The sequence below is a fragment of the Anser cygnoides genome, chromosome 1 (assembly GCF_040182565.1).
Source record: "Anser cygnoides isolate HZ-2024a breed goose chromosome 1, Taihu_goose_T2T_genome, whole genome shotgun sequence".
Taxonomy (NCBI): Eukaryota; Metazoa; Chordata; class Aves; order Anseriformes; family Anatidae; genus Anser; species Anser cygnoides.
The window spans coordinates 21,289,923-21,434,101 of NC_089873.1; positions in this window are offsets into that span (position 1 = coordinate 21,289,923).

The following is a 144,179-nucleotide window of genomic DNA, read 5'->3' on the forward strand; positions in this document are numbered from 1 at the left end:
TGGCAACCAGATTAAAACATGTGAAGTAAATCTGCATATTGAAAAAGACTGTACTGAATCTTCTACTGACCAGCAGTTAGAACAGATGTACCCAAAGAATTTTTAGCATTTAAATTATGTGAGCAAAAACAATTTGAAGTTTCTGTTTAATTTTTCCTCTAACATTAATCTACTGAGAAGTTCAAATGAGTAATTGATGTGATAATAAAATTCACATTTCTTTTTCTGGGGGAAAAGTTTTATGCAACAATGGAATGCTAATAATCTGAGAAATGCTTTGGATAACTTCCTTACTAGTTTAATTTGTGGTTTTAAATTAGACAATAAAGGAAAGGTTTAACAATAGCTGCTTTAATATGACTTAAATACTGCATGGACCTCATCCAGGATATGGAATGCAAGGAATTTCTCTGCTGCCCTTCCAGCATTCACTGGAATGAACGAACAGAAAAACATTTACCAACAAACATGCGTAGTCACAACCCACCAATATATTTTCATCTGTTTATGCCTGCTAGTAGATTTTCATCTTCTGCATGATAGATGAAATTAGACTCTGAAAAAAAGTTATTTTCTCCCAGCTATATGTTAATATACCAAACAAAATCAAATGAAGTTCTGTTGCCTTTATTTTTAACATATATTTTTTTTCTGTGCATTTTAGGTTTTTTGAACATTAAAGATGTTCTGAGACTTCATCAAAAAGCTATTTTCTAGAAAGTTATTTCTATTTGTGTCCAGTGTATTATATCAATAATAACAAAACTAGAAGATGGTGTGGTTATGTTTAGAATTTAAAATACGTGTGTCAGTACGCACACAGTACCTCATGCTTAATACTGAGATTTAAAAAAATAAATAAATAGAAAATTAGAAGAACTAAATTTTTAATGAATAGTACATACATATATAATTGCCTGGAAATGATTCTAAGCAACCTACAACTTGGCTCTAGCACAATGGATTAGATATTTAGTGTGATATCTAGTAATTTTTAGCAACACTTTTAAAACAATTCAAAACACACATGAAAACACTTTGCTATATTTAAGATGTACCCTAGATTTATCTAAAAGAAAGAAAGAAAGAAAAAGAAAGAAAGAAAGAAAGAAAGAAAGAAAGAAAGAAAGAAAGAAAGAAAGAAAGAAAGAAAGAAAGAAGAGAAGAGCACCTCAAAATAAATAATTAAATAAATAATTAGCTTCAGCTAAAGACATTATGCTAAGAAAGCACTTGGTGACTCTGAAGATTTGCAAAGCAAAATTGAGCATTGTAGATGTGATCCCAAATATCTTGTCTAACAGAATAAAGGTCTTACCAGATTCTTATTTACAAACATATCTCAGGATACATGCAGAAGGAAGAAAAAAAAAATAGCCAACTACAAAGAATTTCCACTTAACTTGTCTTACTACCACAAATTCATTGGAAATCTTTTATGCTTTATTCTTCATATTTAACTTCAGCTGAAATCAAAATCAATAAGAAAGACATTGGCAAAACTGTAATTGCAGTTTCTCTGGTGGGGAAGAAAGCTTCAGAAAAATCTGATTGTTTTAATAGCTTATGTTAAGGGCCTAAATATTACATGGGTGTGCCTTAGACTACATCTGACCAGGACAATAGATTAATTTCCAGTTTACAGAACAAGAAAAGGCTCTGCCATTGTTTATACCTGACATTTTAACAATGGTCTCAACTACTAAGTTTGGAATATGGAAAATACAATCATATGGAAAAGATTAATATTTAACAACATAATATATTTTTATCAAGTATTCATTGTTTTACACAATGCTTGTTTTAATTAGACAATACAATTAAAGGAAGCCACAAAAACATATAAAGCAAATTTTTTTGGATAATTTAAATATAGAAGTATATGCATGCACAATCATTGCAGTTGCATGAACAAATCAGATAACTGTATACACAGACACAGTGAATTATGCACATTTGCAGACATAATTATCCTGTCTGTATATCCATTAAGTTAATTGCCTGCATGTACAAATTTGGCATGTAATCGCATCTGCACTTTAAACATGCATACATATGGCTAAATAGTCACAAAATCAAGCTCAAAATCCTTATCCTATCACTTGTGAGAGACATTACTGACTCAATCAAAACATGAATTATTAAAGTGATGGAAAGCACATGGAAGTTCCCTTTTCTGTATTCCTAAATCTTTGTAGGTCCTGAAGAAAAATTCCTTACTAACCTTCACCTCTGTGAAGCAGACAAATAGGCTTCTCCATTTTCTCCAAACAAATATTATTTTCCATGCCATATAACAGAGACAGTTATGGATAGAATTAACCTTATAAGTTCCTGTCTGTCTCCTGCCCTTCCCACTGCAACATGCCTCTTTATTCAGCTGTGTGTTACTAGCATCTGCACTTAAGCATCAGCCTTCTGACGGTGCAAGCTGCAAGTGGCCAGTTTACCTCTCTCCTAGGTGGCTATGGTGACCCCTGGTTTTTGACTCAAAACAAACCTGCTAATTATTTCTATTTTTCTTACGCTTGTTTTCTTTGAAAATTATGCAAAGGTTAACAAAGGGAATTATGCATTGTTTCTGCATAAAGTTAAGGCAATTTTATTACTTTCTTTGGCTGAAACAACCTGGACAAGCCTGAGAAGTGAGCCCACGTGAACCTAATGAGGTTCAACAAATAAAAGTGTAAGGTTCTCGACCTGGGTCAGGGTAATCCCAGACATGAGCACAGACTGGGAGAAGAACTCATTGAAAGCAGCCCTGTGGAGAAGGACTTTGAGGTTCTGGTGGACAATAGGCTTGACACGAGCCATCAGTGTGCACTTGCAGCCAAGAACGCCAACTGCATCCTGAGCTGCATCAACAGAGGAGTGGCCAGAAGGTCAAGGGAAGTGACTGTCCCACTCTGCCCTCATGAGGCCTCACTTAGTGGGGGGGATGGGGGTGATGGATGGATCTAGATCCGGGGCCCCAGCACAAGGATGTGGACCTTTCAGAGCAGGTCCAGAGGCTGGCCATGAAGATGATGAGAGGGTTTGAGTACCTCTCTTATGAAGAAAGGTTGAGAAAGCTAGGGTTGTTCAGCTCGGAGAAGAGAAGGCTCCAGGAAGACCAAATTGAAGCTTTTCAATACTTAAAGGGGACTTATAAAAAAGATAGAGAGCAACTTTTTGTTCAGACAGTGACAGGACAAGGTGGGATGGTTTAAAACTAAAAGAGGGGAGATTTAGATTATATATTAGGAGGAAATAATTCACTCAGATGGTGGTGAGGCACTGGACCAGGTTGCCCAGAGAGGTTGTGGATGCCCCATCCCTGGAGGTGTTCAAGGCCAATTTGGATGAGGCCTTGGGCAAGCAGGTGTCATTCCTGCTCATGACAGGGAGGTTGGAAATAGATGATCTTTAAGGTCCCTTCCAACCCAAACCATTCTATGGTATGATTCTGTGAAACAAGAATGAGATTCTAACCTTCTCTTTCCTTGAGGATTCTGTAGATAACTGACAAAATACAAATATTCATCTTTCTGAAAATATTAAGAGATACCCCAAAGACCTGCTAGCAATTCTATTTAATATGGTGATGTTATTTATTCTTTCTATAATGTCAGTGTCTGCAAGTCTACCACAGGTCAGATTCTCTGTTGTGTAAATGAAAATAATCACCATCATAACAAAATAAATAAATAAATAGATAAATAAATATCAGTTTCTGCCTCAAAAAGGCAGTCTGGTTGCATTCCAACCACACTGGAACAGTTATAAGAAGAACAGATCATTAGTTTTAACATGAATTTTCCCCCCCCAGTCTTATTTGTTTTTAGTACTGAGTAGATCAGCTTAAACTGCTGCATTAATACATAGTTTGGAAACTGCATTCTCTCATATTATATCATCTTTTATTACAAAACCAGCATGCAGTATTCTCAAGTGTTCCTGAACACAGCATTCCCAATATTTATGTATCACATCTTTATTATGTCAGTACTTTTACTACTTTCATGACTTTACTAGATCATAAAGAAGTGCTTTTAAGCATTGTTCCAAATCCTTTCCTAGAGTTGTTGAATATTCTCACATTCCAGGAAAAAGCACTCTGGCCAGTGCCTTAGTCTTGATTGAATCCACAAATATTCCTGGTTTATGTAAGGGCAACTTGTCTGCCATATTGCCATACTTACTGAATAACAGAGAACACAAGTGTCACTACAGAGCTGGTGATGAGAATTTCCTTTGTAACTTGTTTATTTTTATATTTACTTCTTTACAAACATATTTACTCAAAAATTCCCACAATATGTCATGCATTCCTGGTGCATTCATTTCTCATTTATCAAATGTGTTTTGACTACATTTTTGGTTGGATATAAGAAGAAATGAATCATCTCTCCTGTACCATGTGATATAATTTTATACTTCAGTTAAAATCACAGCCTACTGAAATGTGGTCATTGAGCTTGTATAACAGAAAATTGTTTGTTTATTTATTTATTTATTCTAAAAGGTTAATGGCTCCTTTCACAGAAAATTCTCAACTGTTCGATACTTGTCTTTACCTACAGAAAGGAATCACAGAATCACAGAATATCAAACTGGAAGTGACCCACAAGGATCATTGGGTCCAGCTCCTGGTTTTCTAAAGACTATGTGTCTGAGAGTATTTTCCAATGCTTCTTGAACTCTGGAAGGCTCGATGTCATGACCAGTTCCCTCAAGAACCTGTTCCAGTGCCCAAACACCCTCTCAGTGAGAAACCTTTTTCTGATATCCAGCCTGAACCTCCTCTGTCATAGTTTCAAGCTGCCAGAGAGAATAGATCAGCACCTGCCCCTCCGCTTCCCCTTGTGAGGAATTTGTAGACCATGATGAGGTCTCCCCTCAGCCTCTTCTTCTCCATGCTGAACTATCCAAGTGACTTCAGCTGCTCCTCATACAACTTCCCCTCTAGACCCTTTACCATATTTGTTGCCCTCCTTTGTACACTCTCTAACAGTTTTATATCTTTCATATACTGTGGTGCCCAAAACTGCACATGGTACTCAAGGTGAGGCTGAACCAGCACAGAGCAGACTGGGACAATCACTTCCCTTGACCGGCTAGCAAGGCTGTTCTTGATGCACCCCAGGATAGAGTTGTCCCTCCCGGTCACCAAGGCACACTGCTGGCTCATAATCAGCTTGCTGTCAATCAAAACCCTCAGATCCCTTTCTGCAGAGCTGATCTCCAGCATCTCATCCTCCAGTCTATATGTATAACCAGGTTTGCCCCTTCGCAGGTGCAGAATTGAGCACTTGCTCTTGTTAAACTTCATATTGTTGGTGATTGCCCAGCTCTCTAATCTGTCCAGATCTCTCTGCAAGGCCTCACTGCCCACGACGGAGTCAACAGCTCCACCCAATTTGGTATCACCTGCACACTTGCTCAAAAAGCTTCATGTCCTCCATCTAAATCATTTATGAAAAACATTGGAGAGGACTGGTCCTGAAATGAAGCCCTGGGGAACCCCACTAGTGACAGGTCACCAGCCTGATGTAACCCCATTTACAAGAACCCTCTGGGCCCAACCTGTCAGCCAATTGTTCACCCTCTGTTATGCCTTTATCTAACTGTATTCTGGTCATTTTGTCCAGAAGATATTATGAGAGACAGTATTGAAAGCTTTACTGAAATCCAGAAGATTACATCGACTGGCTTCATTTGGTCAACTAGCTGGGTGATCTCGTCTTAAAAGTAAATTAAGTTTGTTAGACAGGACCTTCCCCTAGTGAACCCCTGTTGGCTGGGACCTATAACTGCATTGTCCTCTAGATGTTTGTCAATAACTCCCAGGATAATCTTCTCCATAAATTTACCAGGCACTGAATTGAGACTGACAGGCCTGCAATTGCCAGGATCTTTCTTGCCCTTCGTGAAAATTGGGACCACATTTCATAGAATTATAGAATCATAGAATCATAGAATCATAGAATCGTAGAATCGTAGAATCGTAGAATCGTAGAATCGTAGAATCGTAGAATCATAGAATGGCCTGGGTTCAAAAGGACCTTAAAGATCATCTAGTTTCAACCCCGCTGCTCTGGGCAGGGTTGCCAACCACTGGAGTACGCTGCCCAGAGCTGCGTCTAGCCTGGCCTTGAATGCCTCCAGGGATGGGGACATTTTCTAACTTCCAGTCAACTGGGACCTCTCAGGATTCCCAAGACCATTAAAAATAATTGAGAGAGGTCCTGAAATGACATCAGTCAGCTCTCTGACTACTCTGGGTTGAATCTCATCAGGTCCCATGGACTTGTATGCATCCAGGTGGAGCAGCAAATCACACACAATATACAGTTCACATGTACAGCTCAGAGTCCATGCATTTGTCCAGTCTTAGGACAACCTTTTTTGAGGCTGCCTGCTTCAAAAATTGCTTTGCATGGGTATTGAGAAAATGCATCAAAAAGAGCAGTATGACCTTGTCTAAAAAGTTTTTATTTGACATGATTTATCATAAATCAAGACTTGTAAATTTTTTTGTTTTGTTTTGATTTGTTTTTCCTCTGTTCAGGTCTCATGATAAAATTGAACATTTGGTTTTTGTAATCCTCTAGCCAGCAGCTATTATACAGAGCACCAGAAAATTGATCTTTGCCTTTTTTACTTCACGGTCTTTCAAATAGTATCTTAACACCTTTTCCAGGTAGTACCTGAATCTCTCCCTCACAGTGAAAATTCTGTGATCAGAATGTACTTTTTTTTGTGAAAATTACTGTACAAGGTGTAGAATATATAGAATTTAAGTGGGAAAACAGGTGGCCAGAACAATGACCTTTTCATGAAGGTTTTTCCTTGGAAGAAACTGAAAAAAGTAAACATGCATCCCAATTAATTTTATATTTTAAATTAGCAGTTTGCTCTGAAAGACAACAGTAGTTTTAGATTTTTCTCCTTCTATAATCATTTCTCACTTATGTCAAGGGTAGAGAGGAAAAGATTAATGAATTCTTTGGGATTCCCCAGGCTGTTTTCTGAAAAAATTGAAACATTTTTATACCTGTATATTGTTTCCACTTGTGACTCTCACATGTATATATATATATATATATATATATATAAAATATTTATATGTACACAGATAGGTTTTAGTATGTCTGTCTTGGAATATAGAATGTTTCTAAAGATTTGAACAATCTATAATGTTATTTTTCAATAAATAGTACAATATACGAAATAATAAAAACAGAATCAGTCAAAACTACAGGAAGGGGACTTGGAACAGGTGGAAAAAGAGGCATGAATATAAAACTAATTTTAAAAGCCTTTCATTTACCAGCATTTGAGTAGTATCATATCTCTGATTTGTTATTTTGCCAGCTCATAAAGAACAAGAGAGGGCCTAAGGGACAGTCTGTGTACACTAAGATCAACACTCTTTCTTTGCTGTTCTTTTTGAAACACTGAATCAAACTAAGGACAAAGGCTGGAGATTTTTAATAGAGGAAACAAATGATTAAGCTTTTACAGTAAAAGCCAAGACATGATTTGAAGACAATACCAGATTGACAGCAGGCTAATAATGCCTGTGAAAGTAAGTATTTTTACTGACGTTTTAAGTGTAAAATAATTCCAAAATCTTGTGCTTTTAATGTCCTTATCTTCCATGGAAGATCAGAGCCAGTCTGTTTTAAAAGGATGTTCTGGGAGAGAGAGGAAAAGCCAGAGAAGGGGAAAGGAAAGAGGAGAGGAGGGGAAGGAAGGGGAGGGGAGGGCAGGGCAGGGGAAGAAACATCATGTGTCTGGCATCAAAGCATGCTGGAGAGAGAACCAGACACGTTCCCGAATTAGTCAGTATAATATAAATTGTTTGTACACATGTAACAGTAACCTTTCAACTGTTTGGGGGCTGATTGCCTCACATTACTTTGGCTCCTATACTGACTGTTCTTTTTTGCGGGAAATCATAAAATGCATAATAGGGAAAGTTGAACTACAGCTTGAACTACAGAGCAGCTAATTGTCTTCTGATATAATTTCAGAATATATATATTTCTATTCTTAAATATTAATGCCCATAATTGATTGATTCTATAAGTTTTTTCAATGTCAATATCAAATTGTAATCCCTTTTTTTTATTATTTTCATCAATATTCTGCCTTCATCCCATCCTGCCTCGAGGAGGTTCCACAAAAATGAAATTCAATGAAAAAATAAAAATTTTCCAATGAAAAAATTGTGTACTTTATTTTTATTAATAAGTTAAATCTGGTGAAGGCTGATCATTGTTTTCTTTGCTCTGTGAACTTTTAGAAAGTTCAGTACTTGGTCTGGAGGAGATTGGGTACAAGATTCGCAGAGGCCTACTGACTCATACAGTCTAGCTGTCTGTTATTATAGACAACCATACCATATAATTTATTTTATAAACTAGACTTTACTTTAAAATTAATTAAGCTGATTCCATTACTTTTATTAGAAGAATATCCATCATTCCTCTGATTGGTCCTCTAATTTCTAACCTAAATTTTATAATGACCCTTTGTTTTTGTGCCAACAATGTCATTTAGATTAATTAGTTCTTCTCCCTCCCTACTGTTTATTCCCCTCTGATGCATTTGCAGAGTGCAATCATACCTTTTCTCAGCCTTCATTTTGGGAGACTAAGCCAAGTTCTGTTGCCATTTTTCTTTTGCTATAGTAATATGTGCCTTCTATTCCACTGATCATCCCTGAACAGAAATTTGTTTTAGTTCTTGAGTGCACAGACTTCTTTCTGAGTTTTAATATTTTATTTTGTTTCTGTTACCTCAATTCTCATCTGTCCCTGTCATCTATTTATTCCTACAAGATCTTCCAACCCACCTCTGGTTTGATGACAAACACCAACTTTGTTTCTTCAATAATATTTAATGAGCATTACTGACTTTTGCACATAAAGAAAATCAATAGAAGCATTAAATAAGAATGATTCTAAGATTGATCTTTGAGGAACTTTGGTAATAACTTTCTTCAGTATTTTTCTTAATGATAACGTGGTGTCATGTTCTTTCCAACCAGTCTCAGACTTACTTTACCATCTGTTTAATACTAACCTTTTTGTTGGTTGGAACTATAGCATATGCTTTAAAGAATTAGAGGTAGATTAGATCTACCATTCCCCTTGTCTAAAAATATCAGTTCTTTAATAAGTGAAAGACACCTGGCTAGATTAGTACAGTCTACCTATAACAATCTTTTTTAATATTTGCTTCTATTTTCCATAGAACTCCACAACTTTCATTATTCTTTCCCTCAATTTTTCTATAAGCTTGCATAAAACTGAGGTCATATGAATTGTTTTGTACCTGCCCAAACTATTTCCTTGATCTTCTTATTTATTATACTATGTTTGTTATTTTCCAGTCGGATTTGCTTGTGCTACTGTATTGTATGTTAACACTTTAAGTGTTCCGGGATAACCAGCAACAGAACCTCAGTATAAAATATGGAGTTGAAAGGCCATAGACTCATAGTCCATCTCTTTTTAGCAGGGTATTAAAATAGGTGATTATATGTCTTTTTAGCTGATTTATTTCTACGCTTTAATTCAAACATCCTTAAACTGAATAAAGATGGATTCTATGAATTTCTATGCAGAAATAGTATTGTAACTGCTAATCCACCCTACAGACACCAGAGGTTAAGAATTACCTGCTACTAAATGCACACTGTGTTTGGATATTATGTAGCTTCATTCCTTGTATTTTTCAAGATGAATATGACCACATGTTTCTTGTCTGAAGTGAAAGGATTACTGAGACAGTACTTCAGGTAATGTAGATAAACGTAAGGCTCTAACCATCAGCTACCGTGGAGCCAGTAAAAAAGAAATCGCTTATGAAAGCTGATTTACTATACAGTCTGTTAACCCTTAACTTGTAAATTAATCTCAGAATCATTGGTCCAAAGGAGACCAGAAACAAAATATATAAAGCTAAGCATTTGTGGATCTCAACAGTGATGTGTATGTGAGTTATTCTTTTATCACAAAGGTGAAAAGCTAATCCTACAGGAGAAAAAAAATATCTCCATTAACAACCCACTTCACACTTCATTTAACAGCGAGCATCAACAGGCAGTGGTTGTAATGGAACTCACAGTAACCTTTCTTGCTTTCTGTCACATTGAGGGGGAGGAAAAAAAAAAAAAAGGAAGGGAAGGGAAGGGAAGGGAAGGGAAGGGAAGGGAAGGGAAGGGAAGGGAAGGGAAGGGATTAGCAGAATGCATAAATACTTGTGAAGAAGAATGCCATCCTGCTATCCTACAGATCTTTGCAACTGCACCATTCCAGAGCCTTAAATTGCAAGCAGTATTACATATTATCAGTATTATTAGTATTACATAGTATTACATATTACTCACAGCAAAACCCGGAGAATATCTAAAAAGCCTCAGCCAAAGCAGAGTTTCTTTAGAATTTATTTTATAACTGAAAAGGCTGCCTGAGGGTGCCCTCAAATAAACTCCTTATGTGTGGGCCCAAAACAAACCTGACGCTGTTGTATTTATAGATCACTTCTGGAATAAGTCTAAAGGAGTCTGTGTGTTCTACTGTTTAGAGCCAAAGAGCCTGGAATAGGCTTTCAAAAGGATACCAGGTGTTACTCCCAGTAGTGCCATTGACTGACCTCTTTATACCTCAAGCTGCTCAGCTGTAAAATTGAAGGCTTTTTAAAAATAAAATCAAGAACTCTGAGAAAAATCAACAATAGCATGGTTTCAGGCAGGTCATGAAGTCAAGCGCTGGCAGTTCTATTCCTGGCTCTGCAACATACTCAGCCGATCCTGGAGTGAGTTATTTAGGGCAAATCCATGCCATGCAGCTATGCTGAGAACACTGAGCCAGCTCAGAGCAAGCCAGATTCACAACCAGAAACAGAGTAACTGCAGCAGGATACTGTTCTATCTGAGCTAGCTCACTAATTAGCTCTAATTTGGACTAATTAACCCAAGCATGCGGGCTAGGCTAAATCAGCTATACTGATTCGTACACGCAGGAAAGTCTCTTTGAATGGCATTGCTCTGTGTTGGATAGCAATGCCAAGTAGCCTGGAACTACCCAGGATGTCTCTATCACGGCACAGAACAATGTTGTAGGATGCTTCTCAAAGTCACGGGACCTACTAATTGAGCCCAAACCACTTTTTTATTTTTTGTCCTTTTTTTTTTTCTTTTTGTTTTTATTGGCTCACTGGAAATTCTAAAGTGTATCTTCAAATAAGCTTTACAAAACAGTAGTAGAAATCTCATACAAACTCATTCTTAATACCAGATGTTAATTTTTTCCCCATAGAGGTGAGATTACCATAGTTTGAGAAAGAACAGCTGTTTCAGTTGTAAAATGAATATAGTAAATAAAAGTTAAATAAAAAATATATTTCTAGAGGACATGAAAATGATGTAGTTATCTTAAGCCATTGCCAGCAATTGAAAGTTGTAAGGAAGATGGAAATGGGATTGTTTAAACAGAATTTCTATATTCTGCCAAATCTCCAGCAAGACAGAGAAGAAAGCAACAAGATATATGAATACCTTGAGACCAGTGCTGACTCCCCCAGTACCCTGAGCTCTGTTCATGTGGACTGGCCTTTGCTTTGAATGGTGTGATTTAAAGGAACCGAAGGTGTGACATAAATTGTGGACAAACACAGCCTTTTGTTCTCTTGCAGTGTTCTTGTGCAAGTCCTAGGAGCAGTCAAGAGGCTAATGCTAAAGCTTCCCCTACAAATCAGTAATTGGGGTGCTCCCTACAGAGCCATCTAAGGCACTCTCATGCAATAGAAGATGACGGGAAGGCAGGGTATAAAGTACTAGCTCTAAGAGAGTTTGTCCTAATGCTTGTCATAGAAATTAGATTAGTCACAAGACCTTTCTCAGTGTTTTAAAATCACCTAATAAGGGATCTTTTCACTTTAGCTTAGATATAAAATCTCTCTCCTCCCCCTCTACCTCCCTCCCCCTGCTTCACTTTCTTTCAATTTGCTAAAAGCAAGGAAAGAAAAAAAAAAGTCTAACCTTGTCCATTAGGATGTTTCAGCTGACTGTTGTTTAGACATATTTGCTATTAAAAGCATCCATTAATTTCAAGTTGATAGCAAAATATATGCTCCGTTATATATGGATATTAGACATCAGCCATTCTTTCTGAGACTATAAAATGTTCCTGCATTTCTAATTTTGCTTGGCCAAGAAAATGTACTGGTTTTGGAAATCTTTTGGTGGGACTTACAAATTCTAGTGTTAACATGAAACTTTTGTATTACTGACTACCTTTTTAGTTGCGGAGTAACCCACATTTCAGCAAGGATGTTGTCATTGCCTTCTCAAGCCAAGAGGACTGCTGGATATTCTGCTTCGATACAAGGACTTAGAAAACAGGAAACAGATTTGTGTTAGAAGCAATGGGGTTGGAGAAAGAATTGTACTAATATCAGCTCTTAAAAAATGAAGTTGGGGGAGACATGACTAAAAGTTTACTTGCACAGATATTGTTTTGCATTTTAAGTTCACACAAATCAAAGAAAAACGAAACCACAAGCAAAAATGGGAAAAAGGATAAGCAAAGAGAAAGAGAATAAACTGTATAGTCTGGAAGAGAAAAAGTGTGGCAAAGGGGAAACATGCTGTACACCCTACAGCAGTGGACTTTTAAGAGAATTTTTTTTTAAGTTTTCCAAAAGGTAGCAGGAAAACCAAATTCTTCATCTCATAAGCATGCAAATATTTCCAGCACAGACAGACAAGGAAGGAAGGAAGGAAGGAAGGAAGGAAGGAAGGAAGGAAGGAAGAAAAAGAAAGAAAAAGTCAAACCAACCAACTAAAAATGGCTAGCAGGACTATGTGCAAATCCCACAGTGCACCAGAAAAATGAGGAAAGTAATCAGAGACAAACACTTAACTGTTTTAGCGTCCTATCTAAATTGGTTATATCCCTTGTACTAATTAAAGCAAAAATTACTTGTGTAAGAACATATCCACTTATGTATATGAGCCATAACGTCTAAGATAGCACTGACTCAGACTAAATCAGGAAAGAGAAAACAGTAATTGCAGCATCACAGCCCTATAATAGCCTATTGACATCAAGTCTCATGCTAACATGCTAACAGGTGGGGTTTTTTTGTTTGTTTTGTTTTGTTTTTTAACAGAATTTGAACTGCTTTGTTAATAGGTATAGAAATATTGGTTTATTTAACAATTAGCCTGAAATGCAGCACCACATTTCACTGCAAGGCAGAAACATGCTTTGATTAGCATTTGCAAAATCCTCTGTAGTTTTGTGCTTTCCCCAAAAATTGTTCCAGAAAAGGTGAAACCATTAAACTGGTCTGTAAAAGTTGAAAGTATTGGTACATTACTACAATGCAAGATTAACAATTAATCTCTGCTGAACATATCCCAACAAGTTCAAAAGGAGAGATGATATTCCAACTGATTGTGCTCAAGGGAAATAAAAGAATTTCCCAGGTCCTAATATGGTCTCACACACACACTGCAACTGGGTGTGTTTCCATCAAGGAATTCTTACATGGTGCTGTGCTGCAAGCAGAAAACTTCATGGCACTGAGATCAACAGCATTAACTGTATTCACATTGACACACAGCTGTCACAAAGAGCTCAGCATTTGAATTTACATGGAAAAAAAAAAGTCAAGTAGTTGCTTTCCCAGTACAAAGCAAAGCAAAGGAACTATTCTAAGCCAGTGCCAAACTATAATATTTGGAAAGTGTACTGAACTGAGCTGAGTTAAAATTTAGAAATGGCACACAGCTTTGCTTTTAGGACTGTTGTTGTATTTAGGTAGCATTTACCCATAATAAATTCCAGAAACCATAATGATTTGTTATTCAGTTGGAATGTGAATCAAAACACAGATAGTAATGCCTAGACTTTTTTTCAACTGACTTGTACTGTAGTAAAGTAATCCAGTGTTTACATGCTATAGTTGTGCTAACATCAGAAATAATATGTGGTACAGTTTCACCAAAGTGAGTTGGTTTCAGGCATGCTCCAATTTTTGTCCATAGAAATTCTTGTAAAATACAAATATAAGCTTGTCCATATATTTGTATCAAACGTATTATGCTTTAGTGGGATTAGAGGTTGCTTATAACAAAAATAAAAAAGAAAATAAAAATTGTTGAAACTCCTTGCTAAGCACATTTTAACAATTCTGAAGATGTGTTGAAAGTTATCCCTTGTAAATATGGCAGGTAGAGCTGGTGGGAATTAAGGGAGCACCTCTTCTATGTAGAAAGGCTGAGAGAGCTGGGGCTGTTCAGACTACAGAAGAGAAGGCTACAGGAGGCCCTCATTGTGACCCTTCAGTACTTGAAAGGGACTTACAAAAACGATGGGGAGCAACTCTGCTCAACTGGTTAAGGACAGGATGAGGGGGAATAGTTTTAAACTAAAAGAGGGGAGATTTAGATTAGAGGTTAGGACGAAATTCTTCACTCAGAGGGCAGTGAGGCACTGGAACAGGTTGCCCAGAGAGTTTGTGGATGCCCCAAATAGTGCCATTAGTGTTGTTTAACAATGAAGTCTCTCTCCTGCACAGGGCTCGTTAGCTCAGGCTCTGCATTGAAGAACTAACTGCAGCTGACTACAAAGGCATTCCATGAGCATTTAACACTTTTTAAAATGTCTTTTTCTGTGTTTGTATCTACCGTCTGTAAGGTATCTCCAGTCTTTCTGATTATACCCCAGGCTCACAGAAGTCTTAATGTCTTAGTAGTCTGTGACATGCTATTGAGATCAGAAACCAGAAACAATACCATGTGGCTAACATGACCATTCACAACTAGCCAGCAGATTTCTGCCTGCGAACATCAGGAACCATATTCAGGAGAGCTTGTAGACAAGTAGCTTAACAGACAAACATTAAGATTAAAATCCAGTAATAAGTAATTAAAGAAAACTACTCTGTGCTCAGGCATCTGGGACGTGTAAGAAAGTTGTTATTTGCTGCAGATTTTTCCTTTACCTCCTATAAATTAGCTTTGTACATACTTATCAAAAAGCTATAGGTAAAAGAATTAAAAATGAACTTTGTTTGCTTTGTCAGTTACTGCTTGATCCAGAAATGATTGATGTTAAAGGAAGAATTGTGCTGACTTCCATGGGCTTTACATCACTGCTCTGGTGATGAAGTTAGTACTGAAGATCTATAAGAAACAGAGATGTTGTTATGCACTTCTTAGAACTCAAGGTTTGAAAAATGAAATAAAAAGCCATTCAGGCCGAAGGAGCAATGTTCTTCAAAGTCTGTAAAATGAAATTCAATATTTGAGTATATACAAAACCAAGTGATCCTATCCTTTTGAAAGAAGAAGAGTGTTCCTGTTTAATCTATGAATTACAAATGCAAGAGCATCTGATCCACAAAGCCATGTTGTTGTTGTATTCTTTATTAAATTCAGGAGCTTAACAAGCTTATCACAACATGTTCTCCTCTTATCTCTTCCTGTCCTCCTTTTCCTCTTATGCATTTTTCTGAAGAAAATATTAAAGGAATAGAATACTCATAACTTGGCTAAACGTGACTAAGGAGTCTTTAGTTAAATCTTTTATCAAGTGTCCAAAGAAGATATCAAACAAGCAAGAAGTCGAGCTGTTTAGTGTGATGAAGGATTAGTAAAATGAAATGGATTTAATATGATTGTTTGCTTTGATTAAATGGCTAGTTCTGTAGTTGAGGAGACAATGGTAGATGTTAGTAACTCAACAGCAAGGTTTTAGATATGGTCTCCCATAGTATTCTCTCATCCAAGCTGGGATACTATGGTTTGGGTAGATGTCCTACAGAATACCCGTTTAGCGGGTCAACCTGCAGATCGTTGCGATCAAAGAGTAATGGCTGATGTTTCATACTCGGAGGCGGGTTACAAGTGGAATTCTTTGGGTGTCTATACTGATAATGCCCTAGTGTAGTATCTTTATCACTTGTCTGAAAGAGATGGAATTCACCCTCACTATGTCTGTGGATGACATCAAAGTCACAGGTGTGAACAATGTAGTCCATGGCTAATTGGGTCACCGTTCAGACTAGACAAATGAGACAGCAGGAACCTTAGGAAGTTCAACAGGGACATATCCAGAGTCCTGCACGTGGGATGGGCTAATGCACTGCAACTGTACAAGTTGAGACCAACTGGTTAAGGAGGATCTCTGCTGAGAAGGACCTGGGGGCCTTGGCAGACAGTTGTCAGGGCTCTGGGCACACTTCCCAGTCCTCTGGGGGTTTGGCTGCCTAAGCTGGCTACATTTGAGACCAGCTAGCTGAGCAGAGCTGTTGAGGAGAAAGAACTGTAGGAAGTCTCAGCAGGGCTTCTCCCCTTCTGCCCTTGGGAGCTGCTTCCAGCCGAGGCTTTCTTCATCGGCCCTTGCCTGAGCAAGGTGGCCCCAGCCACCTTGCAGTCCTGCCAGTGCCTATCCAAGCCCCGCTGATCCTGACCTGACAGACAATCTAGCCAAGTCCTGAGTGACTTCCCAGCCTGACCTATGACCTACCTTTTCACCATGGACCTGCCTGGCCACCACCAGGCTTTGTCTGATGCTGAGTACTGTCTCCAAACCTGCCCTGCTCAGGTCCTGTGGGACAGATTCTGACTAGTGAGATCTGAGGATATGAGGCAATAGACATAAAATGGAATAGGGAGGTTCTGACCAGACATAAAGAGAAAATTTTTCCCCATGAAGACAGTGGAACATCAGAAGAGTCTGTTCAGTTTCTCAGAGATCTGCAGGACCAAACTGAGCAGCATTGCCTTCATGATCCTGCTTTGAAGGACATGCTTTGAGGTGGACTGATACCTTCTCAAGTCTCTTCTAACCTGCACAATCATATCCTAAGAGAAAAAGCTCCCTGAAAGCAATGTGCATTTCTCTGTGGTTTGGTAAAGGCATAATGCCCAATAAGGTAAAGTACATTGAATGGGACTAGAAATACCATGAGTTTGAATCTCTCTGCCTCTGACAGCTCCACAAGTTTAGAGTGATATTATAGGTGTTAGGCAGCTCCATGAGGACCTCATTCTTGATTATTCAGATTTTTAAAAAATGTGTAGAGATAATTACATGGAAGTGTAATGCTTGAAACACTGAAACTTAGAAGAAAACTTTAAGAAGAAAGCTCTAGAAGTAAAAGTTTCCCGTGTGACCTCTCTTACTGTAGTGCATAACATATCAGTACATATGGTCTGGAAATCTATATGCATGTATCTTTTGCACATGCACAGTAAACTCAACACTTTTAGGACATGTTGAACCTCCTGGGCATGCACAGAGCAAACCACTTTGCACATCTGCAGATGGTTTCATGCACATGGAGCTGGTTTGCAATATCTTGAGGAATTCCAGATGTGTGGATTTTGGTTAGAGGGATATGACTTGCTAAGGCCAGAGATAGCAGAAAAACCTGGAAAAATGCATAAAGTCTTTAAAATCCTCATAAAGAAAATCCCAATACCCCACCACCACCACCAAAAAAAAAAAAAATTAAAAAAAAAAAAGTCCAGGAAAACTTAAATATAACATTTTCATATAAAATTTAACCACTGCTTGATTCTTTCTCTTCCAAAATCCAGCAGTGGCATGTGTGACATGGCTGCTGAGGAATGGCAGATAGGAAAGGTCTCTTATTTCTCCTCACATTTACAAAACCTGCCTGATTAAAGGAATTTACAGCTTCCCCCCACAAGAGATTAGAGGTTTAGCAGCAGCCTCTGCAATATGGCAGCCTTAGGTCTAAAAAACATCTCAACTATATCAGTTGTTAGGTACTTGCAGATGTCTATGAAACAGTCTAAAGCCATAATAATGTTTGTACATGTGCCTGACAGTTATATTCTCACCCTCTACAGCCCTAACAGGCCACAACTAGAGAGGAATGACTCTCTACCCTTGGCTGACCTAAAGCTAAGAAAAAATTATTAGACCCTGTAAGGCTGGAAACACTTGAGAAATCGTGTTTTTTTGTGCACATCGATCAGCAGCCCTGAGATCTCTACTCTGTGCCAGCTAGCGACAATGGCACTACTTCTTGCTACCTACAGTTCTCTCTTTTCCTGTTGCAGCATTTATTTCCACTAGTTACTGTGTAGTCACAGCAAACTCAGTTTCAGAAGCCCATTGGCAGCTGCCGCTAGTGTGGCAACTGGTACTTTGTACGGCTTATTCAGAAACCCAGTAAGAAACAAAAATCGGAAGATTACTTCTACAGCTGTGTTGCTACATATTGAGTCTCGAACAGGATATAACTTTTTCGTCAATGACTTTTGTCCTAGCTAAAGCCACCCTGGAACTATAAGGAAAGGAAATAGGAGCATGAAGTAATGGCAGAAAAAGTATATTTAAAAAAAAAAAAAAAAAAAAAAAAAACAACTCCTTTTTTTCCTGAAGAGGCAAATAAACAAACTTGGCAATGCCAGAAGGTATTGTCGATGACCATTATGGGACATGTCCTTCTATAAGGGAACACTAATAGAAATGAAAAAGAACTGCTTATCCTTACTAATTTTAGAGGGTTCTTCCTTTTGAGCCAGACAAGGAAAGACAGGAACTGAGGTTGCTGTAATAATCTATTTCTTCTGAATTTTTCAGCTCTACATGTGCAACTAGTCACAGCAAGAACTGGAGATTTAAAATACAGCTGTTGTCAAAGGGTAAAGGGCATTTTCCTTCCTTCAATACAGGCTATATTTTCAAGAAAGAAAACTGTGGATACATGCAATTAAAACATATCATTAACTCACAAGGCAAGGGGTTAATTGCCATGAAATATATATATGTAGATGTAATTTTCTGCAGGCTCTGTGTCATTTTGCACGTATGGTACTTACAGGTTGTTTTTGTTTTTAATACAAGCATTTTGATAATAACCTGTGTAGCTGGTTCAGCTATTCACTGTATGTATCGAACCTGACATACATTCTGCAGTAAAGTCTGCTTTAAAGAAATGATAATTAATGCAATACTTGTTTCCCAGCATATCCCAGAACATTCTAGGAATTTGAGAAAATGTACTAAATGCACATAAACACAGGACCTGTATTCCATGTACATATAGCACAGTCAGCTCAATGATGACAGTTATAAAATGTTGAAAGTGTTTTAAGTATTCTAAGCTTGCTTTTCTTCTTTTCTCTCCCTCTCTCCTTTCTCTCGCCCTGTCTCCCCCTCCCTTTCCCTCTCTCTTTTTTTCCACAGTGACCCTTACAGCAGAGAGTTATATTTAACAGTGGATTTCTAACATCTGTTTGCTAACGCAAATAACGTAGGCAAAGTTGTGGCTGGAGATAGTGCCTAGAAACAGCAAGTCCATAGAAAAGGGGGAAAATGCAAGCTTATGCTGAAGGATCCTTTTGTTTAGCCCGTTTGAGAAAGACCTCCGTGACCTTAGAAAACCTCCAGCTGCAGCCTGCGAAACTGGGTTAAGAGCCTCAGCAGAGGGCTTTGAGAGCCCTCTACAGGCCACCACCGCGGCCTGTTAGCTCCAGGGAGACTGATCCTTTCCCTCCGGCTCCTCCTGGAAGCCCTGCTCTGCTCGTCTTCATCTGCCTTGATGTGTGGATGAAAGACATGTTTTATTTGCCATTTATCACAGTGGGGGTTTCGGTGTGCAACAGTAAGCCATCCCTTTAATGATGCATTCAGCTGGCAGCATTGTTCGGTTTAAATAACTACTTGCCAAAAAAGGAAAAGAATTTGTCCTCTCTCTGGATTTGTTATTTCATTAGGGTTCCTCAGGAGAACTCCAATAAAGGATTTGGGTCTATTAATCACCCTCCACAACCTTCTCAAGTAATTAGTCTTTAAAAATGTTTGCTAGCTCCTTAGTAGTACATAATTTGACGGTGCTCAGTGAATCAGCCGTGGTTCAGCCTCACTAACCTTTGGAGGTTTGGTCTGTCTGAGCTCATCAGTCTGGGCCCCCAATTGAACTGAAAACTGCACTTTTTTTCATTCTTTGTGGCAGGTTTATAGTACAGCCCCGCTGGATGCCTGCCATGAAGGAAAACTCAAAACATATAAATTCTTCATAAGGCAATGGTAGAAGGTGGCACGGAGAAATAATGCACTCATGCTGTCAGAGCTGCGGCGGGGGGAGCTGGGATGGGGGGTGGGCATTCATTCTAAGACAGATGTAGCAACACTTGCTCCTGTTTAACTCCCTAAATGGGTAATCCCAGTTTATGGGGCCCCAGTGATGGAAATCTTGCTGACATCGCCCTGAGGATTTTTTTTTCTTTTTCTCTCTCTTTTTTTTTTTGGCAGGGATTATGGGCTCTCAGGAGAGCACTGCAAGCATCTCACAGTTTTAGATGCAGATGCCTTGAAATAAGAGTAAAGTGCAATTTTCTTTGAGGATGCATACATTTTAATGACATTTCATAGTGGACATAGCTAAAATATTTGCAGTTTATTCTGTACATAAACTGGACAATGAGGCAGTTTCATACTAAAAAAAATACGAAGTTGCTAACCTCTACTGCAAAAATACGTTTGGCACCACTAGATAACACAGTTCACATGCCTTGTTACTTTTTCTTGGCATTCCCAGTTCCACTGGCCTTGTTTCTGGTAAATTAAGAAAGCAATTACAGATTCACAGATCACTTTGGGGACATTCCAGGGTTTTGTATTTGGCATTACAGAGAGATACTCACAAGCTGCCCAAGCTAGAGCTGTTTAGAGGATAAGCATTTCATTTTGCTGCACCCTTTGAGGTTTAGACTTCTGCTGGAGATTTTGTTCTGACCCTGTTCTGAAAATGAAGTCCTTCAAATGATTTTGCAAAAGAAATTTGAGCTAAAATGTCCATTTTAAGATTAGACCTTTTTGCATTTTTGGTTTAATTCATTATTCTCTTCTGCTAACAGACAGACTCAGATACACACTGACACTACATAATTTGAAGATCAGGGGCAGTAGGTAAGGATAATAAAGTTACCAGCTCAAATCTGTACTCTTCCTGCATCCAAGTGCAGCTTTTCACCTGAGATCACATTAAATGGGTCAGAGGAAAACTATGTGACCCAGACACTAATATTTTAAGTGAGCACCTTTTAAAATACAAAATCTCAGTCAGATAAATTCAAGTTCAGACTATCATTTTTGCCAAGGTGAAGTACTGAAACAAAAACAAACAAACAAAAAAGACATTTTGGAATTTAAATAAAGAGACATGAATCTAATTGAATCTAATCCAAACAACATTTGGGGGGCAGGGGGAGGAAAGAAGTGTGTTTATCTCTATAAGCTCACCCCTTGCTATCAAAAAGGAGAAACACAAAATATTTGCAGATGGGAGCATCATCTCTCCAGTCAGAAGAATTTGTCTCAATTTCCAGAAATGGCCTCATTTGTAAGTCATTTATACTTGTAGGCTCCTCATGCATAATAGGCAGCACTTGCATTAGCGAGTCATCCTGTTTAATTAAATGGAGAAAGAGTTCCCTAAAGTCAGTAAATGACAATATATTATATCTCAGTATTTCTGGCTATATGGTATACATTGCTTAAAAAATAATAATAATAATAAAAAAAATTAGAAGCTGACACTTCACCAGGAGCTGCATGAATTCATTTTCAGGCCAAAGGCAAGGTCTTACAGAAGGCAGGCTTTTCACACAATAGTTCTGTCCTATAGATTCAACAAATAAAAGTACACTTTTATAAGCAAACATTAATAAATAATTTATAAAAGGTGAACTGATCAGCATGTTGCCACAGATCTAAAAAAAATATGTCTTGTTAGAAAATATGAACTCAAAAGTCAATTCCACTGCATATATTTGCCAGGAAACTACAGATTGGCAGGCTCTGTGATTGCTTATCTCTTTATTAAGAATTCTGTTAAATGATTCTTGCATGTATATGTGTTTGTGGCTACTTGTATATATAGTACTCAACACAGCATATCATTACATGTATCTTAAGCTATTTTAAGCTAATTGTTAAAACAAGTCTGAAAACTCCGTTAGAGAGATTTTTTTTTTTTTTGAGTATCCTTCTGCAGGCTAGGGTTATAAAATCCCAAACATAACAGGCCTTAATCTAGATGGAGAATGTGCTTTTTATAATGCCTGGAAAATTCATTGTTTCTAAAAAGACTCCCTAAAACCTAACTGTCTAACAGATTATAACTGCAAAAGGCAAATCAAAATATGGACCTGCAACACCTGTCAGGGTCCCTTTAAAACTACCCCTCATAGTGATTGAGAAGGATTTCAAGTAATCTCCTTACAGCTGTTTGTAAAATCTCAGTGACTGAGGTAGATGTAGGAATTAGTAGGTAACGGGGCACTAAACCTTTACAACATTTTTACTTACCTCTGTTACTAATAACATTTCAGAAGATGGGGGGGGGGGGGGGGTTGGGAATAACATGAAATCTAATATTTTTGCTTCCATTTACGCAAGTTGTTATTCTTTCCCTGCTTCAAGCTGTGAGAATAGAAGCTATTTGTTAATGTTCTGGTTCTTCTTCTGGCTCATGTAAAAGGGCAGGCAGATAATATCAAGTAGCTGTGCTGGGTTACTGCATGTACTTTTTCACTCTACCACTTAATGATATTGGGTTTAATTAAAAAATATGTGGTGTCATATTTTCAGTGATATGGCTTATAAAAGGGTTCTGCATTACACAGATATTGACTGTGTCGTGTCCTAGACGCACTATGCCAGCTTCCATCTGGTTACATCTGTGGTGAGTCCCAAGTACACAAGTTTGCAGAATGCTTCACTTTGGAACGCTAAACTTGTCCTGTAAGGACAGAGTATGTCTAGGAGCAAGAAAATAGAACATGGAGAAGCCAGCTGCTGCATTCTCCTTCCACCAAGGACTTTGAGTTTTCAAAATGACGCTGTATAGTCAGTGCAACGTGAGCAGGAGAAGTGAACAAATCATTTTAAAATGTAAAACTGGTCTTAAATATTCCTATAGAGTAAATAACAGCTACCATGATTGCAGGCATTTTTGTTCCCAGGTTATCAGGATACTTGTCCTGATTTCTGCAAACATAATAATTATTCATAAGTGTGGGATTCATCGCCCTGATAAACTGTGACTTTCCCATTGGAAGTATTTTCCCACTGCATGCTGAAAACTAATCTTGCTGTGACTGGTTACCTAACACTTGCCGTATTTTATTTCAGTTCTTTGATTGTATGACTGGAATAATAAATGGAAAACAGCTAATAATGAGTGAATTTTCAAATGGATAATTCATACTAAATTACTTTCAGATGTAGGTTTTTGTAAGCATATTAAAATGCTACATGGAGGACCAAAAATCTATAGGATATAACAATTCACAAATGAAACAAATTTAACACTTTTTCAGAAATATGTTTATAAGTCATATTTTTCACCTTACGTCAGCTTTATGCTTTTATACCTAGGAATTATGAAATGTTACAAAGCCAAATTTAAGTGTTTGTTACTATCAATAAACATACACTCAAATTAGGTTACTGCTGTAAACCCTTCTGATGTGATCTATACACGTACAATATTCTTGTATATGTACTGTTATATTTCCATGTACCCTACAAATGCAAGTTTCCTATTAACCCTACACAGGGAAACTACATAAATGTTCGCAATGTTTTTCTGCTTTAATCATTTTAAGATGTTTGCTTAAAAGAAAGTTGATTTTCAATGCAGAGGTAATACCACTGCTTCCATTGTACATTAGCCAACGCACCAGTAATAGACAAATCTTACTTCCCACACAAGAAAATCTTATCTTTGAATAACAAAAGCTCAAAGCAAGAAAATCTTGCTTTGAGCAACCTGGTCTAGCGGAAGGTGCCCCTGTCTATTGCAGGGTGGTTGGAATTTAGGTGATCTTTAGGGCCCCTCCCAACCCAAACCATTCTATGATCTCATCTGAATTAAACCCCCTTTGGCAATGTTGATCAAATGATGCATTGCTTTTTAATCTTAATACAAATATTTAAGTATAATATTATTTTTCCTGAAACTTGAAATTATTTTATTTAAATCAAAATGTTCTCACCAGAGTTGATTTTAAATAAACTGAACTTTCAAGAGAAAGTCACTCCATCAGAAAGTCTATGGTTGGCTCTAAATCCTTTGCCTGCTTAGTTTGGGTTGAAACTAAATCTTCTGTGAGTATAGTATAGTAGTATATCTTCCATCTGGAAGAAATACTTACACTGTTTGGTCAGCCACTGCTTTGGCTAAACATATTCACAGAAAATCTACCAGAACTGTAGCCCTCCATGTCTCTGACAAACAGCTGAGAAGACCAGAAAGTTTTAAGGAAGATAATTAACATCCTGTTGTGGAAGGACATGTTGCTTTCTCTCTCAAGTTAGACCTCTCAGGACTGCTATAAACAGCATCACAGGTCAGTAAACCCTCTTCTTTTAATCAAAGCAGTGGTGTTCAGCATTTACTAAACTGTTAAAATTCAGAGCTAGATGGAGCCCAGGAGGGCTAAAAGAAGTCCAACTCCCCTTTCTTACTCTCAAGTATCATCCAAAGTGCTTTATGCTTCTAAAAATGTCCATGGGAGTTTCTGTGTGGTTATGAAGCCTACCTCATTTGTATTGGGAGAACATCCAGCTCCTGATGTGCCTAAAATGTCTTAAGCTTATAAAACTTTTGAAAGCTCTATAAATAGTATCGTGTGACAAAGCTATCATTTTGAAAACTAGTCTGTCGAAATACATGATTAAGTATGGAGAAGGAGCAGATTCTAGTGAAAATAATAATTGTCTTGGCCTTGTAATTGGTATCCATTTCTATTCTAATATATATATATATATATATATACTTTGCCCCCAAAACTTAATAAACACACAGATTCTCTTCTGTCAAACTAAGATGGAAAGAGAAAACAAGTCTTTTCACAGAGCATTTTAGCTTTAGCCTTTTTTTTCAAATTTTCCTCTACTCATCATCTATCTAAGCAAAAAGCAATCCTTTCTACCCTGTCTGATCTTCAGTAACTTAAATTCCCCACAAAGTGCTGACCAGGACACAGTCCATGTGACCATGGAACAGTATCTCCATACTAGCTCACTCCTCTGGAAGCCTCCATAAACACAGGATGCTTGCTAAATCAGAGTCTAACTTAAAAAGCATAAAGATGAGTAATTCTGGTGCATTTATAGTATGATTAAGAGCAGATTTTCTGAGGTGCTGCTTTTCCTTACCCTGAGTATGTGTAAATTGAGGATGTGGCAAGCACAGCGAGTGTGGATAAGTAAAGTGGTTTCCCCAGAAACAATAACAGCAGAAACTATAAAGCAGAACATCCTCCCAGCTGATGTGACTTTTTAACGGTACTGATAACACAGAGAACAGACGTAAGTAGCCTCACTGTTTGTACACAGCACAGAGCATAGTTCTCCAAATAGCTGAATTACTTTCCATATAAGATCATGAAATCTAGATAGAATCTCACAGGGCTGCCATTAAGGACAGGGGCACGGCTGTGACGTTCCAATATTAGTATTATAAGTTAAATATAGCAGCCAGCATCTCTGGTGCCCACTTCTGCTCATTTCTTCTGTGATAAGTAATTCATCTCCCTCCTTCATGTTAGCAGTGTGTGTTCATTGGAAAGATTTGATCACTGCAGCAAGTATGCTTCTAAGAAAACCACCCTAGAGCCCACACCACTCCTCCATCAAGATTTTCAGAACTAGGAGCCCAAATTAGGTATAGAGATGAGCAATTCCTGAGAGCACTGAACATCCAACAGCATTTCAACAGGATCAGGAGATGGGGAAGGGAAAAGAGAAGGAATGCATTTGGTTAGAAATCAATTTGGTGAGAAACCTTCATGTTCTTCTCCTGATGTCACAGGAAGTAAGGGACTACAAGCAACTGTGCACTGTCCTTAGTGGGCAATGAGTGATATTTTGTTTCAGTTAAAGGGCATAAATGCACTGGCTTCAGGTTATTAAGTTGATTTTAGGACTGTTCTGTGTTTCTGCACCCACATGCACCACTCAGGTCATGGAGAGTCTTTGTAATCTCCTTTACTTTATGATACAGTAAATATAAACTGCTATCTGCAAGATTAAAAAAAAAAAAAAAAAAGAAGAAAGGAGAGGCAATGGGCTAAATGAGCTAGGTCTCTGCCAAAACCTTTGGCTCAGTCAGTGCACAGAAACTGGCAGAGGCCAAGATTGCCGCAGAGTTTTTGTATCTGTGATTATAGCAGACACCTGCATCACAGGCAATGCTCTCAATACATGTTATTATTAAACTGCTGGATCCTAAGGGTGCTGTTGGAGATACAAAGTCAAAGAAAAGTGTTAACAGCCATCCAAGAATACCTACATGGATCCACATCCTAGATTGGCTTGCAGAGATTAGCTGTAACTCTTTTTTTCTTTTTTTAGAAAGGAGATAAAAATTATCAAGGTGTTTTTCTAATGTGCTTTCAGTTTTCCAGAGCACAGGTGTTCAAAAAGAAAAGGAAATGGTCTGGAAAAAAAATATAATAATTATTTTTTTTAGTATTTTCTATTGTATTTGAGGATAATTTCTAATGGTACCAGTGGAAACTCTGTGGCAGCCAGCACAAATGTCTTTGATTCTGGAATCACTTTTCATTCTAAATCTTTGGCAGTTGTCACTTCCCTGTCTTTCTGTTCCCCCTTTCTCTAAATTTCTGACTTATTCTCTTTCTCTTCTTTATGAAGAATTATTTCTTTCCTTTATGTTATACATAGCATATCATATGTTATACACGTCCTTTAAAATTTTAAAATTTCCTCTACTTTTGGTCAAGGTATGTGATATACAGAGACATACAATGCTGCAGTTCTGCAGAGCTATGACCTTTGCAGAACAAGACCTTTCAAACTGCCTTCTTTCTTTCCCTCTCACTCACCTGGTCTCATTCACCTCCATCCTTTCTCAATATACAATTTGAAGACAAAACGTAACCCATTTTTATAGTTATATATTAAGTGTCAGCGTGCTGTTTTGCACAGGTGGGTTTTATTCTACCAGTTCTGTGTCAGTTTCATCTAAGAGTTTAAAGGTTCTTCAGTGGTTTTCCAAAGCCTATAACAGAATCAAAACATAAATTAAAAACAAGATAGGTTGTCATAGGTAGCTCTAAAGAGAGTGAAATGGTTACGAAATTTCAGAATAAAATGAGGAAGAACTTTTCTTCATGGCTGTTATAATGGGAAAATGCAATTTATGCCTGTGTGTATGAATGCTAGGAAAATTTTGAAAGATGTTTGTGTCTAGAGATAATTTTAGCACAATTTACATCTATAAAAAACATGTGTCTTCTACCACCTTTGATATTGTGTTTACACTGAAACCAGCTAACAGGTTTAACATTATTACAAAACATTCCTGTATCCAGTATATGAAATGCTCTGTACGGGCTATAAAAAAGTGACTCCTTACCAAATACTATTGCATATGCCACAGTTGACTCTGACATGGACAAGCTTATAGATCAAGGTGCTCAGGAAACTGAAAAATACAGATGCAAAATTGTAAAAATTTCTGTTATTATTTAGTTTTTTGTAAGTGCATTGCAGAAAGGAGTATCATACAGCTGCATTTGTCTATTGGTGCTTTAGGAAAGAAACTAAGAAGCCACAATTTAATCCACTTCCCCTTTACTCTTGGGACTCATTTGCTGCTGCGTATCACATACATCAACCCTATCCCAGATGTGTAGAGCAAGGAGCCAAAAAAGTTACTTGCAACCTACACATTCTTTCTTCAGAGAAGGCAAATACACACATGTGGAAGGTAAGACCCAAATCATTTAAGTGCACGTATAGATTTAGAAGGACAGGTTCTTGCTTCCTTCTGTGCCACTGTGCAGCTAAATCCATCCTGCAGTTTTAACCCTTCTGTATATGCATGCACATGTCTGTGTGTATATGTAAAATCTTTAACTGTCTAATTAAATTACAGGTGCCTTTTGGAGATATATATATGAGCAAGAATGTTAGTATGACTAAGGATAGGTAGTTTTAGTATTAAATTCAGTTGATTTGCTTGACCTTCTGACTGTTCTGCTCCACACTTTAGTCTATCATTACTTTAGCCAAAATTCCCATGTTACAACAGAATATATTCTCTCTGCTGATTCCTAAAACATTCAGAGTTAACTACATTTAACTTCCATTTAGGCTGATAGGGATGACGGTTCCTCCACCAGCAACTGTAATGAAAGTTACAGTTTCCAACTAAAGTTGTATCAACTAACCGGTGTTTAGATGAACTGAATTGCAGCATTGATTTCTGCTACTGCTACACTTCACACAACCTTACTCCTTGGAAGTGATCCAATGGAAAGTTCAATATCTGGTAGATTCTTGGAGGGCTTTCATCTAGTCCATTAGGTTTTCATCTAAGAAATGGAGTGCATGGGAAATGCCCAGGCTCTTTCACACACAGAGTCTTGCATGAGAACTCCAATCCAAAGCTGCATAGCTAATAGCATTATTCTCAGTAATCTGCTTTTGCCAAACATTGTATTTGTGCCACAAAACAACTGGAGAACTGCACATGAGGGAAAAGGCAGTTGCTGAAATTTCAGACTCTTTAAATTATTGTATTCACTGATGTCCTGACAAAAATCAGAACTCTGGTAACTTCCTAGCGAATGAAGTGGCAAGCACAAGTAATTTTTAAATGATGTTAATTTATTGTAATATAAAGAAGAAAACTTTTAAGTAGTCATAAGTTACATAACTGACATTTTAAATAAACAGCTTGTTGCTAACAGCCTGGCAAACCTCTCAGAACTAACTGACAATGACAGTGCTAATGTGAGAGTGAGAGAATCGTCTGTCATGTGTTCTTGTACCAAACACTGAGAATGGGATTCACCTCACCTAACTCCAGGCCTCTGTCAGCTAGAGGTGGATTTCAGCTCCAGATTCAGACATAGGACTATAGGTGTAAGCTCAGTGTTTATGCTCCTGTTAGTCTTTGGTATTCTAGTCAACTGAGTCAATGAAGTACAGAGAGACACTGAGAAGGTCAGAATGGTCAAAAGTGGGTAACTATCTTTGTATGAGCTGAAAACTTCTCTCTCCTGCTACCTGTATTAACTACATTCGACTGAGTTGTATAGCCTTTGCTGTTTAGCATGATTTGAGTGAGATTCCCCAAGTGTCCAAGATATCAGGTGAAGGCTGTCAGATATGGGATGGAACCTAGAGGAGACCCAAATCCTTTTGGTACAGCAGTGAGAGACCATGTTAGGTACCCTGGGGCATCTCAGACATGGATTTGTAATGCTGTTAGAGTTGCCTGAGAAATTTCTACCTATGCTTTTGTGAGGGTTTTACCCAGCTATGCAGCTGAACTCCACCACAACCACTCTCTCACTCCCCCTGCTCAAAGGACAAAGGGGAGAAAATATGATGGAAAAGGGCTCAAGGGTTGAGATAGGGACAGGGAGATCACTCAACAATTAACATAATGAGCAAAATGGACTCAGCGCAGGGAGGTTAATATTATTAATTGCCTATTAATAACAGATTAGAGCAGTGAGAAACTAAAAACAAACTAAAAACACCTTTCCTTTCTCTCTGTCCACACTTCTTTACATCCTCTCCCCGAGTGGCACAGGGTAACACAGAATGGGGGCTGTGGTCAGTCCGTAACACTTCGTCTCCACTGCTCCTTCTCAGTCACTCTCTGCTCCTGCTCCATGTGGGGTACCTCCCACAGGATGCCGTCCTTCCTGAACTGATCCTGTGTGGGCTTCTTCAAGAACTGCTCCCACATGGCTCCGTACCACAGGGTCCGTCCGTCAGGAGCAAACTACTCCAACATAGGTCCCGCACGGGTGGCAGCTCCCCACTGACCTCCTGCTCCTGCGTGGGCTCCTCTCCACGGGCTGCAGCTCCATCCCAGGGCCTGCTCCTGCAGGGGCTCTCCATGAGCCGCAGCCTCCTCCAAGCCACATCCACCTGCTCCACTGGAGGCACCTCCACGGGCTGCAGCGTGGAGATCTGCTCCATGTGGGACCCATGGGCTGCAGGGGGACAGCCTGCTCCACCAGGGACCTCTCCACAGGCCGCAGGGGAACTTCTGCTGCATGCCTGGAGCACCTCCTGCCCTCCTTCTGCACTGACCTGGGTGTCTGCAGGGCTGGTTCTCTCACATTTTCTCACTCCTCTCTCCCAGCTGATGTTGCACAGCTTTTTTTTCTTTTCCTATATATGCTTTCACAAAGGTGTGACCACCTTTGCCCATTGGCTCAGCTCTGACCAGTGGCAGGTCACTTTTGAAGCTGACTGGAGCTGTCCCTTATCTGACATGTGGCAGCTTCTGGGCTCTTCTCCCAGAGGCCACCCCTGCATCCCCCTTGCTACAAAAGCCTTCCCACATAACACCGGTACAGCTCTTGTTCCTTCTTCAGAAGTGCCTGAAAGCTCTTTAGGCCACCAGTCATATTCATGAGCTTTGCAGACATCTGGAGTACTCTAGGCAAGGAATTACATTAAACACGTATGTTAGGCAGCTGAAGCCTTCCTTCAGTTTCTAATCTCAGCTAGTTGTTAAATTTCCTCTCCAGACAACAGAAAGGCATAGGTACTTCTATGGGTTTGTTCACTTTTCTCAAATGGTGAAACTGTTTTCTAACACTGACTTTTTTCACTACTGAGTACAGTGGGTAATAACACAACTTGCTGAGAGCAAAAGAAACAATTTTCAGGTGATAAAGGGGCTAAGGGTGTCCAAGAGTGTTAGCATTATTGCACAGTGAATCGTCACTGGTATTGACTTGGCCTTTGTGAACAGGCAACTTAAGTGCCCCATTATGAACTTACTGACCAGGAACAGAAGATTACAGACTTGTTAGGGAACATAAATAGTAATAAACATTGGACTGTTATTAACATACAGACTGTCAGAAAAGGTACTGAATACATGGTGTACACAACGTGATTTGTGAGTTACATAGACTCATCCAGAGTGTTTTTTCTGTGTGCAGATTGTCTATTAAAGAAAAGATTAAGAAATTACAGAATGCACCTGAAGAAGTACCATGATATTTTGCTTTGTCTCATTTGGCTTGTGTTATCTGTCTTCCACGTTTGTGTGAATGAGGAAAAGCCCTTATCTTATACACTCTTAACTCCACTGCAAGGGACTATTGTTCTTTTGAGCCTTGGCCTTACATAATGCACTGTAAATTCTCAGTCTGCTGCCTAGACCTGTGCTTGTTCTGCTTGCATTTCATCATGACAGGAGGTATATAAACTCTGAGCCAAATGCACCGTACACTTAACAGGGCTTTATCACAACAAATGGAGCACAGACCCTCCAGACCAGAACTTGTTTGTATCATCCTGATTTGAAGCTTATACGGGGCAAGTTCAGTTATTTCCTAAAAAATGACTTAGTAAATAAACTTTCTCATTAATTTTAGCCAAGTTCGTGTCTAAACTTCACTTACAGTATAACTTTAAACACCTCATGATGGCTTCATAATAAGGGTACAGAAAAACTCTGACAATTTCACTGCTGGTGTTTTGTTACAGGAACCCTGGGCACCTTTGACCAGCATTTCATTGCATGTAATAGCCAAACATGGAGACTCTCTGAAAAATAACTTGAGCTCCAAAATAATGTAATATTTTATTACATTATGAAATATGTAATGTGTGTATATGTAGATAATGTAAAGTAGTATAATAATGTAATATTGCATTACATTATGCAGTATGCATATGTAAGGTTGCAAGGCTATTGCATTCTGTTCTGGTAATAATCTAATATTTTGAATATAACCTCTACAGCATTTAGGAAGGATGATCAGACACAATGGGCCAAAACTTCTTTACCAAGACAGGATTATACTTTGCCTTCTACTTACATGTTAATACTTATCTTATTCTGTAAGGGAACATTTATCCAGATCATAAAAAAAAAAAAAACACCTAATAGTTTCTTGTAGCTGATAGGATTTATGTTATTTATTTATCTACTTTTTAACCTGTAGAGCTAAAACTCTGTATATCACTGCAAATTCTTGAAGTTAGCATATGTCCTGTAGCTCTCTGGCTTCATATTAACAGGGAAATCTGTTTTGGGATTGCAGTGTACCCATAGTCTCATTTCCAACAGATAAAGAACAGTATATCCAAAAGGCCAGAAAAAAAAATCTATTATGTAACTTCAATACAGAAAAAAAGATAATATGTTGAAAGTGGAGTCTTTTTCAGCCAACATTTTAGTTAAAGTTGCATTGTAATTCAGCACATCTATGATCAATGTTTTATTCAAATTTAGTAATATAAAACCTAATCACATGAAAGAATTTTGACAAATATGATCAATAGTATCTTTACGTATATTTTATCAAGGTACATATTGTGCAAAAGTAATGCAAAATAGCTACAATAATCTACAATAATCAAAAAGGGATTTGAGAATGAGTTAAAAATATACAGTTACATTATTATATATTTTTGGCCATTTGATTTTGTCAACTTTTTAAAATGAATGTAACATTTATAATTGTAAATGAGAAAATTAGCATTGGAGCACCTTAAAAAAAAAAAAAGAGGAACCATTATGGTTAGCATGCATGACTCACTGAAGTGTGGTGAGTAGGAGGTTCTGTGTAGTAACCTGAATTATACTGAAGATAAAGTACATTTTGTATTCTTTTTTGTCTCTCTCCTCAGAGACTCGTGAACCAAACCTCCATGCAACCCAAATGAATAGAATTTGGGCTATTTTTCTGAACCAACTTTATATAATTATTAAAGATGTACAAGCTGTTTTACATACAGTGGGATGGAAACTGGCTGGAGGAACATAAGCAAAGGAACAAAACTGAGACAAGACTGTCTACTTTTATGAAAATTATTTCATTTTGTAATCAGTATAGCTTTTATAGTAGGAACTTCTTCCACATGTCAGCCAATATGGCCTAAATAAATCCTTTCTGTAGTTTTTGGGCTCAGGTCCATACAAGTCAGTAAAATCACGTTATTGCATGCAGATGCTGAAAACACTGCTGATGTCAGTGCTCTACAGTCTCATTCTTCATTCTGCTTATCCTGACTGAGAGTGTAAGCATAAAATACTTCAAGAGAATAAAACCCCAGAAATACAAATTCCTGCTGTAATGAGTAATTGGACCCGTCTGAACAGTGGACAAAAAAAAAAAAAAAAAAAAAAAAAGACAATGTTATAGCATTGCTCTATAGGAAAAATGAATAAAAGGATAACAGTCATTTCTATGGAATGCACAGAGGAGAAATGAACAAAGCATGAAGTTAATTAAGCCCCACAAAACGTATCCCCAAACCAGAAAAACCATACATTAATTCCCGTCGCCCAATCACTCTCTCAACTTCATAAAATTACTTCAAATATTCTCCTCCATCATGCCACTTTTTCTTCAAAGCCATTTTCCCTCCTCAGGAGGAAGAAATTGAAATGTGAATTCAGGAAGCATGAACAATTTCAAATACGTTTGATTATACTATACAGTCTACAAGCATATTTTCATTGTTATTCTTTGTGACGTTTTCATCAGTAAGAACAAAAAAGGCAAGTTCATTCTGTTAATACTGTTAATACTGTTGAATATTATCGTATTTTAAAGTTTTGGGCCAGCTAAGCAAGAAGAGGAACCATCACACCTTACAAACATTGGCTTATCTCAGGTGACCTGTGATAGTACCCAAGGGAACAACATGAAGTTACATCAGGAGAGGTTCAGATTGGATGTTAGGAAAAGGTTCTTCACTGAGAGGCTGGTTGGGCACTGGGACAGGCTCCCCAGGGAAGTGGGGAGCACCAAGCCTATTGCAATTCAGCATTTGTACAACACTCTCAGACTCATAGTCTAATTTTTGGGTGGGCCTGTGTGGAGGCAGGAGTTGGACTCAATGCTCTTTGTGGGTCCTTTCCAACTCAGGATACTATAGGATTCTGTGAAGTATTGACCACTTACAAATTGACTGTTATTCACATGAACTAAACAGAATAGCGACAGTAAAAATAGTGTTTTCTATGGATCTGTTAGAAAACAGGGGAAAACCTGTTTCCTACAAACAACGCAACCAGCCCAATTCAGTATTTCTTGTTACTCTCTAAACCAGTGTTTTGCTCATGACTTCTCCGCTATCTCTGTAAAACAACTCAGTGAAGGTAGGGAGGTCTCAGTCACCCAGTGATTTTCCTATGTGACTGAAGGAAAGATCAAATCAGCATGAAAGTTTGGGAGGACTGAGAAGGAAAAGGGTATACAGAGCAACAAAATATGTTGGGACTATTACAAATAGTTGTTTCAATCTGATTTACATAAACACTGTTCTGGTTCTCTAACTGACTTGCAGATGTAGTTGCAGCAGCTATTGTTATCCTGAGTAGTATCCCCATTCCCAAAGACTACCTGTGAAAGCTGAACCTTGACATTAAAAAAAAAAAAAAAAGTCTGAAATATCATATACATTTGTGTATATGTGTGTGAAAGAAGAAGAAATCTAAATTTAAGACAAAGCTTGAAACACGCATTTTAAGCAGCCTTTGATTGGAGTAGCCAGTAGTCTCATCTTAAGGCTGCAGCTAGGCAAAGATAGAAATGGAAGGATAACAGAAGGAGGGTTTTAAAAAGAAAATTGTTTGAAGGGTAAAATAATGTCCTAGAGGAAAGAGGTGACAGGACATAGAGTGACAAAGTTATAAGGATAGTCTCAAATGGCAAGCAAGAGCATCATTCTTTCAATCTCCATCGACTTCCCTGATTTTGATTGTGGCCTCAGGGCATGACTGTAACATACTCAATAAATAATAAACAATGCAATAGGTCTTCAAGGCATTCTCTATTTCAGTAGAGCTCTTGACCTATGAACATCCTGGAAATAGTTTTTTTGGCGCTGTCATAAATAAATCGGGCCATTTGCTGCTTGCAGGGGGCATTCTGGCAAGTTTTTTCAGGATATAAAATAAGCCATGGCTGCTGACAGTGGTTCAGCATGTCCTTTTGCATGCTATGAAAAGACGCCAAAGAACCTGAATGAATGAAAAAATAAAAATAAATGCCCAAAACACACAAATAGGAAAATATCACATCTTTATATTCCTCATCCTTTTCACGTTTAGAGCAAAGCTTCAAGACTTTGTTACATTAATAATATGAGTCAAGAGCTTAAGAGGTCTGGAAAAATGGTGACCTCCCCTCCACCCCACAAAAATGAACTAAAAACTTCCTAATGTTTCTAAAACTCAAGTATGCTAGTGAAATTGAAATTTCACAATGTTTGATTTTAGAAATGTTGTAGGACATAAGATCACAAGGGTGCTCAACTATTTTGCATTACATTTAAAATAGTAATAATAATAAAAAATATCTAATGTTAGATTTCTAACAACTGGTGACTAATAGCAACATAATTGTTAGCCAACATACTGATTCCTTCAGTTCCTGAAAAAATACTAATTCATTTCTGTGTAGTGGACCAGATTAAATGGGGAAAATTGCAATTGTGTTCAGCAGCTGTATGCCTTTCCTTCTAGCAGTTCTGTAGAACGAGACAGCAATAAAAACAAACCTTTTGGACTGAAGACTGTCTACAAACCAGTTTGCTGTATGTGGAAATAGCCATCTACTGTAGAAAACATGAGCATTGCCACAACTACATTTATAATTGAACTCAAGGAAAGTAGCTTAAGTGTAGCAAGTACCCTGTGAGAATTCTTCTGACTTAGAGGATGAGATATCTTTGTCCTGAGTCCCTTTTGACTTTTATCATCACCACAGAAATTTACTTCCTGCTTTGATTAAAAAAAAAAAAAAAAAAAAAAAAAAAGATAGAGAGAGAACCAAAATAATTTACAAATTGACCACACAGAGCCATCTTCACTACTTGACAAGTTGTATTGAAGCTGGAGATCCCATAAACCCCAGAAATCTCAGCTATCTGATACCCATCTGAGCAATTATCAAAAACCACCGAGTCTGAGACCTCCTATAGATGCTGTGGTAGGCTTTTCAGCCAACCAGGTGAAAAATTCAGAACCTTGTACAGAAGAAAGTAATCCTACTTAGATATTTTCTAATGGAAATTTTAACAAAATGAAAATTCACTAGCATGTACATATTCTGTGGGAATATACAAATCTGCATGCATTTCTCTTGGATGTTTTAAATACGTTTTAAAATATATATATATTTATGTTCACCTATTTCTGCAAACAGTGTTTTTTTCCCTAGTAAAATTTAAACAATTTCCAAACACTGGAGGTATTCAGCTAGATAATAATATTGGTTTTCCTTGACTAGGAATGCAGCTTGCCACTCACCTCCAGTACTGAAAGTTTATGTTTCCTTGCTTGGCTTAGATGTACTACTTTCCTATTTGCAGATTCTCTTTATTTGTGTAGGTGGCCTAGCCTCTTCATCCAAACTATCTTCCCCCAAGAGTCAAAAATCATCTGTCACATTTCACAATAAAACAAAGCACCAAAATCACATGACTTGGCCATTCTTTTGGAATTCTAGTACTAGGAACATGTGTCTCATAGAACTGACAAAGCTCTTCAGAAATATCCCTTTGAAACTTCTCTTAAAATTCTTAGATTCAGTGAAGTTAGAACATTTGCAGAGCAACACAGCTTCAACAAGTATCTACCAAGTCTACTGCTCAGCCCTGCAGCAGTTTACTTCAAGGTCAGGGATACCAGAGTTGTCAGTGTGTATGCCAGCTGGAATGGAAGAGAGATAAATAAAACATGTTGAGCAGGAGGATGGGAGAAAGTCAATGTTCCCTTCCTATGCATCCCTGCAGTGGTGAGCACACTGCTTCAGCAACCTTTCTCATGCCATACTTTCTAGGACTAAATAAATGTTGGTAATTTAAGTAGGCAGACTGCAAATATGAAATTGTATTCATCATGCAATCAGGAAAGTTCGTATACCACGCAAACTGAGGTGTGAATACTACACCTGTACCCAGGCTGACAGTTCTCAAACTGTAATCTACCTACCACTGGTAGCAGCAAATTTAGACAATATTCAATGCCTAGGTAAGGATCCAGAATCCCTGGCAAGCATGTTCCTCCAATCAAAATATTTACTATTATTGGAACTTACTAAACTTTAACTATTTTTCCTGCAGTGTCCTAAGATGTGTCTTTTCAAAGCTGATTCATTTCAGTGTTTCTGCAAAATTGGTTCAGTCATTTCTGAGAATGATAGCAGAGGAGACTGTTCTGAATGTTCTGAAAACCTCTTGCATCTCTTTCAGTTAGAAGTCTACATACCTTAAATGCATGTTTTCTTGATATAAGTGATACACAAAATAGAATAAGAGAAGATAGAAATGAGGGGAAAAGAATGAGAGGAAAAATGCAAAGAAAATTAGTTAAATAATTTTTCTCTTCCCATCATAGCTGATTCTTTCTTTATGTGGTATTCAAGATATTAAATTCCTAGAACCTCTGGCATAAATTTATCCGTTATTACCTTAAATATTTTACCAGAAAATAACCCCCCCAAAAAACTCTGCCTGATATTCAAGATGTCTTATCACATTGTCTTCAGTTAGCAAAAGTAAATTTGTCTGACATCATCACATTAGTAATAAAACCATGTTTTCATATGCCACTGGCACACTAGCCCATTACTTAATTGATTAATAAACAAATATATTCAATAATCATGGTGGACTGTGCCAAACTGCCAGTCTTTGTTCTAGAAACATGCTGGCAATTAATAATGATGATTTAATACAAGTATTTATTACAAGTACTTTTCAGTTACCATGAATTTGTATAGGGTGAGAAAGCACATTCAGATTTTCAAGGCTTTCAGCATCTAAGAGATAAGAAAAGAAGCAAAGAGACTGGCATAATAGGGGTGTTTTCCTTTTATCAAATGGAAAGGGTGAAGAAGAAAACAAGCAAACACAAGGAGATCCATCCAGCTTCAGGAGATATCAAGCCATAGGGATTCTACAATAACAGTACTAAGAGACTGCATTAGCACAGCCAGAAAATACAAGCAGATAATCAAATGACAGTGAAAATGGCAGGGTGAATAAATCTGGTCCAACAGGGAGTCTTTATTCGGAGGGGCTGATGCTGCTGTGCTGTGACGCAGTTCAGCAGGCTGCAGCGAGGCCGGCATGTGGCTTGGTGAGAACAATAGCGATTGACTACAGATGGGCACTTCCTCTCCAAGAACACTCCTTGCAGCTTGCTGGCAGGGAGGGATACGCAGACATACGCTCAAATCTCCATGGCAACCCCTTACTTCGGTGTGACATCAAGTCCAGATCAAAACTCCATAGGCGTCAGATAGTACATGCTGTTTCTTTCCCTGAATTAATAATATTGATTTAAAAGGCAGGTTCCATTAACTGTTTCTCCTCTATACTGGGGATAATTACTGTCTGTGGTGCCTGTATTATTCTGGTGATTTGAAAACAGGAAGTGCAGCTTTGAGTTAAATAATTCATGCTGTGCTGCTGCTCACTCGGTTCTTAGAAGCAGAGTTATTGCTAGCTGGGCACGATAATTTCAGCACAGGGGTGACAGGATTATGAAATGTCTAATTGCCCTCTCATGTGATGAGATTACTTTTCTGAAAATGCTTTAATTCTTCCAAGCAGAATCAAACAATCCTGATGAGTGACCAAACAATAACAGCTTTCATGAATACTGCTGAGGTTTTCCCTCTGGGAAAAAAAAAAAAAAAATAAAAAATATATTGCAGTCGAAGCTTCATTCTCCTTTACACCCAGGGAGAAAAAAAAAAAAAAAAAAGAGAGAGAAAAAAAAAAAGGCAGTGTGAAGATGCCTTTTCAAAAGTAAATATCCAATCTCATCTTGAGAGTCTGGTGGCAAGGGAGTTCCTTATACTACTCTTTGGAGCAACCCCTCAGTCAATTTTAAGAAGTTAGCAGGCTCTGTGGGGTTTCTCAGTTAATCTTCCAAAGCTGCAAGGTTGCTACTTGTGATACTCTGTCTCAGGGTGGTTGTGATACAGTGTCTCAGGGTGGTCTTGCTTGTAAAGCTGGAGGAAAACGGAACAGAAATCCTCAGGTTTCTGTGATATATGCAGACCGCCTCAAGGAGGAAAACCTGAACAAACTAGGACATTGCCACTTCTTAGTGAGCGGTGGGAAGCAGTGATTTTTTACCATCTAGGCAGAAATATTTTTGGCATCTGAGCAAGCCTGTTCATTCACAAAAGGAAATCTATTGCTTTGGGAATATAATAGAAGACTCAGTATGTGATAGCATTCAAGAATGTCAAAGTGGCACAGACTTGTCTGGGCAGTAGGTCGCCTACTGCCTGAGCAAATACTCCTACTCACTGTGAGAAGTGTTGTTTAGCTGGCTGATTTTGAAATCCTGAAGCAGAGAAGGTTTCTTGAAGGAGCTGGAGGCTCATCTAATTCTGAACTTGCACTGAGGAGGAACATATATACTTAATGAACTTCTACACCAGACTAGAAGGTGCCTACAGAACTCAGGTGCTCACACAATTAAGCAGTTAAAGAAGGCAAGAACAGATGTACTGCTCCAAACCAAGAGTTCTCCTAACCCAATACCCTGTTCTCAGTAACACCTTTATGGGCATTATGCTTATGCCAGCAAAAAAGAAGAAGAGGGCAAGGGTGGGCAGCCAAGAGTAAGAATGGGGAAATAACAGCATTTTCCCCAGTTGTTTTTTGTTTGTTTTGTTTTCAGATCTGTCTACTATCTGTTTATGGGGATCTATCAAGCTCGATGCACTTAGTCTATTTAATAATCTCTGAAGGATATTTCTTTGTTTTGTACAATTTACCTTGCTGTTTTCATCCACAACATCCTTTGGCAAGAAGTTTGATAAATTCAATGATTATTGTAAGTAAAGATGTTTTGTTGTGTTTTGTTTGTTTTGTTTGTTTTGTTTTGTTTTGATTTGTTTTTGTTTTGAAAGTGGAACATTCTAAATTTGTTTAAGAGCCTCTGGTTTCTGAACAGAGACAGTGAAGTGACAATCTCTACAAACCCCTTCCATGTCACTCAGGACAGACCTTCCCTTCATGAATGGAGTGAGAGAAGGCATTCTGAATTACTGTCCAAATTTTGGTGGGTTTCTGAGTATTGAGTCCCTATATAAGAGAGGTTTACCTGGACACAGCTATTTCTGTTCAGATAGATACTTTTTATCTTCCAGCATATGCTTACTAAGAGGGTTAGCCAGAAAAGTTCCCGTGTCGTAGATGTTAGCAATCAGCCTTCACCATGGTGTTTGGCATGGTGACCATCACTATGATATTCTTTCAGACATCCTCTAACTATTAAGTAGTAGTAAAAGGAGCTACAAATCTTGATAAAAGCTTGTAAGAACAAAACCTAGCATATGGGACACAGGTCAAAAAGATTCTGCATTGAGATTAAGAACATAAGAAATTACAATTTATACCTTCTACTTGTCTTTCCTAGTGTAACAGTACTGCAAAGCTGAACAACCAAATCTAATAATCTCTCTTCCAAATTACTTCAGACAAACAGATTAGTCTCAGGATGAACCCACAAAGAGTGATACTAATATGACTAGGAGAGTAGGGACTGTTTTTTTTTTTTTTAAATTTTAATTTTATTTTTTATTTGAAAAGTGAAGATCCAAATCTGGACAAACTTAACTATGGAAAGCCAGGCCTAGTTTAAGAAGCCGGATGTGCTGAGACACTGAGTGTCATGTCTGTATTAAGGGGATTCCAGATAAATGTAATGTGAGACCTCAGTCTGTATGTCGTATGCAGTCTGGACTCACTACACACATGGTGTATAACCTGCAGTGGTGGTTTCCCCCAGCTACATGTAGCATGAGAAACTGTTCTGAGGTGTTTGGCATTGCACCTACTACACGTTGTCAGCCGCTAGTCATGGCCATCTTTGAAACTCAGGATTAGGGTCTGGGCACTGTGAGGGGCTGTTGTTTTCTGCATAACTCAGAGCAATTGGCATTTCTAAAAATGGATTGTTGAAATGTGCTAGTCATAACATTCTGTTCTCTCCTCCCCAACTTCATGAAGCACATGCTTAGTTCAGCCACTCAGTCTAAATGAATTTTACTGTGGAGATCTCATTGTCTTTCTCTCAGCCGTCTGTCAGTGGTACTGATTCAGTTCACATGGCTTTGGAATGAAAAATCAGAATCACCATAACCAAACTCAAGGAAAGCTGTAGGATATTGTTTTCTTCCTTATACAAACAAACATATATATACAATACATATATTACATATGTAATGTATATATAATGTAGTATATAATGTATATATATAATAATATATAATATATAATGTGTAATATGTATATATAATATGTATACATGTCTGTGGAAAAACTGATGAGAATTTTTCCATTTCTATCTTCTAACACCGCTAGGGTTTATATTTTTATCCTGCCCTTCTCTGTCTGCCATCACCATCTTGTATTCGTATATGAGTCCTTATCATGGCCAAACCCCAGGCCTATTGTAATATGCATTATGCATATATGAGACAAAAAGATGGTCTGTCAAGAGATAGCAATATACATATATATATATATAGGTAAGGAAAGGGAAGGAAGGGGAAGGAAGGGGAGGAAAGGGAAGGGGAAGGGGAAGGGGAAGGGGAAGGGCAAGCCAGAAGAGCTGACCCAGACTGGCTAAAGGGATATTCCTTACTGTATGCTGTCATGCTAACAATAAAACTGGAGTAAAGAAGGCGGAAGGGGGAACATCTGGAAAGATGGCATTTGTTTTCCCAAGAAACTGTTACGTGGGATGAGCCCTGCTTTCCTGGAAGTGGCTGAACACCTGCCTGCTGATGAGAAGTAGTGAATGAATTCCTTGTTTTGCTTTGTTTGTGTGCATGGCCTTTGCTTAGCCTAGTAAATTGTCTTTGTCTCAACCCATGAGTTCTCACACTTTTACCTTTCTGATTCTATCCCCCATCCCTCGTGGGGAGAGTGAGCAAGCAGCTACATGGTGCTAAGCTCCCTGCAGGGGCTAAATCACATCAATGTCTTTTTTATATTGTGGTCCAAAACTCCATGCAGTACTCAAGGTGAGGCCACACCAGCGCAGAGCAGAGAGGGACAATCCCTTCCCTCAACCAGCTAGCAATGCTGTGCCTGATGCATCCCAGGACACAGCTGGCCTTTTGGCTGCCGGGACACACTTCTGGCTCAGATTCATATTCATATTCATGTCCATTTTGCCACCAGAGCCCCCAGATCCTTTTCCACAGGGCTGCTGTCCAGCCTCTTGACCCCCAGTCTGTACATGTATCCAGGATTGCCCTATCCCAGGTGCAGAATCTGACCCTAGTCCCGTTGAATTTCATATGGTTGGTGATTGCCCAGGCCTCTGAGAGAGCTTGCCCATTCCACATGAGCAACCTATCCAAAGGGTAGGATGCAATATGAAAGTGATTGAAACTGCTCTTTTGAAAATATATATATGGAGAGGAATATATCTAGGAGAAAGTGAAGGAGGAGATCCTAAAAGTAGAAGTGAAAGTTCAGTACCTGTTGTGAAATTTTCATCTTTAAAATAATTTTAAGCGGACAATAGCTATCCTAAGCTGCATCCACCCTTGGAAATCAGGAAACCAGCTAACTTGTTTCCCTGCACAATGTAGCATAGCGTAGGAGTTGACTGCACTGTCAGTCATCAGACAGCAGTGTTGTAGCCAAAATAGTTGTAGGTGAGTGAGAAGGAAAGGCTTTGTAGGAAGAAGCAGTATATTTTCTCAGGCCAAATAATATAATGGGATGCAATGGACAAGCCTCTGAATACAAAGTCCATTCAAAGCAGGTGAACAGACTGCATTGTCTTTATTTATGTGAAGTTCTTCTTGTAAGGTTTTTATGGCCTTATAATTTCAGGCAATTAGCTTATGGAATATTTATATAATGATGATTAACAGCATATTATAACAGTATTAGCATAATAGTATTGTCATTGCCTAAAGTTAAGTTATATGCAGTGGAAGACCTAACAAGTGGAGATATACAGGAAAGTGGATGAACCTTCACTAAGCTGTACAAACAAAAAAGACACGGAGGTAAACAAAAGATGTTGGATAGCCTTTCAAGGCCAGATTACTTCACAAAACTTTCTTTTCAGGTGTTTCAAGATTGATATAAGCATTATGTTTTCATTCCTTTCAATGTAGAATACACCTTAAGTTAGAAGAAAGGCCCCTCCATATACATAGTTTTCAATCTGTATTTTCACATTGGTTTCATAAGTCTTATACAGTTGAGCTGTTGGTACATTTGCTTGACAGACCGCACCTACCACATTTTCATTATAGATTAATTTTGAACACGTTGGAAAGAGGAGTTGAAGTCTCAAAGATAATGAAATTCCTGCAAGTTTCATGAAGAATGTTGGCTGGCTTAAGGAGAGTGCTAGAAAGGGAAAGACAGGCAGAATTCATCTGTTACACATCTTGTTTTGGCAGCAGAATACATATACCTATTGGCCAGTCAGCCAAGCATACTGACTTGCAAACAAAAACGTGCACAGCTTTGGGTAGTCACAGCTAATGACTAATTTCATCTGTTCTGTGGTTCATGGAACAACCTACTCTTAGCCTTATCTGCAGAAGTGTTGCAATACAAAAATTCAGCAAAATTGTCAGTAAAGAAATGTTTAAAACATATGTTATTCTCTACTCTCTGGCTGATTCAGCTTCACATTACAGATAGCCTTCCAAATATGTGAGAAGGCCCTTTTATGTAGAATGACATCCTACAAATACATTACTCACAGGCCACAGGTGTATATTCAAATTACGACTTTTAGTCCTTTATCAAATGAAAACTAGGGCTCAGCATCACTGGAGAATACAAACAACAATCATCCTGTGCTTTTCCTTGGTGTGTTAAGAACACTGTGGAGTCCTGGAAGAGGGGAGTACCAAAGGAAAGATTTGAGGGTGCAGTTACCTGACGTTGGAAGCTGATCTGAAATCGCTGAACCACTCCACCCCTGTCCATGTTCCTGCCCCCTTTTCTGCTTCCCCCCTTTTCCCCCCAATCCCATGTCAGCACTGTACCACCAAGCAATCAGACACATCAGAGACTATTCTCCTAAAAATCAGTTCTCTTTCCTGTGGGGCTGGCTCTGAACTGGATGAGGTCTGTGATCTGGATAAGCACCATAGCATATCTGGGAGTTACCTGGAAGCAAAGGTGAGGGAAGAGTTTTCTCCTTTCAGTGGCAATCCAGACTGGTGAAACCATGGCTCTGAGGTATTTTGGCAAACCACAGTTTGCAGTATTTGTCCTGTCTGCTTTGCTAAAGAAACACATTGGAAAGGACTCTAAAAGAGGTGCTAAGAGAATTTATTATTTATATATGGCCTTGATTTTTGATCAGCCTGAATCTTCATCTTATTACCTCCATTTGCAATAGGAGCTCTGAAGGGGCATTCAGCAAAGCAGAGTATTTTCTTAGTATAGAGTGTTTCTTTCTTAGACAGAAAAATATTAGAGTGAATACAGGCTCACTAATATCTCCATTGCAGTAGACAAGTTCATTGATTTTGGAGTCATTTTTGTAATGGACCACAATTTGGCCCAAATGCTTCCTTGAAATGTGTTAGAGATATGCTGAGTTCATGCACAATGTATAAAAGAAAGAAAAAAAAATACACAAACACACATAAAGTATTAGCTCTCATTTGGCTGTATTGGCTATTCCCCTTTATCTTAATACAAATTGTTGTGTACATAAATTCTAACACTGCAATAATAAATCTTGGCACTATAAATACACTGACTTGCAAACCCTGACTTTTTAAAAGCACAGTTCTATTCTGGGCTGGAACAATATGTTGTCCTTGGAAGCCTATTTGAAAGCTTTTCTTTCAGTACAGGTTTTCTTTGCTGGATGCTTTGTCACCAGAATGCTGTGCTTGTATTGACAGTGGCAGCAAGAGCAGAGAAGGCTTTTTGCACAGAAGGTTTTTTTGTTTGTTTGTTTGTACATATAAACAGCACTGTATGTTCTTTATATGTTTATATACAATTTCCTTTGAAGGACAGGAAGAGGTCTTCAGCTCCTCACACAAACTAAGTGCTAGAAAATTCTTGTACTTATAGTATGTACCTGTCTGCCCACTTATCTCTTACTCACTCTTCCTGTCTTTAATCAGACCCTGTTGTTACTGAGTAACAGTTTTCTCTGCTAGAGCGGAAAAAAAAAAAAAAATATATATATATATATATATAAGGAGCCCTGCAGTAAAATATTAGCACTCCACGGTTCTAAGATAATACAGTTTACCTTTAATTTCATATTCCATCCCATTCCTCAAACAATGTAGAGAATAAGAAAGAAAAAAAATTAAAAAATCCAGGAAATCCCTTCTTATGTATTCCAGTTCTGTGAGCATGGCCAGGATGTGTGTATCACAGAGGTCCCACATGCATGCAGTCAACATGCTTCCAGCTGGAGGCTTCCTGCAAGCCCCACGGAAATGCCACTTGCATGTTAATCAGGCAAGCAGTCTCTGGAGGTTGCCTCTCCAGCTAGGATTTCTTCTTAACGAGAAGGGGGAGGGAAGGAAGGGCTCTGAATTATAAAGGCAGAACGGGAAGCCCCTGAAGTGACAAAACACTGAATTATTCATTGTGCAGTTTCTAATTGTTCTGGAAGTTAGCAGTACTATTTGTAGCTAAATCAGCTCGACATTGCTGTTTTCCCTTCCTCTCACTCCTTTCTTTGGACTAGAGAAGGGAGGGAGAAGGAAAGACATCCCTGAAATGCTCATATCAGTCCTGCTGCAGCTCCTGGCATGCACTGAGCCAGAACTGAGAACCAAATGCACACTAAAAACTAAATGTTGCCAGTTATTTATAGGCATAGATTATAATCTCAATTCTGATATTTAATAGACTTTCTCATTAATGATCTCATCAATTGCTGCTCTAGATCAGACCAATCTAACATTGTGTCCTATTTTTCACAGTGGTTAGTTAGCAGTAAGTGCTTCAGATACAGTAGCAAGAAATCCAGTGCTGGAAAATTACAGGCTAAACTGTCCATGAGGAAAATATTTTCCTATCATTCACAAGCTAGTGGCTGGTAAATGGCTGGCTAACCAGAGATGTTCATTCCATTAAAAGAAGAGAATCACAATTGCATGTGGCATTACCCAGATTAACCTGCAGTTCCAGCTTGAATATGACTGTAGGCCTTGTCACAGTAACATCAGACAATAACAGTTCATTCCATAAATTAAGTATGCAGCAAGTGAAGAAAAAATAAATTTCAAGTGTATTCTTATTTATGTCTGTTATGTCCTACATAAGTAGAACAGCTAATGAGGGACATACACTTGGCATCATTTTGCCTGTCGTTATTATATATTCCTTCCACATATATCATTTCACATCTTGAAACCATGTTTCCCCATCTAAATTAACTATTCTGAATCCCACATTTCTGTTTTCTGAAATATTTCTGTCATCTATCTCTGAATTCCTTCTGGTTTTACTCCAGCCTTTGAGACAGGAAGATTAGAACTCATTGATTCATGTAATGGCATTATACATGCTAACATGTTGTTTCCTTTTTGACCACGAATGCACAGTGAGCAAAGGTCAATTAATCTGACACCACTGCTTATCCTTCCAATCAATATTACCTCATTGTTTCCTTGTTCTCCCACATCTGCCTGACTGTTGTTACACTTGGATTGCAGGGTCTTTCAGGCTGTAGACTTTTCAATCTGTGCAATGCGTATGCACAGAAGATGTTCAGTCAGAGTCTGCAGGCTCTGTTGCAATACAAATAGTTAACAGAGAAGTGGAAAATAATAAAGGGTTCTCATTGTTTCCCTAGTTTTATATATGTGTGTAAATAATTTCCCCCAGAGTGCCTTCAGTTAATTTTGAACCCAGTAATATGTATAAATCAAATTATTTACTGGAATATACATTAATTAGCATTTATCCTTATTGAATTTCATTTGACATCAAGCTGTACATCCAACTAGTTAGATACCCTGAATCTATTATATACATAGACACAGATCTTCTGTCTTAGAAAATCTTTTTGCTGCAGGTAGGTGGGAGCTAAAAGGATATACCAGGGGAAGTATTAATGCTTTGCTTTCTTCTTAATAAGGTATTTCTCTAAATGTTTGCTGTAAGAAATGTGTCACTGGACATAGTTGATTTATAATCTGACCCAGCATAACTGTTCTTGTATTCTAAGGTCTTCCAGCATTTTCCTGATTTGATTAATATTAGTAACTTTTCATATACAGATTTTGCCACCTCATTGCTTCTTCCTGTACATGGATATTTCTAACTCTATGTAATATATATATATATATTATTTTTCTTTGATGAAATTTGAACTCCTTTTCTAGCCCTTACCTGTGCTTTAATCTATGGTGGTACTTTTCTGGCAAACCAATTGCTACTTAGCTTCCCTAACCTCTTTCTATGTGGGATTTGAAAACCAGATAAAATATTACAAAACTTGTTTTGCCTACTTTTTTTTTTATACACAGTGGCAAATCTTTGGGACCAAAAAGACATTGTATTCATGAATGAAGCCAAGCTTGTTTATCTTTGTCACACCTGGAAGTTTAAAAAATTTATATTTTTTTAAATACTATTTCAACGAACATACCTGCTATTCAAAGAATATTTGTCATTATTCTATGTTCAAGATCTCTCTCAAAGCAATATTAGATGGACAGATAGATACACTTCACCCCCTTAAACACTCACACAGATTTTAAGATTCAGAACTACAAAAGACTTTAAAGAGACAGTGCAAACTTTTCTATTACACTCAGCAGCTTCACTCTCAAACTCCAGAACTCAGATGCTCACACTCTCCTTTGCTTGGGAGCTACTCCCTATTGGTTTATTCATTTTTCTGAGTGTCTTTGTTTCTAGTAGTATGTGATCTTTATTAGTTTTCAAAGGGTGATCCTCTGCAATGGTAGAAATCATTTATCTTCTCTGCAATGTTCTTTTTAATTGTCACTCTCTGATATTTATGCCAACCTACCAATTAACTCCCTTGAAACTTCTAGTATAGTTTAGCACAAAGTGTTATTTGTTTTTCTCCATTTAGCTATTTGCTATTCAGAATCTACCTTATCACTCTGACTTCTCATTTCCTGTTTTATGTATGCCATTAGTTGAGTTCCATGTCCTGATAGATGTCTGTTTGACTGGAGTAATCTCAAGAGTCTTCCCTGTTACCCCCTCTATCCAAGATGCAGGCACCCAAACTTTTGACTGCTTGCCAATGCTGTGTACTGTTTGCTGTTTATTATTTGTAGCTACTGTATATCCATCCTAACCTCACAGGCTTTCAGGATCCCACGGTCTTCATTTCTTTGTACACAAAAATGGGTTGAGCATGGAAGAGCCACATGTGCAGGATGTGCCTTAGAAATGCATGTTAATATGCAACCATAGGTATCTTCTTCACGTCTCTAATGTATTATTCATGTGGAAGTCCTTAAAGAAGCATCAATTCAAGGGGTATTCTTTTTCAGATTTAAAGAAACAGTTCTTTGTTTTCAATTCCATCTTTACAGAGACTGTTGGTTTCTATCTGGAAGGGCTGTTCTACTTTATTTGTCCAAATGGTGGACAGATTGAACTGAATCAGTAGGTTTCACCAAATTAACTAGAATGTCTCTAAATTAGCATATTGTGACTCTGCAGGTTGTCCATTAGCTGATTCATTAATTAGAACAAGGTAGAACACTACCTACTGTTACATAGCAGAGTTTATGAGAGAAGATAATTAAATAGATAAGTATGAAATCACTCAGAGCACCATGAAAATGCTTCCCTAGAGCACTTCCTAGCTTGGGCATCTTAAACTAGAAGAGCAGAGATAATTCTTTCTAATGTAACAATCATATTTTATTTTCAAGAAAATAAGCTTTTATGCAGATCTAAGAAAAAGTAATTTGGAGTGCTGCTGACATCAAACTGAAAATAACTGAAAAAAACTGCTGAAACTTTTTTTTTTCATGTTTTGTTGTGCTGGCCATAGTTCTACTGGCTACATCTACACCAGTGAATTAAATGGTCCATGGATCTTTCTGTGGTCCTGAGGCCAGCTGGCACCACATAGCTCATATTAGCCCATATAGCTAAGCCTTCTTCCCTCCCAGAACAGGTTAGCCAAGTTGAAATGGCCTATTAGGAATGATCCCCTGTCCCTGGTGACTCCCCAGTTGTGCCCAGGCACAGTTGGCACAGACAAAAACCAAGTTAAGGATCATGCTAACAATTAACAGCATAGTTAATCGCAGTGAGTGCTTGAACCCATGCCTGAACTGTTCAGTTTCCCAGTACAAACATAGCCATTGTGTTTCCAACAGGACTGAACAAATAATGCTTTTAATATATTCACAGTCTCTCCAAATAAAAAACAAATGCTTCATTCTTTCTGGAAAACAGAAGGGAATGACCAGAAAAAAAAAAAAAAAAAAGATGAAATTCAGATAATTTATCAGAAATTTATCTGATATTATGTCAAGCAGATAGGTTACCAGTTTCTCAGAAGTTATTTATAAACTGTAGGCAAAACCCCACAGGAGTGACATGTATCCACTTATCCTAATAGCATTTATTTTCAGCTACTGTTAACTGCAATGACAAAGAGCCACATTTCAGACAACAATTCAGCTGGAAACACTGTCAAGAAATTGTGTGAATGACAGGCCCACTATCAGGGAAGTGTATTACCAGTCCTCAGCTCATCTGCAAAAAGCCAGTGGTTGTTGAAGAGACCAGAGTTGGGGTTTGGTCTTATCAAACATACAGCTTATCTGCCCCGAATTTACATAGCTGTGAACTGCCAGTCTTCATAAGGCTTTATTCAGCAAAGTGAGCTGCACTTTAGAAGTTATTTTGTTTTCTATGGGGCTATATGAAGGGCTCTCAAAGCTGATCAAAGTACCCCTCTTTAAATTGATAACATACTAAAAGCAAGTGTCTATGGGTCAATACCTGCTGGAAAGTGAGAGAATTGAATAAAACCTGCAAATTTCTGTCAATTTCAATGTTTCATGACCTTAAAGGAAAAACTTCATATAAGGAGTAATAACATACTTGATTTCAAATGGAGCTGGATGGGAAACAGGTTTTCCAGCCTGTAAAATACTGAGATGGATCTTTTTCTTACAGACTGGACAAAATGCAAAACCCTTCACAAAGCCTTAAACAGAAGGAAGCCAATGCACAAAGGAGCTAATGGCTAGGGCACTTACCCTGTGAGATAAGATTTAAGAACCTTTTATGAGTCTGAGAGAGGATGATCATACTTCAGGCATATGTCTTCTGGCTTAGTTCATACTGTCATACTTCAGGCATATGTCCTAACCACCAGACTATTGGCTTTTTCACATTTGGCCAAAAATGTGTCCCCATTATAGTTTTGTTTGTTTGTTTGTTTGTTTGTTTGTTTTCAGTTGTACTGCTGGAAGCAATAAATATCTATTGTTAATATTTGATTTAACTAAACTGAATTTTTCAACCAGAAAAAAATCTTACCCTGCTCTTGTAGTGATTCTTCATTATTTTAAGTTGTTTGAAGAATTTCACTGTGCAAAGTATTCATTATTAAGTTGATATTTTCTTCTGAAACACTAAAAAAATGATTAGCTATAAATGTCAACACAATCAATAACTAATTTCTTTAATGCTGTGCAGTATGGAAATAATTAGAGTAGCAAAGGGAGCTGTTATTTCTCTTCGTGTTCCCCACGTGCTGAACATTAACAAAGCCTATGAAGAAAGACACAACAAAAGACTTAGACTACAACTCAGTGAAGGAAACATTTTCAAAATTATTCATGTTCTCCTTTATTCAGACTTCCAGTTCCATATTCTCTTTTTTTACTTATTTCTGCTTCTTATGAAGTACTATTTCTTAGATTTCCAACAGTCTGATTTGTTGAAAAAAAAAAATCAGGCTAGGTATCAGGAAGAAGTTCTTCACTGAGAGGATTGTCAAGCACTGAAACAGGTTGCCCAAGGACATAGTCACAGCACCAAGCCTGCCGGAGTTTAAGAAGCATTTGGACTGTGCTCTTAGTCTTATGGTCTGAATTTTTGGGTAGACCTGTGTGGTGTCAGGAGTCGGGCTTGATGAATCCTGGAAAGAACTATGCAATGCTTTTAACTATTATTATTTGAATATTTCAGCATCCACCAAACAATACTTATGACTTACTTGAGACAGTAAGCATCAGTACAAAGGAAAAATTTCATATATTTCTCAAACATTTACAAGATACAGGGCCTGCTGTACTTAATTGACAACCATAATAACAATACAAAACAATTTCATTTTGTAAAGAAAGTAGTTTAATAACATTTGCTTGCAAGAGCATTTTTTAATCTTGCCCTAGTCTAGGGAATGGTTTAATGATATCTCATCCTACACATGTACAAAAAAATCATAATTGATAAAAGACAGCAAATATGTCCCAGATAGACATTTGCACTGTATATTTCATAAAATTACTTACTTGGTCATGTCACTTATTTCTTAATAATTTATATGTTTTCAGTAATGATGAAACATCTTTAGTTTTTGGAGATTTGACAAATGAAATCCCTTTCTTTTTGTTCTCAGTTCGTTTTTCCCTAATGGCTCAATATTTCAAGCTTGAAGGCAGTAGAACCAGTGTAGAAAAATCAGTATTTTAAAACACTTTGTATATGCCAGGCACCTGCATTAAATTTTATGTCATTAAAATGACAATCTATAATGTGTAAACAGTTCGATAAGGCATTCCATGTAGATTTAACAATTTTATTGTGATTCTTTCAAAACGCATAGCATTTTTGTGGTTTTCCGTGCTTTTTGTCATTATTGAAGCCGATAACCTTGACCAGTGTATCTGCACTAAATGCATTATATGCCATTTCCACTCTATATCTTCATCCAGTACATAATGCTGTTGTTTGCAATATTGCCAACATTACCAATGTCATCATATTTTTTATGTAGGTTATACTGATGGATAATTACCTCAATTAAGCAAACTGGAAAACATGAAAAAAACATCATGATTAGATTAAATAACCATGGTAAGTGAGTGAATGATTGAGTATCTGACAGCTAAATCAAATATTTCTGCTTATTTTGGAAGAATCAAGCATGAAAGAGTTGCTGTCAATAAATATAACAAGCCTACTGCATAGACAGGTATGCTATGTAAGATCAAATTGTATCAGCATCAGCTCAGTATCATGACCACAGCAGTGTATTTTATCATCTGACTGAGAATTGAACAAATTATGAAAAGGAAAACAGCAAAAAAAATCAACAGAATTTTGATTATGCTGTGTAAAGATTTATAACATATCTTTTAAAAAGTATTTATAGTTATAGTTTCAAGATTATCCTCCTTTACAAATCATATTTTCTTTTTAAAATATGTATGCTTATAGTTATGTTACATATAAATCATCTTTTTAAAATGTCATCAGGTTCTTGACCTCAGTGATCTCTTAGTGTCTTCAATTTGTTTTCCTTTAATTTACTAGTCATTCTTCTTGCACTGGCATTATGGAAGAGTGTCTAAATGTTGCCAGTGAAGCATTAAATTTAACACATTTTGAATAATATTCTAAATCCCTGAATTTTACAAGAACTTGAATTTTAACAGTCAATGCATATGAAAATATACTTTTATTTTCTGCCAGCTTTGAATGAGTCTTCATTCTTGCAAGTGTCACATACTAAACAATGTCTTTTAATATCTGCTGGGCACCTGGCCAGTTTACTTCTTTCACTGCAATTACAGTTTTGGCAAGTTTTGACACAACTAGGAAACCATGCTTATGTCTGGCATATAGTAAAACTTTACATTGGGTAAATTATTATTAATGATCAGCACTTAAGCAGCTCTTCAAAATCCTTCACACACATTAACTGATTAATGCACAGCACTTGCGTTGGAAGTATAATGTCTCTATAGTAAAGTCACAATGTGCTGCTAGAAAGTTGTGCCATAATTATATAGAGCTCATTGATATTTTTTTTTATTTGGTATGAGCATCTGTTTTTCCCAACTGTTCCAAAACATAGTCAGCACTTATTTGCTTTATTTGCAAAGCAACTAATCAAGAATAATCAATTGCTTCTATTTAAAGTAATTAAGGTTAAATTCTTATAAACTAAAGCAAATGGTAAAACTCCTAGTGACTTTAAATAGGGTTTAGATTTCTTTTCTAGGATTTTTTCTGAGTTTAGACCTAGAAGAACCACTCTAATCTCTTTTTGTCAATTAATCACAAACTTCAAGCAGAGTATATACCAGCAGATTTTCCTGAAGGAATAAAATACTCCATAACTGGATGGCTAAACATATTTCACTAATTTTTGAAGCCTCTAAAGATATTTTTTATTTAGTCTATTGTAACTGTTTCCACCTTCTTTCTATAGTAAAAGATTACATTTGCAACATAAGTAAAAATCGCAGAAGTCTTATGTATATATATGTCCATATGCATGTAACATCTGCAAAACAGATGTTAAAAAATTAGCATTACAACAGCAAAGTCAAGGTTTTCAAACCTAAACAATGCTATAACTAAGGTTGCTTATGCATTAATAATTCAGCTTTTCTTTGTGTATTCAGTACAGTAAATTCTTAATTAGTATAATTTTTTTCTATTAAACCTGAAGCTCAGTTCTCAAGATGGACAGTGTTCACTTTATGAGCAGCTTTTTAATTTTTTGCCTTTCCTTATTTGCCTTCATGAAGCCCTGTGCTCAGGTTACTACATGCCATGAAATCAGCCCCATCCATTTGTTCATGAGCTTTTTTACCGTTATCACCACTGCCATATTTGAAAGTTTGATAATATTTATATACTTTCATCCCAATATTGTGAGCTAAATGGAGAGTATTATTATTATAGGTAAGGAACTAGGATAGTGTGAAATCAAACTAAATGTGCCCATTAATTTTGATAGAGAAGTCCTGTATGGATAGAAAGATGCTAACACAGAGTTAGATATTTTCAAAATCCAAATTTTCCAATGATTTTGCAGAAAACACATACAGAAAAAAAGTTTAGTACAACTCCTTAGCAATTCAAAGGAATCCTATGGCAAAATCAAGAAGGACTTCTGTGGGTCCTAGTCTTTAAGAAAACATTTAGTTACAATAAGTATTTATAACTATTTATAAGTATATAACATTTAGTTACAATAAGTATTTATAACTATTTATAAGTATATAACATTTATTACAATAAGTAATTATAGGACAGTTATAATTAGGTATAATTACAAGAAGTAATTATGGGACAGTTTAGCATAGTCCCTGACCACACTTGCTATCAATTTCTACAATGAATGACACGAGATTCTACAGGCAACAGCATCATTCATTATACAGCTTTGATGCATCCATAGATTTCTAGCCTGCACAATGGAAGAAAGCCTTGTGGAAAGCTACTTTGTGTTTTTTTTTCAAATCTTAGTTAAGGTCCATGTATTTGAAAAATATGTTCTAGACAACCAAAGGTTATCTGAGAGTAGCTGGAACTGTTTCAGTTCCAATTGGGAATTCACAGACACGGTGTGAAATGCTTCATTTACAACAATTGCTATGTTAATACAAAGTAAAAATTAGTACCTTTGGAATCAAACTTGAATCACATTCAGCATTAATAATCACAACTGGAAACCTAAGAAAAATGCAACAAATTAATTCACTTTCCTTAAATATCTATTGCTCTGTAATGTAACTTCCCATGACCATACATATAATACAGTAAAGTGGATTATCTGTCAGAACAAAGGAAAAGATAAGATCTCTTTGCTAAAATTTGAGTTTTTCTTAACAGCCCTGCACCCTGTAAAAGAAATTCTTTTCAATGTAGCCAGTCACTTGGCACTTAAGAAGGATTTAAAAAAAAAAAAGGAGTGAGTAATATTGTTTGTGTCTGTTCAGGTTTCAACAATGAATTTCAGGCAGTTTATGCTGTGATTGATTGAGAATATGTAATACCTTTGCATCTGTTTTTACTTTCATAAAAACAGACATGAAGAAGAATTTAAAACAAAAATGAATTTAATCAAATTGGCTTTTTCTGCTTTCCTCCTTTATATCTAAGCCAAGTGCAAAATGAAACTGGTTCTATGATCTGAGATCATATCTCTGCCATACAGTGAGAAAATGAGTAAAATAAATTCCACTCAAGTACCCTGACTGTAATAATTTTTGCCTCAAAACCTGCAGTGCTGCACATTAGAAGCAAAACACAATAAAAAGCAAAGCTATTGCTTCCTACACACAACTCCAAAGCTGTTTTTAAACATGCAAATAAAATTTCATGCAATAGCAAGAACAGTATTGACTGCATTTTAAATAAAGAAAATATTACCATTTCCAGAAGGGAGGAATTCCATAAGAATTTATATATGTATATCATTCAGACAAAAATGTATACTTTGGCAAACTGGACATAAAATGCTTCTGTGTATTTGAATTAAGTTTATCAGAGTTGTTTCATGGCTTTCTGATTTGGGCCCCAAGTACATTACAGTTTGAAATTGCCCAATATCTGAAAAAGACAAAGACTTGTGAAACCAGTTACTTTTGAAAATAGTTTATTTATATTAAACAAAGACTTATGAAAACACCTTCTCTGGGGAGATTTTTCCTATATCCAAACTGTCACTTGCAAATGACTGTGTCAGCATTGGTAACTCAAATTTAACTTAGACATACAATCAGAAAAGTGAGTTTGAATGTGAGCAATTTCATTTTAACCCACTCCCACCTTACTAGAACCTCCAAATATTTTATTATTATTAATTCAGTTTTATCTTATCAGCTAATACCATACAATGAAGCCAAAATCTGTTAGCATCTAAGGGGCTGAGGAACACCACTGACAACTGAATGGCACTATGCCCCTAAGTTGTTCCCCCACTTCAGAGATGCTCCCCAAGTTTTTGAGTGTCTTCCAAGAAATAAAAAGTCTGAATTACATTCTTTCTCTTGCAACAGAATAATTTAGCCCATATATCATACTCAGAGCCTTAAAAAGTGTAAGGACCTTCAGCTACTGCCCTTGGATAAAGTGAGACACCAAACTCAGGAAAATATGCCAAAGCTATTGACATCTATCCCCTTTCCACCCCCCTGGTTTTAGAGCCTCCTCTGCCTGCTCGGTATTTAAAGCCTTTGTATTGGTAATGGCCACAAATAACAGTTAAGAAGAGAAAAGAAGGAAGACAGCCATCTTCCCAATACATGTGACATCAAATGTGTATGATAATTTAGAAATCATTGTACAAAGGGCATTGTTAAAATGTTGCATGTATGTACCATCAGAGACACTTATTTAGAAAAGACAGTTTATCAATGAATATCAGTACAATCACAACTAGCCTTTCATCTATGGTTTCTGCAATTTGCTCAGTAATGTATTTATCCTTACGTACAATATTTTACCCTTTGGCTATATAGCAGATTAATAATTTTCTAGTTATTAGCCACAATTGCCAGTAAAGCCTACAGAAATTATAAATGAGTCATCAAAGACTCATGAGTCATCATTTTGTGCTGTTGAATTTGTAGCGTTATAAACTTTCTGTATAGGTTACTGTGATTTATAATATCCCAAAACTCACTTTAACAATGATTTTTCTTATGACAAGTCAAGTCATAACTTATTTTTTAATTTATCATGATCACTACAATAGAAAATGCAAACTGCTCATGAATCATACCATCTGGGGACAGAGGGCTGGGGAGCAACTCTGCAGTAAAGGACACTGGGGTCTGGCAGACAACAAGCTGAGCACGATCCTACAGTGCTCCAGCATCAAAGAGGAACAACAGTCTCCTGGGCTGCATTAACATGAGCAGAGCCAGTACATCAAAGGATGGTATTATCCTCCTCTACTCAAACCTTGTCAGACCATCAGACCACAGCTAGAGTACTGTGTGCAGTTTTTGACCTCCCAGTATAAGACAGATATGAATAAACTGAAACAAGTTCAGTGGAGGGCTGCCAAGATAGTCATGGACTGGAGAACTTGCAATGTGAGGAGGGGCTGAGGGAGCTAGGCTTGTTAAATCTGGAGTAACAGCAGCTTCAGGAGGACCAAAGAGCTGCTCCCCCAGAATCTATGGGAAGGGTATCAAGAAAATAACCAGGATCCAGGGTCTTCATGGAGGACCATGGCAGAAGGACAAAAGACTGCGTGCATAAACTGAAACAAGCATGTTAAGATTGGTTAAGGTTAAGATTGGGTGTAATGAGAAAATTTTTCCTTTTCAGGACCATCAAGCATTGGAAGAAGTTTCCCAGAGAAGCTGTGTAGTTTGTCTGTTCTCGGAGATTCTCATGACACAACTAGATAAAGCCTTCAGCCACATGGGTCTGACCTCAACTTGACCCTGGTTTGAACAGGAGTATGGACCAGATTGCTCCTGAGGTCCCTTTCAATATGAATGATTGATACAATTTATGATTTTGTTTTATGACCTATGATTTTAGGACTTTCTCACTCTAAGCTAAGGACCAGAATAGATTGTCTGAGAAGGTTGTAGCATTTTTACCCTGGCAGAATTTGAAGGGGCTAGAGGGGAAAAGCAGGAGTTTGGCAAACACACACCTGCGAGAAACACATTAGATGGTGTTGTGCTGGGATTGGGACATAGACTACGTGAGTTATATAGGTCATTTCTAATTCCAATTGCCAAGTAAAACTCTGAGAATTTATGAATTGATTAACCTTCTACGATGAATATCTGATTAAAATGACATCAGAACAAAATAACCCCAACAAGCTGGAGCTCATACTATATAAGCAATTCCCTTCTTCCTTAGAATTCTACGGAATCTATCTAGTGGGTCGACACTTTCCAAGCAGTTTCACTGTTTTCTGCTGCAGATCTGTCTATGTTAATCATATTTCAAATAAGATGCAATACAACAGTGATTCTCAACTTCCTGTCCACAGACTGCTCATGGTGTATAAGGCATCAGAAAAGGCATCCACAAAAAGTTTGCAAAGATGTCCACATAAAAGTATGTACATGTGTGCATATTCATACAATGTATGGGCATACCTACATTCCTACATTCCCTTTTGAAGGATGCACGCTGATGCTGCCTGGCCCAGCACAACTGAGTACTTTCTCCCAACTGCTGTTTCTATATGTAGGCAGGCACTGTAAACAAACATGCAGGTCACATTAAATTGTTTTCATTATTTTCAACTGAAATGTTTACAAACGTAGCATTCTATCGTTATACTTTGATATTAGAAAACAATAGGGAAGACTTTTTCCTAAATGGTAAGACCTTAATTCATCATTCTTTCCATACGTGCTGATTCATTAAATATTTCTGCGATGCAAGATGATTTGCAGACATGTTTCACAAGATTTAGGCAAAATTAAGAAAAGCAGACACTTTCCTTTGCAGCTTGAGAAATGGCTTTAAGGGTGTGTTATCAATTTGTGATGCATGATTTTGCTATTAAGCTTATTAAAGAAAAATACGTATCACTGTAAAACTGGTTGTGTTTATGCCTTCAAACCACAATGGTCATCCATAGAAAGTAAACACACATCATTAGCTCCCCTTGTTTTCTTGAATTCTTGAAAAAGCAGCAAACTGTTTTGGCTCCTGGGTTCAGATAACAAAGATATAATTCCAAGAACTGAGATAGCATTTTTAATTCTTTTGATTTACATAGGAGAATACTTTAATGAGTAGTGTAAATTTTTACAATTTGTATAAGGGTTTTTTTTTGCTATTTTGTTGGGTTTTGCTTTTTTGTTTAAATGACAACGAGATTTCTTTTGTTTGCTCTCAAACTAACAGATTTTTTTCCCTTCTGTATGTTTGATACAGAAAGAAATGTGCACCATGAAACCTTCTCTGTGGCTTTTATCCTTTGTGAAGGTTACATTCATGAGAACTAGCATTGTAACTGTAGTAGAACATGATATGTTATTCAGCTGGGATTCTTGAAGTCAAGTTGTTTACAGTTCTCTTGTGCACTTGTAGTCTCAGCCCATAGGTCTGTTTATACTGTTCTTGCCAAGCTGAAAGCAATTCTGTCACTGCGCCATAGGCTTCTACATAAGACTCAGCATTGCAGTGAGTTGAGTCAGTGGTATTGGCAAGCAGCCAGATTTCATCACTGCCTCAGGTTTTCTGGCATTTAGCTATTGTCCAGGTCAGGTTGCTATAAAAGAAATGGAAAAGAAAGGCTGTGTCTTCCTTTCAAATGTAGTTTATTAAAGCCATTATTTGCCCAGAACATTAGACGAATATAAACCTTTCTGACTAAATTTGTTGTCTGTGTAATAAAGTTATAAATCCTTAATTTAGATGCCTAAGTAAACAATCACATATGGATTTTCTTCTCATTGCTAAAGCTAAAAAGGAAAAAAATATATGAAAATGGAGGAAACAGGATTCTTTTCCAAATTTCCTAATTATTGATTCCTTCTCTGCTGAATAAAAGGTTGTAACTAACCTCTAGTCTGGACTTCATCACTGACTTTGATGGGACATCTCTTATAGTTGTACTGCGTAGAAGTTTTTCCCTTAAGTATAATAATGCTTATGCACCTCTACATATTAGTGATGGGAAGGGGAGGGAAGGGGAGGGGAGGGGAGGGGAGGGGAGGGGAGGGGAGGGGAGGGAGGGGAGGGGAGGGGAGGGGAGGGGAGGGGAGGGGAGGGGAGGGGAGGGGAGGGGAGGGGAGGGGAGGGGAGGGGAGGGGAGGGGAGGGGGGAGGGAAGGGAAGGGAAGGGAAGGGAAGGGAAGGGAAGGGAAGGGAAGGGAAGGGAAGGGAAGGGAAGGGAAGGGAAGGGAAGGGAAGGGAAGGGAAGGGAAGGGAAGGGAAGGGAAGGGAAGGGAAGGGAAGGGAAGGGAAGGGAAGGGAAGGGAAGGGAAGGGAAGGGAAGGGAAGGGAAGGGAAGGGAAGGGAAGGGAAGGGAAGGGAAGGGAAGGGAAGGGAAGGGAAAACAGTGCATCTTGCATCGAAGCATGCTGGAGAGAGAACCAGACATGTTCCTGAAATGTTGACATTCCAAAACAATTAAAGTATCTAGTATGATACAAATTGTTTGTATACATATAATAGTAACCTTTCAACTGTTTGGGGGCTGATTGCCTCACATTACTTTGGCTCCTATACTGACTGTATTTCCAAAAGGAATTTGTAGGGAAAAAAAGGAAAAGTATTCCAAAAAGGAATTCTACTGCACTCTTTCCAGTCATTGCTGTCAAGTACAGTTTCATGTCATATGTGACATGTTCTGTAAGTATGTTGTATTCACAGAGTGTTCACGTAAGGGCATGCTTATCAGCAAAGCACCTCATCACAAGCCTTGGTCTTGTGAAGCAGAGTGGGACTGACAGAGGCCAACACTGCTGAAAAGCATAGATGCGAAGCTGGTATGGATGGGGTTGTAGTGTGCTACCTCAGTGCTGCAGTGTGCTGCTGTAGGATAATAGCCCCTGCGAGCCCTGAACGTGTGATCAGAGAACATCGTACTCAAAGGAGGTAAGAAATCTTGAAGGTCATGTGAGTGGCAGTGAGCAGTCTGAGATAGTGAGCAGTCACGAAGTGTCTTCTTTCTGCCTCATTTCCAGTCCATCACTCTTAGCTACTTCCAGGTGCTCACTCCTGAATCCAAGAAAAGGGGAGCAAGAATAGAAAAAAACCCTGAGTAGACACCCTCAGCAGCACAAAAGCAAGATCCAGTGGCCAAAACATATGCTGCTGGTAAATCCCTGAATTTTTGTTTGTTTGTTTTGTTTTGTGGAGAACAAATTGAGGCTGCAAATATCTGAGTAGACTGCCAAGAACGATGCTGCATGACTAGCAGTTATTGTCAATATCATGCCCAGAGAAGTTGTTGATATCACGAATCCCTGGAAGTGCTCAAGGCTAGGTCGGATGGGGCTTTGAGCAACCTGGTCTAGTGGGAGGTGTCCCTGCCAATGGCAGGGGGGTTGGAATTAGATTATCTTTATGGTCCCTCTTCCAACCCAAACTATTCTATGATTTTATGATCATTAATTAATCCTTCAGACAGTTTCTTCCCTATTGGTTGACTCCCTTTGTGCTTCCTAAGTAGTCTGAATTCATAATGCTGAGGTGTGAATTGTTTGCTATTTTTTGCAAGGGGGTCTTATTAACATACAACTTCTTCGGACAGTTTGATTGCCTTAACATAGGCCTTTATCTGAATTTCAGACATTCTAATGTGTTTGTAACTGTCAATCCAGAAACAGAGATCCATATAAGATCTGTGACAAATCTGATACACAGATATTTAAAAACATTTTAAATGGCATTCCATATAGGCAGCAGAATCGAGACCTCTACTTCCAAATTTGATAACAAAGTTCCTAAACTGAAGCTAATCTTTCCAGTCATCTTCTGTTACCTTGACACATACAATAAGAACGTCTATACTTCTGAATAGACCATGTGACATGAATCCCACCCTACTGCTGCTGTTTTGTAGCAGCACAGAGAAGTCCATCCGTCCAATTAGAGCATTACAAATACCTGTAAAGATCCAACAAGAGACATCCTTATTCTGATCAATCTTAGGCTAGCTATGGAGACATATGAAAGCCCAGATCTGTATTCATTGTGATTAGGAATAAATTTAGGTTTGCAATATATTTACATAAGAATGTGGTTGTAAGAGATTAATTTGAAGAAGACAGGAATCCTGTGGTTTTAACACATGCAGAAAATCTGTCTAGTTTACATACCAAAATTAATTCAAGACACTTGCCTAACATTAGCATCATCTACTTTCAGTTAGCCAAAAGTTGTATGCCTAGTTTAAATGGTTCGTATAGACTCCTTCTGTAAAGTGGAACAGGAAGGAAAAAAAAATGGTGTGTCCAGAAAACAATCTATCTCACCTGAAGCTCATTTTATTTGAGAAAAATCACTATATGAAGATTCCTTTTTTAGCTCTTAGCTATTGAGGAAACCTAGACAAATTGTACAGATTAGACATCAAACTTTAAGATGATAGATGAGATGAAACTTCTCCTGTGTGTTTTATCCAGACAAGCATGGTTCTGACCAAAAAAAGCCCAAAAAAATAAAAATCCTACCTCTAACACATTTATTAAAAGGGAGAGGGTGAATATATTAAACTCTGCTAGAAGCTTTTAATACTGTCTGTGACTGTGCGTGGATGAATTGGTCAGTGAGTGATAGGGGAATATTTGTCTTTGCAGTAGAAACACAATCATCTTTCAAGGTCATTCACTTCTCTACTGTAAAACTTTGAATTGTTTTTATTAAAATAAGGGCAAGGAAAGCAGATGACACTGTTTTGAATAGATGACCATACCACACCTATATATTTCAAAAGTTAGAAAGGCATACATCCTGAATTCACTTTGTTTTAATAAAGTATGAGCCATTACAGGAAGGGAGGAAAGAAGACAATTCAATTAAAATAGAACTCAGACTTTGCAAGGAATCCAAAATAAGTCTATTTTTAAGACTTCATAAAAATCATATTTTTCTGGGATGTTCAGCTTTGAGGAGTTTAAACATTCTTAACCTCTAAAACATATACGTTAAACTGTGTCTGCCTTCAAAGCCACTGAGGGTCAGACTCAAGTGGCCCACACACAGATCCCTAGTGCCAAATGAAATACCTTAGGGTTTTAGATACATCTGCTCAGAGATGGCATATAATAGAGGCCTATGGGTGACTCATGTCTTCCTGAAGGAGCAGGGTACTTCATCACTCTTTCTCAACCCTATTAGAGTATAATGTCAAAACGCTGAACTCTATTCGAGCAGGAGCCCTAAAGAATTCTAATTTCTATTTACAGATAATCAAAAATCTGATTCCAATTATACTATAACATAAGGAAAAATAAAACTTGAGTCTGTCTATTTTCCTCTGTATTTCTTTTTTTCTGGAAAGGAATTAACAAAATAAAGGGAGAAAAAATAAAATTAATTTTCTCAGTTCTTTGAAAATGTTGTAATTTGCATTATAACAGTTTAGAAAGAGATGGTTGAAACTGCTATAAACCACATTTTATAAACAGGAATGAAGGTGATCATTAGCTGGAAAAGAAAGCCTGTACTTTGCATGCAGCCAATGTGCAATCTGAAGTCAGAATGTAAATAGACTTTATAAGGGGGCTGCAAAGAATCCTCCAATTGGAAAAAATAAAAAAAAGGAATTTCTAATCCCATTAGAATGGCCAAACACTACTTCTTATCCAAAAACATCTCTACTACATGAGGATTCTGTGGAGAAAGGAGTAGTTTCCACAAATTTCCATCACTGTTATAAGCTCCTGAGAGTACCTGTGTGACATTACCTTGCATGCACATGGAGTGAGATTAAAAAACATTGCTACAGAAATCAAGTAGGAACACTAAAACAATAGCATATGCTAGGAACATCCCCTCAAACATAAAACCAAACTTAACAGTTACCAAGTGATACTTTTGCTCAAATCTTAGGAGCATGGATAAATATCTACATGTTACTAAAACCAAGCAAACAAACAAAAGCGCTAGCCTTAGTCAAGGAAATTTTGAATTTCTATAGGCTAATGAGGGTGATGGAGTGCTACAGCACACAATCATGATATGATTTTGATGAGACAATGGATTAGAGCTTAAAAAACAAGCTGAGATTAGGAAATGCAGGTATCTCATTTTCAATCATTTTCTTCAAGTGCTGTTTATTTTGTCAAATAAATCATATTTCCGTTAGGATTCTTCTGAATCATTATGTACAGGTACTACATGCAGACTTCTGAACCAAATCTTTTGCCTATGCTTAGTCTGTTGAACTGGAGACATTATATCAGGCTAGAAGGAGGTTAAGATTCAGAGCCTAGTCACATATTCCTGTTACCAAAAAAAAAAAAAAAAAAGAAAAAGTAGCATCAGACAAATAATTGCAACAGGTAGATCATTTGAAAGAATGGGAAAGAAACAGAAGCAGAGATTTTTCCAATAGTTTAGGTTAAAAAGCACATGATGGATAAGGTATTACAAAGATAGAGTAATAAATACAAATAAATAATAAAACAGATAGAGCACAGAAGAGATTCTAAGCAACTTCTTGGGAAAGCCTTAAAAGGTTCAGTAAGCTTAGGTATTTGAATGCTTATCTAAACCCATTTGCTGAATCTTATGAAGATCTGTACAGTATTTCTAACAGGTTGGAGGTCATCCAGGAGATGACATCTTTGTACACTCTCAAACTATTCCTTGGAACTTCATAGGCATAAGGAGGGTATAAATAGATACAAAAATAAATACTTTCTGAATCAACAGCTATCATAAGTTACATGGTATGTTGACCATTGGGCTGTAAGAATGGACAGACTGATTTTGTCTGCCTTGCACACCATCAGATTTTAGCGATGCTTTGTGTATTTCTTTTTCAGTGATATAACATAGTAAAAAACGTCATGCCTGTAGGAAGAATGAAAGAATAATTAAAATGTGTTGTCCTTTTGTGGTAGTTTTACTCAGGTTGGCGGCCGAGCTCCACCACAACCGCTCTCTCACTCCCCCTCCTCAAAGAGGAACAAGGAGAAAATACGATGAAAAGGGCTCAAGGGTAGAGATAAGGACGAGGAGATCGCAAAGTAATTATCGTGACAGGCAAAAAAGACTCAGCATAGGGAGATAGTAAGATTTATTGCCTATTACTAACAAGCTAGAGAAGCAAGAAACAAAGGAAAGAAACCAAAAGCACCTTCCCCCCCATCCACCTTCTTTCACCTCCTCCCCCAAGTGACGCAGGGGAACGCGGGAATGGGGGTTATGGTCAGTCTATAGCGCTTCTTCTCCGCCGCTCCTTCTTGGTCACTCTCGTCCCCTGTGCTGTGGGGTCCCTCTCACAGGATGCAGTCCTTGCTGAACTGATCCGATGTGGGCTGCCCACAGGCAGTAGCCCTTCAAGAACTGCTCCAGATATGGGTCTGTACCACGGGGCCCATCCCTCAGGAGCAAACTGCTCCAACCTGGATCCCCCATGGGCATCAGCTCCTGCCAGGTCACCTGCTGCTGCGTGGTCTCCTCTCCACGGGCTACAGGTCCGGCCTGGAATCTGCTCTGGCAGGGGTCTTCCACAGGCAGCAGCCTCCGTTGGTGCAGGTCCACCTGCTCCACCGTGGTCTCCTCCACGGGCTGCAGCATTGAACCCTGTTCCACCGTGGTACTCCACGGGCTGCAGGGGTACAGCCTGCTTCACCATGGTCCTCACCACAGGCCACAGGGGACTTCTGCTCCGGCGCCTGGAGCACCTCTCCCCCTCCTTCTTCACTGACCTTGGCACCTGCAAGGCTGTTCCTCACACCTCTCACTCTCCCAGCTGCTGTTTTTTTTCCCTGTCTTAAATATGCTCTCACAGAGGCACAAACAACATCACTTATTGGCTCGGCTCTGGTCAGCAGTGGGGCCCTTACCTAACATGGCGCAGCTTCTAGATTCTTCTCACAGAAGCCACACCTATGGCCCTCTGCTACCAAAACATTACCACGTAAAACCACTACACCCTTGTCCCAGGCACATGGACTGCTTACATTGCCTTTTGAGTCCAGGTTCAAATTTAGAGTTCCCTCTTGGTGATATTACATGGACACAGTTTGCACTGAGATGCCAGCCTGAGGAAACTTCACAGCACCCCACACCTTGATTTGCATTGTAAATGGATCTTATACACCTAACATAATCTATCCCATCTGTGCTTTGCTGCTGATGTGTCCAGTATCAGGCAGAGCCACTGCCTGTGCTGTTGCTGCAGAAGGCTAAGTGGCACCACACGAATAATTGCTACTGAAGTTTGAAATCAACATTAGCCTAGATAGCTTTTTATGCAGGAGGCATGTTTCACCAAGCTACAAGTGTTATGCTTCCTCCTAATTCATCTTTGTGGTTTTGGGTGACAGACTGCTTCAGGGTTTAGCCTACCCCTTTCACCCACTTAACACCATCAAGTAATAGAGCATACCTAGTTGATGCAATAAAGGTCACATACTCTTAGGAACTAAGGCTATCTTCTGACTGAGAAATGACATTTTCCTTTAACAAATCATATCAAATCATATTGTCTCAAATTAGCTGCTGGAAGGACCAAATGTTCCCAGGAATGGAACTTTTCTTTAATTTATGAATTCAAGACCTAAAAAAGCATTCCATCTGCAAGAAAAGCTAAAAGTAAATCATTGGAATTAGCCACAGAAAATTGAAACCAAACACAATTTTGCATACCAGTTTTACTCCCTGGTGCATCTTGAATGGAATCTTTTTACCTATGTATATACACATATACATATTCAGATGCCAGAATCAGAGAGGGAGAGCAGGTAGAAAAATAAAGCAATATGTGAAATTGTGTGTAGTTTGTGAAGCTACTTTACACTGGCAGTCCATCAAATTCTGGGCTGGAGAGGTAACACGTCCAGCTTCAAGAAGACTGCTGAGTCAGTATTTTAGATCTCCTGTTAAAGTTAGCTCATCATCTGTGAGTATAGGGAGAGCTTCTGGGAAGACTAGAGACTGTTTTTTAAGGCAACAGAGGTAGAAAGGAAATCCATACAGAAACTTTAGCTGTAAAAGTCAGAAATGGTTGGCATTTGTCAACCTGACCCAAAACTGCAAAACAAAACACGTGTAGAGCCTATTAATAATGAAATTACATTCAATTGCAAAAGGTTTCTATGGAAACCAAACAAGTAAGACTCGTGATAGAAATACTCCTGCTGCAAGGAGTACTAGAGTATCACATGGAACTCTGTTTTCATATGCTGTGTCTGCTGAAAGGATTATTTATACATGATTAAATTCTAACCATAGTTTTGTGATATTTTGGTACAAAGAGCCAGTACAGTAATTATAGTTAAAGTACATGAATAAATATAGTTTAAGCGGGTGAGAGATATGCGTCTTTGCTTAATTTAAAATGTACATAATTTTCTTTTTGCAATTGAACTGTGATCAAGAAGTGATGATGTACTAATTCCAGCTTAGCATACAATGCTAAAAGCAAGACATATAAACAAGAACACGTTAAAACTGGTGTAGCCATAGGTCAATAAAAAAAGAAGCAATCAAACTTTCTCATGATATATTCCATTCTGTACTTCAGCTATTGAACGAGGATGGTTTTGGAACACGTATGTAAGAGGAAGAATAGCAAGTATATCATAAATTGGTGGCATCTCTGAAGGAATAGATTTTACACCAATTCCCACAGTCATAACTGAGCACTTAAGAGGGTTTGAAAGTCCAATTAAAAAGCAGTACTATCTCTATGCTTCTCATACCTTCCTGGAAATTGAGAGAACAGTTGCATATTCAAGGATGTCTCCCCTTCCGTTTTTTTGTTTGTTTGTTTGTTTGTTTTCTTTTGTTTTTAGCTCCTTTCTCTCCTTTCACCTCAAACATTTCCTTCTCTTTATTTCTTCCTTAAAAATGAAAAGAAGAAAAAAAAAATCCTGTCTTTTTTTTTTTTTTTCTAAAAAAGTATGAGCTTTCTGGTAGGGGTAGCTTCCATTCTCAGAACTGGGGAACTGTGCTTGGCTGAATGAAACATGGCACCCAAAAATTAGCTGTAAGGAGAACCTCTGACTCCTTTCTTTTACCTGAAGTCTGAGAAGTGTGAGCAACTTAATTTATCCTATCTGAAGTATAGCTAGTCTCTTCTATATTTTGAAAATAGGAAGATTAGAATCAAGGTTTCTTCTGTCATTCTGAGTCATTTCTCCAGCTGTTGGTTTGCAGAAGGACGTGTTAGATGAACAACATTTTTCCTTTTCTCTTTTGAGCACTACAAACTGACTAACCCTTGTTTAGCTGAAGATAGCTTTGAAATGTTATTACAGCCTTTTCTCACAGGAAAAAAAAAATGTTAGTATAAGAGCACACCAGCATGTCAATATTTTTCTCTGAAACATCTTTTACTAAATATGAGTCCACACTAAGTATTTTATGTACAAAGCAAAAGAATTCCATTTCTTAAAAATAACTTTACTCAGAGGTTCAAAAATCTTCCTGTCTGCCTGTTAGAACCACTTAAAAATGCAGAATTTCTTTTATTTTTTCTATTTCTCCAGCAAATTAAAAACAAAAACAAACAAACGACCACCACCAACAACAACAAAACTCTGACAATAGAAATATCATATGAGGTCATTTTGAACGTTAAAAAGCTCCATGGTAATGCTGCTCTAACAAAATCTATGTTGTGATGTTAATAAGCTATAAGTTGGAGATGACAGAAAAATGTGAGCAAATAATTCGTATAACGACAATCTTCAGTGGAGACTGTAAGAATTTAAAACTTTAGCACTGTATAACAACTGTTATTTATGCAATATCTAGTTTGAGCAACCCATGGTGTTCACTTTGATTTCTCTGCCTGTAACAGTCCCTCTGGAACCTTGACCATCTACAAGTATACATCCCCCCAAAAAAATCATGTCCAGTGGCTGGATGGTGGTTCTTAGGACCCAACCCCCCAAAAGAATCTATATTCTTCTAGCTCAAATTAAGACACCTCACAGGCTGCACAAGAGAAATATTCTTCACAAATGCAGAAACAAAGGAAATTACATTAATTTCTGTTAAGATATTTCACATAAGACAGATATGTCCTGATGTGACCTTTGTTTTGTTCTTTAAAAAATAAATAAATAAATTATATCCCAGGTTGGGTTATTTTTCCTGGGTAGTAGAGGAAAGGTTGCATCTATCATGGGTGACATTTAAAAATAGTGCAAACAGTACAATAGATGTTACTTCTATTTGGATAGTGAAAACATGAAGAATTTTAATAGAACATTTGAACACTTGAATTTTCTTTTCACATTGACTTTCTGCTTTTTCTAACATAATAAGTTTGAAAAAAAAATGTATTATAATCTGCAATAATTTCAACTGTTTTCATTTTGTGGGAGAAAGAATGTTTTACCATCTATTCTCTCTGTGAATATAATAGCAAATTGATTATTAGGAATTTTATATTTCTTTGTAGAAGAGAATACCATACTGGGCATCATCACATAGGTGAAGCTATAAAAAGGACAATTCAAACCTCAGTGTCTCTTGAGTCAGCACTGGTGAGACCTCTGTTGGAACCAGTATAGCTGGGATGGCTAATAGTCAGAAAAGATAAACTGAAATCTGAGAACATGCAGAGAAAGATTACTAGAATGAACGGAGAAAATGGAGAGACTATTTGATGACAGAAGCCTTAAAGTATTTAGGTTTCTACATCTAGAAAAAATGGTACTTAGTGAAAGAACTATATGGCAGTTTTATCTGCTATAAACATATGATGTAACACGTGAATTAGTTTTTCCAATTCAAAGAAAAAGGCAGATTTACAGAAAGCAACATTAACAACACACATGCTACATACATATCACATGTAGAAGTGTCTCTGTCAATTCCCAGATCCCACGGTTTCTCCAGTAGTTGGCTTGTACTTGCCCTTCCAGCAGGCAGCTAGTGAGACCCCCACCCACCCAGAAAAATAGAATGGAGTTTAATGAGACAGGGCAGACAGCAGTGATCAGACTCGGGACATGGAGGCAAGTGTACTGATGAGTCCCAGTTTACACACATCCATACCCTTTTAACCTCTTACCCCTTTATTTTCTACATTTGATCCTTCTCAAATTGCCTTTCCCTTTCCCTTTCCTCTCCTTTGGTTCTTCCCCTTAAACAACTCATGAAGAGCTTTGAACAGTCCCTAAATGCTCTTCCTGTATTGTATAATGCCAATCAGTCTGAACACTCATCCTGAGATCTTCACAGGTTTCACACCCAGGCAATGGGGCTGAGGGTTTCCTGTGACGGCCCTGGGAGGGGGCAGGGCAGGGCATTGTTAACTCCAACTGGGCTAGTGTGATTCTCCTGCCTGCCATTGCACCTGTGTGCTCCTTCGTCTTCATGTAGGTGAGCCTTTCATGGGCTGATCATGCTTCTGTAGTAGCCCTTGGAATAGCTGTGACAGGGTACTACACAGGTTCCCTTACCTGCTATTGTGTCTCTGACTCCATGTATGTGGAAATCCCTTTCCTCGCATAACCAAATGCACTTTGTGTTTTGGTCTGTGATTCAGGGCTCATTGGCATCCTGTTTGGTATAAGAGTGGTATTTCCCTCCCTTTTACTTGACTGCAAATAAAAGAAAAACAAATCAGTCAAAGCAATCACTGTCAGATACTGGAAACACACAATCACTTAATGTGTTACACTAATTTTCAAGGTCCAGAGTGCACTACCCTCACTTCTGGGAATCTGACCTTGCCCAGCCATCCTGAGGCTGTGTATGACCCTGGTTCCCTGGACCAGGCCTGATCCTGCCCCCACCAATGGGCTGATGGCCTCAGCCCATACCCATCCTTAGGGAGGTTCCCAGTGCCCATGTCTGGGGCTGTCCCCAGCTGCTCCCAGGCCACCCAGCTTCTGGCTGGAGCATGGGACGGGCCTTGCCTGCCAGACACTGCCCTGCCACCCCTGGGAGACCCTGACAGGCAGTTGCTAGACCTCAGAGCACCCTTAGAGGAAGCCCTGAGTCAAGCACAATGAGGCCTGGACTCACACTCTACAGGAGCATCCACAAACCCTGCACAAAGACTCGTCTGAAGCCTTACCCTGAGGCACCCCCAGACCCTATGTCAAATGTCACCATCTGACACCATGCCACCTCACCAGGGCCCTGGAGTTAATTATTGTATTGCTAATTATTGTATTGCTAATTACAGTTATTAATTATATCATCCTCCTCAAAGACATTTACATCTCCAGAACAAAGTTTTGAACCTTGCATGAGGTTGTCTTGGAAAGACTGGCTTTGCAGGCAGTACTACAGAAGGACTCCAGATGAAGTTCCCTTCACTGGTGCTGTGCCTCCTTCCCTCTTCCTGAAATGCAGCCTAAAGTCAGCACATTCTGCCACTTTGCACCAAACCCACTTTGAGAAATAAATAAATAAATAAATAAATAAATAAAGGACTACAGAAAATCCTGCAGCTTCACACTGAAAATCATATGTAGTGCATGACCAGTCTAATGTTAGGGCTGGCAGAATGTGTGAAGAAGAGCTATAGTTACATATGACATGCTCAAACCTACATACTACACATTTATGCAATTAACATACAGGTTAAATTCCATCAAGTTTCCAATGATAAGACTGAAAGCAAAAAATAAACTTTAGCTTGGACCATTCTTTATCTAGATGCATTTGGATGCAAAAGGAGTACTTAGTTGACTGACAAGTTAATTAGAGCAAAAATGATAACTCATCAGAACAAAACTGAACACCCACTCACACACACACTTGCACATATCCTGGTCGAGTGAGACACTGCTTTTCTTTAAAATAAAATGGCATTTTTTTTGGTTAGCATTCTGACCATCTTAGCATCCAACCTACCTTCATTTCAAGCTGTGGTACACGTGTAGATACACCGATGTATTACTGTGATGAAGATACTGTTTTACACAGAAATTATATTGTGTAGGCACATACTTACAATCATCACAACATATGCTGGTGTTTTAAGAATTTTGTTACCCCAGAATAAATATGCATATTTTTTACAAAAGCTTTAAAAGTGGGAACCTTATTCTAAATTTAATATATTCATTTCAATCCTTCTCTAGCTTGCTTGTCTCCAAACCACCCTTGAGTATATCTGTGTTTGAAAAGATAATTCAAAGAGCTCAGAACATCTTTATAAAAGCACAAAACATGGTATTTTATATCTGAGATTGGGAAGACATTTCTTTCAGATGTAAATAAAACCTTAAAACCTTGTGTGTGTGTGTGTATGTGTGTGTGTGTGTGATTGAAAAAACCACACATATCTGCAGGAAGCCACTATGTACCAGAAACTTATCATCAATTTCTACTCCACATACATGACAGTCCTTGAACTGCGGTGGTGAATTACTTTTATGCTGAAAAATGTTGATAGAAGAAAATTAAAAATAGAATATTATGTCTCTGCAATACTGTATATGACTCAGTCTTACTTTGTTTCCTAATTGAGTATATTATTAAATATAAAACCTATCCATACAACTTCAACACACATAGTTCTTTATGAAAAAAAAAACTTATTTTTATATCTGTCCAAACATACTGCTTGGGATTCTTGGAAGGGGAAGGGGAAGGGGGGGAAGGGGAAGGGGAAGGGGAAGGGGAAGGGGAAGGGGAAGGGGAAGGGGAAGGGGAAGGGGAAGGGGAAGGGGAGAGGGGAGGGGGGGGAGGGGAGGGGAGGGGAGGGGAGGGCAGGGCAGGGCAGGGCAGGGCAGGGCAGGGCAGGGCAGGGCAGGGCAGGGCAGGGCAGGGCAGGGCAGGGAAGGGAAGGGAAGGGAAGGGAAGGGAAGGGAAGGGAAGGGAAGGGAAGGGAAGGGAAGGGAAGGGAAGGGAAGGGAAGGGAAGGGAAGGGAAGGGAAGGGAAGGGAAGGGAAGGGAAGGGAAGGGAAGGGAAGGGAAGGGAAGGGAAGGGAAGGGAAGGGAAGGGAAGGGAAGGGAAGGGAAGGGAAGGAAGGGAAGGGAAGGGAAGGGAAGGGAAGGGAAGGGAAATAATACTTACCAACTCTTCTCAATTTCACAGAAGAGCTAAAGAACTTCACACACACACGCAAAATAAAAATAATAATTATATATATATATATATAATTTTACATCTGTTTTACAGAGGACAAAGAAGGATGTGTGGGAAGAAAGTGGGAAGACCCAGGATCATGTCATACAGCAAATCATTTTGAGAAGGAGGTTGAGTTTCATAACTGAATTCAAGTTCATAACTGAATTCTCACACTACGTATGGATTTTTTTTCCACTAATGGATTACCTTGATGAAAACTTTAAGACAACGTTTTAATTTTCTAGCTCAATCATCTCCAAAATAAAAGTGTCCACCAAAGTCACTTTTCTCACATTTTACAAATGTATATGAGCATTCAATATTTACAGAGGCTGGAATACTTACATCAACAAGTGTAAAAGTCACTTATATTATCTGTGGCCAGAAAGAAACAGACAAACGAACAAACAAACGCATTAAATAGTGTAGTTTGGAACACGTAGCTGTGCATCTTTGAGCTTTTATTTTTATTCTCAACAGAAACCATAGACTGAGGTTGTGACATGTTCAAATGTGGAAAAGAAGAAGAAGGATGTGCAAAAAGGTGTCCTGCATCTTATCAAAAAGATTTAAAAAACATTCAGAGTGGCAGTCTGGCCTTGTTAAATAGGTGAGCACTGCACATTACAGTCCACTGAGGGCTTTCCGAATTCTGACATGTGTAGCACATGTGCCAGTCTTTTCCAGTTTCCCTTGAAGCCTCATCTAGCAGCTGTTTTCCCTTGGTACCAACTTCTGCCCTCTATTCTCACATTCCTCCATCTCTGTTTTGTGTTGCCTTCTGGTCTTAACTTCTCAGCAAAACCCACTGTTCCCTTGTGAAAGGTAGCCCCAGGAAATGGTTTATTTCTGAAAAAGTTTCTAATCTGAAGATATGGTTATGTAAATTACCTTCTTTAAAAAGTCACTCCAAGAATTGGATATCAGTGTTCCTATGATAAATACAGAAGATACACGACAGACACTTTAAATTGAGATGAAAACTGACTCTCCATCATGAGGACTTGCATCTTGTATAAAGTATAATATAGCAAACATTTCAAAGAGTGAAAGGACAAATTCAAGAATGATTAGAGTTTTTGCAGTAAGGGAAAAGAAAATAATTATAAAGAGATAATATAACTACAATCTCTTCCACTGATTTTACCAGTTAGACATATTTGTTAAAGAGGATGTTATACAAATTTAACATTTCTAAATTCTGTTTATTTTACTTCTTTCTAAACACAAGATAGTCATTGACAATAAAATTTACTGATATCTCTTACTTCAATTCTGATCACGAAAGGGAAACAACATAACACATGCTTGAATTTCTAGCATTACATACTAATACTTGTAGCAAACAGCCTTCTCTGCAAATTTAAAACCTTATTTTGATACGGGTATAGAAAAAGCTTTTTAAATTTTAACAGACACATTCATAGGAATCAGAATGTGATGCTGGAAAGTTAAAGTACTTAAGAGGCCAGATGTATCAAGTAAGTGGAATTATTCACGTACTTCCACAACTCTGTATATCTTACAAGACAGTCATTCATGTGAGCTTGGGAAGAGAGGTTGGATGCAAGAACAGTGACACCGATGCACTCCCACAGAACATACTGCACATTTATCAGAAACTTTTTCCTTTTTTAAATAACAGCCATGTCTGTTTTACTTAATATTCATCTGCCTTCCATAGAAACCCTGAATTCAATCCATAGACCATCCAGCACTAAATATTTTTATCATTTCTCTCATTAAATACCACACGTGACACATGGTCTGAAGAAACAAGTAAACTTTTCCCACCCTTCTTCACTCGCCTTGATTTTTTTTTTTCTTTTTGCCTCTGGCTATACTCATATCCTCTTACTTTCACAGATTATTTATATAGATTTATTCCAAGCATCTAGAAGTACTCATTATTATTCTTTTCCAGAATCGACAGCCAGCAGCTATTATAAATGATAGTAAAATATGCACAATTGAGAGTAATGGGTAACCACACTAAAAAGGCCTATACAGAAAAAATAAAATCATCTTCAAGCTGCATAAATATTAAACTAAACTGCATACAAATTCATCTATTATACCATTACATATTGGATTTATTTTCAAATTTCAGTGCTAAAAGAAAGAATTATAGAACATCTTTCTCCATAATTTAATACTTTAAATATACACAGTTTGCTTTGCTAACAAAACAGGGGTTAGTTCCAGCCCAGCGTAAGTCTTACACTAGTCACACTTAACTTGATAAAGAGTCCATTGACTTTATAAAGAGAGAAAGAGAGATTCCTATAATATTTAATTATGCCACATTTCAGTTTATGCTGTATTGATGGAGGATAAAGTACCTTAAGCAGAAGCAACTGTTGTCCTCTTCTGTGCTAATGAGTACAGGAGTAGGGACAGCTCTTGTTCCTTCAGTCTACCTGGGATTTCTTCTGTGGTCAAACAGCTGCCCCTAGAGCCCTGCAGCAATTATTTTGTAAGTGTGCTTTTAGCTTAAATTTTCTGGTATCATGGCATGTGCAGATTACATTCTTTCAGAGCAACATATTTTACCATTAAACTAATGCTTGGTTGCATGTGTTAGGGACCAGAGTGTAGGCCTTTAGGGACCAGAAGAAGGTCTTAATTTTCCTGACCAGACTCAGCTAGGACTCTGTGCATCGTGGGGTCTATTCTCTTTGCTGGCTTAGGTAGCTGGGCATTCTGGGTAGTTCTGCAAGGCATGTTTTTGAAATTATTCCCTGTGCTCTTAACTAGCGTTTTTGTTTGTTTGTTTGTTTGTTTGTTTATTGCAAATAAATGGTCTAGTGAAGGAAATTATGTGTATCTGGAATTTTATATCTTACATTTGACAACCACTGATTCTTACAGAAATCACCCAGGATTAAGGTTCTCAGAGAACACAATACCTCTAAAACTACATGAGCAAAAGTAAACACTCTGTTGTTCATCTTCTCATATTATAATAGCAGTTACTATTTCTGAGCATGTTCACCTTCAAGCAGGAACTGGAGAACACATCCACTTGTCATCAACCAGATGGTTACATGCAGGTTTCAATATAACTAAGCACAAAAGAGGCTAAACTTTGATCTCTAAGTCTTCAGGGGAAACACTTTAGTTGCAAAACTGTGTATAAATATATCTTTTATTATCATTGTTGGAACAAATGTAAATACTGTTCTAGCAGGTGCAGTTTCAGAAAAATAGTCATTGTCTCTGTAAGCTAGGTAACAAAATGCCATGCCCTGATATAGGTGCCAAAGTGGGACTGTGAGTGGGAGGTGACTTCAGACAGTTCTAAATTAAGCATACCTTGTATGTTTGTGTTAAATTGTGATGCACGTGATCTTAGACACTTTTTTTTTTTTTTCCCAAGTAGGCTTGTGGAAGAAATAAATAAAATGTTGGAGATTTTTTAAATGATCATACCTGAATTCTGTTTGATCTTAATACATATGAGGAATATTACAAATATTTACTAATTAACTGGCAGAAACACCATGAAGTATATGCATGTTATCTCCAGTACTTTTATTGCAAATGTTGATACTTGCAGAAAAATTGCAGCTTGACTCAGATAATGCTTGGCAACAGGAAAATCTTTTTTACATTGAATCTAAATATGTTTAGTATATAAATTATTGAGACAATAAACAAAGAACCTTCTCAAGTTACTTTTATGTAATTAGTTTTATTACTTTAGAGTTTCCCACTTTAATAGTTTAGCTTTCAATACAATCTATACTTCTTTTTCTTTCTCGTTGCTACAACAACTGTTTTATTCTCTAGTTATAATAGAGGAAAAAGACTTGCACGGAAGAAAATACTTTTCATAGATAAATGGGATTTAATATGATGATGCTTTATATCAGAATTACATTAACCTAAGGGACTTTGCATTTAAATATCTGATATCCATTCCATCAGGGAAATGGATTCACTGGGAGATCTTTTCCAACATAAAGTTTGCTGCTGGCATAGATGTGAACACTAGTATGAAGGTACTACCAAAAGACCAGCTGCAAGACTAAAACACAGGAAACATTTTGTTTTGTTTTGTTTTGTTTGTTTGTTTACCTTTTATGAAGCACTGGTATATATACTATCAACTTAGAGCACACCCAAACACAAATTTTCTAAAAACAACTGTATTGATCAAGATTTGTTTTAGAAGACATTCAATATCTGTTCTTCAGCTTTCCAAACAAGATACATATCAGTTCTTTCCTCTGGTATTAGTTCTCAGAGATACAATAATAAAAGATAGGTATTAACTTGAAGTCTATTTTTTGCAGTGCCCTAGTTTTGAATCAATAAATGTTCAGAAACTTACTGGACTTAGTGGAATATGAACAATAAAGGATTCTATCCAGAATTCTTCTACTGTCAATTAATCTATAAGAATTTCATTCATTTTTCCTAGAACAAGAAGAATGATGTCTCTGATGCTATTTTGCATGTTGACTCCAACCTATCAATGTCACCGAGTAAGGACTATTAAGTCAGTCATTTTGTATTTAACATATTGGAACAGCTGATAAGTTGATAGAGACAACATGCTTGCTAATGTGACTCAGTATACAGCATTTTGATATTGATTGAAGTATTCATTATCTTTCTGGTTTTATAACCAACAAGTCATCTTTGTTTTTAATTGATATTTCTGTACTTTTCCCTACAGCTGCAGATTCACAAATTTAAAAAGGGACTAACTGCCATTCCCTTAAATCAGATAATGCATAGAGTAATTCTTTACACTGACACCTCTGCATTTCAGATTAGGCTTGGGCTCAAGCTGTAGAAGTCTCATTTAGACCATATGGCTTGACTGTCGTATTTGATTTAGCAAATGGTGAGGGAGTGTTTTGTTAGATTGGTATCTGTCTCTACACTTGTTTGAGAGGTTAGCAGGCCATTACATAGAATATGCTAGAAACCAGTGTGTAGCATACAGAAGGGGGGGGGGGGGGGGGACGACTGTGGGGGTGGGGGGAACGGGATGGACAAGAGCAGAACAAGAGAAGCTCTGTAAAAGTATGCCTTTATACTGGTGATACGTATCAGCCTATTCTTTCTCCTTTGTTCCTGCACATCAGAAATCCACCTTTGCCCACTGCAAGTCTAAAGGCAATCTCCATTCCAGCGTAGCTCTATAGGGATGGAGAATTACTGTCTTGTTATTTTAAAGCAAAGAAAGCCTTCCCCCACCACTAAATGTAAGGGGAGTGCAACTTCTTTACTGAGAGAATGAGAGATTTTTTTTTTCTCACTTTGTGCCACGGTTCAGGAGACTGCAGCCAGAATACGGAAAACTTAGCACTATTAGTTTCCCTTCTGAGCTGCCCAGGTGCTCATTCAACCAACAACTCAGTCTGAAATTACTACGTAATCATACCTTCTTTTAACATATTGAGGGGGTTTTACTCAGCTGGGCAGCTGAGTTCCACCACAACTACTCTCTCATTCCCCCTCCTCAAAGGGAAAGGGGTAAAAATATGATGACAAGGGCTCAAGAGTTGAGATAAGGACAGGGAGACCACTCAACAGTTATTATCACAGGCAAAACAGAGTCAGCATAGGGAGACTAATGTAATTGATTACGTATTACTAACAAGCTAAAGCAGTGGGAAACAAAAAAATACCAAACAAACAAAAACTAAAAACACCTTTCCCCCATCCACCCTATTCTACATCCTCCCTCAAGGCAGCACAGGGGAACGGGAATGGGGGCAGTCAGTTCATAACACTTTGTCTCTGCTGCTTCTTCACAGTCACTCTCTGCCCTGCTCTATGTGGTGTCCCTACCACGGGATGTCATCCTTCCCGAACTGATCCTGGGTGGGCTTCCCACATGCAGCAGCTCTTCAAAACTACTCCAACATGGGTCCGTACCACGGGGTCCATCCATCAGGAGCAAACTGCTCCGGCACGGGTCCCCCACGGGCAGCAGCTCCCCCCAGACCCCTGCTCCTCTCCACGGGCTGCAGCTACAGCCCGGGGCCTGCATGTGGGGGCTCTCCATGGGCCGCAGCCTCCTCCAGGCCACATCCACCTGCTCCACCAGGGGCCTCTCCACAGGCCGCAGGGGAGCTGCTGCTCCATGCCTGGTTACACCTCCTGCCCTCCTTCTGCACTGACCTTGGGGTCTGCAGGGCTGGTTCTCACTTCTCTCTCCCAGCTGCTGTTACACAGCAATTTTTTCCCTTTCTTAAATCTGCTATCACAGAGGCGCAAACAACGTCGCTTATTGGCTTGGTTCTGGCCAGTGTCAGGTCCCTTTGGAGCCAGCTGAAACTGGCTACATGGGACAGCTGCTGGGCTCTTCTCACGGAGGCCACCACTGCAGCACCCTGTTACCAAAACCTTGCCACATAAACACAATACACATATACATGGACTTTGGCCTTCAGCAGCAAAGAAAGAAGCACAGAATCACTTACGTCGGAAAAGGCCTCCAAGATCAAGTCCAACCTCTAACTTAGCATTGCCAAGTCTACCACCAAACCACCTCCCTAAGAACTACATTTAAATATTTCTTGAAGATCTCCAGGCATGGTGACTCAACCACTTCCTTGGGCAGCCTGTTCCAATGCCTCACAATCCCTTCAGTGAAGAGTTTTTTCCTAATATCCAACCTAAACCTTACCTGGCACAACTTGAGGCTGTTTCCTCTTGTCCTGTTGCTGGTTGCTTGGGAGAAGAGATATGAACAGAAATTAAAATCTGTGCAAAACACTTAGGTATTGAGCACTGCTAATTGCAGAGGAAGATTAAAAGATAGTATGTGGTTTGGTGGTCATTCTTATTGCATTTAACAGTCTGTATTGGTTTATAGTTGGACATCTTTATGCTAGATGAGATAGCAATAAACATCATTTCATGAAAAGACGAGCAGCTTTTTTCATAGATGAACTTTTCAAAAGCTATAGGGAGAAGTGTACAACTATTTTGAAGTCTTTTGCATTAGAAAACACAAACTTTTTACACAAACACTTTAACTTTTGTTGGGACGTGATGCTCTTAATGAAACTCTGACCTACACACCATAAGACTGGCAACTCTGCATTTGATTAGATTTTAATTTTACTAAATATGTCTATTTCAATTCTGCAAGTTTCAGCTGATCATTCTCCAGTTTATGTTTTGGTTCCTATTTATGTCATATAACAGGGCTTCTTTCTAGCAGTACTCTCTGCATTTTCTGTTGAACAACTTTTCAAGCATTCAAGTAATACCAGTTGCTGTTGTATACAATAATATGCAAAGATTTGTTTGATATTTGTTTTATTAATGAATACCATGAGAAAGAAGAACATTAGGAACAAACTTTGCAGTCTGCTACTGCTATGAAAGCAGTGTGTTCTTGTAGTACTGTAAGACCAGGACCCTACAATATTAACTCATGTAAAACCCAGAGGTGAAAGAGATTATTCTCCACTCCACAAAAGAGTTTACAGCCTATTTGTCCAACATCAGAATTGTGATAGATGTGAGATAACGCTCAGCATGGTAGGACATGCCATCAGTGCTCTGGGAGGTTAGTGGCTATTGTGATTCCCACTGGAAATTTTTCACAAACAATTAAAAAGTGGTGAGGGATTTCTGAGTATTGCAGGAAGTTCCTCCTAAGTGTGAGAGACATCGTGGCAAAAAGCATGAAGGTATTAGAATGTTTAACATACAAGCGAACCAAGTTGACATCAGAGATGGACAGTATACACGGAGCATACCTTAATGTATGCATGAGGATAGTTAAGGAATTGCCCTAATGATGATAATATTTTATGTTTGAGGAAAGTGAGTGGATGTGCATAGCCAGTATTGAAGAAACAGAATAAAGACAATTTCAATACATTTTTATGTACTTTTAATGACTTTTAATACTTTAATACTTTAATACTGTACTTTTAATACTTTTAATGACATTCATTACAAGAGTCCTTAGGTTTAACCACCAACAGTTTTAGCAGGTCTGTCAAAACCAAGCATATCTTAATCATACAATAGATTTATGTTTAGTTTTCCATGTCTTTGAAATTCAAGTTTTGTACCCTCAACATTCTAAATCAGAAAACAGAGTTGTCCTTTCCTTTAGTCTGTTTGGTTAAGAAAACAATGAGAAAAAAAAATCTTAATTGTGATATTGAAGAACAAATTTTAGAGAATATATAACATGACAAAACAAACATGTTCTGTCTTCTGTCTCCTCTCCAACTTTCTCATATTTCCTGGACTATTTCCACACATATGATCCAACTACTCTGAAGAATATTGGAAGTTCTTGAATTCTGTAGACAACCTCCTTTCATATGTGACATAGCAGCAGTAAGTACCACATGGTACCAATCAGTGCCTGCTTCCAATTTCTGGGGAGGTGAGAACTCGTGAGAAGATTAGACAGCCCTCTAATATATCACTAACTCTTATTTTCAGGAACTTTTAAAGTTGTTTCCTCAAATAACAATTTCCCCAAGCTAAGAAGTGAGAGGCAGCAATTCTTTCCATATGCCACCTTTTTAATAATCAATTAAGATAACAAGAGTTCTGCCATCTGCACCTGATCCAGTGACAGAATAGCACTCCCAGAGGAGAAACATCTTCAGTTTGTAATCACCTAAATCACAAATACTAAAGAAAGTGAACAGTGGAATCAAAGAGAATGAAAGAACAAGCAAGGTAAAATCCCAGGTGAAGGAAGGAGCAGGGCTGGATCTTTTCTTGTCCAGCAGGAAAACATTCAATCTGAGGTGCTTCACCAGAGAGCAATAAACCTTAAAACTTCAGACAGAATGAAAGGCCTCATTTACAAAGGTTGTCCGTTCAGCAAATTCAGTTTTTCAAATCTGCTACCAAAGTTAAAGAGAACCCAACAGATCCCATTTTTCACATAGATATACCAATCTCATAAATTTCCAGAAAAAAAAATAAAAATAAAAATGCCATCTTTGTCCTGATAGTACATACCAAAGTGCTACTGACCCTCCAGCATGCAGTTACAGTCCTGTCTGACATATACTGTTGTAGTGTATATATTGCTAGACCAAGGCGTGAATCCCCTTTTAAAACAAAGCAAATGTCCTTCACCTCAAATAATTACAGTCTTTTGTGTTATACCATAAAAGGTGAAAAGGCCTCCTAGTTGTCAACCTTTTGCAAGAAGTTACCTGCATACTGAGATACATAGTTCCTAATTTCCAGAGTGACAAAAATAAGACAGATGGTCAAAACAACTTAAAGGGATAGATACCTTGAGAGAAATTTCAGCTAGAAAACATGTGCAGCCTTATTATGTCTTCTAAATAGTTATGGCTGTAAAATATTCACAGCCCTTCTCTAGTCAGCTGCATAAGGACAGACAGAGATAGCTTGGAGAAAAAAAGGAGCAGTAGCAAACAGCAGGTATTCAAAATGTTAAAAATAATAATAATAATAATAATTTTTTCTCCTTGGAAAGGCCACATATATTTGAAAATTCTGCTGTAACATGAAGCAAGCACGGGCAATGAATAAAGGTCATTCTGTTGTTTGTAACTTCTTCCAGTATCCAGATAATATTTACTGCTCATTACCATCTCCTCCATTAACCTTCAAATTAGAGACCTCAAAGATGAGCAAACTGTTCAAGATACCTGCATTTTCCTGACTGATCATATCAAAATTCCATAAATTAGGATTAAAATCATATGGCTTTGCTACTTTTACTTTGCCTTAGAGAAGAACTCACTGACAATAACACACACGTAGTCTATCTCCAATAGGATCCAGTGCCAGATAGTAGCAACAAGATCTCCAGTAAAGCCTGCACTAAAGAATTTATGGCATAAATCTTCTCATTAGGAGGAAAATCCTATGATTCTGTCAAATTCTCTTTCAGCCCTAAACTACACATATTTTCATAACCTTTAATTTTTAATTTTATCCCAGCTACCATTCAAACTATGAAGTCCAGCAGTGCCTAATTAAAAATATTTTTTACCTGAAAAGATATAGACTCAGTGTTAAGACAAAGGTCTGAACAGGAGACTGTTGCATTTCAAAATAAAATATATATAAAAAATAGTTTTTCAGAAAGTGATTTTTTATTTAAACTCAGCTAAATTTTTTCCTGTGAGCCTTGAATGTTTTTTGTTTTGTTTTGTTTTGTCTTTGTTGTTTTATTTGTTCATTTTATGTAAAGGAAGTTCTTTGATCAGATTTAGAGGCAGATGTCAGCATGTATGACACATATCCATGTTTGGGCAGCATCAGTATGGTTCTGTTTGTAGAAGCTGAGGCACAAAAGATTATTCATTTTCCTTTACATGTTGCCACAATACAAAAGAGAAAGTCCCTAGGTTCAAGATAGGATACTGAAACAGAATACTGTCAGGTGTTTTTTCTCCTGATAATTTTATCATTTTGAATAACTTGAGAAACTCCTTGTTAGCTATGACAAACAGTTTATCTATTTTATTTTCCAGGGAGACAAAAATGTTAAATCTCAATTTTCTTACTCACTTGAATTAATTTATTTCTTCTAGTTCACTCTAGAACTTTTATCAGTGGTATTTTAATCTTCCACCTCTTTATAATAAATGACCGCTAGTAGTATAAACATATTAAATAAATCATCTTCTTATTTAGACCTTTTCAGAACTCTGGAGGAGAAAGCTTTAGGATGACAGATGTTTTATGAGAGAAAAAAATAAATAAATGGAAGAACAGGTAATTAATAAAGATGCTACTTCACTTTAAAACATGTTTGGGTAGGTAGACAGGATGACCTTTCAAAACAGTGTAGTCTTTATCTGCCTTTTTAAAACAATTTTAAGAATAGGGTCCTGAATGATAAGATCATCCAACTATCTCAAGAAGCCCTTGAGATGCTCTGAAACTGAAAAGACATTTTACAACCTTGTCCCAACCTTACCAGTCCTGGGTTTGACTTAATTTTACACAGCCTTGAGATAAAGATAAGAGGGACATTTTGCAAAACAAGGCTGAAGAGATCACAGATGCTTTTAGAAATAACTTACACATAAACATAAGACATTCTTCTACCCAAGAAGAAAGCTAATGCAGATTCTATTATGCCTGTTTTAAGGGTATCATAGTTCTAATTTGAGTAAATCCAGTCTGGCTGTAAGAACATAGCCCAGAAGTGTATCATGCAAAGAGGCTTTGCTGTTCTCCTTTATGTCTGGAAAGAAGTACACAATCATTTCATCTTTTTCTACATTAAAATATTACCAAGTTCTTATTTATGTCAAGGCTGAAGAGGAAATTTATACAAGAGTGCATTATTAGTGATCACTCTGGCCTCTTTATTTTGCCATCCATCTTTTGCCTACTATGTGGCAAGAAAGCAAGTGTTTGAAGTGCTTCCTAGGTTTTTCAAAGCCTCTCAGACTGGACCTGTTCTTGACTGAGATAAACAAAAGTTATGGTCAACAATGCAGAAGCCTAGGGCTCCCATAGTAGACTGCAATATTTATATAATATTTTGGTTTAGTATTTCAAGACCTGGTTAGATGAGCAACCTGATCTAATGGGTGGCATCCCTCCCTATGGCAGGGGGGTTGGAACTAGATGATCTCTGAGGTCCCTTCCAACCCAAGCCATTCTATAATTCTATGATTCTGTGATATCTGCCCGGTCATCTTAAGGAATTCACAGGTCCATCACTTGTCCCTGCGGAGTTTTCTGCTATCAGTCTGTTTCAGAGAGGCAGCAAATGGGTCACAAGAGCAAAGCCAAATAGCTGACCTCTGAAACATCTGCTGCTAACTCCTTTTAGTAATAATAATGGAAAAGTATTTGATGTAGAGGTTATGCTCCTAAAAATGTCTTGAAGGGACAGAAGTGAGACAGCAAGAACAGAAAATGAGTCCAGCATTGGCACATTGTTTGAGATGTGACAAACAGGTTTCACACTCCAGAAATGTTCTACCCAAGAAAACTCTTTGCACATCTCTATCAAAAACATTATTGATTTATACAGATAAGATAAGTAGCCAGCCAGAAGAATACTACAGGAACTATCATCTCTGTTCTCCATAGGGTTGGAAATACCAGACATTTAATTAGAGCCTATCTTATTTTCCCACTATTCTGACAGAATATGTTGAAGAGTTTTTAACTGTCATAAAAAACTGAATGCATTTTTTTAATTGCCTTTAAAGGTACTATAGGAGTTAAATGTATGAAGCATATTGTCTTTGAAAACAAAGATAGTCAAGTATGAAATCACACTTCAGCCACAAGACCTAAATCCAGTATGGAGACAGTGACAATTCTGATTAAGAACTTAATAATCCTCTAAAATATTTTTTAAATGGCAGACAAATCAAAAGGATGTAATTTTAGCTTATCAACAGCCAACAGCAGCACTATAGCTAAATTTAGCCATATGAACGCTGGTTCTGCTGCAAGTTGTATAATACTTAATTGTAAGACCTTGTTGCTGCATAACATGGAAAAACTACTTCTCAGCGGAGAGTAGCAAAAAAAGGTCCTTTTCAAGCAGTGTGACAAACCTTACAAGTTTAAAAATAAGAGTTAACACAAGGGCTAGTCATATATAATCTACATTTGGCACCTAGACTTTTCTTGCCTTTTCCCTTCATCTCAAAGTCTAAGGTTGCTCATGCTTTCCAAGATCATGAGGTTCTAGCTGGCAAGTTAGTCTATAAAGAAATTAATTTTAAGTCACTTTGATGTATAATTAACAACGCCCACTCAAGTGTTCCTGTGCTTGCAGTATCCAAATCCCTCAATAATGTCTTGATACTAGGGTCCTTCAAGCAGCCTTTGCTGGCATCAGAAACCCAAAACAACAACAGAAAAGGGATCAGTCACTGCCAGTCACTGGAAATTTAACAAATTTAAAAGATTTTTATTCTTACACAGTAAATCTTTGCAAGTAGCACATAATCAAACTTCACAAAGCTCAGTGAAAGCCCTAAAAGCTAGTTACATTGTTAAAGGCAAGTTACTTGACTAAGGTAGTTGTTCAATGCCAGGGTTGTACTCAGAATTCCATTTGCGCTCTTTCCACCTGTAAACTGCTCAGCAATTAAATTACTCCATGCCTCCATTGCAGGAACAACTTGTGCATTATTTTCAACCAAGTTAATGTAAAGTAGTCAACGTATCTGGAAGATTACAGAGTTTATGTATGTGTGCAGGGCTGACCTTGGCTAGTTGCCAGATGCCCACCCAGCTGCCTTCTCACTCTCCTTCCTTAAAAAGACAAAGACAGAAACTAAGATGAAAAAGCTTGTGGGTCGAGATTAAGATAAGGAGGTCACTTACCAATTACTGTCATGGGCAAAAAAGACTCAACCTTGGGAAAATTAATTTAATTAATATACAATTAATAGAGATTTGGATAGCATTAAACAAAGAAAAAACAAGACTCCTTCCCCAAACCCCTGTTTTCCCAGGCCCAACCTCACTCCCTCCATGCAGTGCAGGGGGAATGGGGAATAGAGGGTGGTGATGGTCAGTCCATAACAATTCCTTTCCACTGCACCTTCCTCCTTACAGTTTTATCGTGCTCCGGATGAGTCTTCTCCATGTTTTGTAGTCCTTTAAGATAAACCTGCTCCAGCATGGGCTCACCACAGGATTTAGTCCTTTATGAACTGCTTGGCATGGGTCCTCCAGGGTCTGCAGTGTGGATATCTGCTCCATTATGGTCTTCTCCATGGGCTGCAGGGAAATCTCTTGTGCAGCATTTTTCTTATCCTTTCTTAAAAACATTTTCCGCAAGGCACTGCCATTTTTGCTGCTGGGCCCAGCCATGCCCTGCACTGGGGCCGTTGGAGCCAGCTGGAACCAGCTGTGTCCATAACAGGGCAACCCAAAGCTCCCCTCACAGAGGAGCCCAGCAGCCCCACTGCCAGCACCTGGGCACAGACACACCGTACAACATGGTATGCAGAGGATAGTGGCAATAGAGAGGCACATGAAAAAGTATCACGTTCAGCTCAAAAAAAATTAATTTATCTCCCTGAAAAAAAAAATAATAATAATAAAAAAAAATGAGAGAGAAAGAAAAGATGTCTCTGTAGAAGAAGTACCTTACTGGGAAGAAGGATCTGTGTACTTTATATCTGAGCAACTGTGTAAACATAATATGCAGAGACATATCTGTCTGGAAGACACCAGTCTGAGCTACAGCAGTTATTGAGGAAAAATTCCTCCATTCATATTTATGTTCTGGGATATGTTGTCTCTCTAACTGGCCCTACTGCCTTTCTCGTCCCTCAAGAGGTGCTGACCAGGCTTCCCCAGTGATGTGAGTTACATGAATAGACACATTTTCCCAGCCAAATATGCTAGAGATAAAAACAAAGAACAATGAAAAAAATAAATAAACAAAATAAAATAAAATAAATAATAAAATAAAATAAAATAAAATAAAATAAAATAAAATAAAATAAAATAAAATAAAATAAATAAAGTAAATAAAATAAATAAAATAAATAAAATAAAATAAAATAAAATAAAATAAAATAAAATAAAATAAAATAAAATAAAAAATAAAGTAAAGTAAAGTAAAGTAAAGTAAAATAAAATAAAATCTTGACATATAGTTGAATGGGTCAGCCTGACCTTGGAGGAAGCAGTGATGGGAGAGAAAATTTGAGGACAAATATAGCTGAGAAAATAAATAAAAAAGGAGATGAACTCAAAATTGTGAGAAGCAAAATGCATAGCAGTGAAGGAGGCAGTGGTTGACACTTGAGAAAGTCATTCTCCAAGTGAACAGTGAGCCCAGCTATTTATTACCGAAGAGCTCACCTACATGGAGATGGAACTGGCAGACAGTTGAGAAGGTATCAGCAATAAATTCCTCTCCTTAGAGAAGCAAAATACATCGGAGAAGAAAGGATAGTGGATCAGGGTGAGAAAGAGAGAGGCCACTGATGCTGAATTTTATTTCAGTCAAGCATTCTCACACAAACAGTTGCATGAGGAGTTTCAGCAAGGACTTTTGGTGAGATGAGGTTTAGCTTTATGCAGAAGGTGTCCTCTTGCCTTCCATCTTCTTACCTTCTCCATTGTGCATCCTCTGCCATCCTGGCTCTTTCCCCTCTCACCAGCCCCTTTTCTGTCTCACATCTGTGCACGCCTCCCCTCCTTTTGCTCTCATTTCTATGTGATTCAATTAAAACAAAATAATAAAATAAAAAAAATAAAATAAAATAAAATAAAATAAAATAAAATAAAATAAAATAAAATAAAACAAAACAAAACAAAACAAAAAAAACAAAACAAAAATAATAAGGAAAAGAAAAGAAACTCAGCTCTTCTTTTCTAAGTAGTGTGAAAATAATATTTCATTAGTTTCAGATGTTTTATACCAAAAATATGACACTAATGCAATATATTCAAACTACCATTTGTTCATGTTGCTTTATTACATTATTCCATTTTGGCTTATCAACTGGTGCTACAACTACTATTTCTTGGCTTAGTGATCATCTACTCTGTACGGAGTTTCACCCAAAGAGACCTAAACACTCTAACTGAAAACCAATATTTCACATGTAGTCAGTAATTTCCCCTTCTAACCTGAGTTAGTAACTCTCTTGGTCTTCAAAATATTTCCATGTAAACAGTAACTATTCATTTTATTCTCCAAATGATACAGGAATACTTTAGTGGAATTTGTTTAGTGCATACATTGCATTCTAATTCACATAAAGCTTCATGTGAAGGAGAGAAGGACTACAAGCTGCTCTTAAGTAATCCCACAAATGAGAGTGTGTCTGTGTTATGAATCTTTACATATTTATCTCTGTCTATGCATGCCAATCACAAGAAATTGGTCAGCTTAATCAAGTAACATTAACTGTTCAGACAATGAAAATAACAGGCCAATAGCAAAATTAAATGTGAGTTTTTATGACCGAAAAAAATGATTTTAAGAGAAGTTCATAAGATGGCGTTCACTACTGGTGTTCAGAAAAATGCAGTCAGCATGTTTGTAGGTTACAATTATCAAGAGAAAAACACATTTGCATGTTCAATATGTAATGAATGGTTTCTTACATTACTTCTACACATTGTAAGTTATTATCGCAGTTTATTCACTTAGATTTTCATCTCTTTTTGATAAGAAAATGTGTTTTGTTTTTTTTTTTATATGCTATATAAATATTTTGTAATCCCAACAAATGTTTGCTTGCTTTTTTATTATTTCTGAGCATATTGCCTTGTGTCAAAATTTTCAGTAAGTGTAATATGATGCCAACCTAAAAAATTGTTTTGTAAACAGTTTGGAGTTCTGTTATGATAATGTAAAATTTAAATCTTTATCTGTTTTGCAATTATTTGGCTTATTCAAAGAGAAATATTAGATTTCTCATAGTAATATTGTTTATTTTAGGTACACTTGAATATTTCTCTGTGCTATTTTAAATTTCTGTGGTAAGTCTGTACTGACTGCTTTCTTAGTACTTTCCTGATTTGCATGATTTTAAGAATGAGATTTCACATGTGTTAGATAATTCCAAACAAGTAAATGTATGTTCATTTTCAGGACCAATATCAATAGTCAGCAAAAACTGTTTGGAATATTGAAAGACATCAATAATCATAAGATATATACTTTTATTGATATAGTCAAATGGAAGTTGCAAGGACATTGTTAAGTGGCAAAGTATATGAATTATTTTAATATAATTTGCAAAGCTTCTGATTTTTGTTTCCTTCTTATTAATATTATTTTTAGCATCCTCACACTTACTTCCTGATTCCTGCAATCTGGGAATGCAATCTTTTCTAAAGAAAGCTCATCACAAGTAACAATTAGTTTACGTAGGATCTTGAACAATTAAGCTATTGCTGGCCTACAGCTACAGTGTTTTAATACCAGATACACTCACATGATGGTACTATAATTAAAAACAGAGGGAAGAGAATGCAAAAACAACATGCAGTTACACTATAAAACATATCTTCACTAGCTACTGAAGAGTCACATGGTTATAATCACAGCAAATTAATAAGAATCTAAAAATAGTCATATTCATTTCCTGTGAATTGCACATTGCACATCACTGATAGATTATTTTCACACTGTGTTGCAGGTCACCAGTAAATTAGCTATAAACATTCTGTCCTCCTGAATAGATTAGTTCATCATTAGCTACACTAATGCTTTCCACATAACTCTTAATCAGGATTTAAGAAAACTACCCTCAGAGTTACCAGATCTAATCCAATGTGTGCTATACAGAATCTATCTACAGAATCTATCACATCTAATCCAATCAGTGCTATAAAATCATTATGAAAGAAATCCATTCTTGCTGTATATTACTTTAATGGGATTAATTGATCTTTCATTGAATTTTTTTTGTGAAGAAGGGCAAGATAGTGAATATTTTATTATTATAAATCATAGTTTGAGTGAAGAGTGTAAACAGAACAATACCAAAAGGAACTCTTTTCTAAATCATTCCCCTTGGCACAATTGAAAAAAACTTATTTAAAGTACTAAAGGTAGGATCCATATTAAAGTAAAGATCATAGAGCAACGATCATTAAAGACAATAAAATGACTTGCAGTGATTGTAATGGGTTGTAAACTCAACTGAAATGTAAAAGAGCAGTTGTACCTGGGATCTTCATTTTTTTTTTTTATTTTAAACTCAGGTTCCCAGTAGCAACTCCAGAGATTATGTACCCCATGGCTCTCTCTTGGAGACTGGACTTTAAAATGGAACTTAAGGATTTATCACATAAAAACTTATCTCTTTCTTTAAACTCGGTAGGCATACTGATAAAACCAAAGAGGAAAGGGAACTAAAGATCACCTCTACACATGCAGAAAAACAGGAGGCTCATCTCTTCCTATCTTTTCTATTCATCCTCTTCCACTTTTGGAAGTGGAAGTATCTTATTGCCTTCTTTTTGGAAAAATAAAGATACTAGTAGGATCTTTATACTAGGACATACTAGGTAAATCTCATTTCATATTTTCTTGTAAGAAGATCCCAAGCAAAAGCACCATGAGTTGTTTTGGTATGATATGGGACTTGTATTTTTTTCCCCAGTACCGTTCTTTGCTTTTTCTGTATCATCGTCTTGCATTGTCAAAAACAGAAAGGGGATGAGAATTTAACAAGTCTGCAAATTACTGCAGAGTAACACGGTAATATTTAGTTTGTTAGTTTGTTTGTTTGTTTGTTTGTTTGTTTGTTTGTTTTAAGGTGCCTTTCTTGAGTCATTTTTGGTAATTGTTAGTCACAGTTGTCTGGCAAACTTAAATTTATGCCATATTATAATGATTGCAGCAAAGACAAGGTGAATGAAGACAATAGGTAGTGACAGCTCTGCAGAGTTCTAAGCCCAAATAAATGGGTTTATTGCAGTCCAGAAAGTAAAGACAGACCAAAGTTACTTGACCAGGATGTCTCCAGAGAGAATCCCAAATTGCTTCTTGCTGTGCAACTGCTAAAGTTTTTATTTCATGCAAAAAGTAATAGAATATAGAAAGAAGTGCTAAAAGTGAAAAGATGAACTGCAATTCCTTTTTATATTTCATTGTGTAATGGGGGAAAAAAATCCACATTCGTTACTTTCTTGGTGTTGCTCAGTAGCAGAAACTAACTCGACTAACTAAAAGTGATATGACTTCAAGCCTATCCAACATTTTGGGGTAAGAAATGGTACCTGAATATCAAGAATTTCAGCAGAGCACTTTTTCAATCAACACCTGCTACCAGAAATATTTTTAAATTGGTAAGCTATTTACCTAGTATTTGCAGCATACAGCTGAAAGCAAATAACCAGTGGCCAATTAAAAGGAATGTAGACCTGAAGATGGACAAAGCTGGTTTTAGAGTTAACAGAGAACACATAGCATATAACATACAAAAATGGCACAATCCACAGTAAATTCAGAGTAACATGCAGCTGCAGACCAATGAAAGAAGAGCAAAGTTGTAAAAGTATGCTAGCAAACATTTAAAAGACTCCAAATGTATCGTAGAGTGAGAAGGGAGAAACCATTAAGATAATATATTTTCTAATGAAGGACCAGGAACCACAGGACAAAGAGAGAAGAGGAGGGGTGAGCATAATACAAGAATAATGGGTAGAAACTAAGAGTGAGTATAATGTTTTTAACTGCACTTTTATTCCTCTTTTGTTGTTGTTGTTGTTTTGGTTTGGTTTGGTTATTGTTGCTGTTTTGGTAGTGGGTAGATCTAGACTGATAGGGACTCTTTAATTAGATTGTCAAGATTTCATTTCTACCTACAATAAATTCCTGTTTTATAGGTGTGCTTCCACTTTACCCATAAGCAAGATTTTAGGAATAACATTGTGCATACAGTATCCTTTTGAAGCAACATAATTCTATTCAGATGATGCAGCTTAGTTCAAGGAGGTGTTAAAAAAGCCTCTTTCTCAAGTTTTCAAAGCTGAAGCACAACATTATGGAAGTACATAATTAATCATATTGTAGCAATATATTAGATTCTAACTCATTGACAGATACAAAGTATGCATTGCTATGAGTAACTGCCAAATTGGCATAGGCCATCTGCCTACAAAATTAGAGCCCTTTTAAAAAGTAACACTTTCGCGGATATTATGTGATGGGCTTTAAGGTATCAAGAGGTGTATACTTCTGTAAAGTATATTTTAGAATGAAATATTCATCAGTACAAGGAAAATCTCTAGAAAGCACTCAGGTCTTGTCTGAAGGGTGCTGTCTGAAAAATAAATAAATAAAACAAAAAGTATTCTCCATTCCCCCCAAACAGGGAAAAGAAAGTATGCTTTTGACATAAATTTATTTAATTACTCTTTCAGAGCGTTGCAAAAATGCTGAGTGAGGTTTTTTTTCTGACTGGTACAAGTTCAGTATCTCGTAATCAGATCCATGGAGCTTATTGCAGTATCTAATGATCAGCAAACCAGCTTTCAAATGACTTTGGCTTTATAATATGAAGCAGAATTGCATTATTCGGGTATGACTGGAACAAAGGTCCTGAACAACCCTTAATGTGCAGTAAGTGACAGGTCAGGTCTTTTTTTGGAAGAAAAGAATTTCCATACCAATCATTCCATTGTGCAAGAATGGGAACAGAGTGCAAAATAATTCTGTTCTGCTCCTCGTGAAGAAAATATATATATATATGTATGTATTTTTAGCAGTTTCTGTTTCATGAATTGTTTTAAGTTGGATTGAAATGTGAATCCTGCAAGCCTATAACCCCCATAATGAATTTAATCACACAGTAAAACTAAGTTAAGGAATCAGCCTGAAGCTCAAGAAGCCAGACACACAGCTGGACACTTGCTCTCTTTATCACTACCAAGCATATTCCTAGACTTCATCAAAATCCCCAGTGATATCTTTTACAGAGTGCCTAGAAAAATCAGTACATCTGAGAAAGAGAAGCAGTCCAGAGATTTAAACACCTGCTAATTTTTTAACTGAAAAATGTTTTCCAATAGTCTCTGTTCTGAATGCAGCAAAGGCAGTAACACATGGAGAGAAACATCCCTACAAGTGAGAGCAGACCCACTATATAAATCATATAATACCTTTATATTTGACAGGGGGACAAAAAAAAAGAAAAAGAAAAAAAGAAAAAAAAAGATAAGTCATTAATTTTTGTCTGCTTGTGAGTATGTATACAACTTCTTTTCCTGCACTACTGTGAATATCAAAGTGCATGTTCAGCAAAACTTTTGTTTGAATTAACATTTTTATGTTGAAAAATTAAAGTACAGTGGTGTAAAATGGAATCACATCTAGCCTCTCAAAAAAAAAAAAAAAAAAAAAAAAAGAAAAAACACTGTGGTACTATTGACTGTTAGTAATTGAACTGTTTTTATCTCCTGTAAAGTCCACCAATGCAATTTCAGTGTCAGATTTCAGGCCTGAAGTACATCGTTAAAACCTTCAAAATTTTTCATTTCTAAGAGATTAAATTAATATGTTCTGGGTGTTCTATTGGTATACGGGATGCGGCAAGTGTAAAAGCACACATAACAGTTGGTATGTTTGCTTTGTTTGCAAGTTGTTTGCAAGCTTATCTCAAGACAGTGTCAATGGTAAATGTTCTGCAAAACCAAACATGCTGTCCTTAATCAAAAGCGGGTAAGGGAGATTAATGCTCAAAAAGTAATTCTAAGATTAACAGCTGTCCCTTGTCAGCGGGCAACTCTGAGAGCTGTATCTTACTCCCAACTTTTATTTCCAACCCCTCAGCTGAGAGAAAACCAAATCCATCCATTCACAGTTCCACCCATCTTACACATTTCCCTTTTGAAAACAAAGAGTTGGTAACTTACCTTTCAATTCTTTACATACCTGTACATCAGATAGCCTTCAGCCTAGTACAGGCCTATATAAATTGTATTTGCATGACTTTTAGATCAAAGTATTTGTCTCCTCAGCGCCTGAGAGACACTGACCACTGTTTGACCTGCCACAGCCTGAGAAGCAACATGGTGTCCCAGTCAGGAAATTGTACGGATTCTCTGGTATAGTGGCAGGTACAGTAGTTACACATTAGGTGGGAGGAGGTAAAATGGAATGGGTTCTGTTGCACCAGGAAAGGAGAAAGCAGAGGATGTTGAATAAGCAGCAAGGAAAGGAGAGAAACAGGAAACACTTAAGAAGTTTATGAGAAAAAGAAGAGCAGTACTGCAAAAGGAGAGGAGGGACATAGACATGGGCAAGATATTGTGGGAAGACAGACGCTGCTCCAGAAAGGGAATATACCAACCCTGTTTGTTGTCTGCTTTATTCTTCACAAAGAGAAAGAAACAATTTACTTTGCTGATTTTTCACTTTGAAGAAAAAAAAAATGTATCTCCAAAAGTTTTGGGGCCTCAGGCTTAACTTGTATTAGCACCTATATACCAAACTGTCAGGTGAAGGAGATAGGGAGCTCAAACTGTGCTTGGGATCTTTAATCTCCCGTCCAATTTATGAAGAAATACCCTTTATTTAAAAAACTTCAAAATTCCCAAGGTTCAGCAGGAAGGAGATGATGACATATATATGATAAAATACTGTTCTCTGGTCTCTTGCAAATAGGAAACAAAAAAAGATAGCCTCTGGAAAATTTGAGGATGGAGGTCCTTAAACAGGTTCAAGGACGGTGTGTGGCTTTATTGTTCATGTTTCAGATTCCACAAGAACAGAGTACTGGTGCAGCTAATCCTTCCCTTTGACACATAATCAGTAGGTATAGGTACTGGGATTTCCCTTTGCCTCTGAGCTGTCTGCAGCATTACAAGTAGTGATTAAAAGCTAATGAAATGAAAGCATGCTTTTGTCGATATTTTTTTTTTTTTACTTAAATCCAGAACAGATTTGGACTGAGTTATTCAGGTTCTTTAAATCTCCTCATTTTACTCCTCAGAAGAATTTAGAAAAAGGCAGTAGCAACAAATCATATGTCCTTACAAGAGGAAGCAGTGTGGCAAAACTCTTTCTGTTTCTTTACACTCGCAAGGGCACAGTGGGCTGGCTCTTAAATGTCAGCAGTATTAGAAAACAGCAGTGTGCCCTTGCTTCCTGGTAAAAAATCAGCTTAGCCAGCATAGGACTTTTTGTCCAGGCAGCAAGGGCAACACTTGCTTTTCTGAGAAGTTTGTACAAGTACCATTGTTGATACATAAGCATTGTGTGCATTTGAAAATGATCATTTATTATTTGACAGGCCATTTGTGTTCCCTAGTATAAGCTTTGAACCCCAATGCAAAACTAATGGTGCATTGGCTATCTGCCTCCTCCACTGATCCATCATTGATAAAACTAACCTATGAACATCTTGTACATGTGCATGCTACTTTTGAAATATATTAATAAAAACACCTTTACAACTGATACTCATGATATAGTCTTCTGATTTAACATGTCTTAGTGTAGAACATCATAGATGGTTAGTACATATGTGCCTTGATTAATATATTGTTGAATGAGATTGCTAACCTTCTCACTCATACCCATCAGGATTCATTTTCTTGAATTCCCAAACAATCCAACATAAGGATTCAATTATTTCAGTTTTATAAAAAACAGTTTGTCATGAAAAACAAAATTTGGCAAAAATTGCAGTTCATCAAGTTTTAAATTAACTGAAGAAGCTTTATTTCAGGAATCCAATAAAACTTGCAATTTAGGGACATATTTTCTTATCATTTATAGAACTTTTGCACACGGAGTCCTCACTTTATATTATAAATAGGGAACAATTTATCAAGTCTGACTTTATATTCTTCTGTAATTATTCTGTGTGTAGAAGAAAGTCCCATATTAGAAAAAGAATCCCCATTATTTTCCCCAAACTTAGTTGATATGGACTTTATATGAACTCCAGGAAAAAAAGAAAAAAAAAAAAAAAAGAAAAAAAAAGACAGAATAAAATCACACAGTAACATTTGATCAATTTCTCTTCTCTCTGGTTTTATAATCTTTGTCTATATTTCAAAAAGAAAAGATACATCATTAAAACCCATAGTTTATGCAAAAGTATGTAACAGTCAAATTCCAATTATATTTAAATGCAAACCCAGTTCTGCTTTGTAATACAAACACAAGGAAGATTTAGGGACACAGTTTCTCCTCACAATCACCAAAACCAGATACCCTCACTGACTAGAGTTCCCTTGTTTGCAAAAGAGCTCTAAGTCATCTGACCCCCAGATTAAAACTGCATAAGTAAATTGATTTTTCTTCTTTCCCACAAAAATGCTTCACCATACCCCTCCTTTATTTCCACTTCATGCATAGAAATACATGTACTAGCCAAAAATGTTCAGAGCAAGAGTGTAAAGGTATGGCTGCAAATGTACTTTTCCTACTTGTATTGTAACAGTGAGCCTTCTGTAGACCACTTACTTAAATAGGTGGCAGTAAGGAAAATGAAAAACTTATTTGAACTCTAAACCAGACAGTGTTTGTCTTCTACTCTCTAAGAAAGAATTAAACCCTTCCATTTCTCTAGGACATTTTAAATTGCATTTAATTTTTCTGAAGGCTAGACAAATGGGAGAACAAATTAGTAAGGATAATTTTATTACTTTAATGTTCTCATTCATAGGCTCCATTAAAAATTATGCTAAAAACTTTTGTAATCAAACATGCTTGTCAAAGCTTCAGAAGAAGTCATCAATGGCAGCAGAAATCACCATGTGTGATTCATCCTGAGAAAGTCCTGCCTTTTTGTAATAGTTTGGTTCCCATTAACAGGCTATATTTATTTCTCAATTATGTGCATTAAAACAGGTAAGCTGGGGTTAAAGCAGCAGTTCTTTCCAGCAACTCATTCATATTCAGGCAAAGATACCAGTATGCAGCAACTCTTCCTACTTCTCATGGAAAAATGAAATAATGACCTCCTTTTTCTCACCTCTTAACCCCTATAGACAAGAGTACTGTAGGGGTCGTAATAAAGAATTGAAATTGGGTTTGGAGTGGTGAGGAATGACAGCTGCCCACCCCCTTCCTGCCAGGAGATGGAAATGTGCAAGACAGAGACAAAGACCTATATTCTAAGCAGCATTGGGCAGTGAATCCCAGGGGAGCTAGATTGACAAAGTTATGACCTAATTAAAGAACATCTCCTACATGTCATTCTTTCTGCACGTCTAGGACAAAATGCTTCTTTCTATAATCACAGTATTAACACTGGAGACAAGATATAGTATTATACTAATACCATGTCGTGACTCTAAGATTTATACACGTAAGACCAAAAGACATTTCCTGAGACTGCCTTGCATTTACTACATTTCAAAAACAAGATCTATCTGAACTTTGCAAACTACAATGTTAGCTATTTTGTGTTAGAAGCCCAAATTTGAATGTAGTGTTAAACTTTAAAAAAAAAAAAAAAAAAAAAACTCTTTTTTTGTTAAGCCATGTGGAAATGTTATGCCATGGCTGTCATTACCAAGTGACTTTCTTTAGTAAATCAGATACTAAAGATTTCCAGTGAAATGAAGACATACAAGGAAGATCTAGTTCCACAGTCACCATAATCCAATGTAATTGAGCACTGCAAACAGAAGGAATTATACTTCCCATGCTGATCTCTCTTTAGTTCAGTAAAAATATTTGTGCAGCTGCGGTGTGAACCACATAAGATCCAGATCATACTAACTCAGGAAAAAAAGTTCCAGTAATGATAAAGTCACTAATACTAGTTGACAGACCGCTTCTTTTGACAGTAGGCAAATGTAAGCATGCCAAGCCTAGCAAGTGCAGTTAGTGTACCCGCACTGCTAAATTAAGATAAGCTTTCTATGGAGTGGACTCTGCCATGTAACTCATCATTAAATCTGTAATATTTGTCAGCATCTAACTTGTTTCATTAACACTGTACAGTCACGGTACAGACTGAGTGGTACTTTTCATTGTTCCCACTTCTCCAATTCTGAAAATTTCTATGAATATTTTTGTCAGCACTAGCATAATTAATGCAAAAATTCTGAAAGACTATTCAGATATTTTCTCCCCAAGAACTGTGGATCTGTTGTAAAAATTCACAAAAATCAATGAATTGTAAAAGGTTTGCATTATTTTTAACAGTACAGTGAACTCAAGAATAGATTTTACTAATCAGTGGAATTGAAAATTAGGTGTCATACACAATTTCTTTGCTATAAATAAATAAATAAATAAAAAGGCTGTTGCTAGCCAATTGTAGACTAATCTTTAGTTTATAATCTCTAATCTTGTTAATTCAGATCCCAACTGCCCAATAAATTAGGATGTCATTGAATGAACCTCCTATGTGATTTTCATCCTGTCTGGCATGAAATTAAAATAGAAACTGTCTATATTAAGCCCTGTACTTAAGGGGTATTTCTTATTTCAAAAAATGAGGTGATATATTCTCTTCCCACTATATATCAATTATGAAACCTCAGAAATAGTAGGTTACATTTCAAAATCTTCAGTTAAGGGATTTTATCCTGTAGAGATTAAAACAAAATGAAGACTACTTTAAGTATCAAGAAGTCTGTATTATGACACCAGCAGAGAGATCCTTACCAATACCAAAATCAGTGCTGTAGAGTTAGTTATCTGGATTTGTAATGCCAGAGAAGACTAGGTGAGGACTCACCTGTATGAGGAAAAGTGGAAGACTTTATTGGTTGTCTAGATAAGGGTGAAGTCATACTTTGGGGTGATTGTGGATACCAACTATAGAGAGAAGGATAGGTCTGAAGCCAGTTAGGCAAAATTTTAACAAAAATCTCCATCACAACATTCTTGGAGTTTATGCAGTATGATTAATAGGAGTAGGCACAAGGGCAAAGTCTGGTGTTTAGCTCATAAAATACCATGGAAGTAGATTTAGTAGAAGTTGGAGAAGATTCTGCAATAGTAAAGACATTTCCTAGAAAACAGAAACACCAAAGAATGGGTTCTCATCCCTGCCAAAGAGCATATGTAGACCGAAAGAAAAAAAATAATACTGGCAAGGTTTTTGAAGACCCAACATGGAGTATCAAATATGATGTCATGCATACGATCCTTCACTCATGAAATACTGAGCTTCCAAATATCAAAAACTGCAACAAGGACTGCCTTGGTCTTCCATTCGTTCCTTATATATCAGCTAGTTGTCACAACGAGAAAGAGTTTTTCTTACCAGTTTTCTCACTTCACCAAAGCCAATATCCTTATATGTTTCACCACATTTTTTGCATTTTGTTCTTAATAGAAACTCATTTGACCATCAGAGAATTAAATTAATCTTGGACTCAAAGTCATATATCTTTTCTGCCTGGTTTGTTCAGCAGGATGTGTAATTAAAGCGGTTGTATTAGGAATACCTTGTTATTTTGTCAAGGATCCAGCATGGTAATAAGAGAGAAACCAATAGTTACTTATGTAAATATAATGCAGATGGTTCCCCATTGATGAACAACATCTTTCAGAGAATAATGAGTTTGTCTGGTGCCAATTAATGTTCAGCACATGCTGTTCCCTTTGTAAAAATTGCAAGTACTCCAGAGGGAACTGAATGAAAAAATATCTTATGGTAGAGGATCATTGTATGGGCATAAAAACATGTACAAGGTATCTGCATGAATAACATATAGTACTTTGTGAAGTCTATGATTGATTCTGCCTTACATATATATAAAACCACATCCACTGTGTGGGTATGTGGAGAGGTCACTAGTAAAACAGTTCTCTATTAAAACCAGAATAGTTTGTCATATTTCACTTGAGCAGTTTGGTTGGTTGGTTGGTTGGCTGGTTGGTTGGCTGGTTGGTTGGTTTGTTGTTGTTTATGTGTGTGTGTGTGTGTGTGTGTGTGTGTTTTTTGTTGGTTTTATTTGGTTTTGTTTTGTAAATATTGATTTGAAAGATGCAAAAAGCCTCTATCCTATGCATCTTCCAGTAGGACTACAGAGCAAGCATGCATCCACATGCTTCTATAACCTGGAAGTGGATATCTATGACCTTATATAAAACCTCATTGACTCAACTTCTTTAATGTTCATTACTTTTATTATGATCAACATCTAATTTTGAATTCTCAAAAGAAACTCATGTAACTAAAACTTGCCTCTGAATTTTCTTTTTCTAAGTTTGTTTTAATGTTAATCTAGATTCAATGCACTTTTTTATTTTCATTTGTAAAATTTGCAATATCTTTGACTAGTTATTTTTCATTATGATCCAATTTATATGAAAATCAGGGTAGGGCATATATAATATATTATTTGAAGATAAGAAAACCTATTATTTCTCCCTTGTCTCAGATAAAATCCTTCTTCAAAGCATATTTTCTATTGGGTCTTCACGTAACTCACATGCCACATGAAGTTGTAATATGCAGAGAGAGAAAAAAAAATCAAGTTGTAAATGGCAGCATTAGTATGTTTTACTACCTAACATATTGTTTCAAGAGAAGTTGTGCTGGTTAAATTAGGTATTCCAGACACTTGTATACTGCTTCAGGTTCTGTAGCTGGTGATGTAGGCCAGGTTAACCAAACCTAAAGGGTAGCTTGGGACACATCAACAAAGTGTTTTAGTTCAGGCAAAGGGTGCATATCTGATGGAAATCTCCCAGTCACCTGGGCATTGATCACATATCAGATCTCTCTGTGTCTGAGAGCTTACATTGGAATTTTTCTGTGTGACACTGAAAAAAATATATGATCCAGGAATATATTTAATGTACACTAGTCACCAGTGGGCATTCAGTCCAATGGAGCAGACTACAGTGAGCTTGAAGTTTAAAAAAACATGAAATTTGTATGTGTAACAGCAGTTTCTCATCACTGTTTCTTTCTGCACATGTGCTCCAGTTGGTCTGCAGTACTTGTTAATTTAGTCATAGGCTTAAAATCCCTACATTGTATAGAGAGCTATTAAATTCAGCAGATTGAAATGTCCTTTCTTAAGAATGTACATTCTCTTCACTTTTTAAGCAAATGGTATTCACAATATTTTAAAGTAAACCTTAGTTTACAAGAGACTATATCTGATCAACTTGGCTTGATAGTAGAGTTTGTTACTTTAACAAGTGTTAAAGTTAGTTTGTCTCCCTACATATAAATTTGTAGTATTAACTTTATCAAAGTTCAGAAGTTAAATCAACATTAATATTAAATAAATAAATAAATAAATAAATAAATACAGATTAACATAGTAGAGTGTTGTGGTTTAACCCGGCTGGCAGCTAAACACCACACAGCCGTTCGCTCACCCTCCCCCCTCCCTCTCTGGGATGGGGGAGAGAAACGGGAAAGTGAAGCCAGTGAGTTGAGATAAAGACAGATTATTAAGACAGGAATATAATAATAACAATAATAATAATAGTGATAATAGTATTAATAATAATAATGTGTAAAAAACAAGTGATGCACAATGCAATTGCTCACCACCCACTGACCGATGCCCAGCCTACCCCGAGCAGCCGGCCCCCCACCCCGGCCAGCCACCCCTATATATTGTTTAGCATGACGTCAGATGGTATGGAATACCCCTTTGGCCAGTTGGGGTCAGCTGTCCTGGGTCTGTCCCCTCCCAGCTCCTGCTGCACCCCTAGCCTGCTCGCTGGCAGGACAGAGCGAAAAGCTGAAAAGTCCTTGGCCTGGTGTAAGCACTGCTCTGCAACAATTAAAACATCAGCATGTTATCAGCGCTCTTCTCATCCTAATCCAAAACATAGCACCCTACTAGCTACTAGGAGGAAAATTAACTCTGTCCTAACTGGAACCAGGACATAGAGTATTAGTGTGGGGAATGTGGTTTTATTTTTCAATGTTATTCTTTATATATATATATATAGCTGGAAAGTGGTATAACACTGAAATATTTCAGACTGTACATACCATTTTCCTGTTCCAAAAAATTTATAGTATCAATTTATTCCTCTTCAACCTGAACATGAAGAAAAATCTTTAGGGGTAGTGAAAGCAGGATGCAACATCACTTACTTAGGAGACTCATAGTCAAATAGCAGGAAAGTTTGGGGCATGTATACTAAATGATGGAGTCTAACCTACTCTACAGAATGAAGTTTGCCACTGTCTTCATACTATGACTCCAAATGTCATCCTCATCTAAACAAAGAAATATGGTTGTAAAGAATAGGCATTGCTGCCCTGCTCTCCACTCCTGAAGAATAAAAAATGATTTTCACTAGAAATTTTCCAGCTACTGCATTGAATTACACGGAAAAAATCAGCCTACTTTCACTGTAGGTCTCAAGTGCCAGCTTTGAGTCTGGCTTTCAATTCACTGTTGATCATTGGGAAAAAAAAAAAAAGGCAGTCTTTGCAGGCTGAATTATAATCTAGGTCTCAGAGTAGTTGTTGTTTTCCAAGAATGAAACTGTGGTGTATTATTACTGAAGAAGGCAAGGCAGTAATTGCAGGTTCTGATGGTCAATTGCTTTCCTGCATATTTAACATCTGTTAGCTCAATTTATAGAAATAGTCAGGTAAATAACTAGTCCAAGGGCTAAGACAACAAAAGAAGGAAGAAAACAAACTAAACACTTTAAATGTCATAAACTGCTTGTTATGTCATTCGTCAGTTTAGTACACAATTCTGACGCAACTGTTGAACAAAGAAAAGCAAAGTAAAATCTTTCTAGACAGTCTTCGGGGTTTATTGTTTGTTTGTTCATTTGTTTTTGGTCATGGTGGTGGTTCTTTTAATACTGTAAATATGTTATCCATAAGTAGCATAACATTTTTGAACTCACATTCCTCTTGGGCAAATATTTTGGTTGTCCACTTACCTTCAGAACTGGGAGAGTGCTGCCCAACATGCTACCCAGAGTCCTACCCAGAGCTTTAATTAGGCAATTTCCAACACATGCTGTCTGCAGTACACCATTTCCGCTTCTATTACTGTCCTGCAAACATTACCATTGGTGCCAGGAATAAGACTGAACAAAAGATAATAAAGCACATGGGGCAAGATAAGGATGTCTATCCTTGATGCTTCTCCCATTTTATTTTTTTCCTTATTGCTGCCTATAACATCTCTGCTCTGTTCCCATTGGCTTTGATTTTCAATTTACAAATGTCATTGCCCAAGATTCTATGAGCTACAGCCTCATATTTTAAGGGACTTATTAGAGTACACATACACAAATACGTACACTTTCTCACTGTATATGGCAGTTGTAAAACAAAACACAGACAGCAGATCAGTTAAGCTGTTGGAGAAGGGCAGAAAAATAGATCTTCATACTAGATTTTTCAGATTTCCTTTTTTCCTAATCAGGTTGATTGTACTTCCTGAAATGAATCCCTTTTCCTCACTTTATTGATTACATGCTTAACAAATGGATAAATATATGCAAATGATTGGACTAAGTTAAACAACAACTCTGCAAAAGAAGGATATTTTGTATCTATATTTCTAAATATTTTCAGTAATCTTTTAGTAATTATGTAATGAAAGTGTTGATACATTTGCTGTATGGTTCAGGAGCATGATAGACTATGGGAAACCTTGGATGAACCTTTCTTTCAACACCTTGAAGAAAACTTTTTGTGCCTTCTCATCCTCTGCATTTTTGTAGCTAGCAGTGCTGCATAAACTTTATCATCACCCTCCCCATTCCAAAGGTGGTTGCCCCATTTGGCCAGTCTATAGGCCCTTGCAAGCCAGGAACCTGAACAAACTTACTTCCCACTGCAGGAATGTCCTCAGAATTCCAGTGTCTTTATTGGCACTTTTTATGGAGGAAATATAGAAAACCTATATCTTTAAATTATTTTATTTTTCCCTAGACCTCACACTTCTGTGTCTGTAACTTCTTTTGACTTTTAGCTCAGCACTAACTAACAGGGTCAAAGTTGAAGTGAAATTTGTTACTTTGCCCTCACTGTTGTGTCAATATTAATGCCTTTGAAAAGAATGCAGAGTTTTGTTTTTGCCTGTTTTTGCTGACACAAAATTCTCTTGTTACTATTTTTTTTGATGCTAAAGGTTTCTTTTTGCTCCATCATACATAGAAGAACAAGTCGATCCTCTTGACTTGCTGTGGTGAGGCATACTTTGCCTAGAAAAAAAAGTAACATGTGGCCCCAGTACATAGAGGCTTTGTCCAGCTGAGGTCTCTGGGGTTACATTTAAATTCTCCTTATTCAAGCACGCTGGGAGAAGGACCACACAGATGTCCAGTCACAAAGAGATCTGTTTTAATAGCAGCAGAACTGACCTTAGTCTCTGTGGCTATATACTAGTAAATAGTCCATAGCTCACAAACATTCACATTAGTTAAATATCAACACAGTTCCTAGTGCAGTTTTGGCTCAGCTACTACTCTTTCATATTATGCTTGGGAGACATTGGGATATGTTATACATAACAGGGACTATTCCTAGAGACGTGTGACTACTATATTTGGGAAGGAGTAAAGTTTGGGCATGTGAGATATGGCACAGCTTCAGGGAAAAAAAAGAAAAAAAAAGAAAAGAAAAGAAAAGAAAAAAAGAAAAAAAAGGAACAAACAAACAAACAAACAAAAACAGTCACAGGTCTGCTTCATTTAGGAATAGTCAGTAGGTCAACTTAATCAGATTTAAAATAGCCCCTTGGGCTGTTGATCTGTAGGATATTCAAGATCCTTAACCCAACACCAAAATGAAGCGGATAAGGTCACTAGAAAACTCAGCAGTGCTGACCCTGCTCATCATCCCTTCTAGAGGATGGGGCCATGGAGAGCCAGAACAGAGAGCAACTCCTAACACACAAGCTGACACTGGAGAATACAGGAGAAGAGCTTTTGCTGGTGCAGTCAGGATGAAATCTGGGTCACATCAAGAGTTCATGTCCTTTGTACACAGAATTTTATGAAACTAGACACCTCATGACATTTAGCATCACTCAACTAAGAGAGCACAGTCTGGCACTGTGGGTTTAGTAGGTGACAGTGATGTTCTAACAGCAGTATTTTACAAGAAACAGAAATTGCCATGAAGAGGTGACAGTTTATATCAACAGTGGTTTTGTTTGCTGAGACTTAGCAGAGATGGTACATTTCTCAGCATAACACAACCAAACTCAAATAACTCTTATATTACCAGTATAAGACAGTAGCTGGAAATTTTTTAGCCCACTGGCTACTTTTGTTCTAATTCATACAAGACATTTACAAAGTCTCTATGATAAAATGAAGAACCTTTCAGTCCATGCTACTATAATGAACTACATGTGTCTGTCAGCTGCACATGCTTTATATGCAGTGGTATCCATTGTCACCTGCAAAGACATTAATTTTCTGATTTAAAACACCGTAGACCTATAAGCATTTAAACATTATGAGTAGACTTTTAAAATAAAAAGCAGTACAACATGAAACAGTGTGAACATTTTAATTTAAAATATATATATATATATATAATTGTTTTTCTCTGTTATTTGGGTGGGTTTCCAGCTGAGACACTCTGAAATATGAAAAACCTTTTAGATCCATTGATGAATATTACTTTATTCCCTTACAGATTTGGGCACACAGATTGATTATACTAGCATTTTACCTAGTTAAAACAAACCAGTATTTCCTTTAGGGACATCTCCTTAGAAAATCCTCACAAAATAGAGTGATCTTCAGTTCATGTTTCAGTTCATTTGCAATCTATAAACAAAATAATAAAAAAAAGAGGGGAAAAAGGGATTTAGTAGAAATATAATTATCTCTAGCATGTGGATCATGGACATCAAAATGCAGTTATATGGAGTAGACTAAATGAAGTACCCCTTACTCATGTTTCTCTTTGTGGGTCCAAAGGATATTCCTGCTGCTTTGCCTGTGCTCATGTTCTTAGGAACTAGGCTCTGGAGCTCCTCAAAGACACAAGAGAAAGAAAAAAGCATCTTTACAACTACATAATATTGATTTTTTAAAAAATCATAATAATAATCTCACATTTTCTAGCCTTATAGTCATATTTATTAGTGATTTATACTATGCAGTCATAATAACAACTATGAAGAAAAGCTTTCTTCAGTGTTCAGCAGTTACAGAGCGCAATAATAAATATATCTCATTTTTATGTAAATTCCATCTTGGAGCTTTTTACAGATGAACATCTTTCTTCCAAATAGTATTCTAAAATGACAAACATACAAAAAGCTAAGACCACAAGATTGTATGTAGAAAGGTATGGGTTTCAAAAAGAGCATAATGAATAGTAACGGAGACACTTTGCTACACTACATGCTTTCGTGATTTGCAATTCCGGAAGATAACTTTCCAAAAAGATGACTTATTTATTGTCAAAAGTTTATATAGCTCCCCTCCTCCTCCAAAAACAAACAAACAAACAAACGACGTTTCTAGTTCCATCTAAAAATTGGTGATGTTTCTTTAGACCACTACTCTTGCTTGAGGGTGAGACCAGATGTTTCCTCTTCTGGGTAGCAAGAAACCTCTCATCTCCATTCTAAATTTAATTTTAGCTGCTCTTAAACCACATTTCCTTTACTTTCATTTCTTTTCTCCACCTTGGCAGTAATCTGCCAGAGTTTTTATTCATACTAATCATATCTTACAGTTTATTTTACTAGGCTCAGGAAGATGAACTCTTAGTCTCTCCTCATAGTGGAAGGTCTCTACATTCCCCAGTCATCTCTCCTCTACATCATCCTAAGTAGAATCCCTTTTTTTGGTTGTTAATGATAGGACAGTCAAGGGTGGTCTGATTTGAACTCTACATTATGTCAATTCTGGCTTCATGTCTCTGATAGAAGAACTTCAACTTACAAATACAAGAATTTAAGTTTCCTATGGATTTATTGCATTCATGTGTTGCTCACAAGAGTCCTGTGCTTTTGACCACTATACAAAGCTCTCATCTGCAGTCATCTTCAGCTGATAGGGTCCTATAAAAAGACTTTGCTTTGAGAAAAGGACTCTGTCCCAGTTCTGCTTCTATGTATTACAGCTCTTCATCCTTATATCTTGATGATATGTTTTGATGTTGGCTCCCAGTTCTGTGACATGAACAGTTCTTATTACCATAATTCTCTTTCACTCACATACATCATTAGCTTACACTGAAATGATCTGGAGACCAACCTTTGACTTTCACCAACAATTCACACTCAAAACCAAAGAGATGGTTTTCCAATGCCAGGTAAAATTCTATGACTTTTATTTTTAAGCATGAAAGACAAGGAAATTTGATAGCTGCAGCTATGTTTGTCAAATGGTTGCAAGGGTACTTAGGGACATGGTTTATTGGGTAATATTAGTGGTCAAGGGATAGTTGGACTAGATGATCTTGGGGGTCTTTTCCAACCTTAATGATTCTATGAATCAAAATCTAGAGTTAGACTATGTATTTGTCCCCCCCCCCAAAAAAAAAGTGTTTATCTTCAGGTGAATTAAGATCCTGCTCACAATAAATCAATGCAAAGAAGTTGAGATTGTACACCTATAAATGGGGACCATAACCCATTCTGAGACTTCATGAACAGAATGGAACATAATCCATAGTAAGTAGTGTCTTATTTTGAGTTACCAAAACAGTACATCCCAAGCCTTTATAGAAATGTAAAGCATGTAGTTAGGCAACTGAAAATCACAAAAAGTACTCCAGAAGGAAATTTTTTTTCAGAGCAGTGACACTGACTTAGTTTGTGCCTGTGTGCTAAAAATCACATTCAGGTAAGCAGAAAAGGTTGTGCTTCTGTCACAGAAATGAGAGACAAATGAAAAAGAAATGAATTATTTCTGGGGAAGAGGAGGCATCGGTTGTCATTTGCTGGCAGAAGTCCAGTCCTATCTTATCTTTCTTCCTCAAGAAAAGCACCTGCAGAACAAACAGCAAAACATAATGCAACATGAAATAGAGACTCATCCCTGATTCTTCAGTTCTGAGATAACCTTAGTTGAAGGTAGTCCTGTAAAACACTGCTATATTTCATTAAGAAGCATTAACTAGAAAAGTCTGACTGTGTGTCATGTTTCTATGCGTGTATATTTAAAAAGGACTGCTGCACAAAGACATGCAAGTGGAACCTAACCTTGCTAGTGGAAAAATTACTAATGGAGTTGAATGGATAACAAGTCTTATGAGGAGCAGCTGAGGGAGCTAGGGTTGTTTAGCTTGGAGAAAAGAAGGCTCAGGGGAGACCTTATTGTACTTTACCATTATCTTAAAGTAGGTTGTAGCGAGGTGGGGAATCAGGCTCTTCTCCCAAGCACCAAGTGATAAGACGAGGGAAAATGGCTTCAAGTTATGCCAGGGGAGGTTTAGGTTGTATATTAAGAGAAATTTATTTACTGAAAGGTTTGTGCAGCATTGGAAAAGGCTGCCCAGAGAAGTGCTTGATTCACCTTCTCTGGAGGACTTCAAGAAACGTGTAGATGTAGAACTTCGGAGCATGGTTTAGTGATGGACTTGTCAGTGCTAGGTTAAAGGTTGGACTAGATGATCATAAAGGTCTTTTCCGACATGAATGATTCTGTGATTCTATGGATTATAGGTAGGTTTCCATGTGTAATAATAATCTGTGACCATGCTAATGGCTTCATAAATACACCATAGCTTTGTGTGGTTAAGGCAACAGTCAAGATGTCTCAGTTTGTATTGAACAGAAAATAGTCAGGAAGAAATCAGGAGGAACAAAGATCCCCTTGAAAAGTAAAAGTAGTAGTCCTTTCCTAGTCTGACAGGCCAAAATAGTTTTTGAATGAAGTGGGAACCATCCCCTTTTTGTACGATGAAAATACCAACACAAAATATCCAACACTGAAATTTTAGCATTGCTTTGGACACTTGGCTCTTAAAATCTAGGCCCTTGGGACTGTGCAGCCTCTACTGCCTTGAGAAAAATCACAGTTAACAAGAGGGAAGAAGCAGGGTCACCTTTCTTAACAGAGGTGAAAAATACAGATTCCTGTTTTAAAACAGGGCCACACCACTTGGCCTCACCATAAGAAAGCATGTGTCTATGCATCCCATAACTCCAACAGAACTGTAGTATAGGACAATAGCTGAGAAGGTTCCATTCGTTAGTTGCAGTTAGGCTTTATTGCTTTGGGGAAACTGAGAGCTCTGCAGTGCTGCATTGCAGACACAATGTATGTCATTAGTGTGAAACTGTGAAACAGGGAGAAGCAGACAATGGTCTGGGGACTAGGACTTCCTTAACCTCCCCAGGTTATCAGCACCTAAATGAAAATCATTCTTCCCACAACCCCCATGCCTGGAATGAATCTAAATTCTAAGTGTGTATGTGTGTGTGTTTCTGATCTCTGGGGTTGTCTTTATATACCTTCTGTATGTTCTGTATCTTTTTTTTTTTTTAAATTACATCTTGTCAGCAGATGCAGAAAATGAAAATTCCGAAGGGTTTCCTTTCTTGAACAAGTTCAGCTTAAAAGACAAGAAGAAAAAAAAAATGTATAGCCAAATGGCTTCTGTATCCTGCTGACGATATAACCCGTGGAAATTATCTTGCTTCCAATTAAAACTGATGCTAATTATAGTACATCATATCCAAAATCTTTACTTTGCTTTCTTGATCAAAAAACAAGGACAGGTAATTCCCCTTTCTACTATCATTCCTGTTCTTTTTAATTACTCCTATTGACAGCAAGGATGGTCTCAGATCTCAGAGCCAACACTGAAAGATTAAAGCATGTTTTCTTTACAAAGCCCACAAATTTAAGGCTCAAAATGAACTTTAATGGGAATATTTTCAACTACAAATTTAAAATTTAGCATGAAATCTTAGTACTATTGAAGTACGTAAGACTTTTTCAAGGAGCGGTTCAGGTGGAAATAATATTTTATGTTGACCTTCCTCTCATCCCTGAACCTGCCTAAGGTCATGAATACCATCTGTATTTATTCATAATTTGTATTACATCTTTACCCAGCACTATTGTGTTAGCTGCTGCACAAATATCTGGTGAGATCTAGTTCCAAAATAAATTGTTTAACACAACAAGTAGAGCAAAAAAGTAAGAAGAGAGTGAAAATCCAAGTGTTAAGTATCTGAGATCATATTCATTTAAAAAAAGTGGTCCAACTGCTAAGTATGTCTAACAAAAGTAGCATTTCAAATTCATACTGCAAAACAGACTATTATGCACTATAAGCATACATTCTCACAAGTTTTATTGCATTCAAGTGTTGACTCTTCTTTCCATTCCACTTCTCCAGTTATTTCTCTGAAGAATGTTTTTTATCATTTTTTTTCTTCTTGGTAATCCTACATGATTAACCTCAGTTCCCAGGGGTCTCTTTGCAAGTTAACAAGTACCCTTAATATATGAGAATATTTAAATTAAGGTGAATATATCTTACTGGTTCTTGAAATGGGTGCATCTTACCAACAAATAAGTTTGATGTGAATAGTATCACATGCTCTATATGGAATTTCTCAACTTTTTAATTAAAGGACCATCTAATCATCTTGGAGATGAAATATATATATATATATCATATTCCAGTGTTGCCTGAAGCTTACGGGAGGGATTGTAATAATGTAAAATTAACATAACATTGTTTACATGTTTCTTGTTGCAGAGGATGTAATTGCACTAACAAGTATGTTAAGACTACTCCTGTGAGCAGTCATAACTATTGTGCATTGTATGTGTGGAGTTGTTAGGAGTTTTGTTCACTTTTTTGCTAGCATGTAAAACATCACCTTCTATGAACAGGCCATCTACACCAATAATCCTTCTATAGAAGGCAGGCTGTCCTGTTTGGGTTTGGGAAATTTGAGATGTTAGCATCTTGCAGGTGCAGCTGACAAGACAAGTTGCAGCTTCAGAGTTCATCAAGAGGAAACAAGTCAATTAAGCTAATTAATACAATTTCTCACATCTAGCTGCTCCAGGGGCAGATGTATAGGAAGAGTCTGCTCAAGGCAGATAGATGAAAGGGATGGTCACCTACCTGAAAGTTACCACTTCGTTCCTCATTCGTATGACTGCCTCATGACTCTGTTAATACTGTTAATTGGATAGACTGTTAATACATGCTGTCCAGAATTAAAAACATGTTGCTCACAGAAGATCCTCCTCTTTTTTTACAGAGATGCTGTAGAGATGCTATTGTTCTGTCTATGGAAACAGCTCATGTTTTTGTCTTCTCTACTATTCTGGAAGTTCTCAATAAGAAGTTCACAGATACAGTTTTTGAGACATAAAATCTAACTGTAATGACTGAATTACAAATTTAAATTAAGGCAGGATTAAAAGCTTTTGTATCATTTACCCAACTCTCAGAGCTATGCACATGTGATGTATACTGCATCATGAGTGCAGACACTATGTTAGATTCATTATATTCAAACTGTCTCATTTTATGTGATCATGCAATTGTTGACTCAAACTCTGTGTTGAACTGTGATTAGAGTGCTTATACAGCATTTTAACGACAGAGACAATAGCAGTACTTGTACCTCCCTGTGCAAAAAGTTCCTTAAAACTAGCAATATTTTACATCAGAAGGATGAATTGTTCTTTTCCCCTGCCCACTACCAAACACTGGATGGCAGAGCAATGTACTGCATCAAGTAGGAAGTCATGATTCTTTAGCAGCACAGAAGAAAATATCAAGATAAAGTTTCTTCAAGAACTTCAAGACTGTGAGTAACTCCAGACCACCATTGCTATATATGTCAGGGTAGCAAAACGTTGAGTGTCCAGCAAGGTGAAGAGAGGATCAAACCACAGGTTTTTGTCTGGGAGCTTTGCTCCTTTTATTGGATTATTTAAAAGGGCTTTGAGTTTTAGTTATATAAATTTCTGTGTTCAATCAAGACAAGTTCAAGTGTCTTGATTCATGAAGATTTGGCACATGTTGTACAAGTAGGCATGTAAACTGGATATTAAAATTTTAACATCTTTTGCATTTTTTGGTCCAAATACTGGTTTCTAATTTGCCTTGCTGTCATTTTATTTGTCTCAGGCTAATGCACAATGATTGATAGACCAAATGGCCACAGGAGAAAAACAGAGATAGTACTTTGCTCAGAAAGAGCTGGGTGAGGCCAGAAAGAAACATAAAGGTCATTCAGCCTAATCTTACATTATTATTTTCAGGCAGTGATTCCTGCATCTGATTAGTAACTGCAGCAACTTAAAATAAACAAATAAATCAATAAAAATAAATAATAAAAAAAAATGCAGCCCATATTTAAAGACTTAGTATGCCTAAGATTCACCCCATTCTCTGGGAGTTGTGTCTGATAGCTCTTTATCCTCACTTCAGAAAAAAAAAATCCAGTTTAAATTATGACCTGAAATTTTAGTCATTTTACATATTTTTTTTCTGTTAGGTTATAAATTACTTCCCATAATTTAATGAACTAGGACAGACATAATGAAAAAAAAATGTAGTTCTTCCCCCAGACTAATACAAAAATATTATTTTTGTTCACTCAAAACTATAGTTATGAGAAATTTAGATTTGATATAAAATATGCAGATTTCTAGTAGATATGAAAGCTGTATGTATTCTCATATAAACTTAACAACGTCAAGTGAGTCAGCTTTTGCTGTCAACAACAAAGAGTGTATCACCACCTAATTTAATTAAGGTGAGAGCATATTTTGTGGGTTATGTTTAATGGGCAAGCACAGTTGAAATAATGAACATAAATAGCAAATAAGCAAACACTGGAGGAAATATAACCATTCCGAAGCTTAACAGTTTCTGCGTTCCTCAAACCAAAACATATTGGAACTATGATTCCTGTCTGAGAAAAGAAGCTTTGAATATAACAATGTATAGACATTTGAACACAACCAGCACTTCAGTGTTGTCTGTGTCAATGACAGAGATGAGCTTCATACATGCAAATAAAACGCAATTGAATGAGAATCTCTGGATCAGTTCCTTGGGCTAAAATGATATTAAACCTCAAACACAGGCAGTGATAATACATTATATGTGCATCAAAAAGCCCTATTAAGTAGAGAGTATCAATAAGGTGGTAAGGTAAGAAGTGAAACAGACTGTAAAAATTAACAGATAGCAAATGATAAGCACATGGCCAGTGTCCAGAGTTTAATATAGATTTAGGGAATTGACTAGGTACTGTTTAAAAAAAAAAAAAAAAAAGAGTTTTCCAACTTGAATGGTGTTTGTTTTAAAGCAATGAGAGATATGCTTGTTTAGTATGTCAGAAAAAAAATCTCATAGGTTAGTACTTTATATATATGTGAGGTGTGTGCGTGTATGTGTGTATTTGTATATTATATCTGATATGCATTGTGAAGGCAGTTGGCAACTTCTGTTGGTAAGTATGACTAATTGAAGATTTTGTAGAAAGTGACAGAACTCCACAACTGCTGATCTGTGTAGAGTCCAAGAGTAATTCTGTGTTTTGCAAGAGACAGGTCAAAACAGGTTTTTGCCCTGAAAATATTTTCCATTGTGGTGGCAGGAGGACATAAAAAAAAAAAAAAAACTTAGGATGAAGACAAAAAAGGTCATTGGGGAACAGTGTTGCTAAGCCACTAGTCTAGTAAAGAGAACTGTTAGCCATTGAACATATTTATGTACTTGGGAGAGTGTACAGAAATAAATCCTGCTTCAAGTTGCATATAATAGCTTGAAAAATCTAGAATAAACATTCAACTTCAGTAGAATATTGTGCACTATCAATTTAAAAGTCCACTAGCAAAGCCACAGTTAAAACCATACAAGCAACATATCAAAAGAAAACTGTCAGAATTAAACAACTATTTGGAAATCATGCACAGAAACAGCAGGACAAAGGGTCTGTTATCCTCTGTTTATTTCGTTGAACCCTTTAGCATATATTATGTACTCCACTGAAATTAAGGGAACAGTTGAGCAATCCGTGATTTGTCCCAAGTTTGGAGCTGGTGGATAGAAACATTTGCCTTGAAGGTGTCACATGCTTCCAAGCATGGGAACAGGCCTGATTCTCATGTCAAGATTTAATCTTGTTTTGGACCGTATAAGAGAGGTGTTGCAGGCAAAGAGCTTGACTAAAATTCCACCAAGACAATTTTATTTGTGGAATATTAACAGGTCTCAATAAGATAGGGGGCCTTTTTTTTTTTTTTTAATACTTTCTTCTTTTTTTTCAATTGACTTTGACATAAGATTCAAGTTCAATGTTATGTTTTCATGCAATCTGTCTTAAAAATTTAGTTCTATCACTGTTATCTCAAAGCTGTGTAATTTTCTGACTTTTCAAATCTGTTGATCAAGACAGCTGGCAAGTGGCAGAAAGTAAAGAAGCCTAGAGTCTCAGTCTACAGAAGTCATCATTAAGTTATTAGTGCTTGTCTACAAATAATATTTGAAGACCTTCTGTATAGTTATTTTCTTTACCTAAAGCAATTTTGATGCAAAATATTTGCAGACTAGAATAAGTCCAAATATATTTCACCCAGTTTTATAAATTGATATCCTATATAGTACATGCATGTTTTTGAGACTGGTCTGTTTCTTTATATCAGAAAGTATGACTGAGATTTTCCTGTGCCTCAAAAACCAATAATCAATTTCTGAAATACATTAAATAGATAATAATTGCTTCAACTATCTCTTAATACTCTGAGTGAATATTTCAGTTAAGCACATTTTAAGATCACTTCATATGCTTTACTAGAGGACTGGAACTTCAGATATGTTTTATTCAGAAATAATAATAATAATAATAATAATAATAAGTAGTAGTAGTAGTAGTAGTGGTAGTGGTAGTGGTAGTGGTAGTGGTAGTGGTAGTGGTAGTAGTAGTACTGGTCAATATTATCCTGTCCTCTTTTTCAAGTTCTGAATTGACCTCCTGCTCTGAGATAAAAGAACGAGTTGACTTGGTCTGTCCTAATACATATTTCATGGATATATAGTCCTATATATACTTGGCTATCAAAACAGTGTACTTACACCCAAGCCGTAAAAACAGAGTTTAGGTAAAAAAAAAAATAATTATAAAGGAGAACCAAGAATTTAAAATGTCTTATATTTCATTTCCCAAAGGTCTGATTCTCTTCCATGTCTACTCAATAGCCAGTGATATTATTCAGTGAAAAGAACAGAATCAGCTACTCTCAATAAGCAGATCAATATGTATCACAGGAACATGAAACATGATTTTAATTTTATAAGTGTTAAGAGCAAATATTTTGATCATTCATCAGTTCCTTCTACAACCATGAAAAAGTGTAAGAATTCAGTCTCATGGAGTTTTCAGTGCCTTCTGTTCTCACTTATGATCCCTTTTATTCTTGTGTTTAGGGAAAAGAGGAAAATTTACAAAGGGAAATAAACTGCACGCAGATTAATGGTTGAATGTCGAGTTGTTACCTGCTATTTCATACTTATATTTACCACCAGACTGGTAAATAAAAAACATGCACAGTTTGAACAGATGTTGAGGGGATCTGTGGAGGCAATAGGAGATAATTCATGTTAATGTGGTTCTTTCCCATCTCCCCAGTCCTTTCCACCTGTACTGTTGTTCAGAGAAAAAGAGATTTGGAGTTGTAAAATATGCTGTTTTACAAATAACATATATCAGTGACTGGGGTGCAAGGAAGTATTCAGGGGCAAATCATCCAGTTACAGCAGCTTGATCAGATACTAATGGGGATTGTCAATTTTTCCAAGCAGTAATGTCTATTCTATTTCATAAGAAGATTGAAGGTCTGACTTAAGTATTACTGCTGCATTGGAGGTTTTATAGACCCTGGAATATCTCTGTGCCATTTGTCAGGGTACTGTAATTAAATAATAGCTCTTGTCTCCAAGCAGAGGAATATCTAGTGCCATAGAAATGCCCTTAGTGAACAAGGGAAGTGATCGTACCACTCTTATTCACTTATGAAGGGCTTTACCCCTTTAATAGAATCACTTTTCCAAGACACAATTTGTAGGAGTGAAGGAGGCAGAATCTGGCCTGTCATAAACCATTTGCTACCTCTGAAACTACATTTACATTTTCCAGGATACAATTAAAAGCACAACATTTTGCCAGAGACATTTGAAGTTTAAATACATGTTATTACAGTTTGGTATTTGTGGGAATTACTTGGGTGTATAACCTTTAAAAGTGGAAAAAAGCCAACATTTTCAAGTTGTTTGGATCGTAAACATTTAGAGATTACACACTCATGTAACAGAAAAAGAACTTTGTTCCGTTTACATAATCAGTCACTAAACATGCTATAAAGAAGCCTCTTCAAGCTGATATTGTGCAGGCTTAAAAATGACTGCAGTGTTACATACATTATGTCATTTTTTTATAACAAACGCCTTCAGGCACGGTACTGCATAGGAAAGGCCAAGTAGCAGCACCTCCACAAGGGAACCCCAGGGGACAAACAAACAACTTTAAAAGTCATTACAATTCATTTTCTATTCCTCTTATTCCTAAGAGTATGGACAGCAGTGGGAATTAGCTGACATCTAAACATTGGTGTCCCCAAACTTTCTCTTTTTGTATCACTTACGGGGCATTTCAAAGATTCCCACCATCTGAGAACACAAGAATATGATTCATAGACATGCTGAAACACATAAACTAGGCAATCTGTTTCTGTGAGGAAAAAATATTAATCACAATCTTAATATACCTTAGAATAATTTCCACTGTAAGCTAAGTGAAGAGAGTCTGGAAAGGACTTAATACTGCACAGCTTACATTGTCTTTAATGGATGTAAGATTAAAAATTCCAAAGAAAGTGTGGCTTGCATGTTAATGTATCCTGCTCCAATAAGGAGCTTTATGTGTTTAAGCTACTAGGCATTCTCTTTTATAGGATCAGGACAAACTAACACATGCTGGAGCTAAGTAACAGACAAGTTACAATCAGATAGCATTGCAGAAAAGAAAATGTTCATCTGTTGCTTATTTTTGTTGAAAAAAAATTCAAGTTAGCCATAGATTGAACCCACATTCAATATTGCAAGCCCAAATCTAGTAGGTAGAACATTGCAAACATAAAGGCACTTCTGTGTTTCCAAATGCCTACATTAACTAAGTCAAGCTGACAAGAACATACTGTAGATATATTTTCCTCTTTATGTTGTGATCAACTCTAAGCTATGTAGTCAGGGAATACATATTAAAAACACTTTGATTTAGACTTGTATGACTCCATGATGTATTCCTTTTATTTGTATTCTAGTTGTATTATTTATGTGCTTTTTTAAATAAACCATTAAAATAACCTTTTTTCAACTCCTCTTTTCCAAGTACTGCTTTCCTTGGTGATGTATTTGGTCACAGGGTGCACCTCCTTCTAACACTCACTTTTGGCAGAAATCATAGAATCATAGATTGGAAGGGAGCTTAAAGATCATCCAGAGTTCCAACCTCCCTGCCATGGGCAGGGATGCCACCCACCAGATCAGGTTGCCCACGGCCCCATCCAACCTGGTCTTGAACACTTCCAGGGATGGAGCATCCACAGCTTCTCTGGGCAACCCATTCCAGTGCCTCACCACCCTTTGAGTAAAGAATTTTTTATATCTAATCTAAACCTACCCTCTTTTAATTTAAAATCATCACACACACACACACACCCTTTTTAACATTATTTGACTAAGCAAAAAGTTGCTCTCCAGAAAGATACAGCTTGCTTGCTTACTTGTTATTATGGATAGTCTTGCACCTCCTGCCTGTTACATACATGTATTATTAAAAGGGCTGCAACAGGAAATTCATTGTTTGAATTCTCAGTTTGGAAAATAAACAGTCTTTCCATACAATCATCTTCTTTCCCCTTCTTTTACCTACATTTTTTCCTCCACCATTGCAAATTAAAATTTTCCATTTTTCTTGCTTTATTTTTTTCTCGCTTACCAGAGATATATCGCATTTTCAAGAGGGCCTATCTTCTTGAAGAGAAATTAGAATAAAAGTAAACTGCAATAAGGAACCATGAGGGAAAGAACAAGGTGGATTAGACAGTTATTTCAAATGACATCTATCTTAGGAGACGTTGAGCTTTTATTTTTGGAAAGGACTAAACTTTCTTTTCTTCATTGCAAATGGGGGTAATCTATCTAAAATAGTGTATTTTCATTCTAATGAAAAGGATATTACATTAGAATGCTCTCTGGAAAAACAGAAGGAACTGTACTTATAGTACATAAAAATTTGAGCAACTCTTAATTTCTTTCTGATAGACCTTCACCTGTACATGGAAATGGGTGTAGATTAAGAGAAAGCAAAAATGTTCAGAGAAAATAAAAGACTGCAATGTCATGCTGTTAACCTCTGCCTCTGGAGAATCACTGCATGCTGCTCATGGCACATCTGAAGCTATGCTAAGTTATGGGCACACACTGAAAGGTGAGGTCACTACAGTGCAAGCAGCTGGAACAAAGCCTTTGAGTACATGTGTGTGCATCTGGGTGCATGTGCGTGAGTATACAGACTCAGTAGTACCGGCTCAAGGAGCAAAGGGCTGATCCCTCAGCACAGTGTGCATGCCAGGAATTAGTTTTATAATATGTATGGGAAGATCACTTTTGCCATTTATTTGTTTAAAAAACTGAAAGAGTGGCTTTTTCATTTTCATGACGGGAATCTGTACCCATGATAGAAAGATACTGTAACTATAGACATATTACACCATATTATATCACATTAATTATTAGATTGTATTTCACAATATCAATATGAATTGTAATTAACACACTGGGTTCTCTCAGTTAGATACATATTGTGAATGTAAATGTCATTTGCCCCAAGAGTTAGTTAGGACTTGAAGGCGAACTGCAGAATAGCTAATTTACAGCACACAGTAGGATTGCAATGTCTGGAATCCTCCATCAAGAGAAGAATCACTGGAATAATTTAACTTAAGGAAACTGGGCATGCAACATGATCCTGGGGAGCTATGCAATTAATGTTCTGTCTGCCACGTTAAAGATTTACCACTGAGATGGTCCATTTGCATACAACATACCCCTAGTGCCAGGAAAAGCTTCACTTGCTTTCACCACCCAGTAAGGCACCAGACAGCAATAGTGAGATGCTGTTTTGATTCAGTTACTGCTCAGCTGTATATCAAACATGTTATAGAAACAGGCCTTGACTTCAACATGTTTGGTTTGGATCAGTGAATTGAGCACTTGCTGAGCTCTGGAATACAAATGATCAACCTATCTGTCTGAGCAGTTCCCCTGTCGGTGCCATCCTCTCTCTGCCTATTGCTAATACAGTAATATGTATGCAGCACACAGCATCCTATGTGACTGCCACTTGACAAAATGTGCCAGCTCATCATTGTCTCCAGACGAGACAGATTTATTATAATTCAATATGTTCCTCGTGAGCACTTTTTTCTGTCTTATGTTACAGTCTGCATAGCATTCAGAATAATAACTACATGCTCTTATGACATTGCAGCACTGAATTCTTGCGGCTGAAAGAATCATTTCCTTGGCTCTGACAGAAATTCACTCACAGCAATACCTTCTTGTTGAAAATTAATATGGGATTTCCCTGCCCCATCCCAAAATGAGCTGTTTGTGAAGTAAAAATAAGTGGAATCATTTTTCTTTTTTATATAAATTTGTTCTATATTCAAAAACTGAAAAGACATCAGCTTGACTGTGTTGTGCTGAAGAAAGCACTGCAGATAAAAACCCATTGCACAAGTGAATGAAATTCTGAGATTCTAGATACAGTTTTTGTACTCTCAAAGTCAAATAAGGCATAGCAAGAATCAGTGAAAGCTGGGCAGAACCAACAGCTGTTCTTGCTAAATTAAAGCTACACTGTATGTTGGGGCTGTCACCTGATAATGGAAACAGAAGTGTTTACAAGTGGCCCACACAGACTATTTGAAAATGCACAGGTTTCACACTTTCTGAGAGAATGGTGTTCTTTTACAGTGGATCAGTCATTTCAGTTAACTTTAGATGCCAGAATGACCTTTACAAAGTGGTATAGACAATAGCATTGAATATGCAATTCACCAAACATGAATATTGGCACATTTTAGCTCATGAATATTTACCATCAAGACTGCTGCTGACAGCATCTCAGCAGCTCTAATCTGCAGTCTGGCAGCCAGCCAGGTTTTCCACTTTTCCTAGACACAGTGAAATTCCAGCCCTACTGGCCAGGAGGCAGGGAAAGATCCTGGCATCCCCATTTGATTTGAACTCCATCTGTAAAAATAATAATAATTCTCTGGTTAGAAGTAATTATGAAACTAGATACTGTAGAAGGCACTACACACAGGATCACCCCGCAAGGTGTGTGAGTGCCATAATAAGCATTACAACATGAGGCAAAAAGGGACTTTGCATTCCCTGCCCTGAGGTGACGCCAACTGCACCTTGAATGGATCATACAGCATTTTGAGGTGTGAGTAATCAAATGCCTTTTGTGAACCTCTGGCCTATATATTTCCATCATACATGCCTAGCTGTAGGTGACACGGTTGTTGTGCTTCCCTAACAGCTCTTTCCTATGTCCACAACAAACACTTCCACATTCCAGGTTTCTTACTAACCATGGTTCCTAGCCTGGAACTAGTAAGCTCCTACTCCAGTGGACATGAAGAAGAATAAAACTACTGATTACTTTGGTTTGGTTTGTTTTGGTTGTGTTTGTTTTTTGGGGGGTCTGTCACCCTGTCTTCCTTCCCCCTACAACCCTTCTCACTATTTTTACATATACTTCATATTCCATTTTTCTTCTGTTCTCATCGCCCTCCCCTCTGGTGCCCAGACCTAGATATGTCAGCTGAGGCTACATTTGTTTAGAGGGAAAATTACCTGCTGGGTGCAGAGGAACAATTTTATTGATGCATCCCAGCAAGGTATTTGCCTCTTTGAGAGCACACTGCATTAACTTGTACCTGTGAGCTCAAACCTCAAGATATTTTTTCTGCAGCACAGCTAATTAACCAGTTATCCTCCATTTTGTATTTCTAAATTTCGTTTCTCCTACAAAATAATTATTCTGCATTGCTCTTTATTGAATTTCATCTTATTGATTACAAACCCTTTCTCTAATTCATCAAAAACTTTTTGAAATCTAAACTTGTATCTCTTTCCTCCTCTTCCAAATTACCATAACAACATTTAACTTCATGTTGCCATTTTAAAGAATATTTTCTTTTACATCATCCTTATTACCATCGTGATTAAGTAAAATACCGACTGGTAATAAATCCACCTAAGCCCTCATGATTTCTCCTCCCATTTTTGGCAAAAAGTTAGTAACAGCTGCACAGTTTTCTTCAAACAGCTTTTTATCTACTCCATACTAATTTCACCCAACCATGTCTTCCTAATTTGCATGTGCAGGAATATGTCCATGTTCTTACTAAAGCCAACACAAATTTAATCCCTTGTCTCCTTCTACTCACCAAACTGATTAATCATTGGTTTCCACTAAATACAAACACTTAGGCCCCCTTCTGCAGCAGCGTCACATCTACCTGGGAATTGGTACATCCTGCTTGGTAGCAAGATCTGATCTAAGCTGCCACTGATCTTGCAGTAAGACTTGCTTCCACCACTCATTCCCATTCATCATGAATCTCCCTGTTCCCAGTTCAGCTCCCACTAGCTGGACTTTTTCCTTGCCTGCCCTGCAAGCCTTCCCTGATAGCTATGCCTTACTACTGCCCACTCCACCAACCGGGTCTTGGATTTTTGATTTGTTTTTTGTCAGTTCTCCTGCCCCACTCCTGCTTGGCAGCTGGTCTCCATGCCTACTTTTCTTGCTTTCCCAGCTACTGCTACTAAACACAGGGCTTTTGCTAACCCATCCAGCTATAGATATTCTTAGCAAGACTGCATGCAACGCTGGGGACTAGCACAGTCCTCAAGCATATAAGAGACCCACAAACACCTTATCTCACTCTTAAGCAGAGTCTCCTCCTCTTCTTCTCTTATATGCTGTTATCTTGTTCCATGGTGGTAGAGGACATTTCTTACAGTGATGACTCTCCTGCACATTGGAGATTCTTATTTGCCTCCCTGCTTCCTTCTTCTGTCTCCCCTCTCCTCTAGTGTTCCCAGGGGAAGGAGCAGATTGCGGCATCCTTGCTGTCATTTTACATCTCAGCCATCAGGTTTATGTTTTTGTTGTTTTTTTGTTGTTGTTGTGTTTTTTTTTTTATATATACAATCATAGAATCATTTAGGTTAGAAGAGACCTCTACGATCATCTGATCCAACCTTTAACATAGCACTGCCAAGTTCACCATTAAACCATGTCACTAAGTTCTACATCTAAACAATTTTTGAAGACATCCAGGGATGGTGACTCAACTACTTCCCTGAGCAGCCTGTTCCAGTACTTCACAACTCTTCCAGTAAAGAAATTTTTCCTAATGTCCAACGTAAACCTCCCCTGGTACAATTTAGGGACATCTCCTCTTGTCTTATCACTTTGTGCTTGGCAGAAGAGACCAAGTCCTACTTCACGATAGCCTCCTTTAAGGCAATTTTAGAGTGCAATAAGGTCTCCCCTGAGCATCCTCTTCTCCAGGCTAAACAACCCCAGTTCCCTCAGCCACTCCTCATAAGACTTAGTCCCTAGACCCTTCACCCACTTTGTTGCCCTTCTTTGGACATGCTCCAGCACCTCAGTATCCTTCTTGTAGTGAGAGGCCCAAAACCAAACACAGTATTCAAGGTGCAGCCTTACCAGAGCTGACTGCAGGGGAACAATCATTTCCCTGGTCCTGCTGGCCACACTATTTCTGATATAAGCCACAATGCTGTTGGCCTTGGCCTCCTGAGCACACTGCTGGCTCATATTCAGCCAGCTGTTGACCAGTAACCCCAGGTCCCTTTCCACTGGGCAGCTTTCCAGCCACTCTTCCCCCAGCTTTTATCATTATATGGTGTTGTTTTGCCCCAAGTGCAGGACACAGCACTTAGCCTTGTTGAACCTCACACAGTTGGCCTCAGCCCATCAGTCCAGCCTATCCAGATCCCTCTGCAGAGCCTTCCTTCCCTTAAGTTGATCAACACTCACAACTTACTTGGTGGTATCTGCAAACTTACTGAAGGTGCACTCAATCCCGTCATCCAGATCATTAATAAAGATATTGAAGAGTGGCCTGCCCCTTCTTCAAAAGGTCACAAACCCTCTTCTTTTTCCCAAGCTCTAGCCACAGCTCTCTAATTTAGCTGTGATCCCTCTTTCCTTTTGCAGACCATCAGGACAGCTTGCTCCTGTGCGTTAGTATTAGTAGTATTAGTTGTTAGGAAATGCCATCTTTTTCAATAGATCTATTTGCTTCGGAACATTATTTACTGGTTCAAGACCTAAGGTGTTTGTTTGTTTTGTGTTTTTGTGGTTTTGTTTGTTTGTTTCCTTGCTTGTTTTCCTGAAATTTAGAGTTTGTTTTTTTTTTCTCTAACTCTTTCTTCATAGACACAAAAACTTACTAGGCAATCACTTTCCCTAAATTGAATTTCACCTCCAGTAAAGAATTTCAGTCTAAAAGTCATCTCCAACAGCTTCTGCTGCATTTGAAAACATGAAGTTGCTACAAATATACTCTAAAGACTTATAAGATAGTCAGTATTATCTTCTTATTCTGTTTTTAGATTGTAATTAAAGATTCCCTTTATCAATAAACAGATCATTTGGACAATTAATGGTGACATTCAAAATTTTTCTAATTTCTTTCTTTTGATTTGATATTTTCTAAGAGCTGTGAGAGTTATCCTGAGTCCTTGTATTTTTTTACAGAGAATTTTGATAAATTTGTCTCTCACCTCTAACAAGCTTCAAAGAGTATATGTAGTTTCTCTATACAAATGTTTTCATCCTCTCTCTTTTCACTTTCACCCCATTCACCCTAAATAGACCAAGGCCCATGTTTGAGTGCTTTAACTGATCTCACCAAATACATGAAGGTGCTTCCTTTTGATATAAAATATGTCTTCTGTCAAAAAATACAAAATAAAATTAAAACAAACAAAATCACTGAATGTGGGAATTCATCCTACAAGTCTTGCTAGCTCTTGAAATTCAGGAAGCTAAAAATATGACGTTTAAATTGTCTTTAAGGAGCAAACCTAGCATTTTCTGAAGGAAAGAAATTGTGGTGTGGGGTTTCCTGTTTGCATATTAGACTTCTTCAGATTTGGAAGTGGAGAACAGAGTGATGGATGACAGAACTATCAATTAGCAAAATAAATATTTAGCATTTTTCTTTCACTCCAGAGGGAGATTGCTCCAATTTTTTGGAATGAAGGCAAAGAAAATGAAACGTCAAACCTGAAGCTTTTATAAATTGTGAAGATTTTTTTCTTCCTTATGGCAATTCTGTCTTCCTTCCTAATATCACACCTGTAAAAAATAATCATTTAAATTGATGCTTAATGAAAGCAGTGATCATAATGGCCTCATATTTCCTATACTTATTATCTTCCTTTTGCCCTAAGCCACCTATGACACTGCAGAATTGGTAAGATTTAAAAGGCTTGCATGCCTCAGTATGCTTTTTAAAAATCAAAGACAAACTTTTTTTTGGCAGAAATGTCATGAGAAAATAAATTATCTTGGATGTGCGATAAGTTAATAATGAATCATTTTAAATAATTTTTTCCCCTGAGAATCACCAAATTCTGTAGAGAAACAAATGGATATCTGCAGCAAACCTCTGAGGTAAGATATGATCATATATTACATAATACAAGCACAGTAAGGTTAAGTAAAAAGTGTCATAAAGCTAGATAACTAGGTCAAAAATAGAGCTTAAGAATCTCCATTGACAGTTCCTGCTTCAGCCACTGAAGCATGACACATTTCCTGCTTTGTTATAATTTGCTTGTGTTAATACATTGCTCCTTTGGGGGCTTATACATTTGTCTTGCTCTTTAAACATGAAAGAATTCAAGAGGTTTTCCAGCCAGCACATGCTTGCACTCAGCAATGTCAGGGACACTGCAAACCACCTCTATGGTCCTTCAGAGAGATGGAGATGAAGAAAGGCCACAACATTTCTCACCACCCACTCCTTTTATTGCATGCAAACTGTGCTGCATAGTATATAGAGTTTTCTCTACGGGCAGGATGGGTCTAGTTGATCAGAGGAGAATCCCACCTGAAATATTTAGTAAGAGCACTGTATTCATTATAGTAAAGACTGTTTTGGGAAGCAAAGTCATAAATGTCAAAACTTGTTTTTTACTTCAACAAGAACTTTCAGGGCAATATTATGATAAGAAAATAATAATTAATAATAATAATAAAAACAAAAGCAATGGTTGTCACAAAGATAGGGAAAATGAAATAATGAAGTGGAAGAAATTTCTCATCTTACTAGGTACAGACCTGAATCCTCATTTCAGGAAAGCTGTACAGTCAACTGGAGAGAGTTCAGAGAAGAAAGAAAAAGAGCCAGACATTGAAGAGCAAGCCCTTTGAGGGAAGATTTCAGCAGTCAGAAGCTTGTGAATAGAAAAGTTTGAAAGTGACTATTACTCTGCAGAGATATTTTGCATTGGATAGAAAAAAAAAAAAAACTGACAAAAGGAGGGACTCCTCAGCCTTGCTGACAGAGGTATAGCAGGATTAAATGCGAGGAAAAAAGTCAGATATGGATAAATTCAGCCTTGAAAATCTCACCTATAACGACAGACACTGTATCAGCAAGGCAAGGAAAGTGAATGCATCCCCAGAGTTTGCAGTACTTGAGCAGAGATACTGGTTTCAGTGATCATATATATATATATATATATTTATATATACACATATATATATGAATCCAGTTTCTAATGTAATTTTTGGACCATGTTTGTACTACTCTCAGTTGTCTCTGTTTGACCTTGATTGTTACTTCTTCTTTCTGCATCCTAAGAAAAGAAGAGAAAGGATCACTTTCTACCTTAACTCCAAGGTCTGTCTCTAGCCACCAGGCTGTTGCAACAGAGCAAGCTGCAAAGCTTCAGTTCTCCATGAGGCAGATAATTCCCTGCCCATGAACCCAGAATAACTACTGGGACAGACCAGCCATTCCTGTTAAGCAATTCTACACTGATGGGATCTCATCCTCTTCCTCTTCTCCTGTGGCAAGTGACAATATAGTTTTGATTAAAGCAGAAGAAATTTGGTTTTCTGGTCTAAGCTCTTCAGCACAGTGGTGGGGAGAGTAACTGAAGTATAGTCTACAGCAGATCTGCCTGAAATGGTGTAACGGTCTGCAGTCAGTATATATGGCTAGGTTTGGGTAGTGGGGTTCCATAGGGGTGGCATCTGTGAGAAGAATCCAGAAGCTGCCCCATAAGGGCCAGCTCCAGCTGGCTCCAAAAGGGACCTGCCACTGGTCAAAGCTGAGCCAACAAGTGATGTTGTTTGCGCCTCTGTGAGAGCAGATTTAAGAAATGGGGAAAAAATAATGCTGGGGAACAGCAGCTGGGAGAGAGAGGAGTGAGAAACTGCCTTGCAGACCCCAAGTTCAGTGCAGAAGGAGGGCAGGAGGTGCTCCAGGCACACAGCAGCAGTTCCCCTGCGGCCTGTGGAGAGGCCCCTGGTGGAGCAGGCTGTCCCCCTGCAGCCCATGGGTCCCACACGGAGCAGATCTCCACGCTGCAGCCCGTGGAGGAGCCCCCGGTGGAGCAGGTGGATGTGGCCTGGAGGAGGCTGCGGCCCATGGAGAGCCCCCGCAGGAGCAGGCCCCGGGCCGGAGCTGCAGGCCATGGAGAGGAGCCCACGCAGGAGCAGGGGGTCTGGGGGGAGCTGCTGTCTGTGGGGGACCTGTGCTGGAGCAGTTTGCTCCTGGGGGATGGACCCCGTGGTACGGAGCCATGTGGGAGCAGTTCTTGAAGAGCTGCTGCCTGTGGGCAGCCCCCACAGGCTCAGTTCTGTAAGGACGGCATCCTGTGGGAGGGACCCCACGGGGAGCAGGGGCAGAGAGGGACTGAGAAGGAGCGGCAGAGACAAAGCGTCAGGGACTGACCGCAGCCCCCATCCCCCATCTTTAGTTCCTGAGCCACTCTATTAGGCATTCCTTTCAGTCAGAAATGTTTATGATTGGCAAAATTAACTGAAGATAGCAGTGTAACATAAGTTGGAAAGGAAAAAAAAAATATATATATATATACGTAAAAGGAAAGAAAATTAAGGAAACAGAGGGTATTGAATGTTTCTGACCAGTTGCATTCACACACCAGAACCTGGCCACAAGCTATGTCAAATGAACATTATGTATCATGATGATTTTATTTTGTTTCATAAAAAGTTAAAGATGAATAATGAAAATAAAATATATTATTAAATTTTTAGACAACTATTCCTCCAGTGTACTGTTGAAAATACTGTTTTACAAGAGCACTGTTTCATCTGCTGTAGAAAAGAAAACCATAGTAGAATGAAACAGAAAGCTGAAGAGCATTCAGCAGTGTTAAAAACACATTTAGCAAAGAAAGAAAAGAACCAGTAGGCAACTGGAAGTTAGGTAACTGTACAGGTAACCTGGTTAAAGGCAACACAATTTATTGTGTTGGAATTTGGACAATTTATCTATAACAACATTTTATTCTTATGTGCTCCAGAAAGTTCCCAGAGGAATTAGGTTTTCATCTCAACTATAATGTAGACAATCCTGCTAAGTGTGTGACAGAACCATAAAAACATAGGCTGAGGTGATTAGTGATGTCCTGAACTGTACATCTCCAGTACAACTGTACATCTCGCCAAAACCTTGTTTTTGCAAAGTTTCCCGTTCAGTTGCTTTTCAGGTTGCTTTTGTAGTCTGGTATTCAAAATTAAGAGGTAGTAGTGCCTCAGAAAGTGAATCCTTCACTGCGGTGGAAGGCATATAAGTTGCATTTGGACTTTGATGGTCTTGTGTACACATATAGCACATTTTGATTATAAAATATATATATATATGTCTGAGAAAGGAAGGTAGCCTGCCTGCAGGCTTGGCAATACCTACCTGGCAGCACACTGAGCAGGGAGACTCATTGTGCAAGGCAGTGGGAGTTATAAGAGCTGAAATAATCAGTGAATCCATATCACATGCAGTGATTCCTGAATTCTTTGGAGGAGAGCCCTCAAACAAATTCGGGGGGGGGCATGGGGGGGGAGTGGGGGGGGGAGGGGGAGGGGAGTATGGACATTTTCTCCAGCTTGTTGTATTGCAGAAGGTTACAAAAGGTTACAGAAAACTGGAGTACAGTCTCTGTCCTGCAGGGACAGGGCTAGCTGAATTCTTTATTTTCTGGGTAATTACATTTAAATATCACATTACTTTACAGTCTGATGAAACAACTTCAACAAATGCAAAGCTAACTTGCAATGCTCCTTTTACATCCCTGTGATGACTAGCATCCCAGTCACTTTCCTCTTCCAGCATCTCTGTGCTTTTATGTACCCAGCTATGACCAGGTATTAGGCCAGAATCTGTTTTGCCTGTCTTTTCATGGTATAGTGACAAGTGAATCAAAAGCTACCATTTATTTCAATGTCTTTCCCCACCCCTCTCCAAAAACCCACAATTTATAATTGGAGTGAAATGCATATAGTAAGGATTATGGTTAAAGCTCAGTCAAATAAGAGAACTAATGAAGATTGACAATTTCCTCCTGCATCACAAAGTTACTTTCTGACACTAAAAATTACTGTCACACTGGAGAAGCTCTGAAACACCCCATTTTTTTTAGCAGCTTACCAGGTGTGCTCCTGTGAACTCAGTATTCAGAATTCTAGTACAACACAGGTCCATATGACCTTTCAAGAGAGCAAGGGCTGTTGAACTCCTCATGTCGCAGGCCCTTAAGACCTAAGGCAGTCTGCTGCCAAGATGGGAGCTTGTAAGTGAAAATAAAGAAACTGTTCCTTTTCTCTTCAATGTTTCCCAAAAAGCAATCATTGTCTCTACAACTCCTAATGAAGGAAAAGAAAGCATATTTACAACCTTTTGCTCTAAGCTGGGAAAAACTGATTTTTTCTTTCTTTTTTGAAGAAATGCAAAAATTTCCTAGGAGGTGGAAATTCCAATTTCCACTCAGTTGAATATATACACATACAATGATGTAATAACAACCTTGTCTATGTGAGCTCTTTATAAAAATATACTACAAATGTGTGGTAGACTACCAGCAATTAATCAAGACTGGCAAAGTTAACAAGACCTTCATCTGTCCTGAAGAGAAACAAACACTACATGTGCCTAGAAGAAGTATCAGGTAACTCTGAAAGAAACACTAATCATAATATTTAGTTAAAAGGCATCATAATTAACTAGAAACTTTGTTGTGGGTGATTGCAAAGCCCACCTTTGGCAGATGGCCTGGGTAGCAACACTTGTTAAGATACAGAGTGTACCCAGTACAAGTGAATTAAATGGTCAAAAGCTGCCTGGCAGGGCATTTGCCACCAAACTGACAATGTTACAGAGGATGACACCCTTCAGGCAGGTTGAACTGTGACCAGAGAATTACAAATAGACTTTTGAAAAACAGAGTCAGCTTGGGAAGACGCATGAAAGAAGGGTGAACATCTGTAATTGGAGGGTAGAGTCCTTTTACTGGAAAATGCACAAGTCACAGCTTGGATTAACACTGGCACAAGTTGCCCCCAGCATCACAACTTATGCCTGGGCCAGAAACAGCTGCTTCTCCATCAGGCAGCATTCACTGATTACTGTCTAATTTCATGTAAAGGGTAAATCAATAAACTGTTTTGATATTGATTTAATATAAACTATGTGAACTGAGCAGTTTTCCCTGCAACATCAATTAAAAGTTAAGAAATATTTCCTGTCTTTTTATTTATTTTAACTTTCCAAAATTTCTCTGTTTTCCTCTATTCCCACATTTCAAGGGCTTCCCTTAATTCCATTACTTAACACGTTCAATACTTGCTGCATTTACCTCTTCTTAAGGTTGGACTATAGCGATTCAGGTGCTATACATCAGATATGCATGCAAAGCTGTGTGTAATAACATCCTTATCTATATGACAGAAATCAAGTGAAACAATGAGTGGTTTGGAAAAATGATTCTCAAAAGCAAGCAACAAAACGTTTCTGGGCTTAATACACCTACATGTTAATCCCAGACTATTATACTGTCTAGAATATGCTTCACCATATCATTGTTATGTTATTAGAGAAAAAATGTGTTTTCCAGATGCACATTACTCTAAATTGAAAAAGCTTCTTCAGGCTGAACAAAGCTGTACTAAAACTTGACAGTATGCAATATAATACACTGGCCATTTCTGTAGTATCAGTAAGATGTTTAGTTTGCTGTATGCATGCATCTCTACAAGAATCTGTTGAGATATTACCTTAACTTTCAGCAAATTCCTTTCCAGCACAAATAAGGGAATAAACAGTTTAGTTTAGAGATGATTTTAAGTTATCGTGACATTTTGTGCATACGACATCTGCTACTAAGACATCTTATGAGTCAGGATGATCTGACCACTAAGGAAGAAGCAGAAGTGAATAAGGTCATGAGAGAGAACATATCAATTTTTATCCTCTCTATATAAGCTTCTGGGCATATAAACACAAAAGTTCTCTTATTGCACTCAAATATCCTCCAAAAATTCAATGTTTTGTTTTGTTTTGTTTTGTTTTCAGAACCAGTTGTCACTTCTAAGTTTTGGTTTAAATTCTCCTCCTGACTTACTATCTAGAGATTTTGCAGAAGTTACCTATCTTTTCACTGGGAAGAGTATGCTGGCAGGATCTTACAGTTTATATTTTTTCTCCATCTGTTTAAGAGAGAAAGAAGGCTGTAGCTGTACATTAACCTCCACTCCTTTCCAACTTCTGAAACAAGAGATTAGGAAGTTTTGATAAGCAACACTGTAAATTTTCTCTTTTCCTCAGCCCTACATACAAAGCGCAGCTAATGAGCAAGGCAGGCAAATATACCCGGTACATAGGTTTTCAGAGCAAGATGGATGATGCTACATAGCACTAGAAGTCCTTTCTCCACTGCAGCCTTGAACAGTATCCATTCCTTTCTGACACAGCCAGGAGGACTGCATTTTTCATAACTCCACAGCAGTGTATATCTCATGATGTGATCACAATTAAATACATGTTAGAGCCCTTATTCAGTGTAGACCTGCGTCTTCTTCGTGCTTAGCTAGTCAGCTACTATTTTGGTATGATAGATTGTCTTAGAACACTTCTAAATTAAGAACAGTCCCATTTTGGTAGAAGAAACTCAGGCATTTCTTTTTTCAGGTAAAATACTTGGATTTTTACTGAACATATACTTTGAGACTACAGATTTTTTAATTTTTATTTTTATTTTTTTTGTGATTCCTTTTGCCACACACCTACTGTAAAGGAATGAAGAAAATTCTGAGTCTGTTACAAGACTTAAAGTAATGGAAAATCCTCACCAAACAGGAAAAATAGGAAGTACATGTACAGGAGCTGAATACACAGCAATGCTGCAGTGATAACAACCACTGAGCTGCTTTCAGCAGCATAGACTTATTTGGCCAGTTATGTATAAGTATTCAATGAAGAGTCTGAAATTCTTTAGACATAACAATTCTGAGTGGAAACAAATACTAGCAGGCTTTAGTGTGCATCTATTATGCTACAGAATTAATATTTAACCTTTCACCTAGTACACTGGAATTCTGTTTAATCATCTATTTTATACTGTATGTATGCCATCTAATGGTAAATGAGAATAATTTCTATTGTTTCAAATGGACCAGTATTCATCTGTTTCTTGACAGTAAATTCTATTTTTTATTCAGCCTTCCCACAGACATACACTTCAATAACAATGTCATTGCAAACTTCACAGAGGTAAAATGTCATCAAATTCTTTGCAACTTGTGTGGTTTTGTTACTTCTGTAAGATCTACTGTGAAAAAATGGTCCAAGTTGAATAGAAGTGATAGTGTGCTCTGCTGCAGTGGAACAAGCTGTGGCCTGAGGGATTCTTCTTTAAGGAATCCTTCCAGTATTTCTCAGTGTCAGATTGCACCAGGTATACACTAGCACAGGTTGGGAACTTCAGCATTTCAAAACAAAATACTTCAGAGAAACTAGAAGTTCAGGTTCATAATATTCTCTTATTTTTCTAAACTACTGCCAGAGTCAAATTGCAGTTGAATTTGATTTCAATTCTACTTCAAAATAATCTGGAGAAGGCAAAACACTGAGTTCAAGTCCTTTGTTGTATTTTCTACCATAAAGATAATTCTTTTTGTGCATGTGTAGTTACCTTAAAACTGAAAAATGCTACATTTATTATATCACTTTATTAAGACTTTATAAATGTTTGTAAACTATTTATACAAAGAATAAATCATTTCAGCACATTATAGCATGTTGTAAGATGATATAAGAATCTCAGTTTTTCCTTTCTCTTTCCCCACTATAAATCTAGAATTATGCTTGTACAGGATTCATGTGAATCAAGCCTCAAAGCTCTGAATATCTGTCATAATAGTGTTGTGGATAAAAATATTAAACAAATAACAAATAAACAATCAAACAAATAAAACTATTGTTTAAATGGTCTCTAAAAGTAGACTGTGAATGGCCTGTGGACTGTATTCTGTTCTTTAGTTAGCCACAGCATGAGTGTTCCTCAAGTAATGCAGTTTAGCCTAAATTCATTGTATCCTGTAGAAAACTGTCATTTTATGCCTCCTTCCAAAACACTGCTTCTGATTTACACTGATAAAAGTCATATGTTTTCAGAGTCTTCACAATTGTAAAGGCCTGGGGATCATGTTTATTATCCCAGCTGTCTGAAAAGTCTATATATTTAGCACTTTTAGAGTAGCAGGTAGTTCCTAAAAATACTTCAGATGACTTTAACTGCTGTTATAGACAACTGTAATCGAAGAGAGCTTTTAAAAATGTTTTATCTTTATAATATTTTAACATTTCCATCTTTAGCATATTATTATCTTTTAAGAGTAGTTTTCCTCTTCAGTAGCTGTGTTTGTCACTTCATGACATCTTCTTTAGACCAGGTGTCCTACAAGACAGAGAGGAGACATGAGAACTGTCTTCAGCTGTGTAAGCTCGTACTGCAAACACAAAGAGAACAATAGTTTTCAATACACATAGAAGGAGAGAAAAGAAATAATGGATGTAAATTGAAAAAAAAAAAAAGACATTATGAAATGATCTAAACATTAAAGATAATGGAGCATGGAACAGCATGAGAAGTTGATGAAGTCTCCACCACAGAAGGACTCAAGGAACAAGTTAGACAAACACCTGCAAAGAAGTAACACTAGTGCACTTCAAAAGTCTTTGAGATTTTTCTGTCATTACCATCTTCCCTTAATAAGTTTACTAATGTAATTTCTTTCCATATGTTTGTGAATCAGACACTATTTAGTATCCTAGAATGAAAAAAAAGGAAATAAATGGGTGGTTGGATGAACAGATGAATGGATGCACACATGCACATGCACAAATATAGTTAGATTTCAGACAGTAGATTGCAAACAACAAGATCCCAGTTAACTCCTACCTCACAAGATTAAGACATTTAATTTATCTAAGCCTCAAACCCTAGTATCTAAAGTGAGATGATAATCATTTATTTTTCCCCCTTTAAGGAAATTACTTGTTTATGTTGATATTTCGCAATCCAAAATTATATTCTATCAGCTGGGAATATTTATATTATTTCTCTAACAATGCTATACTATTAGACATAACAACTAAATACCATGGTAACTATCTTTCATTATTACAATAAGATAATTTTCAGTTCATTAAATATGTAGTGAATAATGAGAAGTACAGAATGGTATTACCCATTAATAGGAAATGTGTGTAGAATATTTCAATAGCAAGTTCTGGTAAAAATAAACTTGTTACTCAAACATCGAAGATAATCTGTAGATCTAATTTTTTAGACAAGTTAACTTGTATATTTTCCACCATTTATGAAAGGCGTGAAAAGACCTTTGACCCAAAGGGAAAAAAATCTGAAAGTACCAAACATATTTTCTGTCATTTGAAAACAGAAATATCATTACTGTCAATAAAACTACAGCTGCAGTGGGTGTCTGCCAGAGATTTGATCTCAGCTGAAAAAAGCCAGTTCAGATTGTGAGTTTACTGTGTTAGCACTTCTGCCAGGGAGACCTGGGCTGTTGACATTGCTATTGAGTGCTCTCTGTCAGCTCTGATTCCTTTAATCAGCTGGATTGTGCAGAAACAAACTTCTGAAGGATATTTTTTGATTTATTTTTTTTTCTATGAACTCTATCTTTTAAGCAGTGTGAAATCCCCAGCAGAGATTTTGTGCATGGGAAGGAGGAAGGGGTAAAGGAATCTTAGTTCACGGTTGTAACATATCACCTAAACTTTCTACAGATAAGCTACTTCTTAAAGAAAAGAAAAATGGTTTGCAACCAGTTACCTGTTTGTCCTAGTTTAAAATGTTCAACTAACTTACCTGGCCATGGACTTCAGGTCAAAATCCATTTCTGTGCATTTTACCAGAGTGTTAATTCACACTGGCTTCATACTATGCTTGAGTATCACTATATTTTACATTACATTTCAGAAAGCTTCTTATATTCAATTACCTATGCCTGAGTTATAGCTAGATTCTTCTGTTTGATTGCTTGTTTGGTTGGTTGGTTTATTTGTTGTTGTTTTTTTAACAGTAGCCAACCAAAATGGATCAGTAGGAATGGAAAACACATCTGTGCTAAAATGGACTGTTTTCCAGGAAAGATCAGCCAACAGGAGGCAAAAAATAAACTCATCACATTTGTATTAAGAGTTTTTATTCTTATTGGGACTCCAGTTAGGGATGAGTTTTCAGTTAACTTGACAACACAGAGGAGATACGATATTCCAAGGTCTTCAAAGACCCTCATGGGTCTTAATATAATTTAGATAAAATCAAGGCAAACATTAGAAATTTTTTATCTTTATTTGGCATCTGGCATTAGAGAAGCAAAGAACCAAAATGGAAATGAGGTGAATAATCTTTTACAACCAGATAAAATATGTTAATGTAGAAATGAGGAGCAAAACTACTTTCATGTTAATGTCAGTACCCTACCAATACCAAAATCATTGATGAGTGCACCAGCCAACTTTGAATCCCAATCGTATGCATATTCATCATGCAAAATATAATTTAAAAAAAAATGCAGATACATGTTTAATGGCATGCACGCGTGATAGAGAATTGTAATCTACTAGGTTTCTTGCACCTATACTTTCTTCTCTCCTAAGGTCCTTCTACACTTAAGAGCAGAAACTGTGAGGATACCCTGACAGCGAATGAATGAGTCTAGGCTCCACTTAGTCCATGGGTGAGCATTAATTCATTTTCATAATCTGTGTTCATAAGTTTCTACACAGGATTCTATAAGAATAGCCATATCATACCAAGCCAAGCATGTGGTTAGCCCACTGTCTCATGTACAAAAATAATCAGTACTGGACATTTAAGGAGGAGTGTAAGAAACAGTCAGTCACTTTATATATTTCATGCTAGTCTCTCAGCTTCCTGCAATCCACAGTTGAGGGAGATCCTACACCAAATCTTGCACCAGCAAAAGTTCTAGCAATATCACTCAAGTCACAGAAGGCAAAGGCAGTGACTGGGAGAACGATGAACCACCCACTGTTGGAGAGGATCAGGTTCAAGACCATCAAAGGAACATGAATACGCACAAGTCCATGGGACCTGTTGAGATGTGTCCATGGGTCCTGACAGAACTTGTGGATGAAGTTGCTAAGCCACTATCCATCATATCTGAGAAGTCATGGCAGTCCAGTGAAGTTTCCACTGACTGGGAGAGAGGAAACATAACCTCCATTTTTAAAAAGGGAAAAAAGGAGGATCAGGCCAGTTAGTCTCACCGCTGTGCCAAGCAAGATCAGGGAGCAGATCCTCCTAGAAACTATGCTAAGGCACATGGAAAATAAGGAGGTGATTGGTGACAGCCAGCATGGCTTCACTAAGGGCAGACTGTGCCTGACAAATCTGGTGGCCTTCTACAATGGGGTTACAGCATCAGTGGATAAAAGAGCAACTGCCATCATCTACCTGGACTTGTGCAAAGAAATTGACACTATCCCAAATGACATTCTTGTCACCAAATTAGAGAGATGTGGATTTGACAGATAAACTGCACAGTGGATAAGAAATTTGCTGAAAGATTGCATTCAAAGAGTTGTGGAAGAATTGCTCACAGATTCCAGAGCTGGGTAGACAGCTCCCACAGTGCCATATAATGCATTGATGGAATGATTTTATAAGGCTTCTTAAATGGGACAAGAAGTTCAGGAAATATGACTTAATGGTAGAAGACAAGGGGGAAAAAAAAAGGAAGAAAGTAAAAGATTCTGAGAAAAATAAAATCAAAGTAAATAAAGCCTGGTACCATGCAGTTAAAAGGAAGAGAAGACAGGATTGCCACAAGCAGAAGAATAGTACTTGTTTACAGCTCTAGGAGAGAACAGGAAATTAATACAGTCCTGATGGTGTGTTTCTTGTTGTATGGAGAAAAGAATGTGTAACATGTTTTGATATCCATAGATATGATGGCTCTTTTACTCTCTAAATTAAGAACAAATGTAATTTCTAGAAAACATAAATCTTATATACAAAACTCATAATGTATGTCAAATGGAATTCAGAAAAAATAGTCTCTGGAGAGGAATCTGAGGGTTTTTTGTTTTTTACTTCAGTTCTTTTGCAACTTCTTACAGTATTTTATGATTACTAATGCATAAAATCAACATAATGTACATACATAGTATCAGTAAGTATTTTTTGATGTGATTTTTAATGGACACGACACTGAAATACAATCTTCTTTTCAGCTATGAGCACAAAAAAAAAAAGGTAGTGGGATAGGACAAATAGTAGAAAAACATGAATGATCAGGCAAAGAATTAAAGTAAATATAGAGGTGTTAAAGACATGAATTCCATGTGAGGAACTTTTACTGGTACCTGTTGTTCCTGGACACAGCTGCCAATATAGCAATTTTGTTAGAGTGTACTTGGCTGCCCTTGCACCTTTGTTAAGACAGCACATTTCACAGCTATAAATATGTAGACACCCCAGGATCACTCAATATTGTTGTCTTTCTTGCTTGTATATTCTGTGTCTCCCTTGCAATGTCATAATAAATGTCAACTTTTGGCAGGTATTCCATGGCTGAGTTTGTTCACGGAAATCTTCCATGGCCTTGGGGGGAGAAAAGAGGAGATTAAAAAGCTAGATGTGTGTTTTTCATTGAGCCACATTTGCGTGACCACAGAGATGGTCTTGCTAGGACTATTTAGAGAGGGGAATCTGACCTGCCTTGCTGGCCTCATTTGCACCACAGGGTCTCTATCCCATTAGAGATCTTCACTTTTCTCCTACGGTGCTTCTCAAGATGACTTTCTCTCAAATTTTACTTGGTATTCCACTGCCTACTGTTTAATTCCACTAATGGCCAGCTTAAGCACAGTTTATCTTTGTTCATTTCCTTTGGACATTGCCAGTTTTGGGGCAAAGCCCTTCTCAGAACAAGCATCTTGGGGTGCTTTATTCACACGTGCATACAGAATTTACTCTCATTCTTCTTATCCAGGCTATAATACCAAAAGGAAGTCACACACTTTTCTACAATACTTTGTCGTACCAGCTCAGATAGACTGATCAGACTTGCTCTTTCCATGGGCCTTGTTTAAAATAAAGTAGCATAAAGACATGTTTTCTACATGCTTCCAAAACATGGATGCAATCAAATATGTGCTTTCAGGAAGGAAACATTACCAGAAAAACTGTGCAGTGTACACTAGCTCAAGCAAAATCATGACATATATTCATTTGCAGTCCCCTCGTAAAATTGGATAAAGCTAAACTTTTTTTGAACCATTTTTGGCAGTATAGCTTGAATTTCTATTAGGCCATTGAACAGATGCAAACCTTTGGCTTGTGGCTGGGTGTCAACACGGGACTCAGCATTTTGAACATTACAGTTATCTCCATTGCACAGCATCTGGCTAGTCCAATTGTCTATGTTACTAACTAAAGAATGGAAATAAAGTAATGAATTTAGACTCCTTCATCCTGATTCAAGTCAGTGAAATAATACTAATATACATCAGCTGATGATTTGCTCCACAGTGTTAACTCATTTTTATTATTATTCTTTAAAGAACAAAGAAAAGACTATTCTCAGAAACTAGATACATTTCAGCAATAACTACTTAGGTGGTATAAACATATGTGTGGACTGAAATCAGCAACATAATCCTATTAAGCCTGTAAAACTAAATCAGTCTTCTGTTAGAAGAATAATTGTTTAGGTATCAGAGGGTGTGAGGGGAAGAAAAAACAAACAAACAAACAAAAAACTGCCACATTGATTAATGAAATAAGGCAGAATTAGAAAAGACTTTGTCCTTGCAAGCTTGATGAATTTGTATTTGAAAGAGTTGAACAGTTGACTATCAATAAGGAAAACTTTCCCCTGGAATAAAGGGAAGCAAGTTCATTCTAATTCAGAAATGCCTCCGATGTATTTTGAACTGTCATTTCCATACAACAAACATTAGCACAAAGACCTACAGACAGATTACAAACATCAATTCTGAATACCAACTTATGCATCTCAGTTTCTGACACCTCTGTGCACCTAAAAATGTATAAACTACACATTATCTTTGATGTGAAATCATAAAGGCAGATTAAGTAGTACTTGGAAAGGCAACTGAGGTCAAGAGTCAAGCAACCTCAAAAGTGGGAAAGGCTAATGGGAGATACATTCATGGAAAAAGACAGGAGGAAGTGAACAGATGAAGAGGAATGAGGAACTAGAAGAGATTTTGCAGTCCAAAACATGAATACAGACTGGGTGGAGAATGGATTAAGTCCAGTTCTGAGGAGGAATTGGGAGTGTTGCTTGACGAGAAGCTCTATATGAGCTGGCAATGTGTTTGCACCCCAGAAAGCCAAACATATCCTGAGCTGCACCAAAAGAAGCATGGCCAGCAGGTAGAGTGAGGTGAGATTTAATAATTATTATTTTATTTAATATAATTAAATATATTTAAATTATATACTTACATTATTATTATGCATTTTCATATATTATATTATAGTTATTGTATATTTATTTATTATATTTTAAAATATTTATTTAATAGAGTTATTATTTAATGTTATTTTATTTAATATTTAATTTTTATTAGATTAAACCCCCTCTCTACTCTGTTCTCATGAAATCCCACCTGAGTACTATGTTTAGCTCTGGGGCCCCCAGCAGAAGAAAGACATGGATGTATTACAACAAGTCCAGAGGAAAGCCACAAAGATAATCAAGAGGCTGGAGCACCTCTCCTATGAAAACAGGCTAAGGGAGTTGGGGTTGTTCATCCTGCAAAAGAGAAGGCTCTTGGGAGACCATATAGCAGCCTTCCAGTACCTAAAGGGGGCCTGCAGGAAAGCTGAGGAGGGACTCTTTGACAGGGAGTGTAGTGATAGGACAAGGAGTAATGACTTTAAACTAAAAGTGTGTCAGTTTAGATTAAATATTCAGCATAAATTCTTTGCTCAGAGGGTGGTGAGGCACTAGAACAGGTTGCCCAGAGAATTTGCAGTTGCCCCATCCATGGTAATGTTCACGGCCGGGTTGGATGGGGCTTTGAGCAACCTAATCTAGGGGGCAGCATCCCTGCCCATGGCAGGGGGGTTGGAACTGGATGATTTTTAAGGTTCCTTCCAATGCAAGTCATTCTATGATTCTATGATTCCATGATTTTAATATTTAGACTGGATAGGGTTGTGATGGCAAGCAGAGAAGGTAGACCGGGCAATAAACATCATTTCATGTATGAATTTTAGGAGAAATATAGGAGAAAGGGAAGTTAAGACAAGGAGAAAAGTGCGGGGGGGGGGGGGGGGGGGGAATGTACTAGAAGAGGAGATGAAATGTCTCTGTCATGGATCAGGACAGAATATCAAAGATGGCAACATTTCTGTAGGAGAGGATGAGGAAAGCAGCCAGGTAATCCTCACTGAGCGCCGTGAGCTCTGGGAGACACATGGATGTGTGGGAACTTTACAGAGCATGGGGAGGTTATACAAGAGACAAAGACACAGCACTAAAATATTGCCCCAGATACAGTTAAATATCACAAATAATGAGGAATAAGGATGTGTTGTGTGAGGAATCTGAGTACCTACTGTGGATTTAAAGAAAAGTGGACAGGGCCATATTGAGGGTTGTACTGGGTTTATGCGGCAAGCTATTGGCAGCAGGTTGGGGGCTGCAGGGGTGGCTTGTGTGAGAAGAGCCCAGAAGCTGCCCCATGTTAGATAAGGGCCAGCTCCAGCTGGTCCCAAAAGGGACCTGCCACTGGCCAAAGCTGAGCCAATGGGTAAAGGTGGTCACACCTCTGTGAAAGCACATATAGGAAAGGAAAAAACTGCTATGCAACAGCAGCTGGGAGAGAGGAGAGAGAAAATGTGAGAGAACCAGCCCTGCAGACACCCAGGTCAGTGCAGAAGGAGGGCAGGAGGTGCTCCAGGCACGCAGCACAAGTTCCCCTGCGGCCTGTGGCGAGGCCCCTGGTGGAGCAGGCTGTCCCCCTGCAGCCCATGGGTCCCACACGGAGCAGATCTCCACGCTGCAGCCCGTGGAGGAGCCCCCAGTGGAGCAGGTGGATGTGGCCTGGAGGAGGCTGCAGCCCGTGGAGAACCCCCGCAGGAGCAGGCCCCGGGCCAGAGCTGCAGGCCATGGAGAGGAGCCCACGCAGGAGCAGGGGGTCTGGGGGGAGATGCTGCCCATCGTGGACCTGTGTTGGAGCAGTTTGCTCTGGAAGAATGGACCCTGTGTTACAGACTCATATTGGAGCAGTTCTTGAAGAGCTGCTGCCTGTGGGCAGCCCCCGCAGGATCAGTTTGGGAAGGACGGCATCCCGTGGGAGGGACCCCACGTGGAGCAGGGACAGAGAATGACCATGAAGGAGTGGCAGAGATGCTGCATCAGGGACTGACAACAGCCCCCATTCCCTGTTCCCCTGCACCACTCGGGGGAAAGACATAGAAGAGTGTGGATGGGGGGGGAAGGTGTTTTGTTTCATTTTTAGTTCTCACTGCTCTAATCTGTTATTAATAAGCAATACATGACATTGATCTCCCTTACACTGTGTCTGTTTTGCCCATGAGAGTAATTGGTGATGACCTCCCTGTCCTTATCTCAACCCATGAGCATTTTTTTTCATATTTTCTCTCCCTGTTCTGTTGAGGAGAGGGAGTGAGAGAACAGTGTGGTGAAGCTGAGCTAGACACTGAAGTGAAACTACCACAATGGTTAAGTATTGCAACGATAAAGCATTCTTAAATAACTCTGTGAATGTAGCCATCATATCCAGTCACAGAATCACAGAATGTTAGGGATTGGAAGGGACCTTGAAAGATCATCTAGTCCAATCTCCCTGCCGGAGCAGGAACACCTAGATCAGGTCACACAGGAATGCGGCCGGGTGGGTTTTGATTGCCTCCAGAGAAGGAGACTCTCCAATCCCTCTGGGCAGCTTCTCCAAGCTAAAAAGACCCGGCTCCCTCAGCCTTTCCTCATAAGGGAGATGCTCCACTCCCTTAATCATCTATGTGGCTCTGCATTGGACTCTCTCAAGCAGTTCCCTGTCCTTCTTGAACTGAGGGGCTCAGAAATGGACACAATATTCCAGATGTAGTCTCACCAGGGCAGAGTAAAGAGAGATTACAGGTTTCTGTGGGGTTCAGATTGGTGCCATCATCAGGAAGAATACTGAGCTGACATCATTATAAATGGTGACAAACCATTTGCCTGATACAAACTTAACAGTAACAATCAGTGTCCAGTAAAACAGAATGAACTAATACACATAGGGATTTTACTGCTCCCATCTCAGTGAATAAAACCAACCTATTCTTGAAATCTTACTATTTTTTAAAATTGGAGTATTCTTTCAGAATTCAAGTATTGTGTCAGATACTAATTTCTCACAGACATAGTGAGAATTGTTTGGTTTCTTTCCCTCTATTTTCCAGATTGCTCCTATATTGCAGCATCTCTGCGATGCTGCAGAGAAAATGAGCTTCCTGGCTGGACAGCTTCTATCATTGCCTGGAAGTGCTCTGCAGGAGAGACCGGATGCCAGCTTCTTTCATTCATATCCCTTTTTACACAGCAGCACAGCTGAGGGCAATGGGGTGCCTGACTTCTTTTAGTAGTGACAGGACCACTGAACACAGAGACTGAAAAGGGAAAAAGCACAGCAGCTGTTGTGGGAGGGAAACATGACCCCTCCAGACCGCTGTGACATAAGTGTGACCGACAGGCAGATCCATGCAAAGGAAAGAAACTGGCATAGCGGAAGTCATGACACCACTGTGCAGGGACACATTCTTCCCTTCACCTGCCACATGGGAAAAGCAGAAAAAAGGTTTCATCAGCTGTTTTAGCTGAGTGTATTCGAGTGTGATTTTGTCTGTGGGGTGTGTGTGTGCATGAAAGACAACAGGAAGAAGCACTTAGTTTGATTGCACTCTTGCCATTTGCTGATAATGTGGTTGAAAGCAATTGTGTCTGATAATTTATGTTTTTAAAAGCCTGCTTTGCAATAACAGCTTTAAAAACACTGAACAAGATTAAAAGAAAAAGGTGGGGATTGGAAAATTAAATCTGTAAATGGAATTTAGAATTGGTAATATGCAGTGGGTTGAAACTACATATAAATAGCTTCATATGCTAAAACTACATATGTAAACAAAGTTTTCTTTTTTATTAAAAAAAAAAAAAGTAAACACTGTAACTTACAAGTTCCAAAAAGTGATGTCTTTTCACAAAAACAGGTGATATAGCCTGTGTGTTTGCTCTGCAAGGTGTCTGAAGATAATGAAGTTATATTCTCCTTGAATGTACTATATCGAAGTCATGGTTCAGATGCTTCACAGCAATGGGATAGATAACAGCTTTCTTAGGGACAGGGTCAAGTTAATATATCAGCTCTCACTGCACAAGACTATAGCTTCTTGAAAAGGGATAAAAACAGAGAAAAGAAATTCCTATGAGTGGGAATGAACAACAGGATTTGCATTTCTCACCACCCACAACTTTAGGGATACCTAATTCTCATAGAAACTCTACCTCCTCAGCTGTTGTCAGAACTGATTTTCCAATAAATACATGCTGAGGCAATTCTATTCTCCTACCTACTGTCTTCACAAGTATGAATGGCAAGTAGCAGAATTATTTTTATTTGCAAATTTCTCATGAAAATCTTACATCAGAGATGGAGTTCCTAGATGAAAACAGTGTGCACAAACACTCATCCTGGGGCTACAGCTCTCTAGTTAGGATTTTTAATTTAAATGTGCAACTCAATGTCCATATATTTTTCTGGGGGGAAAAAAAAAAAAAAAGAGAGAGAGAGAGAAAAAAGGCAAAGTATCTAACTGATTACATTAGGTCCATTTTTAAAGTTAAAATAGCCTTTCATTCAACAACATCTCTGTGTTCAAAAACACCTACAATAGTTAAGGTCTGTTTATGGTATTATGGTTTTAAAAGCTCAAAATATGTAACTCTGAAAATTAGTATAGCTTGAATCCTTTCCAAAGCTTAAGAACTTAAATGTTTGAATTAGTAAGCTACCATGCTCAAAAGCTTAAAGGCATAACCTGTATTCCGCTTCTGGAAAATAAAATAGAAGTTTAATTATAAAGAAAATAATATAAGGAATGAAAAATAAAAAGAAAGCAAATCATCTCCTCCTGTTAAGTCATGCAGTACTTGTGGATATTGTAATGCACAGCTTCTGCTGCTAAAGAAAAAACAACAAAAAAAGAAAAAAAAAAGAAAAAAAACACTTCAATTTTAAAAGGCCCAGGAAGTTATAGGACACTCACAAAATGTCATATAACTATATTTTTTGGTTTTTTATGGTATTGAATCATTTAAGCTGTCTGCTTTTAATTTTGAAATGAAAGCACTGAGAAACTCAAAGGCCACAATGACCGGATTTTGCCATGATCAACAGCTCAGGAACACTTCATTCAGATTAAAAATAGCTTCAAAGAAGAGTTCTCTTAAACA